The sequence below is a fragment of the Saccoglossus kowalevskii genome, chromosome 17 (genome assembly GCF_978046115.1).
Source record: "Saccoglossus kowalevskii chromosome 17, keSacKowa6.1, whole genome shotgun sequence".
Taxonomy (NCBI): domain Eukaryota; kingdom Metazoa; phylum Hemichordata; class Enteropneusta; family Harrimaniidae; genus Saccoglossus; species Saccoglossus kowalevskii.
Window position 1 is genome coordinate 13,212,726 of NC_140657.1, and position 121,896 is coordinate 13,334,621.

Genomic DNA, 121,896 nt, shown 5'->3' on the forward strand with positions numbered 1-121,896 from the left:
ACGGGGATGCACTGGCAAATCATAGGACAAGTGTCACAGGAACACCAAGCAGATTGTTCACAGACTTCCGTGTAATTTGAAATAAAAATATCATCCGAACAAGGGGCATCGTCGACGATATACTCTCATCACTCACACTGGACTGATCTGAATCTTCTGCTGATCTGCACTGGCTCGGAAGATGAATTCTGATTGGCTAAAAAAAACAAAAGACTTGTGGCGTTGAATGCACGTTCATTCTCAGTAATGTTATGCAAATTAGAAATTCAAACTAGCTAATCATTTACAACCTTCCGAGCCAGTGCAGATTAGCCCTGAATCTTCACAGTATACCGTACTTCCCCGATCATAAGCCAGGAGGCATGAACACGTAAGGGGAAAAGTAAGGGATGAGCTTGTACTCGAGGACCAACTCAGAAAAAATGATTTTGTTTTGGGGTTAAACACTGTAACCATCTTGTAAACAACAAAATATTATCCCAAAAAATTATTCGTTCACCATGCCGGGCTCGGGAAAATAATACTTATTTTTGAAAAAAGAAATGCGTCATTAATTTGAACGACACTCACAACGAAGAAACAAACATGTTCATAAAAACACACACATTTTATTACAATACGATTTACATACAGTCTGAATTTACGGTGAAATAATGGGTAGGGTCTGTGGGGAAACAGTCGAAGGCATTTATCATTATCTTCGTTTTGGTATGTTTTCGATTGTACGCAAACTCTCGATGCAAAGCAATTTTTCACCACGAGGTTTTTCAGCACGATTTGACCTGGAACAACTTCCTTTGACCTAACAGGTCATGTCTTTCATTAACCAATCAAAATGATGTGTCGTAATGATGAAATTTTCCAATTATTGACGATGATTTTTTAACGCAATGCGGAAGTGAATTACCGCAATGTTAAAATGCGATCTGTAGCACTGATTGCAACGAAAAAACGATGATTTTTTCCCTAAAAACTGGCGATTCGCAATTTCCGAAATATAAACGACGGTTAATAGTAACCGTGGGGAAACTGACTGTGGAGGAAGAATTTAAACACCCTTTTCGATCGCCAACATATCTCATCGTTCAAACCCTAGGCATTTCATGGTAGTCTCAAATTAAACCATGCCTAATAACTAGGTACACGACTTAACGATCACATTTTTGGCTTTTCGAAAGCTACTACTCAAAGAAATATGGATTACTCCAGAATTGCAACATCGGGGTTCATCCTGAGTAAATAACAGAATAGAAAGGATGCAAACCACGTTGTGTACGTTCGCCATGCACTCTGAATTTAATGCGAGTTTTCTCATAAAACTAAAAGCATTAATCAAACTACCATGCCAATCACGATTATTATGAAATGAAACACACCTTTTACACGCATATTTTAAAGAATATCTTCGACGCCCAGTTAGAACACTCTGAGTTTATAATCGTGAATGCTCTCAACTCAATAAATACCAAGTAAAAACATAGGGATGTAATTGGGCTATCACTCTCAGAATACTGTGGTTCAAACGCATAAGGCTCTAACCCAAGTTTTAAAAAGCACATTGTGCATATAAAAGTTGAGTTTATACTACTAGTACACAATGCTTGGCAGCATGAACGGCTGTGTACAATGGCGTATACGAATGCAATCAGATACTAAAACGTCATAGCTTTGAAAAGTACCCGGATTTTAAATATGTTCGTTTGTTATTTATTCCCCTCCATGAATGGCCTCCATGGTGTTTAATTGCCATCACTTCAAATGCCTATCCAAGCTACAGTTATAATTAAAACAAAATTAAACCACTGCAATATTATTTCGAATACAGTTTAGAATATACACGTCAACTATAAATTATAAACTATAAGGCCGCATTTAGGTTCGCTTTAAAGATGGATTGAATTCAAGCAGGATATTCCAAGCCCGAATCTCATTCAAACAAGGACAGCTACAGTTTAAACATGGTACATACTTGGAAAATAATGTGATTCAAATTGTTCGACAACCTTTACAACTACATTAAACATGTGACACATACTTGTGTGCACATTTCAAATTCTTATTTCAGTTAAATTACTACTGAACAGCAGATACATGTCATGTCGTGCATGTTCTCCTTGTATTATTATACAATCTGTGTCAGCTTTTGTGTAGTGTAGAACAATACTTTCTGTCGAAACATTAATCACATTCAATACACTTAATATGTTTAACAATAGTATATCATAACATTAACTCAAGTGTTTTTTACGTAGCAGATTGTACATAACCATGGCCATGGATGAGCTGGTATCACTCTGCATTGAGGATGTGCACAGCATGCTACTGAACTGGTGCAAGAATACTTGCAAAAAAAAAATACAGTATTAATTAAACTTTGATAAACAACATTATTTAATCCTAATAGCCTTTTTTTCGTGTAAACTAAATTCATACTCAATGTTGATTTTGGTAATACTTTGTATTGCCATCATAAGTACTAATGTATGTGTTGTATTACTTCTAATAAGTTTAATTTGAAATACGTAATTAGACTGTCTTTTGACTTGTCTGTAAGCTAACAGTCTTCTCACCTTCGATAGCGGAGAGTTTTCGTTGAGAATTTATTAGTAAAGTATTCGTATTTGTTATTATTATTACTAGTGCAGGGTGTAATAGTTTATCACAAATAATAATAACAGCCATGTCTGTGTCACCTGTTCATTATATATTTGTTATGTTGTAAACAGAATGTTTTATCGTGCGATGAAGAGAAAAATCTACAAATAGATAAGATATTTTTTAAAGATTCTGAAGGAAAATAATATTGTCTCAAATGTAAAATTATAGTAATCTTTTGTGTGACCTAGAAATAGTAACTTTGCGATTGTTGAATTATATAAGTACGTCTTGTTCTATATTTATTATACTATCAGGGGGAAATTCTTCTCCACGGGGTTCTCCACTTGTCAGGGGGGAATCTCGTCTCTGTCTCTGTCTCTGTCTCTGTCTCTGTCTCTATATCTCGTCCCCTTGAGGTACGGGATCGGGAAAGTCACTTTAACTTTACAGTCAAATAAGACACACACAACGAAATACGTTTCAGCTCTCGTCTTAGTCGGTCAATCAAGCACTCTACCAGACACAGCGCCCTGGGGAAAAGTCCCCAAGACTCTCACAAGGCTGAACCAAGACTCGCCAAAGACTGGACTCTCGACTGCCCAGGACTGCGTCTGTCGTGGAGTATTCGCCAAGACCAACTCAAACTCTCTTTATTCATTTTCAAAACTCTAACCAATTACAAAGCAGTAAAAAGACTCTAGGGCGTAACCTTCAATCATAAAGCCAATCACACTAAGTACTGAATACGTCATATCTTTTGATTAATCGTTCACTACATTAATAACTATGAATATAAACTGTCAGAATGGCGACGATTATCTCGTAATTAGTTCCAAATCACTGAGCCAAGTTCCGTCCAAAACTTCAATTAGGCCTAAACGATGACAGACATAACACAGCAAGCAATTCGCTAATAATCAGTTAATTAAGTCGGTTAACAGATTCGCAAAAACAAATTCATGACAATACATACAATGACAATTTAGAGCTAACAATGTAAGCAATAATTTAATAAATTTCAAAATCACGAGTCTGTCCACCATATGTACTCCGTGGTATATCCTTATACGTGTGTCACTAGTTAGGTTAATTTTAAGGTTCAGTGGGTTAATAGTCTTTTCCATTTACCCAGGAATCAATGGAAACGTACCCAGGCTACTCTATCACTAGCAATGTAATTTCGCCCCAAAATAATAAGATTAGTAAGATGTATCAGGCGTACCTTCAAATTGTCAAAATATGAATCTTGTACTTTGGAAGTGAATGTCATTTCACATCTATTGTGCTACTTAAAGATCGGTTTCCTAAAAATCGACCCGCTACTTGAACATTGGATCGCTATTTGTGGAATCCGTCTGCTACCGGTGTCCGTCCTAGCCCTATACGACCACAGACGGTACATACATTAATATGAACAAATATATATATGTACAAATCATAATGTAATATATTAATATTGATTTTGATGAAATTGGCACATATATGCCCTGGAACAATGACAAGGCTTTCCAGCGATAAACCAAGTTCTAATCACAAATCAGTGACACTTGGTACATTGATGGTCTGAATTTGTGCAGACCTTTGTACATTAAAATTAGTCAGTTTTCAGCTTTTCCGTCAACATTCAAAAGTACTTATTATCTTATTGCAATGATTCTTGATACGTAAATGCTCTAAGACAATGTAAAGATATAATTAGTTATTCCATTATAATTACCTAATTTGTATAATAATTTACTTTTCGGATTTTTCATCGATTTTTAAGAATTGCATAATGGCATGTTGCGTAAAAGCCGTAGAGTATTTTATGTTGCGGAATTGGCTTTTAATATAGTATTCTTTATTTGTATATGTCAAGAGGTCTATATATATATTTGTATTAAATCTGAAATAATTCATACAAAGCGAATGGGAATGCCAAACAGTGATTCGTATAACTTAAACTATATAGATCACACTTGTTGTGGGTTTTTCACATTCGGTCTATGATGGGGTCTGGGTTGGAAATCCGACACTTGAAACATACACTGCGACATAACATCAAAAGTATGTTGTAAGCGGCTCCGTTCAGCCTCGGATTTCTTCAACGGATGTCCCCCAAATGATATTAGATATAGAAATAGCATATTTGGAAAGTCTCACAATGTAGTACTCAGCCGTAACTTAAAATAAATAAAACCGCGATAAAGACTTTCCGTTTTCGGCAATATATATATATATATATATATATATATATATCACTATTCGGAAAGGGACCCCGAAGCATCTTTTGATTGCATTCGAACGTTGAACTATTATCACGTGAACTTTTATTGCGTCAACACTTTGTGATTTACATCATTGTAGCTTTTTTGTGGGCAGTGAGAGCGCTTTTTCCCGTCCTGTGTAGTTTTTTGTGCGTGGCCGCCAAGATTGCGTCATTCCCCCGTTGCACGCCTCGCGAATTTTCCTAATTTTTCCCGTGCATTGCCAGGGTCGTTTTGACCGCCGCTTGTGGTTATCATCTCAGGGAATTTTCCTCTGCATGCGTATTTCGTGTTAGGCCTTTGCACTGTGTTGTTTCGGCTGTTTTTTTGGCGAGATTCGTTTTGGTCGCTCTCTTGAGAAACCACAGCGAATTTCCTCGTTTGGAGGCGTGTTTGAAAAGAAAGAATTTCAAATCATTGTGGTGTACGTCTGACCTGCGGAAATTGTTCCAGAAGCTACACTTCCAACATCGACAGGATAAGCCATGAGCGTCACTGCAAGAAAAGGCGATTGTTTTTTTCAATGCTGCTTTGAAAAAATGAATATTGAACAACGCACAATATATATATATATATATATATAACCTGATATATTATAAATTCACTTTTCCAGCATCTTATACAATATACTGAATACAACACATAAGAATGCAAAGAAAACAATTTGTGAATTCCACAAACCAATATTATATAAAACAGTCATTTGAGCACAGGGGTTCTCAAATGGGTACTTCAAATAAATAACGATTAATAACGATTTATTATCCTAACAGTCTTGGCTATAGACTGTTAAAATTTTGTAGAATTGTGAATAGTGGAACATACTCAAAAAACGATTTTAAAATATAGATAACAGGTGCAAACATTCTCTCTTTTGAATGCTTAGCACGATTTAGCAAGGCCGTACATAAATAATAAAAAAGAAACATGGTGAATAAAAGAAATGACGGGATTTCCATATTATGCACTATATTTTTAACTTTAAACAAAACGATAATACATTTATATTTGGAACTGTTACAGCCATTTTAATTATGAGCATCAGCAAACTTCTTACTGAGTGAATTGTTATGCAAATTAGCAATTATCTCAGCTTCTTTTTAGTGTACATCTCAGACGCTTTGACCTTTTGTTTTGAAATTTTCACAAATGATTGGCAATGTGTTTATCTTCAAAACGCCGCCGGTGCATTGTTTTTGATTGAACAGACAACAATCGTACAGACAACTAGCCTTGGTGTTAATTTATGCATAAACTTGAAGTAGTGAAATTTGGGCTGTTGCCCTGCAAAATTGACAACTCGTAGACAGTTTTTAAGACGGCGCTTTCTTCGTAGTAAACAGATGTACCTATAAACCAATTTTGAGAGGAAACAGAAGCATGGTTCACGAGCTAATTTGTTTAAAATCACTTTTGACCAAACAAGCACATTTTTGTGTATTTTTCAAACTAAAATTGTCCATAATAATTAACTAATTAAAATACTTGTCAGGTAAACTGCATCTCTAACCAATGCATCCAATTACATTCACTACAACCAATTCCAATAAAATAGACACACTCTCTTATAAATTGCATAACATAGAATGAGCAACGTAACTACGCAACATGTCAAAATGTTGGACGAAAATATAATATAAACAATTCGAGAATACAGAATACAGAATTTGAGAATACAGTAATTATATAAAGAAATGTACGACAATGACTCGTAATATCTAGAAGATAGTGGAATTTAATAACAGACATGCCACGTGGCGACCATGTGCTCGCCCGTCATTTTGCCTCAAATATGGGGAGACAGCCATACGATATATACGGTAAACCACTATTTAAGAAATATAAATAAATAGCTTATCAATACAGCAATCGCTAGGATTGATACCGGATTGATTACACGAACATTCAACATAGGTTGCACACTGCTGTCAAACGAAATTTAAGGCGCAATGCGGCCATCAAATCGCTACTGAACACGTGCACCACCAATGAGATGACTCTAGTAATTCTACCTCGACATGAATGCAAACAGAATGCCCCAAATGCCAATGTGCATATTGTACAAAAGCATTTTCCAAAAGAAATATTTGCAAGTTCATCATCATTCCAAATATAATTTAAATAATAATGTTAATTATCATAAACGATTATGACATGATTTAAGAAAGATATTTGATTATAAACATATAAACTAAACTAAAACGTGTACTAACTCGCAATACAACATACACACAACAATAACATATACACAGCGCGATCTCCCACAATTAACAAAACCCAGCGGAAAACTAGACGTAGCTCACATGTTATAAATTCATTTGTATTACTCTTCTGAGTATTATTATACACATAGGAACATAAGTCACAAAAAATTGCCGATTCAAATGAAAAGTGCCAGTTACAGCAAATGAAAGGCATACCTAGAACAATAACAACGCAACATAGAGGTGTACAACAGACATAAAACCACAGTTCTGTAAAATCTATTCGGGCTAACACTCTCGTGCAGTTTACTCGAAAACTGGTTTTATCGCTGTTAATCAACACGTTCGTGTGCTAACAAACCCGATACCACAGAGTGGCGTAGATTACAACACATATACATTAAACACAAACTTTCTAGGATCTTTACTTTTCCTGTTTAACCATTACTAGAAAAGATTAATCAAGGCTAATCAATTCGTTTGATATATTTTGTTGTTTAATCAATCCGTACCGGCGGGGGGGGGGGGTACATAGAACTTTCCTAATGGGCACGTGCCCCTGAAATGGTTGTCGTTTTTTTGGATTTTAGGTATAAGTATCTGTCTTATTTCTGATCAAAATAGGTATAAATATCTGTAATATTTTTTTCTATTTTGTATACTTATGTGTCCTTATATGAGGACAGAGGTGTTTCTATGGTCAAAATACATACTTAAATAAATCAATATACAATGCGACTGTTGGCTCACATGTGCTTCTATTGGATATGATCTTCTAATGAACCAAATACGGTAGCTGTTTTATTTGGAATAAACAGTGATGACAGAAATAGTACTTTGGTATGAGTATAGGTATAGATTTCGCCACTATTCAGGTATAAAAATGATCACACTTTTGAGCACTCAGAGGCACCTCCCTACCCACCTATGTATGGCTGGATATGCTCTACAATTATCATACTGTATTTAGGTTTAGTAATGCTGTGTTTGAATGTTTTTCAACCTTTAGAACTTATAATGTCTTCTCGACATTCGAGTTATCTGATCACAGAGAAAAGCAATAGTAGGCGTAACGAAATACCAGGAAGAAAGCAGAGCGAGTGGCGTTGATTTCAATGGAGGCGCATCTTTGATCGCGTTGCAGGGCAACATCAATTTGATAATTATCCCACTGAACAAATATAAGAATACTAATTCTAAAGTCTGTAATTTGACTTTTCGTCCAATGAATACTGTTATGTGTCATGCAAATGCAGCATGTTAGTACATGATAAATCTTAGTCGATATGATAATAAATTACAATTTATAATAATACCAAGGAAAAATTCAATGATAATCAAATATTATAACGTATCATATAAAAGAAATTGACAATCAAACACATAAGCCAACATTAAATAATCTACATTTGTAAATTTATTTAAACATCAACCATGAAATCCAAAGATATTTTATTGAAATAAACTATTCAAACTATTCATTATGCTAGTAAATTTTATTGTTGCATATCAGCAAAATTAAAATTATACCTCATATACCGTATAACTAATTACAAATTACAATGTTCTATTATAGAATACTCGAATTCATCTTTTCATATATCAACTCACTTAATTTAATCTGACCGGAAGAACTACGGGAAGCTGGAAGTAGTTCTGACTGTTTAAGGTTATATGCTTATGTAAAAATCATGTTTTGTATTGCGAATCGCTGCCAAATATATGACGTTGTTTCAATCTGTGAACACAGAAAATGTCTTTTTGAAATAACAATATATTCAAAATGTAAATGAACCATCCTGATAGTCGTTTCAACATATCATCACTGCATTGAGTCGTTATACCATGTAATTTCATTGATATAAGCCTATATCAATAATTTTTGTCTCTAAATGTGCTGTTGGATCGTTTATTGGCCCGGCGACTTCACAGTAAGTTGCGATCAGGAAACGTCTCATTGGCACTTACTTTCCAGCCACACACTGTCACCAACGTCTAATATAAAAATCCATTTAACTTTCACCACAAAATTACAATCATATTTAATTACAATTGAATTACATTACCCATCATTCTTGAGCACATTATTATCTGAGTGATACCTTAAAGCAATTTCCAATTAACTACACAATCTACCCACTATTTCTGTAACATAAAATCTACACATTCTGCATATTTTTGTAAATAAAACAATGCCTCCAGGTCTTACCTACTTATCGATACCAGTATGATGCACGAATGCAAAAGAACCTCAGTCCTCTACTAAAAATTCGTATCATATACCTAAATACCCAAAACTGTTCAAGAGAAACCCCACGCACAATATATTACACACGAAAAATAAATACGATTACAATGGCTGTTCACTCGGAACAACCAATGATTGACAATGCACAGACACGATTTGCTTATATAATATGGTGATATGCTATTAGGAAGTGTAGAATCATTTTGAAATCACAAAGATGAATTGCTGTTTTAAAATATTATTATTCAGTAACTTAGTAAACAGTGGAGCTTAACAAGCATGTGCATCATGCTTAATCCCCTTTGTAATAACATCAAGATCAAGAACGTGGATAACACAGCCAATTAAATATAGACTTCCGGTGACCAGAACCTGTACATGGTCTGCTTCCATGATACTTTGCGGTGGTGTTGGATCCTCTGATCTCGGGTTTGGCATATGAGAATCTTTGCCACATGATAACCACTGTAAGGCGTGCTTAACACATTCAAATTTCACGTATTTTGGCGAATCTGGTTCAGTTTTTGAAGAGGATGCTTCCAATGGGGAGTCTGGATTACGTTCTCTTTCCTCTTCTAAACTCTGCCAAGCTTGCCTGTTTTGTTTGCACACATCATGTTCTTCCTCTATTGATACTCCAAGAAATGATCTATCTATAGTATAAAATTATACAATTATATACAGCTTTCCCAAAATTGGCTAGTACATGACAACAATGTAATTATAAAGTAAATACATAACGAAATTAATTAATAAAATGAAAATATGAGAGAACGTTATTTTGTCAGAACCGGAAATCTCGTTGCCAAAAAAAAGCTGCCACACATAATACACATATAACTTTGTATGATACACATGCATCATTATGGCTCAGATATATCGAGCCATGACATGTTAATATTCAGGAAATTCAACAACATATCCAATTACCATTTTATTGGCACTGTCATGATTTAGTTTTCGCGTATCTGTTGTCCGACTTATTAAGCTGGTTACTAGTGAATGGCTGTGTTATATCTGTCATCATTTAGGCTCACGCGAGGTCCTGGACGGAACTTGACTCACTAATTACGATATAACCGTCGCTCTCCGGACTACTATTTCTGACAGTTGGGTATTCGCAGTCAATACTATAGTGAACGATTAATCAAAAGATATGACGTGTCCAGTACTTAGTTTGATTGGCTATGTGCAAGTTGAATGTGTGAAGGCCATGCTTTAGAGTCTTTAAACTACTTTGTAATTGGTCAAGGTTTTGAAAGTGAATAAAGGAGTTTTAGTTGGTCTTGGCGAGAACACCACGAAAGACGCAGTCTTGAGTCAGCCTTGAGATAGACTTGAGGACTTTTCCCCGGAGCGCTGTGTTTTATAGAGTACTCGACTGACCGACTAAAGACGAGAGTTGATACGTATTTCGTTGTGTGCGTCTATTTGACTGTAAGGCTTAAGGTAGCAGGATAGTTTTTTGCATGAAAAATGTCAACACCTATAATCGGAATAACTATTACAAGAAACCATACAATCTATATATGTTTAGAAAGCTCTTGACTTCTATTTTCCTACTATTAATATTTTGTGAACATTGTGTTTGTTTTAGCGTCAAATGATTATGAAAATCAGCGGGGCTGATAATTTAACTAACGTGAATAAAATTTTAATTGTCATCTCTACAGTAATTCATGCGATCAAAAACTTTACACTGTTTTGAAGCAAAGGTCATGAAGTTTAAATCCGTATTTCTATTTTTTGCATTAATTTTTTTTTCTTTCCGAAAATCACAAATTTCAAGCACGTTTGTTGGTGTGAAAGTTAGAGTATACCGGTGGTTTGCGCGAGGTTTGTGAAAAAACGCAATAGAATTTTGCAAATATGTAAATACGGATATGAAGCCAACATATACAAGAGTAAGAAAAGTTAAACGGCGACATCGTAGCGCTATTCACTGAAACGCCATTTAAAATTAGGTCAACGGTAATTGCCAAAAACCGAACACCGAGAAATCGACACTTTTATGATTTCAAACTTCAATCAACGTTAACTCCCGTTTTAGGAGCAAAATTCACATGGGCTAATTGTAAATGAAATGCTTTGAAAGTTGTTTTCGGGAAAAATCATGAACCGACATTTATATCTGTGAAAAACTTTGTTTTTTGGCCGTTTTCTTTCACGCTATGGAGTTTTGTGACGGTCTGTGCTGATAACGAACGGTCATTCATTAAAGCTTGGATTATGCAAAGTGGGCGGTTCTGTTTGCGAGTAACAAACAATACAGACACTACACTTGGCAGTTGAAGTGTTTGCAAATACAGTGTATTTATTTTGGGGCCGTTGTGTTTGTAAACTTATTAGTTCAAGCATGCCACGAGTTTCGAAGTCTCCTGGAGGCAGCTCGTACATACTGGCGAAAGGATGTACCCGTTACTGGTTGAGGTAACCCCTAATAGCTTGACAGTTTCACCAGAGCGCGCCGTCCCTTTCCAGTCGCTCGCATTCCAATGGCAGCCTTTCTATTTATTTCGAAAACTGCCCCCTTCTTTCGGGATGACGGGAAGCTAGGCTGGCTCAGTTTCGATCGAATGCAATTTCCTTGCGTGCAAAGAAATTCAAACTAACTGCCTAGACCGTGACGCCTGCGCTCCACTATTGAGATATTGCCTACTTTGCAAAATTGACAAATCTCTTTTTCTAGGGCGCCATTCAACAGTGACATGTCAACGAGTCGAATCTCGCCGTCTTCAAACGGTCGGCCGTGACATTCACTCTCACTTTCTTCTTCTACGTCGGAAGGTAACAATATTTTCCTGCGAGATACAGACATCTCTCGAACGTTTTGAACAGGAGTATCACCCACTATATCGAAGTCTGATTCATCGGACTCTCAGTGTCACGGTAAAACTTTCTTCGCCCACTTCATGGCTGACACTGGTTTCGACGGGGAAATCCGTTCTGTACGAACCCAGCATCGTCTCTTTCAACATCTTTTTTGACAGGAGTGATCATTCTTTTGACGTTTTTCTTCTTTCTTCCTCGCTTTCTTTTTCTTGGAAATTTTCGCGTGCTTACTATCTCGTCCATAATTAGTGAATGACAACTAAACTAAATAATTACTGATAACCCTCTCCTTCTTTGCATATTTTGCACATTAATGAAGGAAGCTGCCCTGTTTTTTAATTGGTGCGAATAGAATAATTGTAAAATGTGACCCAGTGATGTATGCCGGCATGTAGCATTTCCTGTGCTATTAAAAATCAAATCCCGCAAAACAGAGTTTTACCGTCGCAGTAACCTCGGGTCTTATATACTTGTAGATGAATCTCTTCAAAATGTAATTGTAACCGGACTCACTGTTATCATCTATAAAAATTACCTAGATTTTAGATGATACTTTTATTTTTTACCGAAGTCGCACGAAAAAGTAAACCCTTGCCTTGCGTGAAACACTGGCCCACTATCCGATGTCAAGACGTCGGCCCGGGGTGGGAGGTGGGGGGTGGATGGTCACGCTACTATTTCGTTGCCGTGCATTTTGTTCACATGAGCACATTAGATAAAACAACCAAGTATTTATCAGACAGATTTATTACATGTAACATAATTTACGAATTTAGAAAAACCTAAGCATGCCTACTTGGTGAAAACTCCTCTGAAAAATGGATTATATAAACTAGGTCCAAGCATATTCTTATCATTGATCAACCTTTACATGTAGTTTGTGGCCTGTTATCAGAATTTTCATGCAATGCATAGCCACCACAGATGACCGTATTTTATTGTTTGCAACCATATTTTGTAAAAGGGAGCCCCCTCCCAATGTAACTGCATTACTTCTGGACTAAGAAAGTAACCCCGCGGTCAGACACCTTTCAATGACAAAGCCAAGAAAAAATATTACAGAAATTTATTGTAAGTATTTATTCTGTTAACATATAATTACATTAAAGTGGTACATTCATGTACTTTTTTGTTTATTCAAAATTTGTTGTTCAAAAGCGATTTTTTTGTCTTTGCTGTACTTCCTGTCTAGAAAGGCAGCAGTGCACACTTCTTATCAGCTGTGTGTAAACTACAAACAGATATCTTATCAGTTGTTTGTAAATAGCAATTAAAGAAAGTGGCTCAACTTAAAACTATTTACCCTCATTTCAGTTATGTTTGTAAACCATGCATATTAATGAGATGCACTAGTTTGGTGTACACTGGATAAACAAAAACTTGGCCATTTGTTTGCACACAAGAAAAACATCAGTTTACTTGTACAAGATATTTTTTTTCAATAAAATAAAAACACCAATGTATGTAGCATGCCTTAGGGAGCTATTCGTGTGATTTTCAAAAAAAAATGTGAAAAGTGCCCAAAAAACTATTCTGCTACCTTAAGTGACTTTCCTGGTCCGGTACCTCAAACAGACGAGAGATAGAAACCAGACGAGATTTCCCCGTGACACGTATTGGAGAACCCCGTGACCCCAGAGGAGAAGAATTTCCCCATCATAGCACACTGACATTTAGTAAAGAAGTATGTGGTGAAAAGTTTTTCATTTTAGATATTGTATTACGTTTACAAAAAAATGCCTAAGACAGAACATAATCAACTTGATTTGAAATCGCCTAGAATTTCATTTAATGTGAATATACATTGTTCAGTAGCAGACACTCAAACTGGACAGCATTCTCGGAAACGATTAACTGCAGTAATGAAGAAGGAGCGTTGAATGATACAACAATACGTCATATATTACTTCTGATGTCGGTGAAATTTGATTGAGAAATTACAAGTTTTAGGTTAGGTTAGCCAGCCTTGCTTCTATTTCAATATGAAATGTTGGACTTTTGATAAAAAGAATTTAGAAACATGAAATTAAGTGGCTAGTAATTCATATTGTCTACGAATGGAGCACTGTGCGCGGAGTATAAATAAACTACGTGTTGAGTAAAAACATGTTTTTGTCAGATGATGAAATAAAGAATATAGGATACAGTCGCAATATAGATGTGTCACATTTAGTTGTTGAAAACAGCGGAACACCCAAAGTAAAGGAAGGGAAAAACATACATGTTAACACGATGATAACAATAAACATATTACTCTGTTATTACACGAGAAAAGGAAAAGGCTATGTTATGGTCAAATTTCTGCTTTATTATTTTTCCTTAGCCATTGTCACTGAAATGTTATCTCAGGCTCTATAGCCCTATCGTACATTTCACATAAATGTTAGCTGACGGTATAGCGCCACCTATAGTTCGAGTTGCATGTATTACTTTGTTTTGGGGGCAGCAGATGACGAAAACACAGACGGTATCTACTGCCTGAGAGCTGGTAGAATTATTGGCCTTTAAATACCTTTACGTCGAATCGTGGTCAATGAACGTAGAAACTTCGGAAATACGACTATACTGAGGTCGATTGCGCTTGGGAAGATCTACAAATACGGTATGAAGCATTTGATTGCGTTTTTGAGTGGTAATTCATGTATTTGCGTAAGGGCATGACATGTTTATTTGCCGATGATGCAATAACATGTGCTTTTAAGCCCTGTTCACTTAGTACTTTTCTGTGATGATTTCACGTCATTTTTTCTCATGATATTTTAACAGATTACGCATGCCTAATGATTTCTAAGTGATTATTTGATACGTTAGTGATATAAATCTTGCATATATTTTTGCTGCATTACGTAAGTTGTTTCGCCACTATATGGCGCTGTCAGTCAACCACTCATTGCATTCATCATATGTGTATGCATACTTCATTTGCAAAGTTTGGTTGTACTGAGCTATACTTGAAGAACATAAATTGTCATCAATCGTTACGGACATTTGTTTTATTATTGCGAGGAAGACGCATTGACGACGGAGTGACTCAGCTAATCAGCATATGTATCTATAGACATTATCACGAGCTACCAGTAGAACCCACAGGGAATACGGGGTTATAGACGATATAGGCTTTATGTAAACGCGGATATGCCAACATGGTGACAGTTGAGAAAAATGGTTTTCCTGTTGATGGTAGTGATGTAGAATCACAGAATGAACAGTTTTGAACAGTCATTTAAGTATAGGATTTGGCAATAATTGATATTTATGCGCATGAAACAATATCTAATGCAATTTACAATGAACATCTGTCACATCCAGTGTTTCCTTGTTTTCCTTGTTTATTAACCACAAAGTTAATATCGTATTTGTTGAGGTTGAGCAAGTAGAGTTTTAGTGAAACAGTTTGACAATTACTATTGTTGATTATGGTGATAAATATAAAAAATGTGTTCCTATTATTGCTGGTCAAAATTCAATACTAATGTATCATCAAGGAATTATTATATGTCAAGGAAATGTTTTCATTAGATTGACCTTCAAAATTAAGCCATATGAATGAACAGAACAATGTCAACGGGAATTTAAAATGATTGTAGAAACAATACAGTATTAGTGTGGCGGATTATACAGTATCGTATGAATAGAACACCGACATAAGTACTATGCGATTTGAATTTGCTTTCTACCATAAAACCGATGGACTTGAGAAACTGAGACTAGTTGTATATAGTGTATATAGTTGTAAGTGAATGCAATTACCATGCACATGAATTTATGCCATTATTCTTACAGTAATCAAGTTAATGTTCAATAATCCTTTGACATATGTGGGTGAATAGCAAGATTGATGTACCAAGAAAACAAATATTTGGCAGTATTGTATTTTGATTTGGCAATTACCAATGACAATAATAACTTAAGACTTTATGTCAGAACTGAGAAATTGATGCTCTGTATTATCGTCACAAATTGATGTGATACAACATGTCAAAGTTGTATTAGTAGCGTATTAATTCGGCGTTCATAAATCTCGAACATTTAAATTCACGTATGCAAAGCATGTTTCCAGATGTAAGAGGGTGTATACACTAGATTATAGTGTATACACTAGATTATAAATACGTGTGTGATAAATCTATTTAAACTGTAGCTACATTAACACTTGTTGATTGAAAACTGTCGACAAATGTTAAGATTTGAGCAAACAGTTTAGAGATCGCTTACCCATTAATGACTGACTAGAATCACCATAAACGACATTGGGAGAGAAGGTAGCACCTGCAAAATTGCAAGGGAGTAAATCCACCATTAACTCCTTGGGGTCACGTTCGCGGGTAACATTGAACAGCAGAACTTTCACACAACGTTTCCTGTAATGAAATATTGTTAAATACAGCGTTGATTAAAAAAACAATCTTAAGATCAGTAAGAATATTAAAGTTGTTTAGTCCTATATTATAACTTTTATTATGTTTGGTTAATGTGCATTCAATCATTGTATCTTTTTACTAAAAATGGAAAATCTACGTAAACAGATGGTTCATAGAACGATGAAGCCCGACATAAGATTATAGGGCTTACAATATATTAACAGTAGAATTATAGTATTCGAAATATTACTAATGATATCACAACCACCTAAAATCTAGCAATCTAGGTAAATTAAGCTGAACATTCAAATATCGACAGGGGAAATATACATACTGAAATACTGAATAACATTTGATGGATTAAAACCATTTTTTTTTCACTTTATATTTTACCCGAGAGGTTTCGTCGGCCAGTTAAACTGTTTCGCTCACTCGGAACCTTTTTTTTTACAGTTGCAGCAAATTTACCTGTATTCACAATGCTATAAACTAATTACATTAACTCATAACGGACTCAAACACACTTTGTGTTCCAATATGTCGTACAAAGTGCGCCGTCGCCCATTATGGGTTGGCAGATCATCCATTATTGTTTAAATAGTGTTTACAGATTCTAATCTTTGGACACTTTTTGTTCAAAAACCCTGATTAAAGTATACATTTGTTTTTGGTGTAAAGCAACTTCCAGGACCGTTAATCTCACCAAGTATTTTATAAAACAACATATGCCTTATCTCCACAATGAAACACCCTTGCCTACAGTTTTCAAAATGAAATGTTACGTAAGACAAGATAAACGCAAAGACAATAAGTATACATAACAGGAGACACAAATCATAAAACATGAGAAAGAATACTTGAATGACTTCCTATACGCACGACCCTATATCTTAAATCCATGCAACATTTATTAAGACTAGTGCCACTGTAAGAATGCCCCTGACATAACAGACAGACAGATTAATACTAATATAATTTTTTACGTTTGCCCCTATCAGGATTTCTGAACCCTACTGAAAATGTAAATTTACAAGAGTCCAACTAATCAATTTGTGGAACTGGCATGACATAATTACAAATCTTGAATTCAGTGCTGTGGAGGTGATGCGGAAATGTTAATCATGCCAATTTGTACATAAAGTCTATCGAGCGTTTGGGTAATATGCACACAACATCTGTTTGTCCCTGTACATACCCGAGCAGTAATTCTTCTTCTGATGATGCTTGTTCAAACCATTCAGCACAAGCCTTGATACTCAGCTGTGTATGAGCTCCGTCCATATAGTAAGTCACATTCTCACGCTTTATGATCTGTGCACGTGCTGGCCAGTAGCAGTTTCGAAGACCTGTGGAATGAGTAATTAAGGTAGCAGGATAGTTTTTTTGCATGGAAAATGTAAACACCTATTATCAGAATAAATTTTACAAGAAACCATATAATCTGTATATGTTTGGAAAGCCCTTGACTTGTACTTTTCTATTATTAATATTTTATGAACATTGTGTTTGTTTTAGCGTCACGTGATTCTGAAAATCGGCGGGGCTGATAATTAACTAACGTGAATACATTTTAAAATGTCAGCTCTACGGTCATGCATGCGGCCAAAAACTTTACACTGTTTTGAAGCAAGGATCATGAAGTTTAAATCCGTATTTCTATTTTTACATTAAGTTTTTTTTCCTCTCCGAAAATCAAAAATTTCAAGCACGTTTTTTGGTGTTGAAGTTAGTGTATATCGGTGGTTTGCGCGAGGTTTGTGAAAATACGCGATAGAATTTCGCAAAAATGTAAATACGGATACGAAGCCAACATATTCGAGAGTACGAAAAGCTAAACGGCGACATTGTAGCGCTACTCACTGAAACGCCATTTAAAATTAGATCAACGGTAATTGCCAGAAACCGAACACCGAGAAATTGACACTTTTATGATTTTAAACAATCGACGTTAACTTCCGTTTTACCAGCAAAATTTATATGGGCTAATAGTAAATAAATTACTTTGAAGGTTGTTTTCAACAAAAATCATGAATCAACATTTATATCTGTAAAAAAACAGTATTTTTTGACCGTTTTCTTTCACGTTATGATGTTTTGAGACGGTCTGTGCTGATAACGAACGGTTACGTCATTACATCATTCATTCATTCATTACAGCTAGGATTATGCAAAGTAGGCGGTTCTGTTTGCAAGTAGCAAACAACACGAGAAAATACGTTTGCAAATAAAACGGCCCAAACATAAATACACTACTGTAAAGGGGGTAATTATTCACTGGGTTTTAATTTAGCTTATTTCGCAGACTGGAAAAATGCGCTAAATTAAAACACAGTGAATATGTAAAATTTAGCATAGAACACATTATCTAAATGACGAAACCGTGAATTTAAAACCCACTGAATATGCCTGAAATGGTAAATCAGTGAAATTTAAACCCAGTGAAAATTAGTCATTTTACAGTATATTGACAAACACTTCAACTGCCTAGTTTAGTATTTGTATTCCACGAGTTTCAAAGTCTTCTAGAGACAGAAGAACAGACTCCCGCGAGCAAACTTGTGTAGAATACGGTAGAAAATTAAATGGCGGCTGTCGGGTAAGTTCTTTTTAAGTGTTGATTTGGGAAAATGTAGTCAATTTTCAACACGAAAATATTGTAAATCTGCTAGCCGGCGAGTCCGTTTTTGTTATTTTCGGGTTGGACCTTTTGTAGTTTTCGTGCAAGTTTAGTTTTCATTTTACCTGGATAAGACTAAAGCGATTTCGAAGAGTACGCCGCCCCACCTCACCCAAGTGTACGTCTTACAGCACATTTATATACACTCTTTTTGCAGGTACGACGGACTTTGGTCTGACTTTGGTAGCAGCTAAATTCAAGTCCATTATGTTCGCCAATAACCGCGCTGCATCACGTTTTAAACTTGCCACTTTCTTTCCACGAAAAGTCACAGCGACTGCGGATTCTGGCGATCTCGGCGTGGGAAGCTACCGTAGTGTGGCATCCCAACAGCAAGTACATTGCGGATAACAACTTTGTTTTCTTTTCCGCTCATGATAAGAGTGATCAATCACTGTCAACAGACTGTAATATTTGTTTCAATTGACGACTCTTTCTACGTAATTCGACCAATGAAAATGCAGTGTTCTAAAATATTGACAGACACTAAACAACCCCACTTGGTTTGTTGTTATGGCTATGAGGAGGCTACGAGGTGTATTTTTGTTGCCGCGAACTGGCCACTTCGGTCGAACTTTTCTGGTCTGTTTATATTTTCCACTTCCGTAATGAATGCGTCGTCGGCCTTCTTGCGAAACGAAAAACTGCTGTGAATACCAAGCCGCTAATGGCGGAGTCACTGAACAGCAAACTTCAAGAGGTGTTAGCTGGGGAAGCTAAATGACGAATTTGATTTTTGGACGAAGACAGTGACCCAGAATTTGAAGGTGAAGAAATCACAGACGCCCTTCAAGTATTTGCGAATGATACCGACGAACATTGTATTGCCATTTTTATAATTCAATGTACATGTGGGATTATTTAATTTTTATTGGCATTGTTAATTAAATTATTATTTTGGAAATGAGCGTCTTTGCTTGCTCCTTAGAAATATACGCCGAGGAGATCGTAACAATTGTGCCGTCCACATGAACAAGGCCTTTTCCCCCATGATCTGGTCATAAAAAGATACAATGTATCAAATATAAAAAAAATCTCCAACTGAGTTCCCGCACAATGGTGTATCATTTCACGCAGATTGATTGTTGCAGATTTAAAATAACCATTTAGAACGTAAATTCCTCTTCCCAAAATATTTAAAAAAATTAAAAAAACCCAAACTACCGTTAAGCGGCCCAAGCGAAATTACGGCAGAATCCGGCAATACGTTGGAGTGATATACTCAAGTACCTTTTTGTTTATTCAAAATGTGTTGCGTTTCAAAAGTTATTTTTTGTCTTTGCTGTGCAGCTTCCTCCTCTTGAAACGAAGCAGTGCACATATCTTATCAGCTGTGTGTAAAATACAAACAGATATCTTATCAGTTGTTTGTAAATAGCTTAGCCTCAGTTCAGTTATGTTTGTTAGGCATGAATATTAATGAGAAGTACTGGTGAGGTGTACACTGGATAAACAAAAACTTGGGTATTTCTTTGCACACAAGAAAAAAAAAACAGTTTACTTGTACAAAATATTATTTTTTCAATAAAGTAAATACACTAATGTATGTGGCATGCCTTATGGAGCTATGCTTGTGATTTTCACAAAAAAATGAGAAAAGTGCCCAAAAAACTATTCTGCTACCTTAATTATAACAATACATTAATAAAGGCGGTAACATAAATTGATTGAGGTTGATATCAATAACTTGGAACTGCAGCGACAAACTCTCAGGTACCTTTTCAAAAATATATTTTTGTGAGATGGTCAACAAACAAAGATGCCAAAACTTATTAAGACCACTCCCAAAACATGTTCCCATCAACAATGTCTTAAATAATTTAATAACTCTCGTCCTTATCTAAGACGGCCTGGGTATATATTTACTATCATCTCTCTGTATTAAGAGTCCAATGGCTACATTCACGTATTAGTATGACTATATGAATGGTGAATGCAAAAAACGTATTTAAATATATTATTACTTTTATGCATAATAATTGTAATGCAAATAAATAAAATCATTGCTTACCTTTTATAAATGCGTCCGGTAACTTGAATGCTGGAGCTGTCAGACTACTGTATTCTACACTGGCATTGGTATGTACATCTTCAAAACTAGTGAGGTCTTACGAAAATAACGTAAATGGTTATGATAATAGAAACGTTGCATACCATATATACAATTAACGGTTTATTGAATCTCATATGCTTAATTTATTGGATACTACTAGTTCATTAACGTTTATGTACTTTAGTGTGTGAACGGGAAATATTAAAACCTGCAATAATTTAGTTTGTTCAAATGTACGTTTACCTAAACACAATATAATAGAAACAAATGTATAAGTAAAGTATATTTAAATGTAGAATTCACAATTGTATACATATTACCGCAATGCATGATTTGAGACACTTTTATTGTATATTTCCCCTGTAAACAACGTCAAATGTGTTACATGAAATACAGTTATAATCAAAAGCAAGACACGTCTCAGGAGTCAAATCATGACATAGCAGAGCGCCTTGCTTTTTAATACAGATTCACTAATCGTAACTAATCACGTCTGTTTTGATGCAAAATCAAATTTGTCTTCTCCAAAATGCACAAAGGCGCTTGCAATGTTATCGAGTTCAATCAACCGTACACAGGGGCGTGAACATTTACGTCATTAAATGTAAACCAAATTGCCTTATGCTTATTACGTCTGGGGCTCCCTTTTAAAAGCAGTCCTGGCAAAATATAGAAAAATCAGTGTCACTTGTTTATGTTTTACACGCGAAAAACAAAAACTTGTAGACATTACAGTTCCACGTATGGACATTAAGCTCAACATTTCCAAAAAGTATCAATAATCTTTCTGATACTGTTAGGGGTGTTTTAAAGTATTGGTAAATTATTTTCAACAAATGTCAGCAACATGTTTATTTCGATATCGTGAAACTCCATAAATATAAATTGTTTTAATACTTACTCGATTTATGCTCGTTTATCCATGCTCTGCACAACTGTATTGCTAAAGATGCATTGCGTTTCTGATATTCCCCTGATATACCAAGCTTTTTAGGTTGTCCCTGCCAATCATAGTCATCCAATTCAGGTACTAGATGAATTGGTACCTGTAAAACATAAAGCACTAAAGTCAACCACTGACTTTTATTTTGTTTACATCAATTCTGCTCAATGTCGCTGCTAATCTATATGCAACAAATACATTAAAATAAATAAATAAATATAAATAAAATGGTGTGGACAGCATTTCGAATATGTGGATGTTTCTTCACCAAAGCTATTTGAAAGCGTCTACTTCACAGTATTTTGATTCATCGTGTTTGTAAATTGTCTATCACTGAAATTGTAATTGTATACATACGTCCAGCTCTTTGGCTCTAGCTAGTATGGTATCAACGGCTTCTTTAGATTGTGGGACTGTGAATGCAGGTCGGCCAGGCTGCGGGAAAACGAGAAATGATTTAAAATGTACTAATCTACTGTTGGTAAAATTAATAATACAAAGTTTTTCGGATAGTACTTAAATGACACATCTTTTCCAATATATTGAACAAACATTTTCAAGAAATTTGTATTCATCATAAAATCATGACATAATAAAAATGTTGTTTATTATTCATAACACCGTCACTGACACAGAATTTATAAAATCTCAAGGCGTTAATACCAGATAAATAAACTTTTTTTGCCCACCTTGCAAATACCAGCTTTATGCCAAGCTATTTTAGCTAGAGTGTCTCCCAATACGTGCATATGGTCGAAGTCAATCAAGTTTATACCAGTGGCTGTAGGACGTCTTATAACGTTAGTGCAATCATATGTCCCACCCCTGCCTACCTCCAGAATGACAACATCAACCTATACAGAAAATTTAAAGCACATAACACTGGCATGTTCCTATCAAATCACATATATAATGTTTAATTATTGACAACTAGTTTGTCACCCGAAGTTTGTAATAATAGGAAGTAGTTGGCATTTCATCACATGCAACAGCTGTGTCGGTAACGCGGACAAACTTCACATCAAAACGGATATCAGTTGCATTTGTAAGCTGCTTTTGAACATATAAATGGTATGTAGTGTAATTTTTAGTATTTCATTAAAACATTAGTACCACCAAGATTGATGTGAACACACATAAATATGTACACGTGTCAATCACATAACTAACAAAATAGTCTATTGATATATATGTCCTTTTATGCATGGGGTTACGTAATCATCTAGTTAGAGTTAATAATTATACATTTACTGTGAGACAATTCAATATTGGAGAGCGTCCACAGAATATCTCAACACACTGTATTGGTGGCAGGTTTATTTCTAACCTCTGATATGATAAGTTTTTTATTGTCCCTGCCAGTATGTTGTGGTGTATATATTCTTAGTTCACATTAGTTCACATTGAATGATTTGAGGTATGTTTACTGAAGGCAGACTTTGATGTAGCTAAATATCACAACATAAAGATGGAAGTGAATAGCATAAAGCAATAACTTCATAACGAGACGACATATAATAACAAAACATAACACAAAGACAGGACTACATAAAGTAGATATGGAACTGCATAACATAAAGATGACTGCACATTCGTGACCGCATGACACAGATGAGACTGCATCATATAACATGGAACTACATAACTTAAAGTCAGAGCGGCATCATATTATAATAACACAACATAAGATAGTTACGGCGTTCAAATATGCTAATATGCATCAATTTACGACCATTTATGCATTTGAGCCATGGAAAGTACCAGTAGATTTCGAAATATCTTGATCATATAATCAAACATACATAAATTAGTTATATACTAAGATTTCTTATTAACATATTACAAATAAAAACACCTTTTATAGTAACTTGTAGCAATTCTGATGAAATCAACACTGCAATTGAATTATTATACCAGAAAAAAATAACACAATGGTGTACAGAATTGATGAAAAGTGAGTGCACTCTGAACAAATTATAATTGAATTAATGTTATATTTACACATTCTACCACACAACATTAAAAAAGAGAGAGGGTTGCATTTGAAAATCCAAGTTGATGGAACATTTCAATTATCGGTGTGAACAATGTTTGCCAGAGATTTAGAGCTGATGCGTGATAGGCAATGTTTTCAGCTAACAAACTTGTGAAAGTTAATACACGTGTTGATATTGATTTTAGACTAAAGTGGCATATTGAACATGCTCAATGTGCCTTTATTACCACATTGCACACATAAAATAATGCATATGGCCAAAATATATTTAATGCTAACAATTCAGTATTCCGAGAATTGTTTCTGATGAAAGTCTAATACAGAAAATCTTACCTTTTCCTGTAAGAACGCATGCAATGCTACCATCGTCAGTAACCTGAAACGCTCCGAAATAGCATCCAATTTTTTGTACACATCAAAGAAATATTTACTGAAGTCATTTCTCGACAACGGTAAACCATTAATCCGGATTCGCTCACGAAGTTCTATCAAATGTGGTGAGCTGGGAATAACAAAAACACCACTTTTATAATAATGAATTATAGCCGTATAATATAATGTATATATGTTATATCGATAGTATCTGCTTACCTATACATTCCAGTTTTTAGTCCATGTGCTCGTAATATACTTTCACAAAAAGCAGTCACAGATCCCTTGCCTTTTGTACCACTTATATGAATGATTTTCAAACTATCTAAATCGTCAAGCTGATGACAATGGATAATAAATAAATAAATATTGAATTAATTGTCTTAATGATTATTACTGAATTTTTGCCAATATTCGAGCAAAATAAACAGCAGGTAGAAAAAAAAAACAGTATTGTCTAGAAAAATTGTACTTAGAATAACATCAGTTAAACCATGTGATATTTTAACACAAGCTGTTATATTGCGATATAGTGAGTACAATCATTTAAATAGCTTATCCCGTAATCTAATTTTCGCTATTTTATAAAACAAAGCATAATGGTTTACTCTGTCAAACGCTTTTTCGAAATCAACAAATGCCACGTATACTCTCCCCCGTTGCCGGGACATATACTTGTTAATTATTGTACTTAGAATTAAAAAAAAATATCAACAGTTCTATATCCTTTATTAAAACCTGCTTGTTCTTCTAATGTTTTACTAGAAATATCAAACCATGTTTGCAATATTACACATAAAATCTGGGTAAATACTTTACCAAGGACAAAAAGCAGGGTAATACTTCTATAATTTGTTTCTAGCTGCCTTTTTATGAATCATGATTTAGAGAAATTACCACTTTCCAGAATAATATTAAATAGTCGACATATATATTCAAATATAAAGGATGGTGCGTTCTTTAAAAAATCAACAGTAATACCATCCGGACCAGAAACCTTATCATTGGACATTTTGATAACACTGGTTTTAATCTCATCTAAAGTAATGGGCGTGTTCAACATTACATAGTCAGTACATTCTTGTGTATTTCCCATATCGACATTATCTACAAATTCTTTAATTAATTTATAAAATTCATCATTGCCAGTTTCCTGGTCTGCTACCGTACTAATTGGGTTACAATCGATTTAACGTACACGTACTACTTCGTAGAAGTTATATTCTCAGATGGGCTATGCACGCTGGTTATGAAAAGGGACCAAAACTCTTTTGAATATGTTTCCCTTGCTGCAGATTTAACCTTCTCAAACATCATATGATGATATTCCTTCTTCTTATACATATTATTCCACTAAATAAAAGTATATTCATAAATTAAATTAAATACAATATTTAAAAATATGCAATGATATAATACATGACATGTAAATTAATATTAAAAATGAAAAACAAAATACAATATATTACAAAGGTAGAATTAGGTATGTTTAAGGATAGTACAGATCCTAGTCAAAAAGGGTGAACAGCGCCCCCTACACCAACGAAGGATAAATAGCTTCCGCCGTAGTGAAAAATGGTAAAAACCATTCTTTTGGCGAAAGATGTTTCTTGTTTCCTTTAATTCAATGGCGACAAATGCGATACGTATTACCAACTGTTCAAATGTATAGTATAGTTAAATAGCTGAGGTGATGGTTGAATGATCACATATGTGTACATTATCTGCACTGATATCAATTGTAAGTTGTTCAGGGGTACCAAAAAGAGGGCACTCAAGAACGCAAACACAATATTCGAGCAAAATAAACGGCGCGCCGAGATAACAACACTATTGTCCAGAAAAATAAACGCACACTCGAGCATAAAAACATTATGGTCGAGAAAAAAACGTGATGAATTGTGCGTAATGTAAAATGGCTGCCTCAAAGTAGAGTCAGGCAAGGATGTCGGGTGAGTATCTATTTCTACTGCTTACGTTTTACAAATCAAAGTATGCGGGTAAATACAATTACCAAAATACCCCGCACTGTGTCTAGCTTTTATTCAGGAAATTTTGCAACACTCGTAATATTAAAACTGTTATGATTCGAGTTTCAATGTTCAAAATCATATTGTGCACTACATGCGGGTTTTCATTGATTTTCTGTTTTTGGTGTAATATGTTATATTTGTATATTTACTCGAAATTTGCTATTTTCATTGTAGTTTTGAAATTACTGTAATTTACCTTTAAAAACATCAATTTTAATAAATATTGTGTCAAAATAAATATTAATAATTTTAGTGAACTAAAAACAAAATTTATATTCATCTATTGTAGATACGGATATATTAAATATAATTACTGAAACTGCAGAAGTACCAGCACACAGTGTATCAGAGAACATATCTGCCATCAGTACTGATAACACATTTGGAGGTGAATGTTGATATTGCAAAAGTGTCAGCACACAGTGTACCAAATATCCCTGCAACACTACAAGACATATCATCTGTCACCAAGGCAGACACTTGTACTATTGGTAAACCATTTGAGGTGAATGCTGATATTGCAAAAGTGTCAGCACACAGTGTACCAGATATTCCTGCACAAGACATACCAGGTGAATTCTGAAAGCAGCATTTTCAATTGTGAAAACAGCTTACTCGTAGCCACACACCCATATATCCCTTCCATTGCAATGTGTGCAGTGAGGGATTTTCAGAAAAAAGAAGACTCATCGAACATAATATGAAACGCACAAACAAAGGTATTGCAGAATGTAGACTAAGTGGATTCTAGCCAGATCGTATGATACAGCAAAATCCCACGGAGAGAAACATGGTGGACAAAAATATGAATGCGAAATATTTTTGGTTGAAATTTTGTTTAAATTAATGACCTAATGTGCATATTAATTACACAACATTAAGCATTTCCCCTTGTTTTTAATATACTATTATACAGATTTTAATAAAACTTGGTTCTTTTGCATGATCCACAGATCTGATTACTTCAGGGTTGAAATTCATGTATATAAATTATCTACATAGTTACACATGTCCTTAATATGCATAACTAATGTGCTCCTGCAGATGGTGACATGCAACCAGAGCATCTCACAATGTGATTTAACTAATGTATCCCCTGACCATATGATCATGTGACATCAATAATAAGCTTAAATTTTAATACTGTTGCAAATGCAACATAGACATTCAACTGGTTCTGGTTCTATAATTTTGTTGTCTGACAAGATATCGTAACGGTACATGACCAAAATATCAAGTTATCATATATTTCATTAAATATTTATCAGTGTTCTCCCCAGAAAAAATACATATCGGTCAATTTACATAACAAAAGACTATGTTTATGAATATTGTATTCATTGTTATGCTATATTGGTCCTATTGTTTATCCACAATTGTACATTTAACATTCATGAATATACTTATATGTAGTGGAATAATATGTATAGATATAGTGCATTTTATAAGGTTTGCCAGACTTTACTTGCCAATATTGAATTTACATCTTCCCGGCGTCACAAGGTCGTCAATACTAGTGGTAGCTAGTGTATTATATTTATTGCAATAAGTAAAATTATTTGTATAATCACACTGACATACTTATTGATTATATTTACACTACCAATGTGAGATGTGGATATTTTGAATATCTTGGAATATCATTTGCATGCTACATTTTTGCCAGTGATAACATGTTTATAGTGTATGTTTAAGCCAAGGGATTAAACTCACTGTTATATCAACTTTTTTTAAATCATCTATAAACTCCGCCATAGCCTTCTTCACCCACTCTTTAAAGTTATTTTTCTTCGGCCTGCGCAGTCCGCACAACCTGATAGCTTCCTGTTAATCAAGGTATCAGAGGCAATATTAGTTTATGGGTCTTCACCAAATATGCATCGCATTTCAACAAATAAAGTACAGTTATTTGAATTCAATGTCTTCTTGAGATGTAACACATTACTCCGTCATGGACAACAAACATATCTTGCACCCATTTTATGTTACATTAGGAGGCAAAACCTCACACTTTAATTTAGCCATACATCATCAAAATACGAACAAACCCACATATGAAATGAGCAATGTTGATTTACACCAGCAGCATAGAAGCTTACCATATAATCTTCCTGCAACATGTTTTAATGTCAAGTACTGTTACGCCTTATTATTGTGAAGAATTCCTGGAAAAACATAAACAAACTATTTACAGAATTTGCACACACCAAATTTTGTGAATGCTCCTTGATAAATCAAGAATGCATTGATGTACAACACGGAATATATAAAATGGGTTATTAGGTTACTATTGAAACACATATGTCAATACATGAATAGGAAACGCATTGATGGCCAGAATATATTTGCCATGAATATTTGTTTGAATATGTACATGTATATGTTCACATTCATTTTTATAATCATATTCGTTTACTTAATATTACAAGTGCGGGGTTAATAATTTAACAGTAATAATATAATTTATAATCAATTTCACTCGTGTCTTTTTACAGTTTACATCATTTAAACTTCGTGTCAACAGTTGCAAAGTGTGTTTAATAAAAATCTAACGTGTTCATTAGTGTAGCATTACACATAAACTGAATAATTTAAATGAATTTAAATCCTACAGGTGTAACCTAATTCTGGGAGGATTTTTGAAATGACACTGGTACTGTGGTCAACTTTTTACACACCTAGGTTATTTCAAAACACAGCATGTTGGGTCATATTCAAGACAGGCTAATCTGTTTACAATGGTGCCATGGCGGTGATCATGAGAAAACGCCAAAACATTGTAAGGAACAGTTTAAATCTGTATTTATTTTTAGGACTAAAATAAATTTATGTTTGAGTGAATCTTCCGGTGAGTGCGCAATAACTATTGTCTACCCATTCTCTAATCCATAAGTCGCACTGCCATGCCAACTTAACTATTTATTAATGAAGACAACAGTAATCAACAATCACATAATTGGGCATTTCGTCCGCGGATAACATGAATGACGGACAAGTGAATTTCTAGCATTTTCTTGATTCGAACATTTTGGTTTTTGTAATTTCAATTGATGAATTGGTGGCAAATAATTACAATTTTGATTTTAGATATAATTTTAGTTATTACTGCGCTGGCAATATTTAGTTTTCAACAATACAATTTTGAAATGAAAGGCACGGTCCGTGATTGCCTAAAAATCTATGGCGTTGAAGGCGTACTATACTGCTGTGAGTTCGGCCAACTCAATATAGTCGATATGCTGTTTCGGTATATTTTTTAATATACAGTAGCAAACAAATTTCTTACATGGTAGTTGTATTTATTTTGCTATTTCACTATGGCAAATGACGGCCAATCGTAGTCTATTTAGCATGTGTCGGTTGATTTAACGGTTCCCGTTTTCATAGACCATTATTTCAAAATTAATGACAGTTCAAATTTTTAAATACATTATACCGATTTCCCGTCATAAAGTTAACTGCGTATACTAACTAGGACAGCGGATAAGTGGATAAGTATTCAGCAGCGTGAACATCATAGCCTGGATCTTGATTGATTGGATTTTTTGTTTGGTAGGCTCTTAAAAATGTATATAGTAGAATCCCAAAACTGAGGTTGTAAGGTGGGCGTATATGGTCTGAGGTGAACGTGGCAGCTATTAGACCAGTTCAAGTTGGCATATCTGAAATAATTAAATATTTGACCTTTGTGTAATTATTTTTTTAATTGAACAAATTTTAAGAATCACGCGTGACCGCTATTCGGAACTCGCAAATTCCTGTCAAAGTTGGCGAATCTGAGATGATTAAATGTCGGACTTTACTATAATTTATTTAAAACTGAATAATATAAAACATTTTCCAACCTTGAATATGAAAAAATACGAACATACTAGCACATTGACACGCTATACGTTATTTGAAACTCATTTCTTATTACCCACAGATTCAATATACATTAAACAAAAATAATGTGGTAGGTTAAAAAAAATATGTTTTTTACCACACAGATGAAGTTCAAGTCGTGTAGTACGCAAACGTAGCCGATAGAAATACGGGAATATCACGTGATTGCATTGCAATCAATACTCGCGTAAATCATTACACTTTTTTTAAACTTGCTCTGTTGCAGTTTATGTTTATTATCACCTTAATTACATAAACAACTTTTACTATCATTTTCTAGAATTGTCGAACCATATTGTTTAGTAAATATTTCATGAACTTGCAGTTGAATGTGAATTAATTGCATTGACGCGTTATGCAGTCGACAATATCAAACATTATAACAACGCAGCAAAGCCAGACTTTCAGTCGTCGGATTTGACTTCATGGGTGGCATGTGTTTAGTCTATTTTTTCCATCTAGCTTTATAGTGTAAGTTACATGCATTATAGTTACATTATAGGTTCGAAATTGTATTTTTATTCTATAATGACAGGATCGTACCTGTGTACACAAACTACGTATTTTCAATAAAGGAAATCTATTCGAGCTCAAATTGTTGTTGAGGACGGGCAGAATGGCTTTACCGGAAAATCACCGGTATTAAAATACTGAATAATTAATCACCTCGTGGTTTAGTAAGTTATTTTGTTAAACTCGATGTGACAAACGGCGCATGCGTATCACATTGGGACCACGATTTAAACTCCCTGCTTGTACTGGCTGTAACAGATGGAGCGCTCAGCAGATTATCGTTTTAAAATTACTGGTACCATAGTGAAAAAAAAACACTCCTCTATAATATGCGTTCGGAATTTTAAAGAATGATGGAAATCGCGATGCGAGAATGGGCAATACGATAGTTTTATGTCTGTGCAAAAAAAGAGTGATTCGGCGATGAGTCTTGTTGAAATCTTGTTCTGTGCGTTGCATCAACTGCCGTAAGAGTGACTGGTTAACACCGTAAGTCAAACCCATTCGGATTCGACTTCAATTGGGTATTTACGAATACAGTAGTGAATCATATATTACGCTGAGTTTGGGTGTATATATTTTTTACAATTGAACTGCTTCGCCAGTACTTATATATGTTCAAGCCATAGATTACATCTAACAAGTCTGTTTGCTTTTTATACTAGTTGAATATCAGTGTCACCTTTAAAATGTTACAGCGCTACAAACGGTGAATCTAAACCTCTAGAATGGAGATTGCCTCCATGCACATGATAGTAACAGAACAACCAGTCTACCCTTTTGTTCATCAAAGGAATGAAATATTAAACAAATTAAATAAGTGATTTCCCGTTCATGTAATGCATAACAGAAATCAGGAAAAAAAGATTTCATTTTTTTAAAATAAATTTCTATTTTATAATTCAACTCACAATGCCGAGCTTTCAAAACGGAAATATGGAGTTGTGATTAACTTACTCCAGCAAAAATGACATGAAATTATTAAGTGTGGGAAAAAAACACACTAATACCGCGTTTGTCGAATTCTAAACACTGTTTTATCGCCACTGCGACGTTATGATCTCTGCTTGTTCCGTTGTAACGTTCAAACTCACGCATAATGCGGCATATTGTATCTAGTGACGGAAATAAAACCATTCAGACGATTTTGTTACGACTGAATTGTACGACCTATGAAAGTAAAACCAGTAAACATACCTTACGCTTCAGAGTCCGTGGTGAAACACTGATGCCAATAAAAAGAGAGTGATACAGAGTACCATCAATTCGTTAATATATTGTAATATATATACGTATATAGCCAGCTTAATGATTTTATCTCGTCGGTCATACGGTCATACGTAAACCAGTCAAAGCCTACATTTATTTTTCCCTCTATGTTACCACACAACTCAATGCAATTAATATCAGATGGAGGAAGATGCTCTGTTAATTGGCATTTTTCGTTATTTTATGATAGTCCAAGTAAAAATCAACATTTTCAAATTTGGTTTTTAGCTCAATGAACAACATTTGTCTATAAAATGATATTTTCGAATTCTTCTCGAAAACTACCACCTCAATTGCAGTGATAATTTGTGTTTAGGTGTCTTGGATTGTTGTTTTGTACCATATTTAAATTTTCTATTTTTACCCAATATGTTTGGCATTTTTGGTAAAAATGCTATTTTTGCCTTCTTCTTGAAACCTTTTATTATTTTTAAATACTTTTTATTTGTCAGATATGTTCATTTCGTGAAGACGTCTTATATTTTTTATTTTTAGCAATTATCTTTGTTTGTAACAAGGTGATAACAGTTGCAATTGCCACTTGTTTCTTTGCTTCGCTGAAAATGACGTATTTTTCATATTTGTTATGCATTAAAATTATTACAGTAAATGTGTCATTAATTAAGAAACATACTGGATTAAAACTACCTATATGAAATATAGTGATATCAAGTACCAACTTAACAAATATGTCTGTAAATGTACATATTTTAGCCAGCTTAACCAAATGATCTCACGTGTCTACATACCTACCATTTCATATTCTTTCGCATTTCAATAAAAGTCCTGGATTGTATTTGTCGGCATGCATATTTGAAGTCGTGTCCCATGAACATTCACTGGTCCAAATAGACTGACATTTTGTCAAAGAATATGACGAAACGATATATGCATATTATTAAAGTAATTTGCGTGTTCATTATATTTTGCTAACACCGACTATGCCTTGGTTTGCTATTCCGATTAGCGGCTTCTTTAAATAATGAATATGAACATGCCTCACAGTCACTATAATATTCCTAGAAAATATATTAAGACTTTTTTTGTTACAAACTTGCAAAGCATTGAATGAACGAATTCAAAATTATAGTTGGAAATACCAATACACAAATCAAGCGTGGTTATTTTATCCTTTTGAATGTTTTGTTGGTTATGGATAAGTGCTGCAATTGATAGATTGGAATTAAGCTTAGCTGACAATAAATATTTGAATAACACTCAACTCCAAATACTTGTAGCAAGTTTTTAATTGTTAATTCATTTAAAAATAACAATGATGATATATTGAGAAACAGAAAATATTGACTTCAATGAAAATCAATTATATAAATCAAAATACAATTTGTAAAAAAACTCCACGCAGTAATCAGTGAACAAATTTATTGAAAATAACGGCTTACAGACACGGACAACTACTATAAACTAATAAAAATACAGATTCAATAAAATACAATTCAATAAACTACAAATTGGGCAAGGGACCCACTTCAATCCACCATGATAGCATGTGCCCCTGTGCACTGAATTTCGGCATCAGAACGAAGAAGGGGCAAAACCTGCATAAGTCCGCCCGACCTTGAAATAGGCTCAGAATGAAATCCAATGCCCATGGTGGTAGGAAGAAGCTAGCCAATACAGAACGGGGGTGGTGGTGGGATGAAGAGCGTCGGGAAAAATAATGTTTGAGCAGTGATACGTAAAAAACAATGCATGGAACTGCTGCACAAAAGAAAACAAAAACGGTAGGGACGCTACAGTCAGTGTGCAGAAGCTGGTTAAAATTTGCTGGCGCAAAACAAGCTGATTGGTAGACAAAGAAGCAAGCTGATTGGCAGCAATAAAATGGCTGTGATTGGCTGAGAGCAGAGTATCCTGAATCTTAGAATTGTTCCAAGCTCAAGGGTCCCTATCTTCTTACAAACTCACACTTGTGCAGTCACAAGTGAGCAATTATAATTGAGAAACAAATCTTCTCACATCTAACAAATTAAAAACTACTACACTTCTTGAAGAACTAAAAACTACATTTTGTTCGGATGATTAAAACCTGCAGACGAATACGTAAAAGTTGAACTTTAACGCCTTATTATGCAGCGCGCACGCCCTCACTCCTTTATCTATATCCGCTCAGTGATGTCACTGCATATCATGAATAAATAATAACAACATATTAGCTGCAAATAAGACCAGTCTGTGGTGGTTTCGCGTTCACCCCACCTTTTGCAAAACTATTTTTTTCATTTTTGTTTATTAATAGTATCATTATTATTAACATTTAACTGAAAAAAAATCGCCACAGCTGGGCCAGTCTAGGCTAGGAGCAATGATATCTGGCCTTTTCTGCATAAACACCTTGGGTAGGAATTTTGACAGAGATAACATGTTCCAGGAAACCGAAGTTGTTTGGCTATGTGCCTGGCTTTAATTACTGGATGGCTATTCCTTACAACTAGCTTTCATAGCCATGTGATGTTGTGAAATAGCTTATCAACAATATGGAACGATAGAACGCCTATCACATGACTAGTGGCTATGGTGCAACACACCTGTCAATCCATCATAATGCGACTAATGGATATGGTGCATCACACCGGTCAATCCACCAAAATGTGACTAATGGCTATGGTGCAACACACCGGTCAATCCACCAAAATGTGACTAATGGCTATGGTGCAACACACCGGTCAATCCACCAAAATGTGACTAATGGCTATGGTGCAACACACCTGTCGATCTGTCATGGATTTGTTTTTGCGCATCTGTTGACCGACTTAATTAGCTGATTATTACCTGTATTGCTGTGTTATGTCTGTCATCGTTTAGGCCTATTTGAAGTTTTGGACGGAACTTGGCTCAGTGATTTGGAACTAATTACCAGATAACCGCCGCTATTCAGACTATTCATTCTGACAGTTTATATTCATAGTTATTAATGTAGTGAACGATTAATCAAAAGATATGACGTATTCAGTACTTAGTGTGATTGGCTTTATGATTGAAGGTTACGCCCTAGAGTCTTTTTACTGCTTTGTATTTGGTTAGAGTTGTGAAAATGAATAAAGAGAGTTTTAGTCGGTCTTGGCAAGTACTCTACAATAGACGAATCGAGTGCAGTCCTGGAGAGCCTTGGGGCGAGTGATGACGCAGTCTAAGAGAGTCTTGGGTCAGCCTTGCGATAGTCTTGGGGATTTTTCCCCAGGACGCTGTGTCTTATAGTGTGCTCGATTGACCGACTAAGACGAGAGCTGAAACGTATTTCGTTGTGTGTGTCTTATTTGACTGTAAAGTTAAAGTGACTTTCCCGATCCCGTACCTCAAGGGGACGCGAAAGAGAGACGAGACGAGATTCCCCCCTGGCAAGTGTGGAGAACCCCTCAGAGAGAATTACCCCCTGATAGATCCATCAAAATGTCATTTGTGACTTTGGTGCATCACACCAGTCAATCCATCAAAATTGACTAGTTGCAATGCTACAACCCACCTGTCAATCCATCAAAATGTGAATAGTGGATATGGTGCATCACATCGGTCAATCCACCAAAATGCGACTAGTGGCTATGGTGCAACACACCTGTCAATCCACCAAAATGCTGGCAGAGAAAATGTCTGTGACCACGTCCTATAATATGCACTGTGCATTTAAACGTCTAGAATTTATAAAAAGGGATGGTCACCGCTTCAGCTACACCTGTGTGTAGTACTGCTGTTAATGCAACTGCAGTCACTTGATGGAAAATGTTTGTCTAGAAGGTGTTGTGGGCAGAATAGGTAGCAAGTAAGAGGTGTGGGAAAGCTTGTGAAACATTCACTAAATACATGATAGTGTTCAAACAACAAAGACAAATGGCTATGGCTTGTTCAGAACAATTGATGCAATAACTAAATCCTGCATAACTAAATAACCAAGCATTGGCAGATATTGTAGACATAGCACAAGTAAGATAACATTATGGGGTCAACATTGCTAAGAATTACAATGCCGGGATTGTTACATACTCCTTTGCTTGAAGTTGCCCTGCCTAACAAAAGAAGATACAAGATTTGGTTTCTATTAGGTCGATGTAGGGATTACTATATTATTCGAATACATTTGTGATTCAACAATGTCATGATTTTCCTGTGTTCGTGTTTTCGCCTTTCGTTATACAAATATAAACAAAAGAATTGCTGTATCTATATCTCAAGAATAAATGCATACCTTTGTTTATTCACCCTCAACTATGTTCAAATAACGAAAACAATCTTATTTACTTCAAATCAATCACTGTGAGCTAAGAGCACCAACGCCAACTGATGGGGACATCTAAATATGAATTTCGATGTGCAGCAGACACTCCCAAACTGACAGTAAAGCTTATGACTATGAACACTATTGGTGATAAGAGAAATGTTTTTTTTCATGTAAATCATTCAACAATATTGATGGGTGTTACGGTCGAGTTTGAATCGAAAGTCGGATGACGGTCAGACACGAATCTTTCCGTTGACCCCAACTCAAACAAGGGAATCGCAACAAGAAACGACACTAAAACATGCTGTTATCAAAACTAAATATTGTATTCGTGTGTAGTGTGATCACGAGGTATCTCTGGATCGTACAGTGTATGAAAAGTTACATACAATAAAGTACTATCATTTCATTATTTGTCAAATACAACATGCATAATAATATAACCGGCATTCACGCCGTATTCAATTCGTTACAAACTAAGGTCAAGCGTTGGGAACACCCCATGAATATATTATCCTAACACCAGACTACAGCTGGGTTTCACAACAACTCCAATTCACCTAATTAAACAGTGGCTGCAGGAACACTACAATAATCACTACAACAAATAGTACTATATTCAAACAGTGGCTTCGGAAACACCACAATATCTCAGCTCAATAGAAATATCCAATTATTCGGAATGCTTGCCCCTTAACGTAGTTGATCAATTACAATATACTATCATGCAAATACAAATCATAGGGATTCAATATAATTACAAATATGTACGCAAACACTAGTTCGTGAACACAGTCAGTTCCATAAGAAATACCTTTGGCTACGATAACGCGGAAATACACCAACGCCGGAACGGCGACGTAGAGTACGTACTTGAGACGGTGACCTCCACGCACCTTACAATTCTCTGGTCATAGAATTGAGATAGTCAGTCGGCGACGTTCACGCACCTTATGGTTCTTCAGCTGTTCAGTTGCAGTAGTCAGTTAACGAACACGCCCTTGAAGTAATTGCTGAACTTAGCGGAGAACGGTATGGCGTAACTGTAGCATTGATAGCGTACGACCAAACGTGACGGCGTTGAAGTGAATGAGCGCCCAATTGTTTCAAACGCCACGTGGCGACACCAGAACCTTGACACACCTGCTGACCACGCGAGGTATTGTAGTGAATGACCACGGATTCAAGTCTGACCACACATATTTATAGACAACGCATAGGCGTCTCCCTAGCTCAATGGTAAATGTGTTCGCATTCACACACACAAACAAAACAAATAACAGTATGCAAAACACAGAAATACGTAACACCTCCCTCTTTAAAGGAAGAAAATTTGGCATATGAAAATGACAAATTTTCGTTTACATAATTATCCAACTTAATTTTTTTATATTCATGTAATTGTATATATTTTTTTCAAGAAAATTCAATTCACCGTTTATATACATTATTAGAACTTCAATCATCTTAACTACATACTATGATGGATAGGGAGGTTTCTTATAATGAACTAAGTAGTAGAAGACTGGCACTAGAGAAATTGTTTGCCTCTTATACAAAGTCATATACAGAGTACAGGCAACTCCTACTTCCCTCATCTTGAAGTGTAGTAGAATCTGAGTATGATTAAGGAACATTTTGATAAAAAATTTCATGATTACATGTTTCCAAGTGTCCATATAAACACAGAGACAGGGGATGGTGGATCTTATGTTTTTCCACGAGACACTAAGGTGCCAATGATGCCAGCTGACCAACCCACTACAGTTCTTCCTTTCATGGTCGCTCACCATATACATTCTCCCAAAAAAATCTGAGTGACATTGGTGAATGTATGGGAAACAACGCTGGTAGTCAAGTGTTTGGCAGTCGCGAGTCGTCAAAGGAAAGAAACAAATCTAGTACTTACAAGTCCAGTTCAGCATCCAAAAAGCCAAAAGTGATACTAGATCAGTGTGATTTTGAATTTTTACAAAAGGAACAACAAATTAATGTTCAACAGCAGAAAAACGAGGCTGAACTGACAATGCTTTAAGCCAAAAGAAAGGTAAATGAGGCAGCATTTGAAGTGCAGAATATTGAAGAAGATTCAAATGCAATTTCAGATGTCTTTCCTAAATCAGAGACAATTGATAACTATTTCCAGTCACGCAAAGAGTATATGCGACCAGTAGCACCTGACAAACATCTTAAACCTGAAAGAACTGATAAGCAGCCAGAAAAGTTATCTTTTCACGCTTCTGCAACATAAGTCTTTGCAAGAACATTTATCAAATGCCAAAGAAATTGCTTCACAAAATAATTCAATTGGTAATCCTATTGATGAAGGCACAATCCATTCATCAAGTCAGAAGCAACTAAGAGCGCATGATGCAGCATCAGTGTGAAACTATGAGAGCAGTAACAAGTAATTTCAGCATGCCCAAGCGTGAATTCCTCTTCTTTGATGGAGATTCTGTATCATATCCTGTATTCATAAAAAACTTTGAAGTTATCGTGGAAGAAAGAATTAAAGATGACAACGTCAGACTTTCTTACATGATCCAGCATTGTATTGGAATAGCAAACCAAGCTATTCAAAATTGTGTCATACTTCGACCTGACCAGGGTTACCAAAAAGCTCGTAAAATCTTGCAAAGAAACTTTTGAAAAAACAAAACAAAACACAACATCGTACATGCAACAACAGAGGTCGTGAGAAGTCAGCAGATAAAGTCTCAAGAAGTTGAAGAGATATGAAGAATTGCCATTTGTGTTCTGAACAAATGAATTTCAAAGCAGATATTAACTCGATGGACACTCTCGATAAAGTCATTAAATGTTTGCCAGTATATATATGCAAGCCGACTGGGCATAAGAAGCTGGTAAACTAATTAGTTTTGGAGTTGAACCTGAATTCGTACACTTGACCAAATTCCTGGAAACGAAGTCAGCCATTGTCAATACAAGGTTTGAATAATTGGTTGGGTCCACGCCAGATGGAAAAGGAAAGGAAACCAGAAGGAAACCAAATTCAAGGTACAGGGTAAAGTGGTTCAATCGTCTGCAAAAGTCACTACATTAGCAACACAGCAGCTTGAGGATTAAGCCCATTCTAAAAAGAAATAATACACTACAAATACAAATACAGAGATATATAATACTAAAAGTAAGAGTAAGTCTGAATGCATATATTGCAAATATGCCGTAGATTTGTCTACAAAACATTCCAAGACAAGAAAGACTTTGTGCGTAAGCAGAGATTGTGGTACTATTGCTGCAAAGCAAACCCGCTTATTTTGCACGATCATGTCGAAGTAGAAATTTCTGCCTGGTGACTAGTTGTAGCAGACGCCATCATCCCTTAAGCTTGCTGCATCCCTTAACATCTCCACTACCAACAAATGAAACACCTCTAGTAGAACGACCAAATACAAATCAGCAACCAGTTAGTTATAATGGCGCTGTCACTGGTATTACGCATGATCCAAAAGCTAGTAATGTGGCTAGTGGCAAGGTATTGCCAAGCGAGTTGTCCCTGTAAAAGTTAGTACACCAAATGCGGAACCAGACGTTGAGACCTATGCATTTTTAGATAATGGTTCTGATTCTACAATGTGCTTGAATAATCTAGTGGATAAGATAAAGTTAGATGGTAGCCTATCATATATACCCTATGTACAATAAATGATGATGTAAAGAAGAATGGACGTGAAGTGCAGCTACATGTAACTACATTCAAACCAAGGTGTGTACTTAGATAAAGTATGGACAACTGATAATTAGCCTACAGCTGAGAAAAGCATATCAACAGTGAAAGACGTCACGAGATGGTCTCATTTGCATAACATTGACTTGTTAGGGATAGAAAATAAACAGGTTACAATCTTGATTGGTAATGATGTGCCAAATGCACACATGGTTTTGAAGGAAAGACGTGGTAAGAGAAAATAACCATATGTCATACGTACAATGATAGGTTGGTTAGTTATTGGTTCAATGGGTGAACAAGAAAAACAGAATTCGTATTACAGTGTCCTGTATAAATTGTATTGAGGTGGATCAAGCCCTTAATTGTGATTCTCAACTTCAGATTTAATGCAGATTTCAGTGAATTTTTGGTTGAAACAAAAGAAAGCATGTCCCTGGAAGACAGGAGAGCAAAGGCTATAATGGACAACTATGTTAGTCTGCAAGATTGTCATTATCAATTGGTACTGCCATGGGGATACGATGACCCATGTTTACCAAAAAATATACCAGCTGCTGAGAAAAGACACTTCGAATGAAACTTCGGTTACAAAGAGATCCCTTATTACATCACAAATATAAGTCTACATTAGATGATTATATCGCTCAAAGCCATGCCAGGAAAACACTAGACGTTGAATCATTAAACACTACAAATAGATCTGTATGGTACTTACTACTTCATCCCGCACTCATCATCATCCACACAAACCTGATAAAGTAAGAGTAGTGTTTGATTGTGTGGCAAAATATAAAGACACTTCCCTGTATGATCAACACCTTTAAGGTCCCAACCTGAATAACTCGCTGGTAGGAGTCTTGCTTTAGTTTCGAAAAGAACCAATAGCAATGGTAGCAGAATCAAGCAAAAAGAGATCGTGATGCATTGAGATTTCTCTGGTGGGATGACACTGTTACGTTAAGTAGGCCAGTTGAATATTAGGTGTTGGTGCATTTCTTTGGTGCAACATCTTCACCCAGTTGTGCTGTGTATGCTTTAAGACGAACTCCAAATGACAACTATGCTGTATTCAACCCACAAGTTGTTGATACAGTACATCCGATTTCGAAACTTCTATGGAAAAAGTTGCATTTAGTTTTTGAATTAGTGACAAGCCTATTACAGGAATGTAAAGAGGAATCTTGACTTATGTTGCTTCTGTTTATAATACACTTGGGTTTGCTTGATCCCATTGTTATGCCTGCAAAGAAACTTCTACAAGATTTGTGTAAAATTGGACATGGTTGAGATGATCTTATACCAGATGGACAATTAACCGTGTGGAGAAAGTGGGAAGATAATCTTTTGTATTATATAAGTTGGAAATACCTATATGTTATAAGCCAACTTTGTTTGGTAAACTACAGACAGCCGAACTTGATGCATCATTAGCAGGATATGGAGTAGTCTTGTATCTCCGCTTATTAAATGCAAATGATGAAATTCACTGTTGTCTTGTAATGGAGAAGTCGAGAGTCCCACCTTTTAAAATAGTGACTATCCCTAGATCAGAATTAACAGCAGCAACTATATCTGTGAAGGTTAGTCGATAAATTCAAAGTGAACTGCAACTACCTATACATAGAGCATTCTTTTGGACAGAATACGATTGTAATTCAGTACATTTGTAATTTAGATAAAGGGTTTCAAACCTTCGATGCGAATAGACTCCAAGTAATTCATGATGCTCCACCTCATCTCAGTGGCATTATGTTTATTCTGGGTCCAATCCAGCTGACCAAGCTTCTCGTGGAATTCATGTTGCAGTATTAGAAAATAAACAACTCCAGCAATGGTTCAAAGGTTCCCAATTTCTATAGCAACAACAATCAAATTGGTCATCGGAACACGATGAACTATTGGAAATTTCTGAAAATGATAAAGAATTAAAAAGTAAGAATTCTCAAATCTGTGCAACGCAGACTGATACAAAAGTGGAGAATGATTTTGTGGTTACTCCATAGGTTTTCATCATGGTACAAATTACAGATCTCAGATAAATATGGTATGGTTTCGTGAACTCTGTCTACTAGAAGGGAATATGGATGACGAAAGTACCCAGAAGAGTGGAACAAGCAGTGGTAAATGTTTGTCTAATGATAGTGAGGATGGAAAGACACTAATAAGAAGTACTCCTGGAAGGAAAATGATATACCTTAAAGAACAAAGGAAAGATAAATCTATATCTTGTCCTCGACGTAGTGCAAGGCTGTATAATAAAAGATAAGTGAACAAATTGTTATCACAATTTATGACCCACCATGAACTAATAGTTTTGATGTATATAAGTGGAAATTACTAGCATTGTACTTGAATATATATGTGAAAAAGGCTACCTTGTGTGGTGAGCTTTTCGGGGCCGGTATGTAAGTGCAAGCTACCTGTTCAGTGATTGGCTCGTCACTCAGTAATTCAGCGGTTAAGGTTTATTGTTCAGTTCTTTTGTTTAAATCCAAATTTGCATATTTTGGCCCCTTCCCCCTGTCTGCCTTCAACCACGTGGCAGCTCAGTGTTTCAGTGTAGTTCCAGTCTTCCTAAAGTGAAGACGTGTTCAAGCTAAGCATTTACAGTTCAAGCTAAACATTATTAGTCTTTTAATTTGTAGTATTCTTGTAGCTGTGTAATAATTTATTCCGTTGTGCACTAGACATTGAGCAAGAGCCGTTTGTATGTTTTTTTATAGACCACATGGCATGGAGTAAAGTACGAAACAAGATATTGGTGTCAACGGTTCCTTTGAAATACTCATTCGAAATTCAATTTAATTTGTCGTTATTTTCTAATTTATTGTAACTCATGTATATATGATAAATGGAAATCACGTGTTACTTGATTGTGTTATTAAACTCGTAAACCTCCGTAGGGTTTTGGATTCTACACTTACATTGGCTGAAGCATCTGTATATGTGGAAATAATCAGTGTGAATAGCAAACTAGTGGTCAGATTTCTTACTTCTGGCAGACATAAAACAAATGTTTTTTCAATGCAGAGCACACTGTATATTACAAAATGCCTTTCAAAATTTTCATATTTCAAAGCATTTGTCATTCTATGATATTGGCTCTTTAGTGCACTAAGTAACTAAAAAACGTTTATATAAACATTTACCCACCCATAATGTTGTATCCCAAGTGTTGTATTATGGGAATGAATGCTGAAAACACCGCCTCTGCTACATAACTGTTAATGGCAATGGCAATGGTTATTAATCTCATATTGAACATGAAACTATATAGTATGAGGTTGAAAAACAAGAGCTCAAATATATATATCTTGTTATATTGTTTATATTGAGTGGTCTATCAAACGCTATTTTTTATATCCAGTAATACAATTTAAAATTGATATTTCCCATCGCTTTACTATTTGAAATATGTAATCCGGTTAAAGATCTGGAACTGGGTGTGTATCTCCCGCATTGACATTATCATTTCTGAATATTTTATGTTTGCGCCCTCTAGAACTATGTATTAGTATTCCTTTGTTTTACTGCTATACTTGTTCATAGAATTATTCCTACACGTCTTATGATCACTGTTTTAGTCCCATACCCAAAGATTCGTGGGGGGGGGGTCGAAATAATATCGCTTAATCGTTGCACTGAGTGTCTATCTACTACAAATAAGTAGTTTGGTTTTAAATCTTTTCATGTTTGTTTTGAAGGAAATTTTACACTATTATAAGCGTCAAAATACTCCGGTTTTTGTTACTTTTATGGATGCTTCTAAAGTTTTCGATTATGTTCGCCATGATATTCTGTTTTAGTTTTTGTTTACGTTTGCACTTGTCTGACAACCCAATTGTTACAGCTGTATTATCTATTCCTGTTTTGTTGGATAGTGTATTATGGAAACTGTGGTGCAAGAGAATTTGTCGATGTGTACATTTTTTTTAACTTCTATCTATTATTTATTTTTAATCTGAAATAAACCTCAATAATAATAAAAATAATAATCAATGCTGACATGAATGCTGCTCACAAAAATCAATTTCTTATTACTATTGTGAATAATATTTATTACATCATTTCCATACTGCTCAATTCTCGGTACACAAAAGGAAACATATATATACGTCTGCAATTGTGTAAAGCCATTTTTAAAAATATGTAAATTTTGTCAGCAAATATAACTCGTCAACTTTAATATATCTAAAATTGAAACCATCTGGCCCACTGAATTACAATTGTATTGATGCACTTTAGACAATACATGTTGGGAAAATTTGAAATAAATTTGGAGCACCATTTTACAACCCTTAAACTATCATGAGATTCTGAATCGGTTAAATCAGAAGTATTTCAACTGAAAAAATCAGCTTTACAATTTCAATAAAAGAAAAATGGCAAATGCACAGTGAAATGAATTTCATAAAAAGGTGTTTTGAAACCAGGATATACAACCCGGGCAAGGATGTATACAGTCTGAAGATTGTGAGGATTTGCGTGAGACGGTATTGGAAGACGCGAAGCAGGGCAAGGTGATCAGTCTATTCACGCTTATGCTGGCTCCATAGAAAACACTCCCTAATGAATGAGGGTAATACGATCACTCATGCAACAAGCCAACGACGCTTACACTGAGAAATACCAGGTTCGTCCCAGGTATAATTGTTAGTTCATTAAAAATGGTACAGCTTTATTCGTCCATAATTGGTTTGTCTTTGAATTGAATTAGTTTAGCTTGTTGGTCACGAATTGCCACAATACAGATAGTCTGGCTTTATTCCTGACATGTGAACATAGAACTTATATCATTACAAAGGTTCATGAATACATAAACTGGCTTACGTGACTTCTGCACTCATTGAATGGTAGGAATATGGCAACATCGACAGTTCCCATCATTGACTTCTCGGAATATAATCTCAATAGAAATACACCTGATGCCGAGACTTACCAGAAGCTTATCGATGACGTACATCATGGTTTCACTACCGCTGGATGTGTTTATTTTATAAATCATGGCATTCCAGAACTTGCGGTGAGTAGAAACACATTGTAATAAGAAGGTATATTTTGACAATGTCAGACCTTGTTTTGGCTACCGGACCCAAATGTATACACAGTATTTCATTGCAGATTAGTCCAGCTTTATTCATCCAAACGATCAGCTAAGGTAATGCCTCGGTGTTCCCTTCCCTGCTAAATCTTACAAACTCCAACTCCTGCAGCCGTTGTCATGATAGCATAATTACTGGGGATGTGTTTCAAATGTTGAAGCCACTGTTGAAAACAACTTGTAAATAAAGTATTTATAAAATTGTTGTATGTAGTATATGTTTATAATGAACATACAAGTTATTATAATATAAATTTCATTGTACTAAAATGAAAATGTGGTACCATAAACGTGTAATTTACTAAGCACAACTTCGCCTAATGTCGGTGTGCTTGGGGCCACATGTGGGGTCAGAGGTTTCTAGTACTCGACCTCTCTCACATGTCTTTAAGTTAAGGGTGTGTAGCTTTAACATCGACCTACTTATCCGACGACGCTTACACTGAGAAATACCAGGTTCGTCCCAAAAGGAATAAATGTTAGTTCATAAAGATAGTACTAACAGCTTCATTCATGCATAATTGCTTTGTCTTTTAATTGAATATGGTGCTAACTGATTGCAGTAGTTTAGCTTGTTAGTCACGAATTGTCACAATACAGATAGTCTGGCTTTATTCCTGACATGTGAACATAGAACTTAAATCATTACAAAGGTTCATGAATAGACAAACTGGCTTACGGGACTTCTGCACTCATTGAATTGTAGCAGTATAGCAGCATCGACAGTTCCCGTCATTGACTTCTCGGCATATAATCTTAATAGAAATACACCTGATGCCGAGACTTACCAGAACCTTATCGATGACGTACATTATGGTTTCACTGCCGCTGGATGAGTTTATTTTATAAATCATGGCATACCTGAACTTGCAGTGAGTGGAAACACATTGCAATAAGATGGTACATTTTGGCAATGTTAGACGTTGTTTTAGCTATTTGACCAAAATGTATACACAGTATTTCATTGCAGATTAGTCCAGCTTTATTCATCCAAACGATCAGCTGAGGTAATGCCTTGGTGTTCCCTTCCCTGCCAAATCTTACAAACTCCAACTCCGGCAGCCGTTGTCATGATCACACAATTACCGGGGATGTGTCTTAAATGTTAAAGCACTGCCACTGTTGAAAACAACTTGTAAATAAAGTATTTATAAAATTCTGTATGTAGTATATGTTTATAATGTCTATAATGAACATACAAGTTGTTATAATATAAATTTCATTGTAATAACATGAAAATAGGGTATAATAAACGTGTAATTTACTAAGCACAACTTCGCCTGATTTCGTTGTGCTTGGGGCCACATGTGGGATCAGAGGTTTCTAGTACATGACCTATATCTCTCACATGTCTTTACGTTGGGGGTGAATAGCTCTAACATCGACCTACTTAGCCGACGACGCTTACACAGAGAAATACCAGGTTCGTCCCAAAGGGAATAAACGTTAGTTCATTACACATAGTACAGCTTTATTCATCCATAATTGGTCTGTCTATGGTGCTGATTCCAGTAGTGTAGCTTTTTAGTCATGAATTACCACAATAAAGATAGTCTGGCTTTATTTTTCAAAACGGCCAGCTGAAGTAACGCCTCACTGCTCACTTTCATGCCAAATTTTACATAATCTAAGGCGTGACAGAGTAAACATGCGATTAGCCAGTAGCTGTTAGTTAAGGTATTTCAAAAATTGACACTACTGAAATTCCTGTGATACATGTTTAAATTATCTACTGAAAAATAATAATATCAAACGTATGTGCGTTATTGCCCCATGCTAACACACTCCCTTCCGAACTAATGAGAGATATTTGCATCGCACGTGAATTAGTCTACATTGAATTCTAATAAACTTTCTAAAAATGTAAAAGGTGAGTTACAAGAGATTAGAATTGCCCTTACAATCATATTGGCGATCCGTTTAGCTTGGATTGCCCTTAAAATCGCTTTTGTGTGTGCGTCTGAGAGAGTGATTTCCAGAGTGAAATGAGCTATGTCAGAGGTTTTAAACGGCATCAAAAGAATTAAACCAAGTGTCGCAAAGCTCATGCTATACCATTAAATTGACTCAAAGAGGTATGCTCATGCTTGCTGGGAATTTTACAAGCCTTGCCACAATTTAAACTTGAACATTTTAGTCATTTGTTTGCGTTCAATTCATTGTTGTTTTTATTTTATTTCTAATTGGGCAAACGATAATGCGTTTGTGCATTTCTAATGCTCTTAGTACGAAAATGCAACAATACAAATGTTGTATCAAAATACGTTGTAAGTATATGTTACTTTTTTCAGTAATATAACACCAAAAGTCATACGACAGCTGAAGGGGTTGTATCGTCCCAGTACTGACCAGAACTACGCTATTTTGGGGCAAGTTTATTTCTATAATATTTCTCAGTTTAATTTATAATTATTTAGTAAAGACATCACTGAAAGGATTTATTATATCCGTAAAATACGTGCCTATCGACGACAACAAACTCACGGAACTCCTTGTGCGATATGTGTTAGATCGGTGTAGAGAAGACGCCAGACTGCAGAGTCGATGAGCTGAGCTGAGGTTCTCTTTGTGAATGTGGCAGCCCATGTGATATTGGTGATGCAATAACAAGATTTAAGAGTTCTTAGATCAATAAGGAATGTTTTATATCGATTGATTGAATACTTCTTGAAAGAGAGACGATTTTTAAGATATATTGCTACATTATATTTCCTAGTAAAATTGTATGTATTCGTGTTTTGGAGGTATTGATTCTAATGTCTGAATTACGTTGACCCGAACATGGATATCACTCTGCGTTTAGGTGCGTAACTACTGCAGTTGAACTCAGGTTATAGGCAGATTATTTGTATGAGGAAAATCAAAACATACATTGTATGATATATATGATGACCTCGCCATGTCGTCAGACTGTATTGTTTTCATAGTCTACTGATCAGGTGTGTTGTATATGACACAGATAAAAAAGTATATCGTCTTAAATGTCATGTCATAAACGCTCTGAACATACAGTCAAACATTCACTTGAATGAATGTGTACTTTCACTTATATACATTTTAAAAATATATCTTTCTAGATCGACAACGCATTTCAGCAATCGGTGAAATTCTTCACTTTACCAACTGAGACGAAGGTGAAGTATTCGAGACCTAATAATAGTATCCATGGTTATGTTGCAATTGGCGGTGAATCGTAAGTACTTTCATTATTGTTGGTGATGTGACGTATTGGAGCACACGTTACAAAACAAATCAACCCAAATAGGTGGGATTCGAGTTCGCAATGCAATAGTGTATCACAATAAACAGAACACTTTTCCTGTACCGCCTATTACAAAATCCCCGGGCTTAGCAATCGTTAACCGGAAATATATATTTAAAATGAATACATAGTCGACCTTTTCCCGTGGTGCAATGCGCGCAACACAAAGGAAACGTTCGAAAGACGCGCGCGTTTTGTATTCGATGTAGTGAGAATTGAGCCCTATCAACAAATAAACGAATAAACACTCAAGCATGTGAACACCCATAGTTTTGACTGATAACGATAATCATTTAAACGACTGTGGTCAGGATTAACAGTTATATCTTAGAGAGACCGTTCTCAACAATTCCCTTATTTTTTGTAGGATGCTCTTTTGTTCGTGAAAGCTTATGAAGGGCTTAACAGTGAAGCCAATATGTCAACATTGAGAACTGTATGGTATCCGCCAATCCAAGACGATGACCTCAAAACCGATCAGATACGATGTGGTGAACATGCTGACTATGGTTCAATTACTCTGGTGTTCCAAGATGACAAAGGAGGGTTACAGGTAATTTAAATGTGCAATGAATCATCATGTTTATCACCAAAACATTGTTGTGATGTGACCAGCTTCTATTGCTATTGCATAATTCATCACCTCGAGTCAACTTTCGTTGTTCTGCATGGAGCACTGTGTAATCACAATCAACTAGTTAAACACTACAGTTTCACTTAACGCATCATTTTGTAGACAACAACTTTCAGTGATTCTTTTTAAACTGTCGTTTTCAGATTTTGTATTGATCACGTAATTCGGCGGCCAACATTTGGATTTGACAAATTACTCGATGTGATATACTTGCATGTATCATTTACCTCACCAACACATTTGGTTATTCCGATTCGATTCTGCATGTAATTTGCAAAATTGGTATTTAAGAGCAATGACTGATATATAATGATGACTAATATATTATCACATTACCATATATGGTTGTTTGTCTTTCATTATAATCCATAATTGCAATATCTCAAGCATTGTAGCATTTTCCCAAATACAAAAGTATTTAAAGCGTTGTACAAGAGATGTGGCTAATATAATATATTTCTTTTCTTCTTCTTCTTCAATACACGTAACTGTAAACTCCGGGGCACTATAAAGAATGAGCTATTGTAACAAGTCTTATAATGAAGATATGACAAAAAAAATATGACTAACAAATATAAGATAACCATAGACAATTGTGCGACTTTATTATTTAGGTTTTTCATTAACCTCTTTGCTCATTTCTTTGTGGTGATTAGTTTTCTTTTTGTCATTTGGTGAACAAGAATATTTTTTACTTTTATGTGCATATGGAGCATTAGTAACGTATGTTAATTTACTGTCAGCTTTGTATTATATAGAGACTGCATATTATAACATCTTCTTGAATAAAGGTCAAAATTGCTCCAATTTGAAGGGGTAAATTATTAAAAAGCCCCCCATATTTTGTGTATTTTTTTTAGATTTAAAGTATAGTAGAGAAGTGGGCGTGTCCCCAGAAACCAAGCCTACGTCCCGAGCAAACACTAATTAAATAGCATATTTGGGAAACATTAATTGCTTCTTTATTGAGTAGAAATATATATATTCCTGCATCTGCGGAGAGGCGTAATACATGATAACAGATTACAAACATCTCATAGCATGGCGTCACACCTTCGATCTTTGCTACATTGTACTCGTGTTTCATACTACCCGATACGATGCATATTCGGTATTATTCGAGTTATTTTCACTGTAGAAATATACGAATGCATTGTTGCCGGTGGAGATTGATACACAACTCTTGCCGACATTAAACCAGGATGCAATATCGAGTTATTATGTAGACATATCATAACACATGACAGCAAATCGATATTTGCAAGACTGTCGCTAAACAAGCGCATCGAATGTGTCATTACGTGCTAACGCTAAATGATATCCATTATTTGTAGATAGTATATTTTAACTGCCACGTGCGATGATATTGAACAACATATAAACTATGAGTATTTTTTCTTGAAATGGATTAGACTTCATTGTTATTTTTCTAGATGGCGTGTGAAGATGGTAGCTTTATTGACGTCAAACCAGAAAAGGGTGGTGTTTTTGTGAATCTGGGATATATGATGGAGAGATGGACATCTGACACACTGAAAGCAAGGGTAAGTATTAGCATAAACGTAATTTTTTGACATTTTCTCATCGTGCTTTGCTTTGTTTCTCCAAGATTTTAAATCGCATAAGACGACATATATTAAGATATTTTCACCATTGTCCGGTGACCATTTTTGCGGATTATGCTTTAACAGTCATCAGCAATCATAGTATCGACGCACCCTCGACTTCAAAGATGAATTATAAAGACATTACACAGTTTAATGATAAATCACAAGGACGTTAAGTAAATTTAGGTTGATTTTTCACTAAACGTCCGTTAACGACTGTACAAACATTGTTGACAACAAACAACTAGTGAATTCATAATGTTTAGAACATGGAATACTTTCGTATTAAACGAACAGTTAAAAAAGTATAAATGAACCAAAAAGTAGTATTACATATATAAGCCCATACATAAAACTTGTACATGTTCTCTCGTGAATATTCAAAATCATTAGAGATTATGTAATGTTTACGTATACGCTAGTTGTGTAGTTGTGTAATAATGTGATTAAACTATAGGGCAAAGTTGTAGAGACATATTTATCCTTTCTTTGCCTCGAAACGTTGATTGATTTTTTGTATATTATCTTTACAGGTACATAGAGTAATAAACCCAGCATCAAGTGAATTAAAAAAACAAGCTCGTCAGTCACTTATCTGTTTTTTTACCCCAGATAAGGCATGTATCATCAAGTGTGTGGACGGAAGCAACAAGTATCCCCCAATCACCAGCATGGATTTTCTCAACATGAAATTCGGTAAAATCTATCAAAATTTTCAGACTGATTAAGGAGGAGTATTGCTTTCTTTCTCGGAAACTTGAGTTCGTTTATATTTTATAAATATATAACAGTTTCAATATTGTAAATGAAGACAAATATTTTGCTCTAGCACTCGTGGGGAATCATCTTTATTCGGAATTCTCATAATGTGAAAGGTTACATATTTAAGTATGGCTTTACCATCCATTGTAACATTTAGTGTTCCAAGAACATGTTTTCTGTATTTGCTTTGCTAGAATAAAATTCACCGGCCTCACAATACATGTATACAGGGTTGCCTTAAAATGTAGCCGATCTTATTGTCTAAGGGAGTTGGATATTTACACTTAATTCCAAGTGCCACACTTTAGAGTCATGTCTCACATTGGCTTAACTATTTGTATATATGACAATAATGAGCGTGAAAGATAAACTGGTTTGTCAAATATATATGTATATCACTCCTGATAGACAGGAATAATGCTGTTCAATGCAGCACACACTTTATATTACAAATAGTCTTTCAAAGGTCAGAATGACATTGGCTCTTTAGTACACGAAATAACTAAATAAAGTCTAAATAACCACATATTGTAACATGATTATCATATTAAATAGTATATTTTATTGTAATGGCCATTATGTGAGTGTATATTCAGACTATTTGCGCTATTGAGCATTATTTTAATTTTTGAGAAAAATGTTGTGTTTATTTCAAGGAAATAACTCGTGCGTTAATACACTCCACAACCTCATTCACATGCAAGTTCAATCGATTATTCAAGCTTCAGTATGAACTACCCAGCTTATGATTATTTTGGGAAACGCATACTGTCCACCACCTGTGACAATTGGCAGAGAAAATGTAGATAATTTCAAACAAATGAACGAATATGCAAATGAAATCGTGAAACAAGGGATTCGAACTCGCGCACATGGTATAGAAACTCGCCAATGCATATCGACGATTTAACCACTCAACCATAATAACTGACCCAAAAGGTTAAGCTAAAAATGGCATGCAGTGAACATGTATACATAGTGTCCAAAGTTGGAAGGAAATTGATACACCATCTGACATCCTGCTCATCATAGTCGAAGTCTGTACAGGTGTATTCAGTTATGTAGATTAAGTACAACCAATTTGATTTACATTTGTTTTTCTTGGATTCAAGTAATGTTCGAAAATAACAATCAAACTTTAGACATTTGTGTCAAAGATTTATGTGAGAATGTATATATATTATGTGTAGTAAGATGTCCTGAAAAGCTGATAGCATGACATTTGGATCGCCGAAGAGGCCAAGCTAGGTAAAATTAAAAATTAATTGGCAACGAGTGATTGACCAATTGATAGTCTAAAACAGTGCAACTGTGGGGGCGCTGTTCAACAGAGTCCTGCATGTCGCTGTGGAAAAAGACGAATATTTAAAATTGGGGTGTCATCAGATGTAGGGTGAGTATATGGTTTTATGAATGACCCATGAACATCATGGCAAACGTTGGTTTTTGGTAGATTATTCTACACTTGTGAATTAGGCAATGCCAAGTTTGTGGCTTAAAGGTGTACATTGTAACTTGCCGTGGAATTCTTGGGAGTGCAATTAGTACTCTTCGATGTAAAGATGTGGAGAGATTTCTCAACGGGTAGCTTGTTCTCATGTTGATATTCAATTTTGCCCTAACTGTAAAGCTCTGGATCCATTGATTCTGATAGTGATGGTTCTCACACGACAGGAGGTGGTCGTCAATGTCAGTCCACAGATGGCGCAGTAAATAATGAATTGCTGTGTTTCTTGGTCGATACAATTGATATTTTGCCAACAGATATCTTTGTCAAGCTGTGCACTGACCACTTCGATAATGAAGATACTGAAGGTTCTAAGAAATTGTTGTTATGTTGTAATGATTCGCGATACATTAAACGTCGACAGGACCAAAACAAGCGATCCAATAATAGTATATGTTGAAATTGATTCACGACACGACTGACAAGAACTGCCGTGTTTTGTTGCCAAGGATTTGGATGAATTACCACAAATTGATATTACTAATGTGGATGTTTCCGTAATGAATCGGGAAATAAAATCGGTTAGACAAGAAGTATTTGAGCTGAAGGAATCAGTTCTACGATCTCAATTAATGGTAAATGACGAATTGGTACAAGAAGTTAAAAAGATGATTAGAACATCTACATATGGGCCGGGCCTGGAATTATACAGTCTGAGGATTCTATGGATTTGCGTGAGACGGTATTGGAAGACGGAAACAGGACAAAAGTGACAATCAGTCTTGTCACACTTATACTGGCGCTGTAGGAAAACGCTCTCTGTCGAAAGAGGGCAATATGAAAACTTATGCTATAAAAGTGAAGTCTCTTGTTCCTGACGTAAGTACAATTGTAAAATTATTTAATAACGATGGCGGCTTTAGCATTGTGAAGCCGCGTATTGCTGAGGTAACAATGGTCAAGAGCCGGCGGCGAAAGCGCCCTCAGCCGACAGTTGGAACAACCAGTGAGCATGAATTGTGCGCCATCACAGCGGTTCGCTCTAATCCCTTTAAATTTATTCGTATCTAGATTAGCACAGATCATTAGGTGGAACAGAAATAATGTCGTGAAAGTCTTTGGGTAATATGGGTATTGATACGGCAATTTAAACATAGGATTTTTTCGAATACATTGTCTATTAATTATGACATTACCAGCTTTGAGAAACATCCTTGATAATAACGAGTAATCATCTCAGTTGGCTGATCGCATGTTTACTGTCACGATTTTGTAATTTTTGTTATGAAAGTGAGCAGCGAGGCGTTATTTCAGCTGGCCATTTTGAGGAATAAAGCCAGACTATCTGTATTGTGACAATTTGTGATTGAGAAGCTAAACTACTTGAATCAGATTACATAGTATTCTATTCAAAGACAGACCAATTATGGATGAATAAAGCTGGACTATCTGTAAAAAACTAATGTGTTTTCCTTTTGGTCGAACCTGGCAATTCTACAGCGTCAGTCGAAGTAAGGTATGCCGAGTTCCATGCCGTGAAGACTTGTAAATGAGGTCATGTGCTAGGAACCTCTGACCCCACATGTGGCTCCAAGCACACCGACAAAAAGCGAAGTTGTGCTTAGATAATCACACGTTTATTATACACATACTTTTATGTGATTACATTGCAATTTATGATATACCAACTTGTATATTCGAGTTGGACATTATATACACATACTACATGACTTTTATAGATATTTTATGATTACTATGTTTACGAGTTGTTTTTAATAGTGGCAATTTCACAATGGTTTAACCTTTGAAACAGATCTCTGGTAATTACATGATCACGCCAATGGCTGCAGCCATTAACTGTTCGCATTGTTTACTCTGCCACGCTTTCGAATTTTGTTTGAGTTTTAAAATTTTGTCATGGAAGTAAACAGCGAGACATTACCTCAGCTGATCATTTGGCTGAATAAAGCAGGACTAATCCGTAATGAACAAATGTGTATACATTTGTGTCGAACCTGTTATCTCTACAGTGTGGGCACCATCGGCAAAGTGAGTCGACGTTCTCAATACACTATGCTAGTAAAACACAAGCAGTATAACTAAACAAGAACTGCAAATCCAGTAGACGACAAAGAGACACTGACAAAAACTATCACCTTCTTATTACAATGTGTTTCCACTCACCACAAGTTCCGAAATGGCATGATTTATAAAATAAACACATCCAGCGGTAGTGAAACCGTGATGTATATCATCGATAAGCTTCTTGTAAGTCTCGGCATCATGTGTCTTTCTATTTAGACTGTATGCTGAGAAGTCAATGACGGGAATTACGGGGTGTTATTATTTATTTAACCACTGTGTATACACATATGGTATATGTGTGATGTGCAACCTTAGACTTATCTTTCCACCAAATTTTTTTATAGTAATATTATCTCTGCAAAAAACCATATTGAGCTTGATTAATAATTCACTCTCTCATCTGAGGTGATTCAATAGACCCCTTCAAAAGTCGAGCGCCCTCAAACATTCCTGTTTCAGAGAGAGGCTAGTAGGTATAGAAACTCACCAGTCTCCATAGACAGTCACAACCCAATCCAGGAAGTACTGTTTTAAAGGTAAGAAACAATGGGAATTTTGACTTTACTTCTATGTTGACCCTGTCTGCACCATGTGTATAAGGTTTTCATGATTGGTTTGTGTGGGTTTTTTTGCAAAAAGTCATTTAAAAAAACAAAAAATATTGACCAATGTCTGTAATAGAGTACATCTGCAGACCAAATTTGGAGCAATGTCAATGTGTTTATTTATACTGAAAAATACATGCCTAAAACTGATTTCTATACCTACTGGCCTCTCTCTGAAACAGGAAGTGTTTGAGGGCGCTCGACTTATAAAAGGGGTCTATTGAATCACCTCAGATGAGAGAGTGAATTGGTAATAAATCTCAATTTGTTTTTTGCAGAGATAATATTACTATAAAAATATTTGATGTTTAAAAAGAGAGTAATCACATATACACCTAGTGTAGAGGAACGGCCAACGAGAAGTGGCTAGCGATTTATCAGGCTTGAATAAATGCGAGTTGTCACTTAAACATACTAATGGAACGTGATTTTTTCGGGGAGCGTCGATTATTTCCGGGGATCCTCGGAAAAGTCTGTTGGGAATTTTCGTAGGAATGATGTGAAATATATCAACGGAATTAAGGGGGACTGGCGAGAGAGGGGGGGAGGTGCGAGACGACATTGTTGTTATTGTGATCGGCGGCGGCGTTAACACCAAAGCCAGTATGTTGAAATTTGGGGCGCTTATCATTTACCGTGGTGTAGAGGGCGTCGGTGTATGGTCGGCGGTGCTACTGGGGAGGATACACCGTGGCGGATAATTATTTGTACAGTCTGATTGGTAGCGGTCGTTCAAAGAGGCGGTGAGGATGGGACGTGTAAATACATGGCGAGGTGTCAACGGGGGAATTGTAAATGGAGATAGAAAAAAAATAAACGTAACTAGGCAAATAGGGGATCGGTTTCATGGGGCGGGACAGCTGTTGAGCAGCAGTGTTTCTTTTGTTTTAATTGTTATACTTTTAAGTCCTTCTAGCAGCACTTTCTTGAGGTCAAGTACTTCCGACATTAAATCTAGTTAAAACTAGTTAAACACCGCTGTTTCGCCTAACACAACATTTTGTTTAGTGATTCTTCTTAAACAGACAAATTCGTTTATTGATAACGTGGTTCGGCTAACTTTTAGATTTGACCAATTAGTGGCATGTATCATTTACTTCACTAACACAATCTACCTTAGCTATTTCGATTCGATTCTGCATGTAATTTGCATAATTGTTATTTACGAGCAATAACTGATATATACTGAGGGCTAATATATTATCACATTACCATATAGGGTCGTTTGACTTTCATTATAATCCATAATTGCAATATCTTAAACATTGTAGCATTTTCCAAATGCCACAAGCATGGCTTAACGGTAAATTTTGGGTTGAGTTTTCAATAAACGTCCGAGACCGCTAACTACCAATATCGTCCGAGTGTAACAAACATTGTTGACAACTAACTACTAGTGACTGGATAATGCATGGAACAAAAACTACTTTCCTGATAAACAAAAGTAGTATTACACGTGTAAGCCCATACATAAAACTTGTGTATATTCCCCTGAATATTCAAAATCATTAATGAGTACGTATTATTTAGGTAGACGCTAGTTGTGTAATAATGTGGTTAAAATATAGGCACAGTTATAACGACATGTTTATCCCATCTTTGCCTCGATACATTTATTGATGTTTGTATTTTATCTTTACACGTACATAGAGTAGTAAACCCCGAATCCAGTGAAATAAAAAAACAAGCTCGCCAGTCACTTATCTGTTTTGTTAATCCAGATAAGGCATGTATCATCAAGTGTGTGGACGGGAGCAACAAGTATCCTCCAATAACATGTTTTCTGTATTTTACTTTTGCTAGAATCAAATTCACTGGCCTCACACATACATGTATACATGTTTGCCTTGAAATGTAGCCGATCTTATTGTCTAAGTGCCACACTTTAGAGTCGAGTCTTACATTGGCTGAACTATTTGTATATATGACAATAATGAGCGTGAAAGGTAAACTGGGTTGTCAAATGTATATATATATCACTCCTGTTAGACAGGAATAATGCTGTTCAACACACACTGTATATTACAAATAGTCTTTCAAAGATCAGAATGGCTCTTCAGTGCACTAAATAAACAACGTCTAAATAACCACTCATCCACCCATAATGTAGAAATTATGCATAATCAGGACATCCTACGTGTTGTATTAAGGGGGAAATGCCGTTTCTGATGTTGATGCATATCTACTAATGCAAATAGATATTAAAACATATTGTAACATGCTTATCTTATTAAATCGTATATTTTATTGTGCGATTGTATGGTAATGATCATATGCGAGTGTCTATTTGCGCTATTGACCAATATTTTATTTTTTTTAAATGGCCTAAAATGTTGTGTTGTTGTGTTTATTTCATGGAAATAACTCATGTGTTATTAAACCACACAACCTCATTTTCTGACCCCAAAACGTCATCTAAAAATGACCCCCACCAAGGGATTCGAAATCGTGCACATGGATATATTAACCACGCAATCATAATAACTGATCCAAAACGTTCAACTCAAAATGGCATGTAGTGAACATGGATCCATAGTGTTCATAGTTTGAAGGATGTTGGTACACCATCTTACACCCTGCTCATCATAATCGAACTCTATACAAATGTATTCAGCTATATAGATCCAGGTATAGATTTAGGTTCGTGACTTATTTTATTTTTGCGTTTTCTTACCTAGACAGTCTTGGCTAGATAGTGTAAAAATTTCGGATCATTGTCAATGCTGGAACATACTCAAAAATCGATTTTAAAATATAGGGTACCGAGGCACGCGTATGAGATAACAGTCCCGAAAGTTTGTTTGTTTGTTATATGCAAATGAGTTGTTAGCCTCAGTTATGTTGCGGCGATGTGTAACTTCCTATCCGCGATCCTGTTTAACTTACCTCAAGCGCTATCAGCTAGTCACGCAAACGACCAAAAAAATGACAAGACGTGGACGTTTCTAGCATGCAAGCGGAATAACAAAAACACAATTTTAAATGATACGTAAACTTTTTCATCCCTTTTCATGTCAACAACTTCCAGTCTGGCAGCTTCCAGTGATAATTTAATAATTTTTGTTCATGCATTTTATTCTCCAAAGGCATTTTAAAACTGATTTATACATTCGTCGTTTCGCTGTAATGATCACCGTGCTGATAGCATTGCGAATAAACACCATTGCTGTGCTGTCATCGATAACTAACTAACTAACTAACTAACTAACGTAAAATGCTCGGTTAATTAAAAATACCCTGAAAATTACAGAAAAATCGGCAAAGAGATACTGTTTTTAAACACTGCGGAAAAATCACGCACTCTGCGATGCCAACTTTGTTACCTTAAGTGTAAACCCCCTTGACAGCTAGCATGCATCTGTAGCGATGTCGCAAAGTACGTTGTACGGCCGTGCTCGGTGACCTCTGGTACTAAGGCAATCTATGAATGAGGTATTTCCAGTGGCCATGGTTCGTTTAATTTTTACCGACTCGTCTGTAGTTGAATGAAACATGTCTCGATTTACAATAGTTTGCCTTCCATTTCGACTTTTTCGAACCGGCGTTTGAGCGATTGAATAATAAAAACCGCGAATATCTGTTGTGTAGTAAAATATTACGGCCCATTTCAACCTGGCCGTCTAGCTTCGCACGGTCCATTTCACCGGAGTTCGTTAAAAACTGCGTCATACAGAGTTTTTTAAAAGGTTTATGGAAAGGTAAATTTAGACTCAGCACACCCAATATCGATCGCTATGTTTATACAACTGTATGAATATCTCAATGGCTTTACGTAATCCATTGTGCCCTCCTTAAGTGGAAATGATAATACGACGCCATGACAGTTTTCACGCAAGGTTTTGACTCCGCGGACGATTTCACGTTTGTTTCCCTCGTTTTGTAAATATTTTTATTTATTTTTTATCTGACGATTGAACATCAGCAAGCGTCGGTGAATGATGGATTTTAGCATGTTGTCGTGGTGCAATAGCCATTTCTGTGGACGATTAACGTCACTGGTTGGTCAGAGAGATTGAAAAAATATATATTAATTATATTATTAATTAAAATTAGTTCCCACAGATTTTGGCACTTTGTCTTGAAATTTTCACACTATTTCACTCGGAATAAACAAGAATTGTGAGAGCTATTTAGATTTGAACTTCCATGGTAAACTGAAAAATACAAGTGGAGATAATGGCCAATTTGCATAACGATAGGATATGCGCATGCGTCGATTTGTGTAGACGTGTCAGCAGCACGCTGGTTCCGTAAATTGAAACTGTACGTGATTTATGACTAGAAACTTTGTTCAAAGTCCCCTGTGTGGTTATTCGTGACAAGTTGCTGAATGGATTCCAAAAGTTCGGAGTGCAGTGAGCGAAAACCTGGCGTAAAAAGTTTATTGGAGTGTTGAGCCCATTAGAAGCCGACAGGTGTAAAGCAAGGCGAGTTGAGTCTGAAACTGAAATGGATGGTGGTATGTTACTTAGTGTTTCTGATAAACTTGATTTGATATTAACAAGATTGGATAAAATGGATGTGAAACTATCGAGAATTGAAGAAATAGAAAAAGATGTGTCGTGTATGAATCAACAACAAGCAGAAATTGGCGAATCTATTGTTATGATAGACAATGAAGTTTGGAATCTTCGGGAAAGCATTAAAAAAACCCAGATGTGTCCACCACTGAAGCCATTACCGCACGGCAAGTACAAAATGAGGATAGAAGCCGTAGAAATAATTTTATTTTCTATAATATTCCTGCAAAGATCGGAAAGTGGTGATTGCCATAAGTTTATTACAAGTTTTATTAAACAACACATGGAGCTTGACGTCCCAGTTGAAATTGAGCGTGCTCATAGAAATCCATCATATTTGCCCGCCAATAACAAGAAGCCACGTCCTATATACGTTGCAATTCTCCGGTACAAGGTGAAAGAAATGGTTTGTAGAAATGCTGCACTGCATGCCTGAAGGGGAAACCATTTGAAGGCAACGATATTTACATTTCTCAGGATTTTTCAGAGGACACCCGGAAGGCTAGACGGACTAATAACTAAAATGCGAGAGTTAAAGTTGGAGAAACCCGGCTGTCGTTCGTTCATCGCATACCCGGCAGTGCTGAAGTACCGGGATTCTTCAGGCAAAGTAAGAGTGGTTGGAATAGACAAATCTGCTGATAAATAAACTTAATGGTATAAACTTTTCTATTAAACTTCCCAGGTTATAATAATTTGATGGTGATCACTTCACTTTCTTTGGCGTGTTTTCCTTCTAATTTTATACTAGGCATGATTAGAATTAATCATAGCAATATGCTTATAAACTATTAGAATATTTTGAGTCGTGTTTCGTTTATTAATTCAATAAATACTATAAAAACCGGCGTGCTGATAAAGCGGTTCATTTTTGTTTGTATTTCGCAAAACATGTTGTTAAACCTAGTTTTGCTTTGCTGGAATGTGATGTATGTATTGTGTGTTTCTTTTGTTTTCCTTTCTCTTTTTTTAGTTTATTTTCACCTGTTTGTTGTCATGTGGCAGTGGGGTATATTTGTCACGAACTTTCCAACATGATTAACAATATTAATTTTCTGTCGTTAAATGTTCGAGGTTGTGCAGGAAATGAGAAGAGACATGATATATTTAGATTGTTAAAAAAAGAATGTTCAATTGTATGTTTACAAGATATTCATTGTCAGGTGGGCAAGGAAGAAAAATGGGAAAGTGAATGGGGTTATAAATGTTTCATTAGCCCATATAAGGGCGACTCTCGGGGTGTTGGGATTTTTTTGAAAAATAATTTTGAACATACAATCCATGGTTTTAAAGGGGATAGCAATGGGAACTATATGTTTCTTGATTTGACAGTTCAAAACCAACGTTTTACGTTGGGTACTATTTGTGGCCCAAATACAGATAAACCAGCTTATTTTAATGACATTGGTGACATTATAGAGGATTTTGGAAATCTTGTTATTTTGTGTGGAGACGAGAATATATTTACTAATATTAATTTCGATTCAAAAAAATATAAAGTACAAAATAATCCTAAGGCGAAATTAGTAGTCGAAAAATTAAAAGATATTTATAGTTTGAGTGACATTTGGAGAGATGAAAATCCCGACACAATTCGTTATACCTGGCACAAACCAAATTCATTACAATAGAGTCGCCTTGATTACTTCCTCGTATCTCCTGATATTACTACATTTGTGACTAAAGCAGGTATCTCATATGGGTATAGGTCAGACCACAGTTCAATAACGTTGTCATGTAATTTTACCTTGCAAGGTCGTGGTCGAGGTTTTTGGAAGTTGAATACTTGATTGTTAAATGATAAAGAATATGTTAAAAAAGTAAAATATTCTATTAATGAAATAACCAAACAGTATGTTAATACAGAAAATAGTGATCTTGATGAATTCAATTGGTCTTTTACCATTGACCCACAGCTCTTTTTTGATGTATTAAAAATGAATATCAGGGGTATGACAATTGCTTATAGTTCTCAAAAGAAAAAGGAAAGAGATAAATATCAATTAAATTTGGAATCTCAAATTAATGACTTAGAAGAAAATATTGTTGTGAATAGTTCTTTTCGTTTGGTTTCAGATTTAGAGAAGAAAAAACAAGAATTAGAAGTTTTTCATAAAGAGAAATCAAACGGGGTAATGCTTCGCTCAAAAGCCCGGAAAATTGAATTAGGAGAAAAATGCACTAAATATTTTCTAAATTTATAAAAGAAAAATTATATTGAAAAAACAATCACCGCCCTCAAAATTGATGACACAATTGTTACACACCCCAAAGAAATTCTAGCTGAAGAAAGGCGATTTTATGAAAAGCTTTACAAATGTTCTGCTACTGAGCAAATTAATAATCACGGGGAGTTTGGTGTGTTCTTACCGCAATTGTCAGCTGAGCAGCAGGCATCTGATGAGGGCGCTATAACACTATCTGAATGCCTCCATGTTCTTAAACATATGGAAAACAGTAAAAGCCCTGGTAGTGATGGCTTCCCCTCAGAGATTTTTTTGGCACGATATTAAGTTCTTTTTAATCCATTCCATAAATCATTCTCTAGTATCTCGACAAATGTCGATTTCTCAAAGAGAAGGGGTTATCACTTTTATTCCCAAAATACGTAAAGACAAGTCTTTTTTTAAAAAAAAATGGCGTCCAATCACTCTTTTAAACACTGACTATGAAATTGCCACTAGTTGTATAGCAGAGCGTATAAAACAATTATTGCCAATTTTGTGATATCACTAATACTCAGACAGGTTATATAAAGGGCAGATTCATGGGAGACAATACTCGTTTTGTTTATGATATGTTGCATTACACAGAAGAAAATCAAATTCCAGGGCTTTTATTGTTACTGGACTTTGAAAAGACGTTTGAAAGTATAGAATGGGAATATATTGATGCTACTTTACACAAATATAACTTTGGGATAAATTTAAGAAACTGGATCAAATGTTTTTATACTGATATAAGAAGTTGTGTTATAAACAATGGTTATACTTGTGAAATGTTCAATGTTTGTAGGGGGTAAGGCAGGGAGACCCTTTGTCTCCTTACCTCTTCATTTTAGGTATTGAACTGCTTGCTGTGGCTTTGAAGGAAAATACTAATGTCAGGGGTGTAAAAATTCAACACAAGGATTTGTTATTTGGGCAGTATGCAGATGATTTATGTTTGACACTTGATGGTTCATAGTTGTCTATAAAGTCAGTCTTTCCCATCCTGGGCAACTTCGGTCACATTTCCGGTCTTACCGTCATTGTTCAAAAATCAAAAGCTATTTGGTTCGGGTCAAAAAAGGGAACAAGGAACAAATTTGTCCAAATCTACATATGACTTGGTTGGAACATACTTTTGATTTATTAGGTTTGAGTTTTGATTTAGATTTGAAGAAAATGGTGGCAAAGAATTATAAGACCAGACTCAAAAAGATAACTTTGCTATTGTCAATGTGGAACAGATATCATTATCACTAATTGGTAAGGTAACAGTAGTTAAAAGTCTGGTGGTACCACAATTAGTTCATCTTTTTACATCATTGCCAAATCCGTCAAATGATTATTTCAATCAACTAAACAATCTAATTTTTTATTTCATTTGGAATGGAAAAAGAGCAAAGATCAGCAGAGAGACGCTTAGTCTTTCGCGGGAACAAGGGGATTGAATTTAATGAACACGGCAAGGTTTGCAAGCTCGTTAAAAACTGCTTGGGTTCAAAGGTCATTGTTAAACTGCTCACACCCGTGGAAAGCACGGCAATCTGATACGCCCAGGATTTGGGAAGCAGATTCTATGTTTATAAGAAATCTAAGACATAGCATATCGAATGATTTTTGGAAAAGTATTTTAGAAACGTGGGAACTTTGTATCTCCAGGAAAGGTAAATCAGACACTTTGGTACAACTCTCAAATGTGTATTGATAACTCCTATATTAAAAAGGAGGTTTGGCAGAGAAAGAATGTAGAGTATGTGAATGACTTGCTTACTGATGAGGGGAATTTGATGAATGTAACAGAGTTTATATATAAATATAATTTTCTACGACATACTCATGGACACAAATCATAGCACATTATTGAAAGTTCATAATAAATGGGACGATAAACTTGAAGTGCGGATAGAATCTGAACAATGGTCTTGCATACATGATTTACCTTTCCGCTGTACAAGTGATACTAAGCTACAAGCTTTTCAGTTCAAATTTTTACATCGGGCCATTCCGACTAACAAACAACTTTGTCAGTGGGGTCTGGTAGACTGTTCATTGTGTATCTTCTCCAATTATCAGGTTGAATCTTTAGAACATATTTTTTACATGTACTTTCACTAGACAGTTTTAGGGGGGAATGTTTGTTCATGTGGAAAAAATGAACAAAAACTGCTATTAATTTATCAAATGTAGAAATTATGCTTGGTGTGGGTAACGAAAATACACTTGTATTAAATCATTTTATACTTTGCTGTAAATATATCTATTTATCACATAAGAACAGCTGTAAATCAGATTCCACTCAAGTTGAACTTTCTTTCAAAAAATACTTTGAAATAGAGCGCAGCTCGAAACCTGAAAACAGACATTTTTAATAGAAAATGGAATATTAGTGATTTTTAAAATTGTGTGCAATTAAGTTAAACTCAATGTAACACTGTCACTTTTCTGCTTTTTTCTGTCATTTCTTCATTGTCTTTTGTCCTTTTTTTAATGTATTAATTTCTGTTTTTCCCATTCGTTCCAGCTTCTTTGTTCTCCTTTTTTGTATTCGCAAATAAAGAAAACTATTTATTATTAACAAAAAAAATTGCATAACGATTCACTCAGTAAGAAGTTTGCTAATGCTCATGATTAAAATGACTGTAACAGTTCCAATATGGAGATCCCGTCATTACTTTTTTTCACCATGTTTCTTATTTATTATTTATGTACAGCCTTGCTAAATCTTACTAAGTATTCAAAAGGAGAGAATGTTTGTACCTATTTCCTATATTTTAAAATCGTCGAAATTTTAACATATTTTATTTGAATAATAAAAAAAAAAAAAAAAACAATTTCACTCCCAAGTGCTCACGAACCTGCATCTATACCTTAAGTACAACTAATTTGATTTACAGTAGTTTTTCTGTGATTCAAATAATGTTCGATAATGAGGATTTGAATACTCTAGCATATTATTAAGCTCCTCTAAAAGTCAAATCATTAACTCGTTAGTTCTATTTATTCATAAGTGTTTTTAATCAAAGATCAAATTATAATAACCTAATAAGCTTGCATATATAAATATTAATATCCCATCACATTATATAGTGCTTATATTATCTATTGACACCCTCTTCATCTATATTTTAATATATATTTCGTAATCTAAATTTATTTTTTGTCAACAATGACAGTAATGGGCCGAGGGCCAGTAAACAATAAATAAATTATTATTATTATATAATGTTCGATAATGAAAATTATTCGGGTTGCTGGCAAACTTTAGACATGTTTTCAATGATTGGTGAGAGAATTTATATTATGTGTAGTAAAATGTCCTTAAAAGCTGATATCATGTCTTTTGGATCACCAAAGAGGCCAAGTGAAGCAAAGTTAGAATTAACTGACAGCTATATATATATATATATATATATATATATATATATATATATATTATTCCACGAATTTGTCGAGAGTTATTCTGTTGCACGACTGTCTTTGGGAAATGTTCATTACCGCAATTGCAAAATTTCATAATCAAGTTGGAAATCCTTCAACTTAGATACTCTTGCTAATTAAATTGATTTGACCAAATACAAAAAACGGTGATTGTTCACCTAGGCATTTTCGAGCAGTGCTTAGCAGTATCCACAAAAAAACTCTCAAGCAAATGGGACATGGTAAAAATTCATGGCGGATTGTAACTACATAGATGGATGGCTCAATGACAATTGCAACTGAAAATGAGGCAAATTTAACAGGGTAATCAGTGTGCTGCGTTTGTCCGACTATTTCATTTCAGAAACCAAATGAACTCATTTAAACTAGATGAGCATTGTTTAAATAGGGTGCTGTTACCAATAGAATACCCAAGTGTTGACAATATAACTTTAAGATCTTACTGCAATAGTTTCACAGGCATTGTTTTTCCGGAAAGTCTTCACACATATGAATGTGCATGGCAAGTAAATTATCTTTTCAAATCATAGAAAATCGTGACAGCCAGACAATGTGTGATTGGTTGAAATAATGGTGTTTCCAGGCTCATCATTTATTTACTAGTGACGCTTCTTGGATCACTGTTTTCTAACAAAGCATTATCTTAACATATACTGTTTATTTTTACCCATGGTGTATACGTATTAACAATTTCCTTGCTGATCTAATAAATATGTTTTGCAAAACAAAAAATTGCGTCAAATCTCAAGTGTGAAAAGCAGTACTTTTTTCTTTGTTTATTTGTCAAAATTGGCATACCCATAATTTGGAATTTGGCTCTCTTCTCGTTAGGAGTCCAAGCCATTACGGCTTTAAATTGTTTTGGTAACATTCTAATTTGACCAGAAGCCAAACTCCTTTTTTTAATTTTGTTTGTGCCAGGGGACAGTTCTGGACATTGAGTGTCACTGTTGTCTCTCCTGACATTGTTATATGTGCAAATTGCAAGCCATACTCAACACGTGATCATTGAAACATGTCCCAGATTGATACATGTCCAATGAAGTGACATATTTTACATATGTCCAAAATAAGCCTGGGACATGTGCACTCCTATTCAGATATGACTAAAACATTTCCTATTAAAATCATTATTTTAAACCTAGTTCCTGGCTAGCTTGTTAGGAACAGGCATGCTCAGTAAATTTTCAAACCGTGCTAATCATAAAATTGTATTCAAACTATAAAGATAGATATGGACATTTCTCAGACCGGTCTCAAACACAGTGTTCAGAAATTCTGCAACTAAACTGCCATTTATCATACCAAATTGTTAGCAGCCTAAGTCTGATGTCATTTGGAGCTTGATTCAAGAAGCTGCAGCTATTTATTGAACAGTTTGAGTCAAGTTATATTCATTGAAATCACAAATACAGGTATGGAGAAATGTTTATATGCTTTTCAACATAGGAATGAATGCAAGCACATTTAAAAGTGCTTCTCGCATTGATGTTCTAACTATCACATTTACTTGATGAAGGCAGTCTACACCATATGAATATGATTTACATTAGTTTATTTGTTATTTTATTGGGTTATGGCTTTTGTCAATTATTTGGAAAATGTTGCTGGGAATAAATGCTCAATCTTCATACTGATGTGAATGTGTCTTTGTTCATTGTAACCACTAAATGTATTCTTATGCTTGAAATGTGTCTGTAACATCTTTTAGATAGATGTTTTAATCAAACGCCAAACATGTCCAAAATCTGGCCACATTAGTCATACAAAATTATACTAGTCTAAAAATAGTAGATGATGATGAGACACATCTGAAGTATGTCTCATTCACACATTTGTTTAAAATTTATGTTACGGGTAATTGATCTGATATTGAGTATGTAAGATAAAATTGTAGTGATCAGTCACAAGATCTTTTTTTTTTCATTATTCATGAATTGTTGGAGGCAATTAGTGTTTTCGCAAGTAGTGACTTGTGAAGCATTCCGTACATTACTGATATAATAATGTAGTCCACAAACATGCCATGTTATTATCGCCCTGGATTTAATGGACGGGCAGAGGCGACACCTGGAACCTACAACTGCTGTTCACATGGCTTTGAAAGTATCTTCATTTGATACCATCTTGGAGTTTGACCATTGCGACAGTTTATTCATAAATACTATTCGCAATGATGTATATTTTATCGTGTGCCGAGAGCAAATGTATTTGAAGTGTTAAAAATATATCCTAACACAAGGTCGCCACTGGGGGCATCATTTATTCAGTGTGGACGTGCACCGACAGTTATCAGACATGGCAGCCCGAACAATCCCTGTCATCGACTTCACTGCGTATGGTTTGCAGAGAGAGTCTCCGCAAGAAGAGTTTTTCCAGAAACTGATAGATGACGTACATAATGCATTCAAGACAATCGGTTTTCTGTATTTGACCAACCATGGTATTCCACAAACACTGGTTAGTATAGATCGAATGCACGCGCCATTATCAAACACATCATCCGCTATTTTAGCCTTCAGTATAAAATCGTAATAAATACGGCTAGAATGTATTCGTTACGTTTTCGATGTGTATTGATTTGCAATATAATTCATCTGGACTGTTAATGTGAAATTCGGTGACTAGGTAGCACCCTGAAACGCTGGAAATCTAATCAAATCCGAATTTATGAAACTGTTCGTTAATGTTCTGCTATTTGCAAGGAGGATATATTGCGAATTACACATATCACTTAACACTTTTGAATACCATCCTCGTTCCAATTAAGTAAATGTTATTTTCTCTTTATTATTTTATTAGATATTAAATTTGTTACATTACACAAAGTAATATGTAATATATACAAGAAATAATTAATAAATGGCAATATTAATGTTATTTCAACACTGAAATTTTAAAAAATAGATCGAGGTCAAACAAAAAATAGCGAATTAGTATTTAGATAACAAAGTAACATTTTTATTGTTTAAAAATAGTTCAAACCAGTCACTACATATATGTAAATCTAAATAGCAATAACGTTTATTTATAAATGTTATCATTATTGTTTGTATGTACGGCGAACCCGTGAGAAATACTAGGCACACTGGGAATTTCAACATTATTGGCAAAAGCTCGCATGCTTTGGGTGAATATTATACCATATTAGAAGCATAGTTGGTAAATATATTGTATGTATTTCTGGTCGCACGGCTTTTCAAGGTCAGTGGCTTGCAATTATAACGTATTGCCTTGATGCCAAATAAGTGGTTTGTGAAAATTGACATTAGAGGCGAGGGTTTGGTAGTTTGATATTCAAATCCCTGAGATTTGAGTATTTATGTTGCAATTTCACAATACCACATGCCATTTCACTACGTGCCATGTCATTTGATGCAACGACATGCCATTCCAATATGTGCCATACAATTTGATGCAAGGACATGCAATTCCACCATGCGCCATGTCATTTGATGCAATGACATGTCATTCCACTATGCGTCATATTCATTTGATGCAACGATATGCCATTCCACAATGCACAATGCCAGATTATGCAACGACATGCCATTCCACCAAGCGCCATGTTATTTGATGCAATGACATGCCATTCTACAATGTGCAATGCCATTTTATGCAACAACATGCCATTCTACCATACACTATGTCATTTGATGCAAAAACATGCCATTCCACAATGCGGAATGCCATTTTATGTAACGACATGCCATTCCACTATGCGCCATGCCTTTTGATGCAATGATATTCCAATCCACTATGCGCAATGCAATTTTATGTAACGTGACATGCCATTCCACAATGCGCCATGCTTTTTGATGCAATGACATGCCATTCTACTATCCGCAATGCAATTTTATGTAAACACATGCCATTCCACTATGTGCCATGTTATTTGATGAAACTACATGTCATTTCACTTTGTGCCATGTTATTTGATGCAACGACATGCCATGTTACTGTGCGCCATGCATCTTTTCCTTCCAAGGATCCACCATGTTATTTATTTATTTATTTATTTATTTATTTATTTATTTATTTATTTATTTATTTATTTTGATGCAGATTGATAATGCATTCAAGCATTCATCTATGTTCTTTTCCTTGCCATCTGAAACAAAGAATAAATATCGGAAAATGAAGAATAGCCACCACGGCTACATCGAAAATGGCGGGGAAGCGTAAGTAGTTCCACTGCTTAACATTGAATCATTTTGTGTTAGTTATATTTTAGTTTAAAACAATTCTTTACTAACCCTAACTCCCATCTTGCTATCTTGAAGACGGACTAAGCGGGCGCATACTTAGAACAAGTCTGAAACAAACAATCTCATTCACTATACACAATCAAAACCGATGGAATAACTCTTAAAATGATCATATTCAACTCCTAAAATGATCTGCAATGGTATGTCGAGTATATTTCATTTTATGTATGCTACTAGCATCTAAATATTTGGAGGTTATAAATTTAATTTTATTTTATTTTATTTTATTTTAATCTATTGTTTATTTGTTAATAGTTTTTTAAAAGTTTTGGTAATTGCGAATGCCAAACAAGGATCTGACCCAATGAAAATATAAATCCCGTTCAAATCTCGTATAAGCTACAGCCAATCATAGCTAACATTTTAAATTGGCCGACGGCGTACTCATTGGAGAAAATATTTAACAAACAATTCCAATGTATAAGAAAAAAGATCATGTTGCGTCGCATGGGTTTCATTTTGAAGACAATCATCTCATCTCAATCAAAGGTTGGCCGGGGAAAATGCCCGGAAAAGATGGTTAAATGCTGTTTTTCATTTGCCTTTGAAGGCTAAAAAATCATGTTCTGTCATGTACTGCGACAGACAATTTATTTAATTTTTCCTTTTACTCACTCGCACCTTAAACTGTTAAAGTGAGAAGCCTATACTTTTCGCAGTGTAGCAAGACTGCATGTTCTCATCGGTGTTAGTGTTTATTAGTTTGTCTCATCCGTTTTCCCGCAAATTTGTGTTGCCCTCATAAATTATCTGTGGGAATTTGAATTCTCGTCATTGAACTATTATATTCCAAAATTTTCATTTCCAACAAATGTGTACACTTCCTGATGCATCTTCGCCAGCCAAGGTTCGTTTATTCAGTCATCTCTTCGACTTTACACCAAACACTGAGCATAATTATATAGATGGAAACAAAAAAATAAATAAATCATAATGATAGAATACTCTAGGCAGCTATAGTAAGCAATGCAAACTGATTTTAAACTGTATAACGGTGTATACGCAGAATATTGGAGAATATATTTCCTGATCAATTTAGATGTGTGCGAAATAAAAACTATTTTATTCTAGTCCAAATCAGCTCAATTACTTTAATATTCGTTGTTGTACAAAATGTTGATACATTTTAATAAATATTTACAGCTACGGCTTCAATACCGTAGACGAGTTTGGCAAGACAGTCACCAAAACAGTCACCCGTCTCCAGGGCAAGTGACTGGAAAAAGATACCGGTGTTCGGTGGAACCGGTGGAAAAAAATCGTCACTCCTGGAATAACTACGCAAAATAACAACCTAAACTGGAACCATTTAAGCCACAATATTAACATAAAAATCATAGATGATTTTCGTTGCATTTGACAACTTATCGAAAAGCCGTTATTTTCCCCATCGTTTTCATCGCTAAAGTCGGTATAATCGCCATTTTATTTGAGTGTGTTTGTGACCTGATTCTGGTGACGTCATCAGGTGCGCTACAGAAGGAGGTCTGTGATTCGTTGACTAAACCAGTCATAGGAGGTCTCGTTGCAATCTCGGTACATATGCATTGGTTCAGATGTTAAATATACCTAATCACAAATACGTAATTAAAAAATATTAAAATAAAATATAAAATAAAATACACGCCGTAAATACATCAGATTGTATCAGAAAGTGGCTCATTCCACGTTTAATATTTAAACATTGTACTGTATTTCACGTTTATAAAAATATTTAGGATTTCGTCTTTTGCCTTTTTCAAATTTGACATATTTTAAAGCACTCTCGATTGCCTGTTTAGAGAATCTGTCTGTCGTAGTTGTTACAATTGAACAATAAACATTTGATTTAATTTTCAGAACAAACCCGAGTAGACCTGGGGATTACAAGGAATGTTATAACTACGTGCCTATGTTTTGTATTGGTAATTCCAAGGTGAGTTTATATATATATGTCAGGAGTAAGGGAGGTGTGATAATATGATATTTATATAAATGTGTTTGTCGAATCAGAGATTAGGTAACTGTATTAATTATTTGTATTTAACATTTAACAGACCAAAAACGGCACCAGACACATTAAGGGTATAATTACTACTAATAAGCGACAATGATGTAATTTTTCTAAGATTACTGATTGGTCTGAAAATTCAAACATAATTTCTCGTCATGCTTTGTTTAAATTGAGTATTGTTACAGTGTAAGGCCTGTTTATTGCAATTGAAAGTGCCACCCGCAGAACTCACACTGGACAGGGGGTTCTTTCACTGCGAGTATGGGGTAGACAAGACAATAGCAATGGAAATGAAATACACATAACAACGTTATTACAAAATACCTTTGCTTTCGACACTATCCGAGTATTTTTTTTAAATGAAAATAACATACATTTATTGATTAATAATATATAATTTACAGTGATATGTATTTCATTCGTTTTAACTTTTGTTAAAAATTTGTTTGAATCCAGTACAAATGCACAAATATAAAAGTGATTCAGATTGAAGTTCAACATGAGAGATATGCAACATTCTTTTGTCTCCCAAATGTCAGTTCAACAAAATACAATATGGGGATTGTTGAAATGACTTCAAGTTGTCTATTTGTAGATGATGCCGACAGACAATTCGGATCTTAAGTTCACAGAATCCATTCTAAATTTATTTGATGTATGCATGGAATTATCCAATCGGCTGTTTGAGGTCATGGCGAGGGGTCTACAACTGGAGGTGAGTTTATCCAAGGGAAAGAACAAAACTATGTGGTAATATCGATGAAATCGACAGATGCGTCAGTTCTTTGGCCAACACTCATGCATAATATATAATACTGCTGTACTAAGAACAATTTCTATTAACCTATCACTATCAATTCTATATTATCATATAATTAATTGCAGCTTTATTGAGTTATTAATGATTTATTTTTAGAGTGATCACATTTTTGCGTTATTTCATTTTCACAGGATCCATTACTATTTGTAAACGCTCATAAAGGCATCAAAGGACCAGACAATACTACTACACTGAGAACTCTCTACTACCCACCAATATCACAGGATATTGAATTGAAACCCAATCAGATACGATGTGGAGAGCATTCAGATTATGGATCAATGACATTACTATTCCAAGATGACATTGGAGGACTAGAGGTAGGTTATTTTCAACAGTTTGTTGGAGTCTGATCAAAAACTTTTCTCAAAAAACAGCTTTACATCATATCATGACGATAGAATCAGTCGATTTAGAAATATCATGTATGTTATCGGGAAGCATTTTGACACGATTTTACTGCAAAGACGATTTGTACACAAACCTATAATTTACATGACATTGTAGGATTATTTAGGCTCAACAACTTGCATGTCTGATATTAGAAACAACAATTTCAAAACAAATTGTTTCCTAATTGTGTTTCTAAGTGGCAACCTCGCAATGCTTATGCATTGTGGCACATCCCTGGCAATCACGTGATCGCGCCAACGGCTCCGTTCATTGGTCTGTCACATGTCTCATCTGTCTCGCCTGAAGGTTTGTTTGGAAGTATGTAAGATTTGGTACTAGACGTGAACAGTCAGGCATCATCGATATCGTTGATGACTGGTTTTACCCATAAAGCTGAACTATCCGTTTGAGGAAATGCCTATTTTTCGGGGGTTGAATATACATCTCTCCAACGTAAGAATAGAGTTATTTTGTATGGAATCTGTGGCAATCAAAACTCGTATTCGTATATGAATACTTTATATAAGTGTCGTATTTAACTGAATACGATGTTGTTGTTTTTTTTATAATTGAATATATCACTGACACTCTGCTGTCCTTATATTTATAGACCACGGCGTAGTCAGTCAAAACATTTCTGTGAATACAAAAAAAAAACATCAATATATAAATACAACAGACTGGTTTTAAAATGTTTATATTTCACAGATACAATGTCTGGATGGTAGTTTTATTGACGCCACGCCCATAGATGAAAGTATTATTGTCAACATAGGAGATTTAATGCAGCGATGGACTTCTGATAAACTCGTTTCCGCAGTGAGTGACATCGCCTATTTATAATATATATGGTTTGCCTGTGTTTAAATATAACTGTTACATAGATTATTGCGGGTTCTACATGTGAAACAGGACGTATAGCATGAGGTCTAGATATCATTGTCTTGTTGATATAGTGAATATATTTTATCAAATGTTTGTTTTAAAATATTTTACTTTTCAATTGTTTTTGTTCTTGGACAGGCTAACTTTCTAAATGAATGACTGAAAATGTATGTTGTTAAAGCATGTTGTTATTCCTTCATTTGAGTATTAAGGCGAGAGGATCGACACCTGCGCACGCACGGAAATTGAGTCCCAAGCGATGATAACAGCACACGCTAAAAACGCAAAGGCTCATGGATATTCGCTTGTTTTTAAACATTGACATGCTATGGCCATCTGACGCATGCGCGGGTGACTCGCCCGCTTTAACTCTACGAAACGCCAGAATTGAGATCATGTTGTTTTTTTTCATATGTAATACACTTACGATAATGCTGTTACGTCATGGAGTTAATTGTATTTTATGTTTGTTTACAGGTACATAAAGTTGGAATACCAAAAAGCATCAAAAAAAGAGAATCCAGTCGTCAATCGATAGCATTTTTCAACGTTCCTGATAATTTTTCTGTTGTCATGTGTGTGGATGGTAGTGATAAATACCCAGCAATACGCCCTGACGATTACCTTAAACACAAATTTTACGAAACTTTTAAAATATAATCTTAAATATACAATTGCTAAATTTATGATTTGTGAATGTTTCCCATACCAGACTTTTGCATATGCATGTAAACATCGTATTCTTCTTCGACGTCACAAAATACATTACGAAACATCTTATGATTTAGTCTTAGAAATGTAGTCCAAGTTCACAATACTAGCTGGTAGTATACAAACTATATAAATTCGTAAAATGTGTTTCTAGATACAGTTGATAATTCTTTGTCTTAATCTTGTTGATTATTCTTTGTTTTGATCTTGTTGATTATTCTTTATCTTGATCATTTATCAATTTTTTTGACTGTGAAACTATGTGCCTTGTCAAATACACCATACTAATTATCCATAATATATCTGATAATACATTCTGTTTTCAAAATGACATCCTAAACTTTATGAACGTATATTTAAAACATATATTGAAATAAAATTGCTATTCTTATTAACCACGCTTTTTTGTGACGAGACGCTACTTTGACGTTAATGGGTGACAGGAATTCCGTCGATATAGGTCTGATCTGTAATCGTCTATCAATTATGATTTTTGTTATTGAGGCGTTTTACTTATTTAAGAAACTAACAACTGGGGAGTTGCGGAGTCGAAACCTACGCTTGCGTCAGGTAGCCATAGCGTGTCATTGATTACAAACAAGCGTCTACCCATGAGCCTTTGCGTTCTTAGCGTGTTTTATCATCGCTTTGGACTCAATTCCCGCGCGTGCGCGTGTGACGACCCTCCCGTTTTAAACGACATTGTGTTCACCCATATATGGAAGAAACATTAACTCCATATTGGATTTTGCAAAGGATTGTGTGCTAGAAAATTGAACTATAGAGGGTGTTTGGGAAAACTCGTACCTTTGCCATACAGCATTGTGCTAACAATATCTGTAAACCTGTTTTCAAGCAACGTATGATTGTATTTTTGAACTTTCCATTAATTTCACTGGTAAGATTTTTTTTCAGATTGTTTACTGTTTGTGACTGCAAGCTGTCTGCAACCATAAAATACGAGTTTCCCCCAACGCCTTTTATGCTTCATTTTTCTATCCCACAAAATCCAAGGTGGAGTTAAAACAATTCACCCCTATACGTCAGCTCATTGAGGTAAAAGACTGTCTTTTACCTCCATGGTCAGCTTGACATCATAGGAAAATTGCATCAATAGAGGGCGCGATTTTTAGGAATAGTGTATTATGTAACATTACATATCTTGCGTACAATCAAGAGGCCTATAGTTTACTTTCAAATAAATTTGCATTGTCCCTCCAGTTGACATTGATATCTTACTAGTATCTCAGGATCAGAGTAAACTGATTAATACACAGTGGTGTAGTGTGGTGTGTAACTATAGTGACCCAGATGTCACTGAAACCCTTGTTCACAGTCATGTCTTTTTCTTAATTGCACCTGACTTATGTTTGTCACTTAGCGTAGGGATCAAAAACATTCTTGTTATTAATATCAGGGCGACAGTATCTGCAACTAATACTATATATATATTTGGTAGAAAACATACAAATTAATATTTTCAGTTCTGTTTCCATGGCAACTACTTTACAAGCAAGTTTGGCACCAATACATATATGCTACCATGTTCTAAACTTTCAGCCAATTTGAAGTTCAACTTGTGAAGTTATAGATGATGACAACAGATTATATGATGTCATACTTTACCCATAATCCTTTCCTGAAGAATCAAGATGACGGACTACATGAATTGGTGAAAAGTTGAATATCTAGAGAATGAAAAGTGATGTAAAAAACTGTGAATTGCATGTTCTTACATTTACCGAGCTCTTTAATCTGGGAGTATTATGTTGTTAGCCTTGAATTTCCCTTTAACCTCTATCAGATGTGTTCATTTCTTAGTGATGATTAGTTTTTCATTTTTTATATTTTTTTCTTTTGTATGTATATGGAGTATTAATAATGTATATTAATTTACTGTCACCTTTCTATCATATATAGACTGCAAAATATCATATCTTAATAAATATTAGCTGAAATTGCTCCAATTTGGAGGGTCAATTATGAAAAAGACCCTCATACTGAGAGACAATTTGTCGTTTAAAGTTTGAGATAGTGTAGATACAGTTTTGCTACCAGACTGATAGTACAGTAAAGAAGTGGGAAGAAGTATAAACGAAGCCTACGACCAAAACATTAATTGCTTCTTCATTGGGTTAAAATACATATTTCCCTGCATCTACGGAAGACATGACAAATAGCACATAGCATGATGTCACACTACCGATCTTTGTCATATTGTACCTATTACTGTTTTATACTACTCGATAACTAGGACACTGCTCATATCGGCAATCTCGTGTGTTTATTTTCAGAAGTATTATACCGGTATTATTTGAGCTTTTTTTGCTTTAAAAATATACCTATGCATACTTACCGCAGGAGTAGCTCCAATCATCGCCGCAAATTTGGTTCGCAGATGTACTCTGTGGCAGACAGTGGTCAATGTTTTGTTTATATGACTTTTTGCAAAAAAAACACACACAAAGCAATCATGAAAACATTATACACATGGTACAGACTTCAACTTTCAGCTTAACTGGGTCAAAATAGAAATAAAATAAAACTACACAGACTATGGATTGTCTATACACAATGGCCTCTATCTGGAACAGGAAGTGTTAATTAGTTCCAGTTCCGATTATTGCCTGAGGTTTCCGTTTTTCTATTTGCAAACAGATTAAATGGAAAAAATATTAAGACTCCCGTGTTGTCAACACTCACGTGGGATTCACTGGAAATTATATGCTATAACATGAATGCATTCACATTATTTCTTCTTTTTCGCTAATGAATAACAACTATTACAGAAGCTGCTCACCTCTGGACAACTGCCCACATCACACTGCAGAATTATCCAGCACACTGATCTTCTTTGCATCACAAATGCAGTCATCACTCCAGCCTATAATAAATAAAATACATACACCCTCCTGTAAGTGCATACAACTAACTTCCAATTCTCACTCGCATACCAGCACACTGCTAATTAAATCGTGATCCGATTCATGTACACTTGTACACACGTTGCCAATCAACCACTGGGCACCATAAGTAGATTATGTGATATACGTTAAATTGTTAAATTAAATTCATTTTACAGTAATATAACCTACATACACAAATTTCTAGTCAATATAACAGAAAGAAAGCTTAGAAAGTCAGCTCCCACATTATATGCACTCCTAAATGATTCAATCCGGAATATAAACGGTTGTAGAGTGCATTGCTCTAGCGAGCATTTGTCATCTTAGTATGTTGTATATACACAAGTGATTGATGATCTGTTTGTAACACAAATTCACGCCCATACAAATATACATCAAAATACTGCACACCCCAGACTATGGCTAACCATTCCTTTTCCGCGTAGTAGTACACAACATAAACTGCTTCGAACAATTGAGTAGCAATAAGATGGGGAACACAATTTGGTTTTTAGGGATGTAAAAGCGATTTCTTGGCTAGGACCCCATTGGTTCAGTCTCACAGACTGTAATGTTGTTCAAGCAGCAAAAGTCAATGCAGAATTTTACAGAACCAACCTTTTTCTTCGCCAGAACAACTGGGGAATAGTATGGAGAGTTTGACTATCCAATTACCCCCATAGCCTCCATCATAGACAGCGCTTCTTCACTTCATCTTTCATAGCATAGGGTTTAGGATAAGGTTCCGCTCACTGGCTCACCAGTTGTAAGCCTTATCTCGTGCTCTCTAAAATTAGTCCTTCCCAAAACATTGGTCAGAACACCAGAGTATTCCCCCAATAATTCCTTCACCTCAACCTTCTGTTCGTCTTTCAAATTGGACTTTACTGCTACATCCTGTATAAATTGAGTTGGCTGTATGATGGGAGAGATCAACACTCCTCAAAGGTATCATTATTTGGATTACCATAACTGAACTCAACTTCCGGTTTAGCTTTAGCGAGTTAGCAGAAAATGTTGTCGTCTTGCCAGAAAGATTAATCTTGTAATTAGTATCATTCAATCGCCCCATTACTTGGATTATTAGATATGCGTTTATTCAATTAAATTACTTTTACCGTACTATAACCAATATACACACATTAATAATAAATATAACAAATAACATCAAAATAGTGACAAATTTGTCACAATTATACATGTTGAGTTTTTACACAGATGTCAAACAATAAAATGTTGTCATGTGACTAATTACGTTGTGGAAAAGTTGTTCAACGGTAGTGCTGTTGCAGTGTATTTTTACAACTATTTTAATATGATAACTCCCGTCCGTCCACGACACATTCACGCTTTATGTATAGTTATACTACTTTTTGTCTCGTCCCCATTGTTCTAACTATGTTACTTACTTTCGTTAGCGGACAGTTTCAACCTAATTAATTATGCATTCTTGTTAACGGTACTGTTTTATCAATAGATTAACAAGCCGGGACTGTTAATAATGAATGGGTTAATTTAAATATTCATGAGCACAACAGGAGTGAAAAGCTGATTAACATAACAGGTGGCCACTGAATGAAAACGAAGAACAAGGTGGAATTTTCATTTAATTATTTAAATACGCAATGACGATTATACGATACATTTTAAAAACGTATTTCAAGTTTCATATTTCCTTTTACAAAATTCACGGACACTTGGGAAGAATCGGTTATGACAGTGGTATTAGATTTGTCCTCGTCTGTTGGGATGGTAAATATGTCATGCGTTTTCGCTTCTTTCACAGTTTTCGGTTTGGGTGGCTGCAATGCGTCTGGCACCGCTTTCGTCTGCTCGTCCGCTTGTAGCTTCTAATTGCTAGACCGGAGTGACCCGTTCTTTCTGCTATTAGCTGCTCGTCGAAATTTTGCCGGAACAGCGTGGTTGCCTGTGTAACCTGTTTAATTAAAATAAAATATAATGTAGCAATATGAAAGTACAATAGCTTGTAACAGTCCACCTCATAGCAATGTAAAATATCAATATATTGTTATAGTACGTTCAATCGTTCAGCTTTTTTAAAACACGCCAAAGCCGTTTGCATTAAATCTTTATCGCGTGAAATGAATCCGACATATCGTGCCAGTGAATATAATATTTAAATGGTATTCCACCAAAGAGTTTGCATGAAAAAATGGAGTTTACGAGTAGTGATTATTTTCGACATAAAGTTATGACTATTTCTCGTCAGCGGTGAAATCGAACATTGCATTACTAAAGTGCAAATTCTAATACGTACCTTTCCTGAATGCCCAGTATGATAACCTATTATCCCAGCAAGATCAGTCATCTGCTTTGCTCTTTCCACTCATTCCATGTTTTGACGCCCCATTTTGTAGCGCTGCGTGTTGTCTGGTTGTTTGCGTGACTGCTGGTATTCGGTGACTTGTTTGCTGTCAACTGGAGGCAAAAAACGGAATTCTTTCTGAATATCGCTCAGTTTAAAGTCCTCGGCGTCGTCCACATAAATTTGGAACAACCAGTTTTCCAAATCCCAATTAATTTCCGGAGCAGCAAATTCTTTAGCGGACATGATTCTGGCGGGTCTCCGGAGTTCACCCAACAACGTGCTACACTGTTCTCACAAATAAGCACCAAAGTCACGTGATCGAATGTTTTATATGCAATTCTACGTGGTCCAATCAGTGTTGGTTATGGTAATACAATAAAGTCCACTGTTGGTGGATTTTATTGTTAAACAAAACAAACTCTGCTGAGTAAATGCCGATTGGCTAGAACTTTTCAACACATCTGTTATAGCCAATGAGCACGGCTGATAATTGCGGTTGACTACACCTGGTCTCAGACTAGTAATACAACAGAATCGCAACGCCTATTGTTTAAGGTGTTAATCGGCTTAATTGTATATGCTATGCGTGCCATGCTCTGCAGCATTGGCATAGACACCGTCGAAGTTTACCGAGCACTGGATATTCTGCACACTTCGCGTTCCTTCGGAAATTGCGTATTTCTTCGTAAAACGGATCCGGATATATTTAAAAAAACGGGAGATGCGTTCTGGACATTTTGACCTTTGCAGCTGTGTAAGAATTTTAAGAATCGACCAAGAATCAGGGGAGTTACAAGTAACTGAATGTCTTAGTGTTTACCTCAAATAGTTTTTGAATATATAATGAGCAACTTTGAAACGATATTTCTCGCTGTTGCGGATTTTGCGGAAGGTTTCCAATATTTTTTTGGAGAGAGCTTATCGCTGCGTTTTGAACGATCATACTTCTTTGTGTGTTACCCGTTTTTTTTTGTGTTCCGGGATGCCGAAACATGAGATAGCTAGTGTCATGTACATATCTCTCTCAGCGAATCAGCGTGATCCAATAACGGTAAAAACTGGAGGTGTGTAATTTTTGTCGCGTTCGACTTCATAGTACGCGATCTACGCGTTGTTCAGTTACTGTTTCAATTTTCTATTGTGTGTCAGTATTGTTGCTATTTCGAGTTTCGCTGATTTTGTTTGACTTCCGTCATAGTTTTGTATAAAAATAGCTCAGTATATTTCTTTTTATTCCTAATTTCAGGAAATGAAAAACACGAGATCGATCAGGGGTTGCAAAGTTCTACAGAGAAATTGTCATTATGTTCGTCAAAATGTTCTCCTAAAATAGCTTCCCACTCGTAATTATCGTCTTCAGATTCGCCAAATTTTTCCGTAAATGCCATTTTCGAAGTTCACTGACAACTCCTGTCGTCTATGTCACTTCCTGTCTTCATTTCTCGCGATGCATCGCGATAGTTTGTTGTAATATAAATAGATCTCGCGTTATTTTGTGAAATATAATGAGAATGTTGTTGCTCAGCAACGTTTACTCGGTACGATAAGAACTGATAACCTAAACAAACGTGGCACGCATTACTTCAAAAGAAAACGCCGCGTTGCGAGTCTGTTGTATTACTAGTCTGAGACCTGGTTTAGAATTGCGATTTACACAATAGCGCTGCAAACATCCGCCATGACCACAGGATTTAAAATAAGCCGTGCAAAACTCGTCAAATTCGCAGTATAACTTCGTATAGCTGCGCGCCTCGGAATTTTACCAGACCGAGGCTCCAAAAGGAGCCTCTATTTCCCGTTAATCTACTCGTAGGGGTAGTATAACTATCAGTTAATCGCACGAGTTGGAGTGCGTTTATAACTGTAAAGGCCACAGTTTTTGTCAGCATCTTGTAAACGCACGAGGCCGAAGGCCGATTGCGTTTACAAGATGCTGACAAAAAACTGTGGCCTTTATAGTTGTAAACGCACGACAACGAGTTGCGATTAACGGCTTATACCACGCATCCCCATGCATAAAACGATTAAATTGCAAGAGTTTTTTAGTGACTGTTTCGGTTGTGCGTGAGATTGTGCCACTTCAAATTTGCATGAGAATGCTCTTTGAGATTCAAATTAGTAAAGCTCATCTGCGTTCATCGAATACGATTGGATGTTAAGTGATATGACCAATAAGCCTTATTTGCTGAATGGTCTTTTCAAATAAACTCCACTCATTGGTCAATATTTTGAATACATTTGAATTTTCCACGTGTCAAAGCATGGTCTTGTCATTTCGAATGCAGGCAGCGCTCAGTGATGGTCGAATACAATGACATCTCCGATTCGGAGTACAACGATGACATTGAGAGATTTTGCTCTCAATACAACGAAAAAGAAGATTTAAGTTAACAAAACAACAAGAACGTCAACGTTTCGGTTTACCTGTATACAATGAACAGATAGCTGCCATTCAGAATTCGCGAGTGCCAAAAAACACGCGTAGATGTACTAACTGGGGAGTGTCTGTGTGGGATGAATGGGGCCAAGCCAGAAATGAACGTGTCGAGAAGCATGGGGTAAGCAGTAGTGACGTGTTCACATTTGTTCCTAGATTATGCAGCGAACTTGGTGTACGTGAACTTTCATTTTGGTTGTGTCGCTTTGTTGTCGAGGCTCGTCGACAAGACGGAACAGAATATTCATCTAATAGCCTGCGTGTGCTTTGTAGCGCAATTCAGAGATATTTACGTGACGAATGCAAAAGAGTTGACTTGTGCTTTATGGATACACATGCTCGGGAATTTATGGAATTCCATCACACCCTGGACGGTGTAATGAAGAGACAGACGGGGAATAGGTGTTATTAAACGTCAAGCTGAACCATACACAGATGATGAAAACAAATTGTGGGATAAGGTTTTTTCCATAGTCTGCTACAAATTTGAGTTATGCGGTCTACTATATGTGTGTAAAGTGTTTGCTCTCCGAGCAGTCGACGAACATAGTAACCTTACAGCCGAACAGTTCGTACAAGGATCAGACAATCAAGCTGACTATATTGAATTTAATGGTAGACCGTGTAAAAATAATCAAGGAGGACTGTATTACTCGCGGAAAATCCCGTATAAAAATGTGCGCCAATACGGCGATCCTTCCAACACGCGTTGTGTTCAGTTATTGAAACGTTATTTGCAATGTATTCCACCGAAAGGTTCCTTCTACCGACGTCCACTGACGTCCAGCGGAGGGCTCAAATTTTCTAAACAGAAGATTGGAGTAAATACTTTACAATATCCAAAAAGAATGTGTGATCTGGCTGGAATAGATGGGTGTCATACTGGACACTCGGGTAAGGTAAGTTTGTCTAGAGTGATTCTGGGGTGGGTGGGATCTTGGGATGGGTTCAAATGTGTATGAATTTCGCCGATTGAAAACAAATATTGTACATTGTGAAAACGTATTTCAAACGCGATGCAAATAAATGTCAGTATATTTACTTCTCAAATCATTCTTTTCATACTTTTAGGTTACTGCGGCGACTTCCTTGTATGAAAAAGGCTTTGATGAGCAACTAATCAAAGAACGCACTGGTCACAGATCGGATGATGGGTTGAGAACATATAAACGAACAAGCAACTCTCTTCAGAAAATCGTATCTGATGCTCTACAACCTCCACTACCGAAAGCAAGTACTTCAGCCATCGTAATTGACGATTCCGATTCCGTACACAAGCCTAAGGTTGAAAGATATGAACAGCCACCGCCTGAACCAGTGACTGCAACATCACATGTAGAATTCAGTCAAATGTGTCGTTCAAATAATTGTTGTTCTAAACAAATTAAAATTAAGATCCAGGACGGAAACAAATGTGTCAATATTGAATTGTAGTGTTGTAGTGCTGTTTTTCCCATAGAAAGTATAATTAAATTAGTGCGATTTGCACCCTCATAGTGATTTGTGTGATTAAATGCATATACTTTGTTTAATTTGTAATGCAAATTGTAAACGGTAACGCTTTGATTGATCTGCAAATTGTAAACCGTTACACTTCTATTGATATGTTAATTGCAAACGCTACACTTTCGATACAAATTGTAGCATTTACACTTTGCATATGAATGAAAGTGTGACCGTTTACACTTTGCATATTTGCGAAGGCGTTGCTTTTTACAATTTGCATATAAATTCACCCTGTTTGCAAGAATAACTCGTTGGCGAGAACAATGATGCACGTGACCAAAAGTGGTATAAATACACGTTCATCTACACGTCCTGGAATGAAACCTCAAAAGTCGCCTGTATTGTTTGACTTGTTGTCTCCAGGGCATTCATGACATGTAAACATAGAACGTAAATCATTGTAAAGGTTCATGAATACATTAACTGGCTTACGTGACTTCTGCACTCATTGAATGGTAGCAATATGGCAGCATTGACAGTTCCCATCATTGACTTCTCGGCATATAATCTAAATAGAAATACACCTGATGCCGAGACTTACCAGAAGCTTATCGATGACGTACATCATGGTTTCACTACCGCTGGATTTGTTTATTTTATAAATCATGGCATTCCAGAACTTGCGGTGAGTAGAAACACATTGTAATAAGATGGTACATTTTGACAATGTCAGACCTTGTTTTGGCTACCGGACCCAAATGTATACACAGTAGTTCAGTGCAGATTAGTCCTGCTTTAATCATCCAAACGATCAGCTGAGGTAATGCCTCGGTGTTCCCTTCCCTGTCAAATCTCCAACTCCTGTAGCCATTGTCATGATCACATAATTACCGTGGATGTGTCCCAAATGTTAAAGCACAGCTACTGTTGAAAACAACTTTTAAATAAAGTATTTATAAAATTCCTGTGTGTAGTACTGTAGGATACTTTATTCTCGCTTGTAATTTATTTTCGCTGAAGAGATGCTTCAGTGAAAATATAATCCAGCAAATATACTTTTTTTCCTATATTTCACATTCAACTCAGTGAAAATATATTCCAAACAAAATACCCATAAAGTCTTTTCAGCGAAAATTAATTCCAGCTAAAATAAAGTATTCTACAGTATATGTTTTAATGTCTACTTTGAACTTGCAAGTTGTTATAATAAAAAAATCAATGTAATAACATGAAAATAGCGTATAATTCACTAAGCAAAACTTCGCCTAATGTCGGTGTGCTTGGGGCCACATGTGGGATCATAGGTTTCTAGTACAGAATCTCTCTCGCATGTCTTTAAGTTACGGGTGCATAGCTCTAACATCGATCAACTTAGCTGACGACGCTTACACTGAGAAATACCAGGTTCGACTAAAGAGGAATAAACGTCAGTTCATTACAGATAGTCTAGCTTTATTCATCCATGTAGTTTAGCTGATTAATCACGAAATGTTGGCTTTATTCCTCAAAACGGCCAGCTTAAGTAACGCCTCGCTGCTTACTTTCATAACAAAAAATTACATAATCTAAGTAAATATGCGATCAACCAGTGGCTGAAGCTGGTATAATCACGTGATTACCGTGTCTCAAAGTTAGTTGAGGCTTTTCAAAAATTGACATTACTGAGAACAGTAGATAAAGTATTTATGAAAGGTATGTTTAAATTATCTACTGAAAGCAGTTGATCGTAAATAATAACAAAAGTATGTACGTGAAGTCCTAATGCTAACACATTGCCTTCCAAACTAATCATAGATATTCCCATCTCACATGAATTGATCTACATTGAATTCTAATACACGCACAAAGGAACATACGGTTAATTCTACAATATGTTATATATTAAGTGCACAGTGCGTATAGCGCCGATCTGCTTCGATAGGATTGCCCTTACAATCTGAGTTAAATGAGCTCTGTCTGAGTTGTCAAACGGCATCAAAGGAGTCAAACCAAGTGTCGTAAAAGCTATAGCTTTCAAGGTTCAAAGGGGTATGCTCATGGTTGCTGGGAATTGTACAAACCTTGCCACGATTTAAACTTGAATATTATAGTCATTTGTTTGCATTCAATTCATTTTTTTATTCCCAATGGGGCAAACGATAATGCGTTAGTGAATTTGTACTACACTGGATACGACAATAGAATTGTTGTATTAAGGTAGCGGGACTATTATTTGCATACTTGTTTTCATCTTCTAATTGTGACTGAATGACTACAAATAGATCCGGGAAAGTATATATTTTTAGAATCGCCAGACTTCAAGCTTTTCACAAGTGTATTTTGCATGCCCGTATCTGCATTCTACGACGCGTTACTCAATCAAAAGTGAAAAATTACTTTTTCTGTAAAAAAAATAATTACGCATTTATGCTGGCGGTAAGAAGTATTTTTTTCACTTTTCCTAGTTGTTCAATAGTCTGGTAAATTGAATGTGTCTGGTCAGTTTTATTCAAGCAACGCGTTTTAAAAAATAGTGTGCTGAATTTCAATTACTGTTTTAGTCGCATTGCCACCAACTCAAACTACAACTCGTTGGTAAATAATCGATGAAATAGTTTGTCTGGACACATTCAAGTTCCTCTCATTGTCACCTTAAAGCTGTGAAAATTTGGTGTTAATCCGACGACAATAAGTATACGTTATTTTTTGTTAAAGACCTTGTATTTTGAAAAACATAAACTCCTAGAAAACGTCCATGAAGTCACAGCAAAGATTTTCAAGCTTGTTTATCGGCACAATCAATTTGTTTTTCCATCAAGGTCTGTTTTAACATGTGTAGGGACATCCAAATGTGTAAGGCTATTGGAAACCAAAAAAATAAAGGAATGGGATAGCTATATTTGGATAAATTCGGCATATGAAAACACCAAAATCAATGATTTTTTTCAGTGGCTGTGTGACCTTGTGTCTGACACATTCATATGCAAATGACTAATCTGTGAAACAAACAGGGGCGGAGACAAACCACTCAAATGTTTGGAAACACTCATTGTGTGTCAGATAGCTACTGATAACACATCCTAACATTGCTTTGTCTTGAGTTTATCTTTGAAACTTATAGGCACACAGATTAAACCTGTGTTGTTGATTTTGGAAAACACTACTGAGGCTGCCTTGCTTTCCTTCAGAAAATCTACATTTTAACCAACTTACATGACATTCTATGTAATGTTGACTTTATCATATGAAAGTTTATAGTGCATTTCATCAATTAATAAATAAATGTGAAAATCGTAATTTTCAACACAAATAATAGTCTCGCTACCTTAATATATGTTGTAAGTGTGTGTTACTGTTTTCACCAAAAGTAAAATGACAGCTGAAGGCGTTGTGTCGTCCCAGCACGGACCAGAACTACGCTATTTTGGGGCAAGTTTATTTCTATAATATTTCTCAGTTTAATGTATAATTATTTAGTAAAGACACCACTGAAACGATTTATTAAATCCGTAAAATACGTGCCGATCGACGACTGATTTTGAAACGCTTGAAGTTTCGAACAAACTCCCGGAACCCATTGCGCGATATGCGTGAGATCGGTGTAGAGAAGACATCGGACTGCAGAGTCGATGAGCTGAGTTGAGGTTTACTTTGTGAAAGTGGTAGCCCATGTGATATTGGTGATGCAATAACAATATTTCTTAGATCAGAAGAAAAATGAGCATTGTTTTATATCGATTTATTGAATACTTCCTGAAAAAGAGACGTTTTTTTCAAAGATATACTGCAACATTATATTTCCTAGTAAAATTAAATGTATTCGTGTTGTGGAAGTATTGATTCCAATGTCTGAATTCTGCGTTGACCCGAACAATATCACTCTGCGTTTAAGTGCGTGACTACTGCAGTTGAACTCGGATTAAAGGCAGATTATTTGTATAAGGAAAATCAAAACATACATTGTATGATATATATGTTGACCTCGCCATGTCGTCAGAGTGTATGGTTCACATAGTCTACTGATCAGGTGTGTTGTATATGATACAGATAAAAAGTATATCGTCGTAAATGTCATGTCATAAACGCGCTGAACATAGAGTCAAACAATTAATTGAATCAATGTGTATTTTCACCTATATAAGTTTTAAAAAAAATATCCTTCTAGATTGACAACGCATTTCATCAGTCGGCGAATTTCTTCACTTTACCAACTGAGACAAAGCTGAAATACTCGAGACCTGATAATAGTAACCATGGTTACGTTGCAATTGGCAGTGAACTGTAAGTACCTTATTAATCCAGTCTTTGACCAGAAATAGATATTTGCACTCTTGGAGTTGTTTATTTGTTTTTTTAATTTTGTATGAATAATTCAATGCATTCTAAGACTTTATTTTTCAATGCGTCTTCAAATGTATGATTCTATAGTGTTATTTTAATGACCTTATGTTATGCTTGTATGATTAAATCATGTTGATGAAATACTTTTTAGGAAAAAGCCATACTAATGATTGTTTATAATAATATTACATGTTCATACCCACGTGAATAATTCCCAAAATTCAATTGGTGCTCAAGACAAAAAATATTATATTTAATATGCATAAGCGTCTATGCTATATTTGCAGTTTTTCCGCTGACAGACCTGGAGACTATAAGGAGTCTTTCAATTATATACCTTTGAAGGGAGACGCAAATACAAAGGTAAGACGATATACCTTTTATTCTAACTCATGGTGATTTCAGAAGGGAAGTTATTCGGTATCAACAAGTATTCAGTCCTGGGGAAGCAATATTTTTGATGTTTTAAATGAATGCCGTTGATTCCATCACATATCAGCATTAATACAATGGATTTCTCTACAATGACTTTAATTGGCCACAATCATTACACATATATCCTAGTTTTTGATAGATTCTAATAATTTGAGTAATATTTTATGTATGATACTGTAGATATTCCCGAATGAAGAGGTACCAAAGTTCTCCCAAGCATTGACTACTCTGTACAAGAAATGCATACAGTTAGGCAACCGCATATTAGAGGTCGTGGGGCGGGGCTTGCCAATAGAGGTGAGTGTGACGAAATATTGGGCTCTTAACTATGGACTGCCATTAAAAATTGACAAGGATAATGTGTCTGTAACGAATGTGTTTTGGTTTTACAAAAGTAAAATGAGTCAAAAAAATTGAAGAGGAGAAAAAACAATCACTCAACAAGCTAAAAACTGCTGTGTATATTATTCTGATTCAGCCTAATTGTCCAATACATTACTTTATTATACATTGACAGTAATAAGGTTAAAATAAATATTACACAATTGAGTGGCCCCATCAACAAATAAACGAATACACACTCAAGCATGTGAACACTCATAGTTTTGCTTGATAACGAATGTACCTTCATCTGCCAATCATTTAATTAACTGTGGCCAGGGATAAAAGTTATATCTTTTTGAGACCGTTCTCAAAAATTCCCTTATTTTTTGTAGGATCCTCTATTGTTCGTAAAAGCTCATGGAGGGCTTAACAGTGAAGCCAATACGTCCAGAATGAGAACTGTATGGTATCCGCGAATACAAGACGATGTCCTCAAAACCGATCAGTTACGATGTGGTGAAATTACTCTGGTATTCCAAGATGACAAAGGAGGGTTACAGGTAATTTGAATGTGCAATAAATAATCATGTTTATCACCAAACCATTGTTGTGATGTAATCAGCTTCATTTGCTATTGCATAATTCATTACCTCCAGTCAGCATTCGTTATTCTGCATGGAGCACTAAGTGATCACCATGCTGCCCAAGTGCCTGTTTCTTTTGTTCTGATTATTATACTTTCAGGGCCTTCTAGCAGCACTTTCTTGAGGTCAAGAACTTCCGACATTAAATCATCAACTAGTTAAACACCGCTGTTTCACTTAACACAACAACAACTTTTAGTGTATCTTTTTTTAACCGACTTTTTCAGATTTTGTATTGATCACGTGATTCGGCGGCCAACTTTTGGATTTGACCAATTACTCTATGTGATATACTGGCATGTATCATTTACTTCACTAATACAATCTACCTTTACTATTTCGATTCGATTCTGCAAGTAATTTGCATAGATGGTATTTAAGAGCAATGACTGATATATACTTATGACTAATATATCATCACATTACCATATATGGTCGTTTGACTTTCATTGTAATCCATAATTGTAATATCTCAAGCATTTTTTCAAATATTTAAAACATTGTACAAGAGATGTGGCTAATATAATACATGTATTTTCTTCTTCCTCTTCTTCCTGGAAGGGGGGCGTGTATTTTGTGGCACCCGCAAAATAGCAATCTCAGTTCAAATATGGGAAAACGATAAAAAGGCTGCTCGTGTTGATAGTATTTACTTTTCAAAAAAACCTTGCTACAACAATCATTTTCGCTATCAACGAAACAGGTATTAATCTTCTATACTCTGGGTGGAACCCAGTAGAACTCGATGATATGCCTGCAGGTTGACAGTCAATATATGCTTGATTGAAGATAGTGGAGGCAATTCCACCATGTAAAGCTGACTCAGATTAAAAATAGGCGAATTTGAAACCCGAGGCCTCTTGATTTATTGATTCAGCTGTTGGTGTCACTTGTATATGATACACATACCATACACTTCAACTTACTTCCCAACTGCATTCAGCCTGTGTATACAGCCTCGACAGTACAGATTTTTTGGCTCTGAAACCTAGTGGATTTTCACTGTAATGATGTTTTATCCAAGTAAGTTCAATCTTATTACATAAGTATTGAAGCACATTCAATTTACAGTGTGTGGATTTTTAAATCTTTTCCACTGTGTTCTATCTAGCTGGTGTTTAGTTTCACTACTTTCAATATAGCTCGTAAAAAACTGGCATGTAACTGCAGATACTTTAGCCTGGCTGCTCCAATACTATGAAGTGAATTCAATGCATGAATATTAGCATGGCAATGGCAATATTAGCATGGCAATAATACCAGTTTTATTGGTATTATCTAGGATGCATGAGGCATGACTTTGAGGGAAGTGGCTGCATTACGTCTGACTGATGGAGAAAATGCTGTTCTTACAGGAGAATGTAGAACACGGGGTGATGTCAGAAGGAAGACTCATGTGCACTTTGATGCCTGGGAAGATATGCCTTCTCCTGAGGACATTGAGGTCAGTGGCAGTGACAATCCCCAGGATAATGAGGTAAGGCCTAACAATTCCCATGAGGAGGAGGCGGCAAAAAGTATTCCAGAAAACCCTGTGTACAGGGGAGATAATTCTCATGGAGAAACAGAGGGAGATAACTCAAGGGAAATTGACGCTGGTATGGGCAATGAATCACCACCGCCACCATACCAGCATAGTACTGATACCAGTGAGGATGAATTTTGTAGAGGGCCAAGTGCTTATGCTCGTAAAGTCAGAATGGCCAGGATTGCTGCACGAAATAAAAGACAGCAAGCAAGGCAAAGAATGATGGAACATGCACTGGCTTTTGATACTGATAATAATGAAGCATCATCCAGTGAGGACAGTGATGAAGATTACCAGCCATCACATGGAGACAGCACCACTGATGACTCCTACTTGTCTAGTGAGAATAATGATGACTACCCATCATCAGCTCAGTCACTGCCAGATTCTCTCCCCTCCATTTCAGGGGAAGACAACTACTCCCCATCAGATTCAGACAGAGGACTGAATGATAGAGCACGCAGGATTGTTAGAAATCAGCATGTCACCCTAATAGAAACAACCTGGGGTGATCATGACACGTATGTAGAACCAGAAAAGTATCCTGACTCTGATGACAGTGAATCAGATAGTGACGAGGATGAAGATGGTTGGACAAGTCGGTTAAGACAGCAGAGAGTCAGGCCATTCACTGGTGACCTACCCGGTGCCTCCACTGAGTTTGAAAGGAGGTCCAGACCCATTCATGCATTTTATAAGATTTTCCCAGAGCATCTGGTAAAAAAATTGAAAAGGGAAACAAATAGATATGCTAGATGGTCAATTAACAGGAAAGGGCATGACAAATACTGGAGAGAGACCAGTGATGAGGAAATAAGGGCACTACTTGGTACTATGGTGCTGATGGGTGTGGACCCCAAGCCAGCAATGGAAGACTACTGGAGTAAGTTCCAGAGCCTGCGAAATGAATATATTTCTGGCATTATGCCTCGTAATCGCTATAAAAAGTTACTGCAGTATTTCCATTGTAATAACCCCACCATGGATCCAGCTAACATTATTGATGAACGGAGAAGAAAAGAACATCGCAGCCTGCAGCCAATGTACAAAGTTCAACCTGTACTTGATGCAGTGTTATCTACTTCACAGCAGTGTTACAACATGCACAAAGAGATATCTATTGATGAGGCAATTATTGGTTACAGGGGGAAATATGGTGGTATCCCCACTGTGTTCATACAAGGGAAGCCAAAATCAAGGGGATTCAAAGCTTATGCTCTTGCAGATGCAGTTAATGGTTATATTACCAACATCGAATTTATGACCAACACTGGCAGCCATGAGGCAGACTCCAGAAATACATCCAGGACTCTGAACGTCTGCACCAGGTTGTGAGTCTAGTGAGTGGGAAGCATCATGTGCTTTATACCGATAGCTTTTATACCAGCGTAAATATGGTAGAACAGCTCCTAACACAACATGAAACCTATGTTATTGGCAGTGTCAGGCAGGACAGGATTGGATTTCCCAATGTTCTCCGAACCAATGCAAGGCGAAATCCTGACAGCAAGACAATAAAGGATTTGAAAAGAGGGCAGTTTGTTTCTCGGCAGAAGGGACAAATAGTGGCTATTACCTGGAAAGATTCCAAACTTGTAAACATGCTGACATCATGTAAAGAAGGCTACAGAGATGATAACCAACGTGTTGTACGTCTGATACGTTCACAGGAACTGGGGAGAAAAATTCTCTATTCCCTGCCTGCTCCTCAAATTATTGACGACAACAATATGTATATGGGTGGTGTGGATAGAGCCAATCAACTAAGTTCAATCGAGGAGAACTTAGGCAGTTCTATCTGGGTGAAAGGCAATTAATTCTGACCATTCTCCTGTCAAACTAAAAATCGCACGTGGCACTCACCGCTCACATAGTCCGATATGGTGTTTCAACACTAAATTATTACACAAACAGAATTAATGTGATCTCATTGAACTCTTATGAAAGCAGTGGCGCTTAGAATAAGATAAGTTCGCGTCTATTCAAAATTGGTGGGACGTAGACAAACTGAAAATTAAATTGCTTTCACAAACAGTACAGCAAAGCCAGAACACAGAAACTAAAAGTCGCTAAACAATCTTTCAAAAACGAGCTACATACGCTTGAAAATAATGACGCCACTCGTAATAAAGTTCAATCGCTTATTACTGAAAAGAAATCCTTTGTCAATAAACTTATTAAATCCCAGTTACAGGGCGCCATCGTGCAGTCGAGATTTAAGCAGTTGCACGAAAGTGATGCAGCAACTACTTTTTTTATCAACCTGGAACAATACAAAGGTGTGAACAGGTCCATGTCACGGCTGGTAATGATTTAAGATTTAAGCAGTTTCACGGAAGTGACGCAGAAATTACCTTTTTTATCAACCTGGAACAATACAAAGGTGTGAACAAGTCCATGTTACCGCTGGTAATGGGTGATGGTTCGACAACTGATGACCTAGACTGGTCCAGCTGTGATGATTTAAAAAAAAAATAACAAAAATAGTTCTGCGAAAGGTGGGATGAACGTGAAACCCCCACAGACTGGTCTTATTTGCTGCTAATCTGTTACAAAAAAGAAGCGGGGGCGTGCGCGCTGCATAATGAGGTGAATATTGTGGGTCGGGTTAAAGGTAAACTTGTCGACAATGCCAAACTTTTTTTCATCTAAACAGAACGGAGCAAATTCAAATGCAATCCATTTGCCGCTTCCGGTCAAAAGGGCAACGAAAACGTCGTGGCCATCAGTGAAACCATCAATTATAGCTTTTTCGATTTGTCTATCAGCGATGGCGAATAAACTCAACAACAACATATAGCCTGGCATTGACGTCTGCCAACCGAATTGTTTAAACAATTCTGACCAATCATCGGGCCAGACTACCTTCGCATTCACTGACTCGATCAACAAAGGCACATTGCCTTTATCATACCACAGAGCTCTAATAATCATTATACCAAAGAAGGGCAATAATATTTTAATTAAAACTGGCGTCCTGTGTCTTTACTTTGTACAGACTACAAAATTCTTCCCAAAACATTGTTTGCTCGGTTACGCTCTGTTCTCGCCGAAATCATACATATTGATCAAAGTTATTCTATTCCCGGAAGAAACATTTCCGACAATATTAATTTGTTATGTGACTCTATTTTTTATGCAAACCAACAAAACAATTACGTTAGCAATAGTTTCAATTGATCAGAAATAGCGTTTGATCGTATTTCTTCAATACTCTACATGCGTTTGGTTTTGCAGAAACTTTCATTAATTTTATTAGTACAATATACACTGACTCGGTAAGTCTCATTAAAATTAACCAAATTCTTACATCTCCACTTATTTTAATCGTGTAGAAGACAAGGGTGTTCTCTCTCGGGACAACTTTATGCAGTATGAACCCGTATTACAAACAAATCTCACTAAAAGTGGCATTAGAGGGTTGACTTTACCAGGCTGCAAAGAAAGAAAATGCCACCTATCAGCCTACGCAGATGACGTGAATTTCATCATAACGCGGGATATTGATTATGAAAGACTGAAGTACTGGTTATAAATTTATCAAAACTCATCAAATGCAAACGTTAACCTTAATAAATATGAAGGACTGTGGCCGGGTGCTTGGATAAAACGTTCGGACAATCCTCTGGATCTGAAATGGAACAATAAAGGTCTTAAAATGCCTGGGTAGATTTATTGGGAACAACAAGACATTCAGCCAGAGTAATTGGAATATTGTTTTAACCAAAATTGACAACAAACTACAGAACTGGTGTAAATTTGTGTAAGCACTTTCTTACCGTGGTCGGGTACTGGTCATTAACCAGCTTTGTGCATCCAAACTATGGCATCGCCTCATTTCTATGTCACCCATAAGATGTGGCAAGGTAAACACTGGGGCGGGCTCGGGCTTATTCACATTAAATCTAGGAATAAAGCAATCAGAATCAAATATCTTCAACGCTACCTCTACTCCGGTCTTGATCATCCAAGCTTCTGTTTTACTGATTACTTTTTAAGGCATTACGGAAACCTAAACTACAATAAACAACTCTTCTGTGCATTTTTTGAAAACCTCGCTCACATTTTCAACGTTCCAGTATTCTACAACGAACGTCTTGCCGTTTTCAGCTCGATAACAGTTACATGAGCTTCTGAACCTTCTAAAATTCATAAATACTTTAACGAGCCTATTTATAATAGCCCGATGATTCTTAATCTTTCCACCAATCAACCATTTTCTACAGGTCACTTCGCCTGTGATGGAGTGACCAGATTTGTTGATATGATGAATCTGAAATACCGTCGCTGGAAAACTACTGACGAACTTGCAACTCGGATCCAGATACACTCTACCCGAATTCTTAAACAAAAAATCGAAAAGATTTTCACACTGGTATTTTATCAAGCTTCCCGGACTTACCATTTCTGGACTACTTCAATGAAGAAACAGATGAGCCGCCTGTCACACGCAACGTAATATTACCGTAATTGGTATAGTACAGGTGTGATGGTTCAAATACCAAAATGGCAACAGTAACAGAAAGACTTCCCTGGCGGCGATGATAAAACACGAACACGGAGTCAACAGATGAGGTTTCAACTGGTACTGGTATTATTATACTCTGCAAACATCAAGTACAATAACGCGGTAAAACTCCACTACTTCAATAACTAGATACTTAAACTCCAATACAATTCAACGAGATCTCCGATCTGAACTCAGTGCTGAACAACTCCCCTATATATACCCCCACTGTCTATAAATAGACCATTACATCAGCATACATAATGAGTCTGGAACTTACTACAAATTCCTAGAATGTTCCATTACCTTCTATTGCCTTCTACAGTGTTCTATTAACTATCCAACCAGTTCCTAAAAATATAGAATATTCTACCCAGAACATTCTCAGTGACACGGAAGTGGTAAACAAATCGTATGCGACACCGCCATCTCTTGACACCACTCGCTACAATTACTCATTATATATCAGCTCTGACAATGAAGACAAGTCTGTATGTTTATATGAAAAAAAGAGTTATTTACAATCTTTTAATTAATTCACTTGATACTAACAACGGTAGACTTGATTCCGCATGAAGTGATATTATTGGTATACCAACGGATATTGAGCCCAATTTTAATGTATTTATGACACTCCAATTGTTAAATGACGTCTACTTAAAGGGGCCATATCTACAGGTACATGTATGCAAGCTGTACGCTACTCAAGTAACAATACAAGTGAATTCCTAATTTGTAAATATATTCCCGATGACCTATTACATATGTTATCAGAATGTCCACGGCTCATTTCACTCCTCGCATCTATTTTTAACCTAGCAAAAGCAATCGCAAATACTGATGTAACACCCCTAGCATGGTTCCTTTTTGGTCCTCTTTATGATAAAGCAAGGAAGTCTGACTGCCAGCTATTTAACTATATTTTTTATCACTGCCAGGATTGTAATACATACTACTCATTATTATGTAAACTGGAGAACGAGGAATTGCGGTTCATATCTATTGTTAAACTGTAAATATATATATTTCATTCCACCTCATTTGTTCTGTAATTCGCCCCTTTACTTGTATGTAATGTAACAACATTTACTATTTAATGTCATCCAGAATAAATGTCACCTGTTAAAATCAAAATCTTCTTCTTCTTCTTCTTCAATACACGTAACTGTAAACTTCCGAGCACTATAAGGAATGAGCTCTTGCAGCAAGTCTTATAATGAAGACATTGAAAAAAAGATATGACTAACATATAAGATGACCATAAATAATCGTGTGACTTTATTATATAGGTTCTTTTCATTGACGTCTATTAGATGTGTTTATTTCCTGGTGATAATTAGTTTTCTGTTTTGGTGAATCTTTTTGTAATTTTGTGTGTATATGGAGCATCAGTAACGTTAATTTACTGTCACTTACTATCATATAGAGACTGCAAATTATCATATCTTCTTAAATCTTGGCCGAAATTGCTCCAATTTGGAGGGGTGAATTATGAAAAAGCCCCCCATATTTTGTGTATTTTTTATATAATATAATAGAGAAGTGGGCGTGTCCTCAGAAACCAAGCCTACGCCCAGAGCAACCACACATTAGATAGCAAATTTGTGAAACATTAATTGCTTCTTTATTGAGTAGAAATATATATATTCCTACATCTGCGAAGAGGCGTAATACATACCAGATTAAAAATAGCATGGCATCACACCTTCGATCTTTGTTACATTGTACCAGCTACCGTGTTTTATACTACCCGATAAGACACGTATTCGGTGTTATTCGAGTTATTTTCACTGTAGAAATATACGAATGCATTTTTGCCGGTAGAGTAGCATCAATCATCGCCTACGGCTCGGATTGATAGACAACTCTTGCTGACATCAAACCAGGACGCAATATCGCGTCAATTTTGTGCATTTGCAAGACCGTCGCTATTCGAGCACATCGAATGTATCTTACGTGCTAACGCTAAACGATATACAATGTGTGTACATAATATATTTTAACTGCCACGTGCGATAATATTGAACACCATATGAACTATGAGTATTTTCCTAGAAATGGATTTGCCTTTGTTGCTTAATTTTCTAGATGGCGTGTGAAGATGGTAGCTTTATTGACGTCAAACCAGAAAAAGGCGGTGTTTTTGTGAATCTGGGATATATAATGGAGAGATGGACATCTGACACACTGAAAGCAAGGGTAAGTATCAGCATAAACGCCATTTTGTGACATCTTCTCATCATGTTTTTTTGTTTTTAAATGGCATAAGACTGGATGCATATATTAAGATAATTTCATCATTGTCCGGTGACCATTTTTGCGGATTGTGCATTAACAACCATTAGCAATCATAGTATCGACGCACCTTCGACTTCAAAGATGAATCATAAAGACATAACACAGTTTAATGATAAAGCACAAGAAAATTTTTCAATAAACGTCCGAGGCCTGTAGAATAAAGACTCTCAGCAGGCCGTTAACGAGTGTTGTTTGTTGTCAACAATGTTGATAACAATTTATAAACATAAATAATGTTTATAGCATTGTTGACAACAAACAACTAGTGGATTTCTAATGTTTGGAACAAAGAGTACTTTTGTGATAAACGAACAGTTAAAAAATATATAGATGAACCAAAAATGTAGTATTACGTATATAAGCCCATACATGAAACTTGTTCATGTTCTTTTGAATATTCAAAATCATTAGAGAGTATGTAATGTTTACGTAGACGCTAGCTATGTAGTTATGTAATAATGTGGATAAACTATAGGGCACAGTCGTAGAGACATATTTATCCTTCTTTGCCTCGATACGTTGATTGATATTTGTATATTATCTTTACAGGTACATAGAGTTGTAAACCCAGAATCCAGTGAATTAAAAAAACAAGCTCGTCAGTCACTTATCTGTTTTGTTGAACCAGATAAGGCATGTATCATCAAGTGTGTGGACGGGAGCAACAAGTATCCTCCAATTACCAGCATGGATTTTCTCAACATGAAATCCGGTGAAATCAGGGGGTTCTAGTGGTTTAAATCGGACGAAATATGGGGTCAATTCTAGTGGTATTTAGTGAGTATTGTCTTTCTCCGAAACTTGAGTTCGTCTATTTTTATAAATAAATATCAGTTTCAATATTGTAAATGATGACAAATATTTGGCTATAGCGACATTTAGTACTCGTGGGGAATCATCTTTATTCGGAATTCTCATAATGTGACAGGTGTTGCATATTTAAGTACGGCTTTACCATTCATTGTAACATTTAGTGTTCCAAGAACATGTTTTCTGTATTTTTCCTTTGATAGAATCAAATCAATCTCATTGTCTAAGAGAGTTGGATATTTACACTTAGCTCCAAGTGCCACACTTTAGAGTCAAGTCTTACATTGGCTGAACTATTTGTATATATGACAATAATGAGCGTGAAAGGTAAACTGGGTTGTCAAATGTATATATATATCACTCCTGTTAGACAGGAATAATGCTGTTCAGCACACACTGTATATTACAAATAGTCTTTCAAAGATCAGAATGGCTCTTCAGTGCACTAAATAAACAACGTCTAAATAACCACTCATCCACCCATAATGTAGAAATTATGCATAATCAGGACATCCTACATGTTGTATTAAGGGGGAAAATGCTGTTACTGATGTTGATGCATATCTACTAATGCAAATAGATATTAAAACATATTGTAACATGCTTATCTTATTAAATCGTATATTTTATTGTGCGATTGTATTGTAATGGCCATATGCGAGTGTATGTTCAGACTATTTGCGCTATTGGCCATTATTTTTTTTTTTTTAAAGGTTGTGTTGTTGTGTTTATTTCAAGGAAATAACTCCTGAGTTATTAAACCACACAACCTCAATTTCTGACCCCAAAACGTCAGCTAGAAATGGCCAGTACTGTACATGGCCCCACCAAGGGCTTCGAACTCGCGCGCATGGTATAGCACCTCGCAACAGTATATGAACATGTTTGAATTAAACTATTGAGAGATGTTTGTAATATGAATGAAACGTTTCCTATTAAAATCATTATTTTAAACCTAGCTCCTGACTAGTTTGTTCAAAACAGGCATGTTCAGAAAATTGTTAAACAGTGCTATTCATGAAATTGTATTCAAACTAAAAAAGATGGATATGGACATTTCTCAGATTGGTTTCAAACGTGTCCAAAAAGTCTTATAGCATTTGTGCATTTTGAGGCATAATTGCAGGAGGTCGCACACTATCTCATGTCGGTCATGTTGGATTTTTAAATAAATATGATGTGGTAGCATTGACACAGTGTTTAGAAATCCTGCAGCTTAACTGCCATTTATCATACCAAATTGTCAGCAATCAAAGTCTGACGTCATCTGGAGCTAGATTCCAGAAGTTGCAGCTATTGTTTTGACAGTTTCAGTCAATTAATATTCATTGAAATCATAAATACAGGCATGAGTGAGTTATGTTGATATGCTTTTCTACATAGGAATGAATGCAAGCACATTTGGAAGTGCTGCTCACATTGATGTTCTAATTATCACATTTGCTCTACACCATATGAATATGATTTGTATTGATTCATTTGTTATTTTATTGGGTTATGGCTTTTGTCAATTATTTTGAAAATGTTGCTGGGAATAAATGCTCAATTTTCATACTTATGTTAGTGTGTCTTTGTTCATTGTAACCACTAAATGTATTCATATGCTTGAAATGTGTCTATAACATGTTTATGTTTGTGATATGTTTGAAGCATCTTTTAGGTTATACATATGTTTTAATCAAACGCCAAACATGTCCCAAATCTGGCCACATCAGTCATACAAAATTATACTAGTTTCAAAATAGTAGATGATGATGAGACACATCTGAAGTATGTTTCACTCACAGTATCAAACATGAATGACACTAGTCCCATTTCGTTTGACAAAACCATTGAACAGAATTATTTGAAACTTTCAATAATGATAGGCCCTCATATGAAATGGTGCATATCGGAATTTGGATTGGTCGATTTGTTTGGCTGCTATTTTGAATTTGAGTTAGCCAGGATGTCCGGGCATTCCTCAAAGGTGGTCACGTGATTTGGCCACGTAGGAAGGAGTTTCATACTGATATCAAAGTTATCCAATTGAAGAGAAAGTTGTCATGTTGCAATTTGCATCAGTCACGTGGTATTGGAGTGTCATTTTGGATTTCTGACAAAAATTTGTTTTTCTTAAGTGATTCAACTGATCAGTTATTATGTTATTTTGCCACCATCTTAGATTTTCATTAAAAACCAGTATTTTGAGTATTTATTACTTTTGATTGCTTTAATCGCATGTGGCACAGAGAACGCTGGCTCCTTATGGAAAAAATATAATAATTTTCACCAGTCACGTGCTTAAGCCGCCATTTTGAATTTCTCTCAAAACTCTCAAAATTTTGGCATTTGTTTTCAATGATTGTATCAACCAATCAACTTGATATCTTGCATGTGCATCTAGGACTAGAGATTCTTAGAAGAATAATTAAAAAAGGTTGGATTATTTACATTGTTTGGTCGCCATCTTGAACTTATTGCATAACTGCCCAAAATTCAAACATTTGTTAATGTAATTAATGTTTCAGGCAATTGATCTGAAATTGAGGATGTAGGATAAAATTGTAGTCAAGATCAATTTTTATTTTACAAAAACTTCAAACTAGATCTGCTCAATTCCTCGTATTTTAATCATCACATGATATTTACAATCATTTGGCACAGGCCATCTATATCTGACATGCTCTCAAGTTTGAAATTATAACCGGTTAAATAAATTTCGCAGTCATTTTGTTTTTACAAGAAATAGCTGAAATCCTTCAATATATTATTTCCATAACGTTCTTGGCCAATTAAGACAAAATATGATATGAAAAATTGACATTAGAAAACATTCAAAATTTGACCCAAAAGTACATTAGAATTTGACAATTGGCCCGGGTGCTCACATAGTTTGCTTGTCATATCAGTTTGAAAAAAAATGAAAAAAAAATCTAATAATCAATTTCTTGCAAAATTCTCCACTATATGATCTAATATTTAGTTTGTTGCGTAAATCACATTTATACACTAATGTACTTTGGTTTCAATTTTGGATTGAATGCATATAAAACATACTCATAAATGCATCACCAATTGATTTTAGACCCAAAATTGATGAATGTTTTTTATTGTAGGTTGAGTGATATATGATGTAACAATATCACGAATAAAAATATGTGTCACGTGACGTTCAGAGCTATTATAGTCTGTATGTCGTATTGGATGAATATCTGAATGCGGGTGACTTCTCAAAAAAAATACACTGAACCATTTGACTTAATTATGTTGCGAAGCTGCCTTAAATGAAAATGTGTTCTATTTGCTGGTTGGTTATACAGTCAGGTATGCACATATATAATTCCTAGAAATGTATTTAAAATATTATTTTAACATGAGAAAAAAGGGTGTGCCTAGTAATCATTACCATAGCAACATCGTTCCACAATCTGTCAGCAGTAAATGTGTTTTATTAATGACGTATCACTGATAGAATAATGGTACTACTTTTATAAATGTCCACCAAAACATTGCCATGGTCACGCGATGTTTGTACATTCTGGCTGTTTTCAAAGTGAGAAGCACAAACTAATTTGCAGTAGGACTAGTTAGCCAATGATAATATGTGTTTTTTTTTGTTCTATTTCCTCGCTTGGTAATCGGCAGAACGATGATCTTGAAGAATCAAGTAACACCTTATACCACGATAACATTATTTTTATTTGTAAATTATAACTATTTCACAAAAAGATCATTATGAGCTATCGATAAAATATTCTAAAATTGTAAGAAGTAAGAAGAAATCAACATGAGAGCCCTCTAATAACAAATACACGCCAGGATTACGCGTAATAAAAGTCTTGTGGCTGAGATACTTTCGGTGTTCTAGCCGCAAGGTACTCGGGGAAGCCCAATCATCAACTACACTTAAAACAACAATCTTATTTTTACACAAATATTTACAAGTTTATTTTAGCAGTAACATGTATTTTTCTCAAGGTATACATGTCTTCAAGGCGGCTATCACAGATATCGTACCATGCTGCATCATAACTTGGAAGTCAGTAGTAGACGACCAAATCATATTCCCTGTGTTCAATGAAATGGCAAGCTTTGTCATCCAATCCATGCAGCGTACACAGTGAACACTTTTCATTATTCATGAATTGTTGGGGCAATTAGTGTTTTCGCTAATGGTGACATGTGAAGTATTCCGTACAATAATGAAGTCCACGAACATGCCATGCTATTACCGCCCTAGATTTAACGGGCAGGCAGAAGCGACACCTGAATCTACGACTGCTGTTCAAATAGTCTTGAAAGTCTCTTCCTTTGATACCATCTTGGATCATTGCGACAGTTTTATTATAGCTAATCGCAATCATGTTCATCGTGTGTCGAGAGCAAATGTTTTTGAAGTGTTAAAGATATATCCTAACACAGGGTCGCCACTGGGGGCATCCTATATTCAGTTCGGACGTGGACCGACAATTATCAAATATGGCAGCCCCAACTACCCCTGTCATTGACTTCACTGCGTATGGTTTGCAGAGAGAGTCCCCGGACGAAGAATGTTTCCGGAAACTGGTAGATGAAGTACATTATGCATTGAAGACAATCGGTTTTCTTTATTTGACAAACCATGGTATTCCACAAACACTGGTGAGTATAGATCGAATGCACGCGCCATTATCAAACACATCATCCGCCATTTTAGCCGTCAGTATAAAATCTAAATAAATATGGCCAGAATGTATTCGTTACGTTTTCGATGTGTATTGATTTGCAATATAATTCATCTGGACTTTGAATGTGAAATTCGGCGACTAAATAGCACCCTGTGACGCTGGAAACCTAATCACGTCCGAATTTATGAAACTGTTGGTTGATGTTCTGTTCTGTTCTCAATTTGTTACATTACACAACATATTTTTTTAGATATTTTAGACATTTGTGGATATAACAAGAAATAATTAGAAACGGTAATATTTGTCACAGATCCGAGGATTGGCTAAGCACGCGGGAGCACACAATGAATGGTGATGACAAAGTGCATACAGTTAACTAAGCTATTTTATTCTCTAGACCTCATCAACAGATATTCATACTCAGAAATTAACATGAAACTTGTGCACAAGAACTTATCACTAATAAATCACGTTAATCAACAAATCAACGACTTCAATCTATTATCCATTTATGCGAAATACAACAATATGCTTAATACACAGTTACGTAAAACCAAGTTGAGCCATACAAGGCCTTCGGGTCAGGGAATTAAGGCAAAGCAAAACTTTGATAAAGTTTACAGTATTAGTGTTCTATTGTAGTCCTGCAGTGTTCTGTTACGCTCCTCAAATCTTGGCATCGACGATACTTCAGCTACCATCCACATCAAGTCAATAGAGCTTCTAACACTGCCTGTGCCACCAGTAACCGATCCGGGTAGATACAATAGAAACCATTCACCACCAGTTGCCAATATTAACGTATGTCCACACGACCACGATACACCATTTCACGATTACCAAGCCAAGGTTGATATGCCGTCACTCCCCCTGTTCCACTCAGCAAAGGACAGAACCACTGAAACCAACAACTCGCCCTGTCTGTACACAGGTATAAACGTACCGCTGGTTGACTATTAGTCTGGTTCTGTAGCATGAGCAAGGTGACGAAGAGCCTGAAATGCCCTTACAAACTGCTGCAAGGCAGAGCTGAATACAGTGCTCACACTTTGACGGCTCGTGGTGTACTGACTTGCCACGTCCACCACACAACTCACATGAATTTACATAACAAAGCCACCTGCAAGACGCATGCAACCTTACATTCCCATTCATACGCAAATACCCACGTCATACGCTGTACAAAGCAAATGCAACACTTGGCTTGGTTAAGCTCGACCAAGGGTCGGGCCAATTTTATTTATAGATTTAGCTCGCATTTACATAGCAGAAAACTAGGCTGATTTTCCTACAACATTGACTCCCCTCTCTAGAAATGTATCTACTCATGATACACTTTCCACAGGGAAATCAGAGCCTCACAAATGTACCTATTCAACTCTACTGAGATAGTCGGCCCCAACATTCTCAGAACCTTTAATACCTTCAATACGAAACCTGTTGGACTGCAATGCCAAAGCCCAACGCATCACCCTTGCATTTACCATTTTGGCCCTCTGCATGTATATAAGAGATTGGTGGTCTGTCTGAAGAGTAAACATACGGCCATACAAATATCTCTCACTGTATACTTTAAGGCATGTGCTATGGGATAGGGTCTCTGTCTGATTGGCTCACATGTATTCAACTTTATCTCATGTTCATATAGTGATGTCCTCCCTGGCAAATCTGTGAGTACTTCGCTGTACTGGGCAAGTAGCCGCCTCACTGCAACACCTTGCTCCAAAGTAAGGCTGTCACTCACCTTCACATCATTAGCAGTCTGCGTTTGCTGTAAGACTGGCACTGTCAACAAGTCGCCATGTGGTTGTACAGCCTCGTGCCCTTGTTCCGGGTCTGGTTCTGAGTCAAGGAGTGCTGAGGACGCCGTCACCTCCACATCATCCTTCTCCTTGGGGGCCACTGAGCCAACTACACCCTCTGCTTTCCTGCAAACATACAACTTTAGTAAATTTGAATGGAATGTTTTTACTTTACCACCCATGTCAATCTGATAATCCACATTACCGAGCTTTGCCACCACCGGAAATGGGCCCTTCCACTGCAGCAACAGCTTGTTACTATCAGTGGGAAGTAGTAGCAGAACATAATCACCCACCTTAAACTGACGTGGTTTACTCTTTCTATTGTAAAACTTCTCTTGTCTCATCTGTGCCTTCTTTAGGTTCTCATGTGCGAGTTCACACGTCTTTTCCAATCTTTCCCTCAGATCGATAACATACTGGTAGGTGGTCCTTACCTCTGTCTCTTCTACCTCGCCAGTCCACAGCTCTTTAAGTATGGATATTGGACCTCTAACACTCCTCCCATATATCAGATCAAATGGTGAAAACCCAAGACTAGCTTGTGGCACCTCACGATATGCAAATAAAAGTGGTGCTAGGTAGCGATCCCAATCTTTGGGTCTCTCGGAACTCATTCTCTTCAACATTTGCTTCAGTGTGCCATTGAAACGCTCCACCAGTCCGTTACAGGCAGGATGGTAGGGTGTTGTAGTCAACTGTTTTATTGAAAGTAATCTGCTCACCTCCTGCATGATACCCGATGTAAATTGGGAGCCTTGGTCACTCAAGATCTCCCTCGGTACACCAACCCTACAAAAAACATCCACCAGTGCCTCTGCTACTGTAGTAGTCTCAATATTCTTCATTGCCACTGCCTCCGGATATCTTGTAGCATAATCTACGACGGTGAGTATGTACCTATTACCCTTGTCAGTTATCGGGAAGATGGGTCCCACAATATCTACTGCCACTCTCCTGAATGGGATGTCAATACATGGCATGCGTCCCAAGGGTACCCTTACTACTCTACCCTTTGGACTTGTTCGCTGACAAATATCACACGACTGGACATAACGCTTCACATCAGACTGAACACCAGGCCAGAAGAAACTAGTGAGTACCTTATCCACAGTTCTTTGAACTCCTTGGTGTCCTCCTAATAGTGACTCATGGGCTATCTTCATAACCATAGGACGAAGCCTGCAGGGAACTACAACTTGGTGAATGCAGTCACTGCTCCCAACCTTTGGAGACTGGAATTCCCTGTACAACACATTCTTGAGAACAATGAACTTGGACTTGCGGCCGTTTCTGTCTATCCTCTCATGCCCCTGATCTGCCAAATACCTACATCTCTTAAGGGTTTCATCATCTCCTTGTTCTTCTCTAAGCTTCTGTGGTGTAATGACCTCAGCGAAGTCATCTGGTACCTTCAATGGTTTGGTCAGCCTACCTTCTGCCCTTTTCTGTGCTCGTGTCTGCATTGAAGATGTGACCTTAACTTTCCTCGCACACTCAGTGTCCATACCCTCTTCAGTCCACTTGGGGTCAGGGTCTTCAGGTCCTCTACTTCCTTCAATATTCCCCAACACTAGGTCGTATACTGGCTTCTCCATACATAGGGCATCTACAGTACCAACATAGAATGGTGTGTTAATGTATATTGTGGCTACTGGAGCCCTTCTAATTGTTCCATCTATCAGAACACATGATTGATGCTCGCCTGTAAGTTGGCTGTCAAATACCAAATCCCTGCGGACAACCACACCACTACACCCACTGTCCCTAAGAACCAACACCTTTGTCTTACCAACAAACCCACTTAGCACTGGCATAGCTCCTGTGGTGTGCTTATGAGATGACATACTTGTGGCTGGCGACTGCAGAGGGCCTGATACTCTACCACTTGCCAGCCCTTTGGCAGGCTGTTTGCTCCGTTTCATCGGTTTACCCTTAGCAGTCCCCTTGACCGTGTCCCCTGTCTTTAGTGGCACATGTCTGAAACCATTACCCTGTGGTGCAGATTGGTTGAACTTACTTGAAACCATGCTGGATGCCTTCAGACTAGCAGGCGCTCTGTGGTTACAATCCTTAGCCATGTGGCCTTTGCGATGACAAACATAACAGGTCAAATCTTTAATAAGCTGGCTCTTCCTAGTTCCAGCTGCTGAACTCGATTGCGATGGTGGAGTAGGAGTCTCTGGCTTACCTACTGCAGCTTGTGGTGCCTTTCCACCACTCCACGACTGCTTTTGTGTGGAACGCCCAAATGAGGAACCTCTCGCCTCAACGAACTGCTCTGACAACCTTGCCATCTCAGTCAGTGTCTTAGGGGATCGCTCCTTCACAAAAATAGCCAGGTCTTGACCACAACTGTTCAAAAACTGTTCCTGCAAGAGAAGGTTCTTTAGACTATCAAAATCTTTGTCAATCTCTGATAGATCAACCCACCGAGTAAACAAATTCTCTATTCTGGCTGCAAACTGAATTGCTGATTCAACACGGTCTGGTTTAGCCATTCGAAATCTGGTACGAAACCCTTCCTCTGTTAGGTTGTATTGTTTGAACAACGCCGTTTTTACTACTTCATAATCATTTATCTCTGTAACTGCTAGACGACAGTAAACATCAGGAGCTTTACCTGTGAGCAATGTGCTCAAGTTAGTAGCCCAATCTACCTTCTTCCATCTGACTGACACAGCATATCTTTCAAATCGCTGTATATATGAATCCAAATCATCCTTACTATCCTGAAACATGGGGAGTTTGGGGGCCTTTACATTATAGGCTGGCCTATGCTTGCGCTCATCCTCATCACTCTCACTGCCACTTTCATCACTCTCACCTTTCCTCAACACATCACTTTTTACCCGTAGCTCCATCAACATTCTTTCCTCTTTCTTTATCTCCAGCTCACGCGTCCTCAATTCTAACAACTCCGCTCGTTCACCTCTAGCATCTCTCTCCCTCTCTCTAGCAAACTCAAGCAAATTCGCCCCTGTCAGTCCTGTCTCTCTTCCAAAGTCTAGCCACTTCTCCATATTAGGCGCCGGATTCAGCCTGCAAATCTAAACTGAAATACGATGGGAGCATCTACCAAACCAGATCGCCCACGCCTGTGTACATAAAGACAGCACTGTCCCTTGCCGAGTGGATAGCCAGGAGAACGGATATCTGAAATAAGCTAAGCTAAGATAAAACCAGACAATATATTAGTAAATGAAAAATTACAAAATTACCTGTGCAGCGAAAGGAAAAATTATAAGCACCGTGAGACAACGCCAATCAGTGCGGGTCACCCGTTAAGATGCACGTGCTCGATTTTTTTTTGTATAAACCAATCCTGGCACGCTCGCCAAAATGTCACAGATCCGAGGATTGGCTAAGCACGCGGGAGCACACAATGAATGGTGATGACAAAGTGCATACAGTTAACTAAGCTATTTTATTCTCTAGACCTCATCAACAGATATTCATACTCAGAAATTAACATGAAACTTGTGCACAAGAACTTATCACTAATAAATCACGTTAATCAACAAATCAACGACTTCAATCTATTATCCATTTATGCGAAATACAACAATATGCTTAATACACAGTTACGTAAAACCAAGTTGAGCCATACAAGGCCTTCGGGTCAGGGAATTAAGGCAAAGCAACACTTTGATAAAGTTTACAGTATTAGTGTTCTATTGTAGTCCTGCAGTGTTCTGTTACGCTCCTCAAATCTTGGCATCGACGATACTTCAGCTACCATCCACATCAAGTCAATAGAGCTTCTAACACTGCCTGTGCCACCAGTAACCGATCCGGGTAGATACAATAGAAACCATTCACCACCAGTTGCCAATATTAACGTATGTCCACACGACCACGATACACCATTTCACGATTACCAAGCCAAGGTTGATATGCCGTCACTCCCCCTGTTCCACTCAGCAAAGGACAGAACCACTGAAACCAACAACTCGCCCTGTCTGTACACAGGTATAAACGTACCGCTGGTTGACTATTAGTCTGGTTCTGTAGCATGAGCAAGGTGACGAAGAGCCTGAAATGCCCTTACAAACTGCTGCAAGGCAGAGCTGAATACAGTGCTCACACTTTGACGGCTCGTGGTGTACTGACTTGCCACGTCCACCACACAACTCACATGAATTTACATAACAAAGCCACCTGCAAGACGCATGCAACCTTACATTCCCATTCATACGCAAATACCCACGTCATACGCTGTACAAAGCAAATGCAACACTTGGCTTGGTTAAGCTCGACCAAGGGTCGGGCCAATTTTATTTATAGATTTAGCTCGCATTTACATAGCAGAAAACTAGGCTGATTTTCCTACAACAATATTAATGTTATTTCAACACTAAACTTTCAAAAAACAGACCGAGGTTAAACAGAGAAAAGCGAATTACTATTTAGATAACAAAGAGGAATTTTTATTGTATAAAAATAGTCCCAACCAGTCACTAAACAAAAGTAAATCTAAATAGTCTTAATGTTTATTTATAAATGTAATCTCCATTGCTTATATGTACGGTGAACCGTGAGAAACACGTAGGCGCACTAGGTACTACGGTAACATTGAAGCATAGTTGATAAATATATGTATTTCCGATCGCGTGGCTTTCCAAGGTAAGTGGCTTGCAGATATAACTGATGACGTATTACCTTGATGCAAAATAAGTGGTTTGTGATAACCGACATTAGAGGCGAGGGTGGGGTAGGTTTACATTCTAATCCCTGAGATTTGAGTATTTATGTTGCAATACCACGTACCATTCCACAATTCCCATGCCATTTGATGCCAAGACATGCCATTCCACTATGCGCAATGCCATTTAATGCAACAACATGCCATTCCACTATGCGCCATGCCATTTAATGCAACGACATGCCATTCCACTATGCGCAATGCCGAGCTTGTGAAATAGACCATCCTTCACAAATACGACACGCTTGTTTATCTTATGGATTCTGCGATAAGGACACCCAGGTTAGCCAAATTCGCCAATACATCGTCCAGGCTTTGCGCGATATTGATGTCCGTAAAATTGCCACTTGTTACGATGCCTTTCAATGCATTCACCCAGAACTGGTCGGAAAATATTCTAGACGGTATAATCGTGTGCTATTCCAACGTTATAAATCGACCCCTGAATTGTGCTTACCCTCCTGTAAAATCATGTTATCAACACGCGAAATGGATTCCCAACTTGTTGACATCATACAGCAGCATACATAGAATAAACATGTTGTTCATACTTTAGCAGTTATTCTCTATGGTACAGTGAAATGTAGGAAAATTGGGGAGTTTTCAACCTAGTTTTGCTATCATTTTCAATCATTTTTTTTAAATGTCATGTATAACCATTTTTATTTACTCAGTGTGAATACTTTACTGCGTTTAAAAATGTATACTGCATGTATTTCAACCTTCTTTTTATAAAAATGTCATTTTTTTAATTCTCATTATTACTCCTAAGAATATCATTCTTATATTACTTATAATAATATCATTCTTATATTACTCAGTGTGAATACTTAAGTGTTTGAAAAATGTATTCTATTTCAATTTATGATTAATTACTTCAAAAAACAACAAAACACAAAAAAAAATAAACAAAAGATATATTTAATGTAACTTATCTTACTATTTTTTGTCATCTAATATCATTCTTATATAACTCAGTGTGAATACTTAACAGCGTTTGAAAATGTATACCATTTCAATTTATGATTAATTACTTCAAAAAACAAAACACAAAAACAAATAAAAAATATATATGTAATGTAACTGATCTTACTAGTTTTTTTGTCAAAAATGTATACCCTATGTATTTCAACCATTTTTAAAATGTCATGTTTTTTAATGTTAATATTCTTCTTGTGTAATAAACAACGTTAGTTTTCAAAATGACGTGTATTTATTTGTGTGTGTGTGTGTGAGCGCCCTCTGTCGTTCGTTCAGAAACTCTTTCCTGACGTCAATGGTTGTGAACGCCTGACGTCATAACATCCCACGATGACGCCATATCGGTATGGGATGATGACGTCATCGCTATGACGTCATCCCACGAACACCGCCCTCATAATTTATTCACATATCCCCATTGTGACGTCATATTTGGATGGGATGACGTCATCCCATCCCAATATGACGTCACCGTTATGACGTCAACCCATGAACAGCGCCCTCATGTTCGTACCTATAGTGTCGCCTAAACTACTTACGTTTCTTCCGTCCAACTTAATCAGCGGTTATTTAAAAGTATACGTTATAAACATTGAACGGAAATCTGCGGTTTTTCAGAAATTACCGTTGATTTACGTTGGACTGAATGGACGACAAACGTAGCATTTCCGGCTGACGGTTACGCGACGGATATGCCACCCTGTTACGTTCAGACGCTGGTACTCGACTCGTATAACAAATCAAACGCCCGAATGCAATCAGTGTGCAAGATAGAACGGTAGTATATTGTCAATGGCCTATTCAAATGTCACATAACTACACCACACCTCAAACAAAAATGCTAACAGTAACATACAACCAATATAGACTTCCGTTTAAAAACGGCAAAAAGAACAAACAGTCAAAATTAACAATACTTATCAAATCAAAGAGTTCGTTCTGTGCTGGCCTGTCACTCCGTCGTCTTCGAACTTTTGTCACAACTCTCAGGTGGTGTCAATCTTCATTCTTTCATCTCCATCGAAGCATACCAAGTTTCAGCTCACACGTGGACTTCTTGCAGCTTCTTCCAACACGTCACCGGAACGAAAACACAAGCCAGACCGGACAGCTAACAATGTTCAAGAGCAAACCCCATTTCCTAATAAACTGATAAACCAGTCAGTGATACTGGTAAAAATTATAGTGCTATCAGTTTACCGTCTATTTGGATTCTTTTTGCTATCAGTTTACCGTCTAATTGCCGTCCTCTCCTCAACGTAAAACAAAAGGCTTTTTTATAGCCAAAGCAGACTCCCTAACTCAGTACAAATAATTATGCAAAATAGGGATAAATTGACAAAAGAACACAACATAAAGCGACCGAGGACAATATGACGTTTCAATAAAACCCCAACTAGAAATTACACAAATAATAAATACATAAAATAAACTCAAACGTAACACACCCACATAGTCCGACGGTTACGCTGCAGTTTTACTGCATAACCGCCATGTAACAGTTGTGTAACCGTACCGGAAACACGCGAGTTCATGCCGTGAATGGTTTAACCTTTGAAACAGATCCCTGGTAATTACATGATCACGCCAATGGATGCAGCCATTAGCTGTTCGCATTGTTTACTCTGCCACTTATTTTTCAGTATAAAAAAAACATTTGGTCTGCAGATGTACTCTATGGAAGACAGTGGTCAATGTTTTTTTATATGACTTTTTGCACAAAAAAACACACAAACAAATCATGAAAACCTTATACACATGGTGCAGACTTTACCTTTCAGCTTAACACCGGGTCAAAATAAATCACAGCGTTTCTTACCTTTAAAACAGTACTTCCTGGATAGCTGCAGTGTATGTTCACTGAGACAGTGGAGTTTTTATATATCTACTGGCTCGTATCTGAAACAGGAAGTATTTGAAGCGCTCGACTTATGAAAGGGGTCTATGAATTATTGCCTGAGGTTTCCGTTTTTTCTATTTGCAAACGGATTAAATGTCAAGACTCCCGTGCTGTCAGCACTCAAGTGAGATTCACTGGAAATTACATGCAATAATATGAATGCATTAACATTTTCTCTTTTTTTCGCTAATGAATAACCACTATTACAGAAGATGCTCACTCCTGGACAACTGCCCACATCACACTGCAGAATTACCCAGCACACTAACCTACTTTGCACCCCAAAAGCAGTCATCACTCCAGCATACAATAGTTAAAATCCATAAACCCACCTGTAAGTGCATACAACTAACTTCCAATACGCACTCGCATACCAACAAACTGCTAGTTAGACCATGATCTGATTCATGTACACCTGTACATTAGTTGCCGAGCAACCACTCGGCACCATAAGTAGATTATGTGATATGCGTTTATTAAATTCTATTTATTTTACAGTAACATAACCTACATACACACATTACTAGTCAATATAAAAAATAACACCAAATTCGTGACAAATTTGTCGCATCACTCTTTCCTTCCAAAAAAAGTGTGTTACAGAGACACTTTTTCCTTTAGTTTTCAGCAAAATAACTTTTGCTTAGAAAGTCAGCTCTCAATGATCTGCACCCATAAATGATTCAATCCTGTATCTAAACGGCTGTAGAGCGCATTACTTCAGCATTTGTCATATTAGTATGTTATATATACACAAGTGATTTATGATCTGTTTGTAACACAAATTCATCCCCAAACAAGTATACAACGAAATTCTGCACACCCTGCATTCTGCTTCGAACAATTGAGTAGCTATAAGATGGGGAACAAAATTAATTTGCTTTTTAGGGACCCTATTGGTTCAGTATCACAAACTGTAATGCTGTTCAAGCGTCAAAAGCCAATGCAGAAATTAACAAAACCATCCTTTTTCTTCACCAGAACATTTAGGGGGAAAGTATGGAGAGTTTGATAGTTCTATTATCCCCATAGCGCTCCATCTTAGACAGAGCTTCTTCACTGTATCTTTCATAGCATAGGGTTTAGGTTAAGGTTCCGCTTACTGGCTCATCAGTTGCGATCCTTATCTCGTGCTCTCCAAAATTGGTCTTTCCTGGAACATTGGTCAGAACACCAGAGTATTTCCCCAATAATTCCTTCACCTCAATCTTTTGTTCCTCGTTCAAATTGTTCACTACTACATCCTGTATAGATTGAGTTGGCTGTATGGCGAGATGAACACTCCTCAAAGGTATCATTATTAGGATTACCAAAACTGGACTCAACTTCCGGTTTAAAATAGAGCTTTAGCAAGTTAGCATGAAATGTCGTCGTCTTGCCAGAAAGATTAATCTTGTAATTAGTATCATTTAATCGCCCCAATACTAGGATTATGTGATATGCGTTAATTCAATTATAATACTTTTATAGTACTTTAAACTATATACACAAATTAACAATAAATATAAAAAATAACACCAAAATAGTGACAAATTTGTCACACTTATACACAGATGTCAAACAATAAAATGTTGCAAGGTGACTAATTACGTTGTGGAAAGTTGTTCAACACTGCACTGCTGTTCCAGTGTATTTCTACAACTATTTTGATATGATAACTCCCGTTCTTCCACGACACATTCACGCTTTATATACATGTTCATCTACACATCCTGGGAATGAAACCTCAAAAGTCGCCCGTATTTTTTTTATTGTTATCTACAGAGCCTGCGTGACTTGTACACATAGAACGTAAATCATTGTAAAGGTTCATGAATACATAAACTGGCTTACGTGACTTCTGTACTCATTAAATGGTAGCAATATGGCAGCACAGACAATTCCCGTTATTGACTTCTCGGCATATAATCTAAATAGAAATACACCTGATGCCGAGACATACCAGAAGCTTATTGATGACGTACATCATGGTTTCATTACCGCTGGATGTGTTTATTTCATTAATCACGGCATTCCAAAACTTGCGGTGAGTGGAAATACTTTGTAATAGGAAGGTTGATTTTGCCAGTGTATGACATTGTTTTGGCTACTGGAGTTGCAGTTCGACCCAAATGTACACACAGTACGTAGTTCATTGCAGATTAGTTCAGCTTATTTCATCCAAACGATCAGCTGAGGTAATGCCTCGGTGTCCCCTTTCTTGCCAAATCTTACAAACTCCCGTAGCCGTTGCCATGATCACATAATTACCGGCGATGTGTCTCAAATGTTAAAGTACTGCCACTGTTGAAAACAACTTGTAAATGAAGTATTTAAAAAAATCCTGTATGTAGTATATGTTTATAATGTCTACTACGAACATACAAGTTGTTATAATACAAATTTCAATGTAATAACACGACAATAGCGTATAAAAAACGTGTAATTTACTAAGCACAACTTTCGCTCAGTGACGGTGTGCTTGGGCCACATGCGGGGTCACATGTCTTTACGTTTGGGGTGAATAGCTCTAACATCAACCGACTTAGCCGACGTCGCTTACACTGTAGAAATACCAGGTTCGACCGCAAAGGAATATGCTAACTCATTCCCATTCGAAATAATCAGAGATATTCCCATCTCACGTGATTCTAATAAACGCTCTAAAAATATGAAAGGTACATTACAAGAGATGAAAGGCCATTCTACAAATTATCAAACAAGGTTATACAAAGGTACATAAGGTTAAATATACAATATGTTATATATTAAGTGCACAGTGCGTATGGTGGCAATCTGCTTCGCTGGGATTGCCCTTAACATCGCTGTTCTGTGTGTCACTGTGCGGGTGATTTCCAGTGTATTCAAGCTGAGTCGAACGAGCTATGTCAGAGGTGTCAAACGGCATCAAAGGAGTCAAAGCAAGTGTCGTTAAGCTCACGCTACAGCTTTCTAAGTCACTCAAAAGGAAATGCTCATGGTTGGTGGGAATTGTACAGCCCTTGGCACAATGAACTTGAGCATTTTAGACTTTTGTTTGCGTTCAATCAATTCTTTTTATTTTATTTTCAGACAGACGATAGTGCGTTTGTGAATTTGTAATGCACTTAGTACGAACATGCAACAATAGAAATGTTGTATCAAATTATGTTGTAAGTGTGTGTTACTGTTTTCAGTAATATAACACAAAAAGTCAAATGACAGCTAAAGGCTGTCGCCCCAGCACGGACCAGAACTACGGTATTTTAGGGCAAGTTTATTTGTATAATATTTCTCAGTTTAATTCATAATTATATAGCTAAGACATCACTGAAACAATTTATTATATCCGTAAAATACGTGCCTATCGACGACAACAAACTCCCGGAACTCCTTGTGCGATATGTGTTAGATCGGTGTAGAGAAGACGCCAGACTGCAGAGTCGATGAGCTGAGCTGAGGTTCTCTTTGTGAATGTGGCAGCCCATGTGATATTGGTGATGCAATAACAAGATTTTAAAAGTTCTTAGATCAAAAGAAAAGCAAGCAATGTTTTATATCGATTGATTGAATACTTCCTGAAAGAGAGACGATTTTTAAGATATATTGCTACATTATATTACCCAGTAAAATTGTATTCGTGTTTTGGAGGTATTCATTCCAATGTCTGAATGTTACGTTGACCCGAACATGGATATCAATCAGCGTTGTGACTACTGTAGTTGAACAGTTTACAGGCAGATTATTTGTGTAAGGCAAATCAAAACATACATTGTATGATAGTTATGTTGACCTCGTCAATTCGTCAGAGTGTATTGTTCTCATAGTCTACTGATCATATTTGATGTATATGATACAGATAAAAAGTATATCGTCGTAAATGCCATGTCATAAACGCTCTGAACATACAGTCAAACAGTCACTTGAATCAATGTGTACTTTCACTTATATAAATTAGAAACATTCTATATCCTTCTAGATTGACAACGCATTTCAGCAGTCGGCAAATTTCTTCACTTTACCAACTGAGACGAAGGTGAAATACTCGAGACCCGATAATAGTAACCATGGTTATGTTGCAATTGGCAGTGAATGGTAAGTACCTTTATTATTGTTGGTGATATGACGTATTGGAGCACACGTTACAAAACAAACTCAGATAGGTGGGATTCGAGTTCACAATGCAATATTGTATCACAATAAACAGAACGCTTTCCTGTACCGCCTATTACCAAATCCCCGGTCTTTGTAATCGTTTACCAGAAATAGATATTTGCATTGAATACATAAGTCTTTTTCTGCGACTCTTGGAATTTAATTGTTTTTAAATATTGTATGAAGAATTTAGTGCAATCTAAGACTTTATTTTTCAAAGTATCTTCAAATGTATGATTCTATAGTGTTATTGACCTTGTGTCTTATTTGTATGATTAAACGATGTTGATGAATAATTTTAGAAATAGCCATACTAATAATTGTTTATAATAATATTACAAGTTCATATATACCCACGTGAATAACTCCCAAAATTTAATTTAATTGGAGCTCAAAAGAATGTTAAATTTAATATACATAAGCGTCTATGCTATATGCAGTCTTTCCGCTAACAGACCTGGAGACTATAAGGAATCATTCAATTATATACCTTTGAAGGGAGAGGCAAATACAAAGGTAAGACGATAAATCTTTTATTCTGATTCATTGTGATTTCAGAAAGGAAGTTATTCGGTATCAACAAGTATTCAGTCCTGAGGAAGCAATATTTTTGATTTTTTAAGTGAATACCATTAATTTCATCAAATATATGTACAATAACTTCAATTGGCCATAATTATTGCACATATATCCTAGATTTTGGCAGATTCTAATAATTTGAACAATATTTGTATGTACTGTAGATATTCCCGAATGAAGAGGTACCAAAGTTCTCCCAAGCATTGACAACTCTGTACCAGGAATGCATACAGTTAATCAACCGCATATTAGAGGTCGTGGGGCGGGGTTTACCAATAGAGGTGAGTGTGACAAAATATTGGGTTCTTAACTATGGATTGTCATTAAAAATTGACAAGGATAACGTGTCTATAATGAATGCGTGTGTTTGGTTTCACGAAAGTAAAATCAGCCAAACAAATTAAAGAATGGGAAAAAATAATCAACAAGTTAAATACTGCTGTGTATATTACTAATTGTCCAATATATTATTTTATCTTATTTTCTATCAACGTATACTATAGTTACGTATTACACAATTGAGTGGCCCCTCAAGCATGTGAACACCCATAGTTTTGCCTGATAACGAATGTACCTTCATCTGCCAATCATTTATCTTATAGAGACCGTTCTCAAAAATTACCTTATTTTTGTAGGATCCTCTTTTGTTCGTAAAAGCTCATGAAGGGCTTAACAGTGAAGCCAATATGTCAACATTGAGAACTGTATGGTATCCGCCAATCCAAGACGATGACCTCAAAACCGATCAGATACGATGTGGTGAACATGTAGATTATGGTTCAATTACTCTGGTATTCCAAGATGACAAAGGAGGGTTACAGGTAATTTAAATGTGAAAAAAATAATCATGTTTATCACCAAACAATTGTTGTGATGTGATCAGCTTTATTTGCTATTGCGTAATTCATTACCTTCGAGTCAGCCTTCGTTGTTCTGCATGGAGCACTATGTATACGTGATCACAATACTGTCCATAGGCCTGTTTCTTTGGTTCTGATTATTATACTTTCAAGGCCTTCTAGCAGCACTTTCTTGAGGTCAAGGACTTCCGACATTAAATCATCAACTAGTTAAACACCGGTGTTTCGCCTAACACAACATTTTGTAGACAACACATCTTTTAGTGATTCTTCTTAAACAGACAGATTTGTTTATTGATCACGTGGTTCGGCGGCTAATTTTTGGATTTGACCATTTACTGGCACGTATCAGTTACTTCACTAACACAATCTACCTTGGCTATTCCGATTCGATTCTGCATGTAATTTGCGTAATTGGTATTTAAGAGCAATGACTGATGTATACTAATGGCTAATATATTATCACATTATCATATACGGTCGTTTGACTTTCATTATAATCCATAATTGCAATATCTCAAGCATTGTAGCATTTTTTCCAAATGCCACAAGTATTGAAAGCATTGTACAAGAGATGTGGCTAATATAATAAATTTCTCTTCTTCTTTTTCAATACACGTAACTGTAAACTCCCAGACACTATAAAGAATGAGCTATTGCAACAAGTCTTATAATGAAGACATTGACAAAATATTTGACTAACATATATAAGATAACCATAGATCTTCGTGTGACTTTATTATTTAGGTTCTTTTCATTAACCTCTCTGCTCATTTCTTTGTGGTGATTAGTTTTCTATTTTTATTGTGAATCTTTTTGTCATTTGGTAAACAAGGATATTTTTTACTTTTGTGTGTATATTGAGCATTAGTAACGTATGTTAATTTACAGTCAGCTTTGTATAATATATAGAGACTGCAAATTATCATATGGTCGAAATTGCTCCGATTTGGAGGGTAAATAATGAAAAAGACTCCCATATTTTGAGTATTTTTTTAGAGTTTTAGATATTTAGATACAGGCATGCTTCCCAGATTTATAGTACAGTAGAGAAGTGGGCGTGTCCCCCTAGAAACCATGCCAAAGCAACCAATAATTAATCAGCATAGTTTGGTAAACATGAGTATTGATTAAAAATATATATTTCCCTGCATCTACGGAATGAATTGTTATACGAGGCGCGTATTCGGTGTTATTTGAGTTATTTTGAATTTGAATATACCAAAGTATTATTGCCGCTACATTAGCAATACTCATCACTTATGGCTCGGATTGATACAAACCTCTTTCTGACATCAAGCTAGGATCCAATATCGCGTTATTATATACACATATTAGAACTCGTGATCATGACAGCCAATAGATTTTGTGCATTTGCATGACCGTCGCAAATTAGAGCGAATTGCAAATGAACGCATCGAATGTATCTTACGTGCTACCGCTAAATGATATTCAATATAGTGTTCGCGTAGTTTAGTATGACAGTTTCGTCAATGTTCCTCGAGTCTACAAATGCGCATTTCGATCAGACAGATAGTCAACTGATTGCACACTTGACATGTAACTTTTCTGGAGTGTTATGCAAGAACATTTGAACAACTATGAGTATTTGTCCTAGAAATGGATTAGACTTTATTATTATTTTTCTAGATGGCGTGTGAAGATGGTAGCTTTATTGACGTCAAACCAGAAAAAGGGGGTGTTTTTGTGAATCTGGGATATTTAATGGAGAGATGGACTTCTGACACACTGAAAGCAAGGGTAAGTAACAGCATTAACGCCATTTGTGACATATTCTCATCTTTATTGATAAAGAATGGCTTAACGGTAAGTTTTGGGTTGAGTTTTCAATAAACGTCCGAGGCCGGTAGAAAATAGACTCCAAGCAGGCCGCTAACTACCAATAGCGTCCAAGTGTGCAAACATTGTTGACAACAAACAACTAGTGAATGGATGATGTATGGAACAAAAAGTACTTTTCTGATAAACAAAAAGTAGTATTACACGTGTAAGCCTCTACATAAAACTTGTGTACGTTTCCCTGAATATTCAAAATCATTAGTGTGTACGTATTATTTACGTAGACGCTAGTTGTGTAGTTGTGTAATAATATGGTTAAAATATAGATCACAGTTGTAAAGACATGTTTATCCCATCTTTGCCTCGATGCAATGATAGATGTTTGTATTTTATCTTTACAGGTACACAGAGTTGTAAACCCCGAATCCAGTGAAATAAAAAAACAAGCTCGCCAGTCACTTATCTGTTTTGTTAACCCAGATAAGGCATGTATCATCAAGTGTGTGGACAGGAGCAACAAGTATCCTCCAATCACCAGCATGGATTTCCTCAACATGAAATTCGGTGAAGTCTATCAAAATTTTCAGACCGATTAAGAAGAATTCATGCAATCTATATTATACATATGTCTATAGCGGCCTCTAGCACTGGGAAATCATCGTTATTCAGAATTCTGAATTTGTTGCATATTTAAGTAGGGCTTTACCATCCATTGTAACATTTAGTGTTCCAATTTCCTTGCTCAGTATATTTGGTAAAATTTTTACTTCGATACTAAATAGACGGCTGTATTTTGGGTAGAAGCACTTGGTAAGATCGACGAAGCACAGGTGGGATTCAGGAAGGGTTACTCAACGTTTGATAACATTTTTATTATGCAGTCAATTATTCAAAAGTACATTACCAGAAAATGGGGAAAATTGTATTGTTCGTTCGTCATTTTTCGTAGGCTTTTGACACTGTTTATAGACAAAGGTTGTGATATATTCTGTTAAAGGAGAGAATAAACGGGAAAATGTTTAAAATATTGTCCAGCATATATTCAAACGTGAAATCGTGTGTCCACACCCCAAATCGAAAGACCGAATATTTTGACTGTCTGTAGGCGTTCGGCAAGGCTGCATGCTAAGCCCTTTTTTATTTTCCCTTTTCATAAACTGTTCTTTGAATTGCATCAACGCAATGATCATAGCATTCATCTATCTCCGACCCTGTCGAACTTTTCTGCCTATTATTTGCAGATGATGTAACAATGTTTTCAGATACGGTGATCGGGTTGCAAAGATCTCTTAAAATATTAAATAGTTACTGTGTCAGGTGGAAAATGAAAGTGAATTGGGAAAAACATAAATGTTGGTTTTTAAAGCTGGTGGTCACTTGTCTAAGAATGAAAAAAAGTTGAAGAAATCGAGGCAGTTTCCTACTATAAATATCTTGGGGTTGTATTTTCTTGTCGACTTATATGGTCGACAGCAACAAAGGTTTTAGCACAACAAGCCAAAAAGTCCATGTTTGCCATTATGAAAATAAGTGACAAACAGGTCCCCTTAATTATGGTGTATTATTTAAACTTTTCGACTCCAGGATTTTGCCAATTTTAACATATGGTGCTGAAATTTGGGGGTGTCGACAG

At 36.1% G+C, this 121,896-nt stretch overlaps 6 protein-coding genes and 1 pseudogene across 7 annotated transcripts; 6 read left to right on the plus strand and 1 right to left on the minus strand.

Moving 5' to 3' along the window:
• Positions 1–8,442: 8,442 nt before the first annotated feature.
• LOC102807506 (folylpolyglutamate synthase, mitochondrial-like) lies at positions 8,443–32,235 on the minus strand. Of its 2 annotated transcripts, none has more exons than XM_006823368.3 (12): positions 32,159–32,235; positions 28,663–28,728; positions 28,277–28,387; positions 24,750–24,868; positions 24,492–24,660; positions 22,852–23,016; positions 22,520–22,597; positions 22,121–22,265; positions 21,178–21,273; positions 17,685–17,835; positions 16,344–16,489; positions 8,443–9,949 (listed from the first exon to the last, which is right to left on the minus strand). In XM_006823368.3, the coding sequence occupies exons 2-12, from the start codon at positions 28,681–28,683 to the stop codon at positions 9,567–9,569; spliced, it is 1,584 nt and encodes a 527-aa protein (XP_006823431.2). In that variant the 5' UTR covers positions 28,684–28,728; positions 32,159–32,235; the 3' UTR covers positions 8,443–9,566. The 2 variants fall into 2 exon arrangements, with proteins under 2 accessions (XP_006823431.2, XP_085347938.1); XM_085491812.1 differs by having other exon boundaries at positions 9,895–9,945.
• A 12,778-nt stretch (positions 32,236–45,013) lies between these two features.
• Positions 45,014–51,484, plus strand: LOC146732656 (uncharacterized). The gene is made up of 4 exons (XM_085491879.1): positions 45,014–45,175; positions 48,883–49,068; positions 50,583–50,693; positions 51,290–51,484. The coding sequence occupies exons 1-4, from the start codon at positions 45,014–45,016 to the stop codon at positions 51,482–51,484; spliced, it is 654 nt and encodes a 217-aa protein (XP_085348005.1).
• A 16,621-nt stretch (positions 51,485–68,105) lies between these two features.
• LOC146732657 (uncharacterized) lies at positions 68,106–75,289 on the plus strand. The gene is made up of 7 exons (XM_085491830.1): positions 68,106–68,280; positions 69,886–70,001; positions 71,928–72,003; positions 72,677–72,796; positions 73,033–73,221; positions 74,003–74,113; positions 74,657–75,289. The coding sequence occupies exons 1-7, from the start codon at positions 68,119–68,121 to the stop codon at positions 74,837–74,839; spliced, it is 957 nt and encodes a 318-aa protein (XP_085347956.1). The 5' UTR covers positions 68,106–68,118; the 3' UTR covers positions 74,840–75,289.
• Positions 75,290–82,887: 7,598 nt separating this feature from the next.
• On the plus strand, positions 82,888–83,996 carry LOC146732658 (uncharacterized; annotated as a pseudogene).
• A 535-nt stretch (positions 83,997–84,531) lies between these two features.
• LOC144362823 (uncharacterized) lies at positions 84,532–89,855 on the plus strand. Its single transcript, XM_085491880.1, has 6 exons — positions 84,532–84,693; positions 88,153–88,268; positions 88,616–88,691; positions 88,944–89,060; positions 89,480–89,647; positions 89,832–89,855. Exons 1-6 carry the CDS (start codon positions 84,532–84,534, stop codon positions 89,853–89,855), a joined length of 663 nt encoding a protein of 220 aa, XP_085348006.1.
• A 7,999-nt stretch (positions 89,856–97,854) lies between these two features.
• LOC146732659 (uncharacterized) lies at positions 97,855–98,796 on the plus strand. Its single transcript, XM_085491881.1, has 2 exons — positions 97,855–97,965; positions 98,614–98,796. Exons 1-2 carry the CDS (start codon positions 97,855–97,857, stop codon positions 98,794–98,796), a joined length of 294 nt encoding a protein of 97 aa, XP_085348007.1.
• Positions 98,797–103,319: 4,523 nt separating this feature from the next.
• Positions 103,320–121,288, plus strand: LOC146732660 (uncharacterized). Its single transcript, XM_085491882.1, has 7 exons — positions 103,320–103,497; positions 116,849–116,964; positions 117,465–117,540; positions 117,768–117,884; positions 118,239–118,424; positions 120,114–120,224; positions 120,665–121,288. The coding sequence occupies exons 1-7, from the start codon at positions 103,336–103,338 to the stop codon at positions 120,857–120,859; spliced, it is 963 nt and encodes a 320-aa protein (XP_085348008.1). The 5' UTR covers positions 103,320–103,335; the 3' UTR covers positions 120,860–121,288.
• Positions 121,289–121,896: the final 608 nt, after the last annotated feature.

What these genes read in the sequence shown, in the direction of transcription:
- LOC146732656 (XM_085491879.1), top strand. Translation starts at nt 45,014, where the DNA reads ATGGCAACATCGACAGTTCCCATCATTGACTTCTCGGAATATAATCTC. An exon ending in ATGGCATTCCAGAACTTGCG is followed by an intron (nt 45,176 to 48,882) that starts GTGAGTAGAAAC and finishes TATTTTTTGTAG; the next exon opens with GATGCTCTTTTGTTCGTGAA. An exon ending in CTGACACACTGAAAGCAAGG is followed by an intron (nt 50,694 to 51,289) that starts GTAAGTATTAGC and finishes TTATCTTTACAG; the next exon opens with GTACATAGAGTAATAAACCC.
- LOC146732660 (XM_085491882.1), top strand. Translation starts at nt 103,336, where the DNA reads ATGGCAGCCCCAACTACCCCTGTCATTGACTTCACTGCGTATGGTTTG. An exon ending in AGGGAGAGGCAAATACAAAG is followed by an intron (nt 117,541 to 117,767) that starts GTAAGACGATAA and finishes TATGTACTGTAG; the next exon opens with ATATTCCCGAATGAAGAGGT. An exon ending in ATGACAAAGGAGGGTTACAG is followed by an intron (nt 118,425 to 120,113) that starts GTAATTTAAATG and finishes TTATTTTTCTAG; the next exon opens with ATGGCGTGTGAAGATGGTAG.
- LOC102807506 (XM_006823368.3), bottom strand. Translation starts at nt 28,683, where the DNA reads ATGTTGCAGGAAGATTATATG. An exon ending in ATGCGTTCTTACAGGAAAAG is followed by an intron (nt 23,017 to 24,491) that starts GTAAGATTTTCT and finishes TTTTCTGTATAG; the next exon opens with GTTGATGTTGTCATTCTGGA. An exon ending in TTCTAGTCAGTCATTAATGG is followed by an intron (nt 9,950 to 16,343) that starts GTAAGCGATCTC and finishes TTTATACTATAG; the next exon opens with ATAGATCATTTCTTGGAGTA.
- LOC146732657 (XM_085491830.1), top strand. Translation starts at nt 68,119, where the DNA reads ATGGCAGCCCGAACAATCCCTGTCATCGACTTCACTGCGTATGGTTTG. An exon ending in TTTGTATTGGTAATTCCAAG is followed by an intron (nt 72,004 to 72,676) that starts GTGAGTTTATAT and finishes GTCTATTTGTAG; the next exon opens with ATGATGCCGACAGACAATTC. An exon ending in CGAGGGGTCTACAACTGGAG is followed by an intron (nt 72,797 to 73,032) that starts GTGAGTTTATCC and finishes TCATTTTCACAG; the next exon opens with GATCCATTACTATTTGTAAA.
- LOC146732659 (XM_085491881.1), top strand. Translation starts at nt 97,855, where the DNA reads ATGGCGTGTGAAGATGGTAGCTTTATTGACGTCAAACCAGAAAAAGGC. An exon ending in CTGACACACTGAAAGCAAGG is followed by an intron (nt 97,966 to 98,613) that starts GTAAGTATCAGC and finishes TTATCTTTACAG; the next exon opens with GTACATAGAGTTGTAAACCC.
- LOC144362823 (XM_085491880.1), top strand. Translation starts at nt 84,532, where the DNA reads ATGGCAGCATTGACAGTTCCCATCATTGACTTCTCGGCATATAATCTA. An exon ending in ATGGCATTCCAGAACTTGCG is followed by an intron (nt 84,694 to 88,152) that starts GTGAGTAGAAAC and finishes ATATCCTTCTAG; the next exon opens with ATTGACAACGCATTTCATCA. An exon ending in GTTGCAATTGGCAGTGAACT is followed by an intron (nt 88,269 to 88,615) that starts GTAAGTACCTTA and finishes CTATATTTGCAG; the next exon opens with TTTTTCCGCTGACAGACCTG.